Source organism: Lasioglossum baleicum, chromosome 19, assembly GCF_051020765.1.
Source record: "Lasioglossum baleicum chromosome 19, iyLasBale1, whole genome shotgun sequence".
Taxonomy (NCBI): domain Eukaryota; kingdom Metazoa; phylum Arthropoda; class Insecta; order Hymenoptera; family Halictidae; genus Lasioglossum; species Lasioglossum baleicum.
In genome coordinates, this window is record NC_134947.1 from 2,874,246 (window position 1) to 3,000,485 (window position 126,240).

Below are 126,240 nucleotides of genomic sequence, written 5' to 3' on the forward strand. Positions count from 1 at the left end.
CTTTTATTCCACCTTAAAATACCGAAAGTACTTTCTTGCCAACCCATTAGTAAACTTGTTCGATTATAATTAAGACAAGTTGTAGCAATGAAACGAATATAGCGGAAGGGCATCAGCAAGAAACACTAACGGTAACAAAGAACAGCAATGGAAGTACTTACTTTTTTAAATGTACACTCGTCGGATAAATTATCACTATCACAATGCACTAATACAATTATACACTTCCCTAAATCGACTGCTGCCACAAAAGTAAAGCAGAAACGTTCGTATCACTCGACGCGACGCGGACTTGCAGAAGGGTAAGTGACTGGTAAGTGACGAAGAGCCCAGTCCAGGGAGCGAGTTTTTATACTCACAGAGGACACCCTCGCCCCTTACCCCCCACTCCACGGCCAGATCCCCAACGAACATGCGGTGTCCTTGTACAGGATGTCTTACCCGATTTTGACCTCTTGATTTTCTCGTTGGTGTTACTCGTACCAAAAAATGTTTCAGTAAAGGCTTGAATGGTACCGAGTGAAGCATATTACTATTTTTTTCGTCAGTGAACACAAAAAGGTCATATAAATAAAGGTCAACTTTGTTTTTTTAATTTTTCTTCTACACGCACAGCTTTTGAGAAACACGACTTTGAAAAAAACCTATTTTTCAACTTTAAACAAATATTGTGGCGTTATTGTAAGAGATATTGAATTGTTCTTTATAGCAAAAGATTCTGTAGACTTTCCCGAATACAGTGATATGCAATATTAATACAGTATGAATGTTTAAACATGTTTAAATAATCGTTAAAGGTGGAGATGCATCACTTTTGCCTCAATTGTTGCCGATATTTTTGAGTTTATCTTAAAAAATAAGGGTCCGGCGTAAAATCTAACTGTATCACGCGATAGAGCAGACTTTTATCTTGAGAAACCACTTTTTCAAGTTTGCAACATCAACGTTTTTTCGAATCAAAAAGCAAAATATGTTTGCCCGACATGAGTTGCCGCCAGTGGCGCTAGCCATTAGTACGGCGGCCGTTCGCCGCGCCGCATCCCGTCACTCGCAGCAATTCATGTCGGGTGAAGATATTTTGCTTTTTGATTCGAAAATACGTTGATGTTGCAAACTTGAAAAAGTGGTTTCTCAAGATAAAAGTCTGCTCTATCGCGTGATACAGTTAGATTTTACGCCGGACCCTTATTTTTTAAGATAAACTCAAAAATATCGGCAACAATTGAGGCAAAAGTGATGCATCTCCACCTTTAACGATTATTTAAACATGTTTAAACATTCATACTGTATTAATATTGCATATCACTGTATTCGGGAAAGTCTACAGAATCTTTTGCTATAAAGAACAATTCAATATCTCTTACAATAACGCCACAATATTTGTTTAAAGTTGAAAAATAGGTTTTTTTCAAAGTCGTGTTTCTCAAAAGCTGTGCGTGTAGAAGAAAAATTAAGGACAGATTCGCACAATCGTCGCGAAAAACTCTATAAGATCCACCCAATAGTATATTGGAAACATTTTTGGAGTTGGACAGTAGTGTTATATGCACTGTGAAATTTTCACAGATCACACTGCACACGTTACTTTACGACAGAGTTGTTCCGACTGAATTCGATCAGAACGAAGAGGCTTAGCCGAATGGTTATCTCTTGTGTTACATGAACATCTCGCGAGTCCGTAATCTAAACACACGATAGCATGGGTCTCGTAGTATGTATTACAGAGCCCCAGCATCACGAAAGAACAACCGGGTGGAAAATGCATAGTTTGCGCCATGGCTATATACAGGGTGTCTCAAAATTAGGTCCGGAGCCGAAAATGGGAGGTTCCTGAGATCATTTCAAGCGACATTTTCCTTTGAAAAAATGTCGTCCGCGGCTTCGTTAACGAGTTATTAACGAAAAACACGGACCAATCAGAGCGCGAGCTAGACGCGTGCAGCCCGGCGCGCCGGCAGCCGAGTGTCGGTGGCACGCCGCGATGTCGTAACGAACAAAAGTTTCTCGATGATGTGAATCCTCGCCAATTTCAATAAACTTTGGATATGTTGTCAATACCATGATTCTGAACAACATTTCCCTTTACAGTTTCTGTCGATCGGCTTTAGTTTACGACATTATTGCAAAATTTGTAATTGTAAATCGATCGATGTACTATTTCCTATCCGATTTCGATAATATTTGGATATGTTGTCAAGACCATGATTCTGAACAACATTTCCCTTGACGGTTTTTGTCGGTCGGCTTTAGTTTACGATATTATTGTAAAAATTTGTAATTGTAAATCGATCGATGTACATTCTGTCTCCTCGCCGATGTCGATGAGCTTCATTTCAAAGGAAAAAGATATTTAAAACATCGAATTTATAACATATTTCAAAGTCATCGAAATCGGTGAGGACCCACATCATCGGCAACTTTACCCGAACGATAGAAGAAGCACAAACTTATTGAATTAAAAACTCACTTATTCAGCCGTAAATCCATTTGACTACCACATACAACCACCACACTTTTACATAATCTTCGAATCGGTGTTTGCGAGAATCATATGATTCTCGAAAAATCAATGCCATATGATTCTCGAAAAATCAATATCTCCTTGGGAACGATTTCATTTGTTTTAAACGACGCCTTCATCGAATACATTGTACGCTGGGAGAGCACAGTTTCGCGCGGCATTGCGAAGAGCATCGAAATCTTTCCGCGTCGGAGTAAGTAATTTCGTGCGATATCGATACGAGTTATAAAAGTGTGCTACGAGTTCAACAATTATGTAAAAGTGTGGTGGTTGTATGTGGTAGTCAAATGGATTTACGGCTGAATAAGTGAGTTTTTAATTCAATAAGTTTGTGCTTCTTCTATCGTGCGGGTAAAGTTGCCGATGATGTGGGTCCTCACCGATTTCGATGACTTTGAAATATGTTATAAATTCGATGTTTTAAATATCTTTTTCCTTTGAAATAAAGCTCATCGAAATCGGCGAGGAGATAGTATGTACATCGATCGATTTACAATTCCAAATTTTTACAATAATATCGTAAACCAAAGCCGATCGACAGAAACTGTAAAGGGAAATGTTGTTCAGAATCATGGTATTGACAACATATCCAAAGATTATCGAAATCGGATAGGAAATAGTACATTGATCGATTTACAATTACAAATTTTTACAATAATATCGTAAACCAAAGCCGATCGCCAAAAAGTCTAAAGAGAAATGTTGTTCAGAATAATGATCTTGACCACATATCCAAAGCTCATTGAAATCGGAGAGCATTCACATAATCGAGAAACTCTTGTTCGTTACGACATCGCGGCATGCCACCGACACTCGGCTGCCGGCGCGCCGGGCTGCACGCGTCTAGCTCGCGCTCTGATTGGTCCGTGTTTTTCGTTAATAACTCGTTAACGAAGCCGCGGACGACATTTTTTCAAAGGAAAATGTCGCTTGAAATGATCCCAGGAACCTCCCATTTTCGGCTCCGGACCTAATTTTGAGACACCCTGTATATGAAAAGATCTTTTAATTGTACATGATTATATACTTGTCGATAGTGTGCATAAAATAGACGAATAACGTTAAAATATTTATTATAAAAGCGAAATAATAGCTACAAACTTTATAATCTGATACACTCCTCTTTAGGGACACATTTTGCGCTCAAAATATCAATTTCAATTAAAACGGTATATAGCAAAAAAAGTAGAAATCTCAAGCTTTAAAATGGGTGCTTTTTCATCACATTTTGATCAATTTCAGCAAAGTTGCAGTAGTTTAAACGTTGAGCGAATTTTGAAACAGTTTTGATCGCACAAACCGGGCGAAGACCCCACTGTGCGATACGAAAAGTGATCGTTCGTCAAGTGATACACGTCAAGCAAACGTTTAAATACTTCATTATGGTTATTTTTCATCTGTTTTATATATGAGAATACAATATACCTTCAAACTGGTGGGTATTTCTCAAACTACCAATTCATTTCAACGAAGAAATGCTTTCATTTAGTTTCTAGATTATAGATTCTTCCGGAATCTTGTAGGGGAAGGCTTGCCGCAAATTTTCCGATATGAATGAAGGTAGACCTCCGCTGTCCGTGAATTATCAATTTAAGTTATGATTTTTCACCGCCGAAAAATGCTTATTATCGAGAAATAAACGTCGAATGAAAGTATTAAATGCAATGATCAAGATTCTTAGAAGACGAAATGTAGTTTCATTGAAGAAAAACATCATTTCTAAACTGCTCGACTTTAAGCTTCGTTTTCTCTAAAACTTTTTATTCAATTCCATTAATATTTCATTTTCAAGATATATGATCATTCAAAAGCAAAAACCCGTTCAGTATAAGTAGATATCTAAAAGTTCATTTTTTTCCAATCAGGATCACTGTGATAAAATACCGATTTCGGTGTAACGGATGTTATACCAAAACCGAAATAAATTTCGGTATTCTTGGGTTTTTCCAATGCCAAGGGTGCCCCACGTGAAAAAGTGGCACACCCCCCAGAACCTTCTAGATGTGCAGTTATTTCAATTAGTTTAGTGTACACAATATATAAATACGTTCCGTCGTGGAACCGAGATAACCCTCCGTGCGAAGGAACAATTGTCGACCATACCCTCTTGTATGAGGGAACGTTGAAAATGGTCAAGTCACCAAACTAGCGACAAACCCCCACTGTTTTGCCGCTGGCAAGACCGGACCTTTTTCCGTTACTATTCGGACGCATTAAAAAATACGTTACAATTTTCAGAAAGTCAGCCGGACAAGGCGACGGGAAGGATCGGCTAACGGCCACAGTTCGCTGTGTTGTAAAGTAATTAGTACGGTCCCAGGTAGGGCCGAACGACTCCTAACCAGCGACGGTAAGTACACGTATTTGGCACAGTGGTCTGTAGACCCTGTTTTCGTGGCCAGAATTGAATTTTTCAACTTTAATACATTGAAAAAAAATTTTCCTATCAAGTAACAACCTTTTAAAGCTCTCACATACCAAATATAATTCATTTTAGATAATTCGGTGATGAGATACAGCGTTCTAAAGGCAAAGTCAGAAGATTCAAAAGTAAAATAAAACGTTTTAGATTTCAATCACCGAATATCAGAAAATAGAGTTTAATGGTGGTTTCATATATGTTAGTAAGCGCATTTCAAATATTTAATCCATTTTTAAGCATTGTATGTACACAATGTATGTACTATACATATGTTTTCTCTGCGCCACACACTGGGCTAAACCGACGAAATCTGTGTCAAAATCAAAGAACTTTCGACAGAAATGAGATAGAGCGATGAAATTTTTTAAAAATTAAAGCTGAAACTTTGCAGAATATGGGAAAAATAGGAAGATTATGGTACGAACGTTGTTTAACCTTGAAAGAATTCGTTAAACTTGCACAACTTCAAGAAAATTGTGGTTTTTCCAATACCACGCGCGGAGAAATTTTTTTTTTTAACATGCGACACATCATTTCTCGTAGATTTTTTCACGTCGATTTCAAATCTGGTTTCAAAATTTGTCTACGACCTCAGGATATTGCAAAATCGATTTCTTGAAATTCTACATGTTTAACGAATTTTCTCAAGGTTAAACAACGTTCGTACCATAATCTTCCTATTTTTCCCATATTCTGCAAAGTTTCAGCTTTACTTTCTTACATCTTTCAATGCCCGTCGTTTTTTTCTCCGCATCAACCGATTTCCATGAAAATTTCACAGTGCATATAACACTACTGTCCAACACCAAAAATGTTTCCAATATACATATTGGGTGGATCTTATAGAGTTTTTCGCGATGATTGCGAATCTGTCCTTAATTTTTCTTCTACACGCACAGCTTTTGAGAAACATCACTTTGAAAAAAAACCTATTTTTCAACTTCAAACAAATATTGTGACGTTATTGTAAAAGATATTGAATTGTTCTTTATAGCAAAAGATTCTGAAGACTTTCTCGAATCCAGTGATACTTAATACTAATACATTATGATTGTTTAAACATGGGCACACCCTGCACAGCCGCACGCGACGGCCCTGTGCATAAATATCGAGCAAAACCTCAATCGGGCCCACTCTGTGACGGCATGTCAGAAGGGTGGTGGGGGAACTTAGCCAGCCAAGGTGGAGGGAGAGGTTCAGCCCATGGCCGCCAAGGCTCACGATTATACAATTATTGCTCTGCTCAGCCTTCCACAGTCTCCCACGAGTTCTCGTTTACGCTAATCGTTCCGCGAACGGATTCGTGTTACAGTGCTCCAACTGACTGGAAGAGTGCAGCTGAAATACATCATTTGCATTCCAGGTGAAGTTTTATATTATTTTGTATTAATTTTATATTAATTAAAAAATTTTATATTAATTTCCGTAGCTTGAAACATGACTGGCAAAATTAATATGCAAAAATATTACATGCGTGCTAAAAGATCGCGTCCTTTGTACGATGCTTCTCATCAAAAAGATGAACCTTCTACTTCATCGGGCATACGTACTACTGAAAACAATGCAGTTTATTTGGATTCGTCGTCGGAAAGTGGAAGTGAAAACGAACTTTCTGTACAAAATCTTCAGTGTGAAGAAACTGCAGAAAGTCCGAATTTCACGGATTCAATGCGCGGTTCAATAGCAGACAGTAGTGATACAAATGTTCATGATAGTTTAGCAGAACGGGCTGTAAAGCATAACCTTCCACATGCCTTTCATAATGTAATTTATTTGGATACGTCATCGGAAAGTGGAAGTGAAAACGAACTTTCTGTACAAAATCTTCAGTGCGAAGAAACTGCAGAAAGTCCCAATTTCACTGATTCAATGCGCGGTTCAATAGCAGACAATAGTGATACAATTATTCGTGATAGTTTAGCAGAATGGGCTGTAAAGCATAATGTTACACATACCGCGATTAACGATTTACTGCCTATACTACAGAAGCCCATTCCACACTTACCAAAAGACGCGAGAACCCTTTTGAAAACATGTAGAAATAATATCATAACAAAACAAATGGAGCCAGGGAAGTACTTCCATTTTGGTTTGAGGCATGCTATTTTAAAACTTTGCGAAGACATAGACATTTCTTCTTTCACCGACAATAGAATTTCAATTAATGTTAATATCGACGGTCTTTCTTTGTCAAAAAGTTCTAACAGTGAAGCTTATCCCATTCTTTGTTGCACCGCGGGTTATAAAAATGTAGAAATGATAGGTATTTACCATGGTTGTGGGAAGCCAAAAGATGTCAATAGTTTTTTATTCAATTTCGTAGAAGAGGCAGTACTACTGATCAATAATGGATTATTAATTAATGAACATTTGTATCATCTACATATAAAAGCTTTCATTTGTGATAGCCCCGCGAAAGCTTTTATAAAATGCGTGACATATCATACGGGATATAATTCTTGCACCAAATGTCTCATCGAAGGAGATTATATTGCTGACCGGGTATGTTTCCCATCTCTCGAACCTATCGCGTGTAGAACTGATGTTGAATTCAGAACGAAAGGTGATAATGATCACCACACTGGAACAAGTATTTTGGAAAGAATTCCAAATTTTGATATGATCAAATCTTTTCCGTTAGATTACATGCACCTAATTTGTTGTGGTGTAATGAAGAAGTTGCTTGTTAATTTATGGTGCTGTGGGAAACCATCCACAAAAATTTGCTATTCACAATTTTCGATCATATCTAATTTATTATTGTCATTAAGAAAGTGCATTCCGTTAGAATTCAATAGAAAACCACGAGGTTTAAATGAACTGAAACGTTGGAAAGCAACTGAATTCAGACAATTCCTTCTTTATACCGGCCCAGTAGTTTTGCTGAAAAATATAAGTAGAGACAAGTATGAAAATTTTCTTTCGTTACACGTGGCAGTAACAATTTTATCCAATTCCAAGTATTTTGACGCTATTGAGTATGCTTCACAATTGTTAAATTATTTTGTAAAAACCTTCAAAATATTGTACGGAGACCACAATGTGTCTCATAATGTGCACAATCTCGTGCATCTTACGGAGGATGTAAAACATCATGGGCCTCTTGACAATTTTAGCGCATATATTTTTGAAAATTTCTTACAATCAATTTTAAAATTAATTCGCCAAAACGATGAAGTGTTAGAGCAACTAGTTAAGAGACATACAGAAAAATGCAATATTCCCACAAAAGTAAAAGTTAATTTTTAAAAATATCCAATTTTTAAAAAGGAACATCTCGCGGGGCCATTAACTCCCGGTCTGATTGCCACGAAACAATTTAGACGCGTTGATTTCCATAGTTTCAGTTTAAAAACTAGTGAGCCGAATAATTGTTGTTCTTTGAGGAATGGTCATATCATTATTGTCGAAAATATAATATTTTCGGGAGATCTTTGCAAAATAGGTGGTAGACAATTTTTAAATTTAAAAGATTTTTATGAGAGTCCTTGCAAATCGTCTAATTTTGGAATATTTTCAGTAGAATCTCCTTGTTTGGGACCTTTGGAAATTTTCAGTATTGCGGATGTTTTCCAAAAATATGTGAGACTTCAATCTCAAAATAAGAATATTCTCTTCCCACTGCTACATTGTGTATAATAAGTGCATGTACAGTAACGGACAAAAGTTTAATACCGCTCTAAAGAAGACGATAAGTTTTTTAATATTGTACTACACGATTTGAGAAAAAATGTAATTTGTAGGTTCATATCGGTTTCGGTATTGCAACTATTTCGGTAATCGTCCGAAGGTTGCGTCCACTTGACCCGGGTGTGCGTCTTGACTCCTTACTGCATATTATTCAAAACTTTCAGATGATTGTGCAAAGGCAAGGGCAAGGCAAAAGAATTGCAGTCAGGTCAGGAGTAGAAGAAACTCAACTCGGCAAAAGAAAAATTAAAGCGATGAACGGTAGCGATGACGAGTCGGATTCGGTGTTGCCTCCGCCTTCGGCGTCAAACCGACTGAACGAGGTTTGTGAATAAAAACTTGTAAATGTTACTAATTGTGCTAATTGGTTAATTATTCTCGATCAATAATCATTGTATCGGTGTTCAACTGCAATGATTGTTTTCAGGTACGTGCAGCGGCAGGGCTGTAGATGCGTCAAACAAAATTGGACAGATGAGATTCCGATGAATTCTGTAATTATTGGTAAGTTCATATAGAACTATGTAAACGAATCTAAATATGGAAGTATGTATTTGTAAGCACGGCATATCTAATAAAAAATCTTTATTTTTAGGAAACCCGCCGACCTAAAAATGACAAGTGCAGTGTTTTCTCGATAATTGCCTAAAACACGGATCGGGCTAGCGATACTATTCTTTGACTTCTGTCGAACGTAGAAAAGGTCAACGAAGCTCGAGAGGGAATTTTCAAGGGATACTTGCACTTCTCCCGGCCGCACGTTTCGCTCCACGTGGCGGCCGTGCTGCTCGAAGCACTCGAAGTCCCTCAGGCCCGTACTGTATGAACTGCGCGTTGAGGCAACTCTCGTACCAATAGGTTTCCACATCACCCGTAAGGTACTATTGTTAATGCCTTTTTTTGTCAGTGCTATCCCGCATAGGCCATTCATTGCGTCGCACGGAAATTTCGGGAAAATAAATTTGGAAAATAGTTCTTATAATTATACTGTCAAAAGTACAAGTACTGTCCAGTACATATAACCTTCCCTTCGATATTTCGGATTCACAAAACAGTTCCAATAAACATGCGTGAATAGTGCAATAATCAAGCTTTTCTAATTGTCAGTAAAATTTTAACAGTATATATATATATAATTAAAAACCATTTTCCAAATTTACTTTCTCGAAATTATCGTGCGACGCAGCTGAATAGGCCTATAGGGGAAACCATTGACAAAAAAAAACGCATTGACAATAGTCCCTTATGGGTGATGTGGAAACCTATTGGTACGAGAGTCGCCCCAACGCGCAGTTGATACGGTACTGGTTCTGAGGAGCTGCGAGTACTACGGCCGCTACGGGGAGCGAGACGCGCGGTCGGGAGAAGTGGGAGAAGTATATTATGTTACATTTCTCGGCGACCGAGGCCTCTCGAGCTTACCCAGCAGAGTTGGCTCTACAGCGCCATCTCTGTACTACGATATACATAACGAATACAAATTTTGTATCTTTTACTCGTTACTCGAAATTTGTATTTAAATACAGTTTAAAGACAATGTATTTCAATACAATTGTATTTGAATACAATTTTTGCCTAACACTGTTACCCGGTTCCTAACGGGGTACACGCGGTACATCCCGCGGTAGTAGGGAAGGCCAGATGACATTTGAGACATTTGTCGAGAAAACACTGTGAACAGTATTGGAAAACGATCACCGACAAACAGCGTCTACATACTGCGATTTTCACCACTGTTGACCCTCTATAGCTCGTGTCTAAATTGATTTCAATGACATTTTTAGAGAATAGAGAAATTATAGTTTACCAAAGGATGTGAAAAGAAATTTTTTTAAAAATTGAAAGTTTTGTTAGATCTGTGTCAATATATGTGAACGTTTCATCGAAATCGGTTGATGCGGGAAAAAAACGACAGTCATTGAAAGATGTCATTGCAGTTGGAGGCTGAAAATCTGAAATGTATACCATATTTAAACGTTTGTAGCTCATTGCAACGTCAACCGAATTTGACGAAATTTTCAGAATATGTTGAATTGATCGACACAAATCTGCAGAACATATTTTTTAAATTTTCAATATAGACCCACACGAAAAAGTTGTAAAAAGGAACTTTTAGTATTATTTCTACTATTCTGATCAATTGCAATTTTTGAAAAAAAATTTGTTCACATCCTGTAGTAAACTAATTGCTCTAGCTTACCAAAAAAGTACAAATCGTATAGTATATATATAATATGTAAAAAAAGTCATCGTCTTTTTTAGAGCGTCCGAATATTAATTCGAATAACTTCTTATAATAAGGAATATGTCCAAATAAGTATTAGAATTTTTCACACTTAATAACCTTAACTCAAACAATTAATCAAATGAGATATTGCAATATACATAATAGCGTGAACATCCTGCAGGATGTTAATTTTAGCCAGCGTTTTTCTTGTAAATAGTTTAATCGTAGAAAAAAATGAAAGAGGAAAAAGTAGTACTGCATGTTTTGTATACGCAACATAATCGACATCTGTAATTTTTTTTGTTTATACTATTTTGTTGGATATGAAGGTGCAGTTTCAATTTTTTAAATGGAATGCTGTATATTTTATTATGTCACATATATATGAAAGAGTATGTCTAGATGACGAATTCATCCGTATAGTGCACAGTAACTGTCAAGTTAATACAAGGTCAGAAATGGAAGAAACATTTTTAATATTTCATACCAATTTAATTGAACATTTACTGTAGCCTCACCAATAAAGAATACTTGTAAACACAATGGTATGAAATAGGTCGCTGCATGTGCAGTATGCAGATGAATTTGTCTAGACACACGCTTCATGTGACATAAAAAAATATACAGCAAAATATATAGTATTAAACACAAACAAATTACAAACGCCATAATTATGTTGCGCATAAAAACCAGTACTACTTTTTCTTCTTTAAATTTTTTCTAACATTAAATAAATATCTTGTAAATACAAGAAAAACGCTGGCTAGTAATAGCGTGAGTAGTACACGGTCGCTTTTTAAGCATAATAGAGATGAAACTAACGTGAATAAGCGAGGACGCTTGATTACAGTTTTCGGAAATATATCAACACAGTCTGAAGCACCGTACAAGGGGAAGTGTAGTGCGATTTATTTTCTTTTCTTTCGAATATTTGATCAATTGTTTGAGTCTGTGACGGCTAAGTTATACGGTTCGTCGAGCATCGTATAACGCGTATTCGCAGACGTACATACAAATAGGATTTTCAAACTCGATCTTCTCGAAAACTAAGCTTTAAATGAAAAAATTTTATTTCATATTTTGTTCTAATTTTTTCATAAGGAACCACCTCGTGCCTGCTAGTGCATGTTATTCGGCCGCACCCTGTATATGTAGATGATCTACTGAGCGCATATTTTAAATTTTCATTATGGATCTAAATAAAAAAAGTTATAAAAATGGCCTTTTTTCCATATGGTTTACTAAAAGAAGTATTATATAATACTTCTATATACTTTCTATAATTACTCACAACCAAAAATACATATGTTACGTTTATACAGGGTGTCCCAAAACCCCTTCGACTCCGGGAAATGGGAGGTTCCTTAGGTCATTTGAAGCAACATTTTCCTTTGCACCAATGTCAGCCGGGGCTTTGTTTAGGAGTTATTAACGAAAAACACGGACCAATCAGAGCGCGACCTAGACGCGCGATGGCACGTTCAGCCAGGCGCTCCGGGAGACGAGCGTGGTGTAACGCCGCGATGCCGCAACGAACAAGAGTTTCTCGAGATTATGTGAATCTTCCCCGATTTGGATGAGCTTTGGATATGTTGTCAAGACCATGATTCTGAACAACATTTCCCTTTACAGTTTTTGTCGGTCGGCTTTAGTTTACGCGATAAATGTAAAAACTTGTAATTGTAAATCGATCGATTGTACTATCTTCTACCCGATTTGGATGAGCTTTGGATATGTTGTCAAGACCATGATTCTGAACAACATTTCCTTTAGACTTTTTGACGGTCGCGGAAGAACTTTACTTGTCAATTCATATAGGTGGATCTTTTTACCCCACTTACGGCAACGTTACCCAAACGAGAGAAGAAGCAGAAACTGATTGTATTGAAAACTCACTTATTCAGCCGTAAATCCATTTGCTGCTTCGAAATGTGTGTCACTGGGTCACTCGGTGACGAACTGTACAGATGTCTTCAGGTATACGACAGTACCGAAAGCTAAGGGACGTACGGCCAGGTCGACGAACTGCACAGCCGGTGGTAGAAGGCCTAAGGGATGCGCGGTCAAGTCGACGATCCAGAATTTCACTTTCACTTTCGATTCGATAAATAATTCGTATGTTTATTTCACACAAATGCCTTGAAATTTTTCCACACTCACAATCACTGTTCACATTTGTCAACACATAGTTATGCACTAATAATAATTGCCATATCCCTTGTCCTGCTGCACAAATCACAACAATCAGGTAATGCAATCACTAGACTGCGGATTTCATGCATTTGTAGCAAACATGAGTAGGTGCATTTTAAGACACTAGAGAGATTAAAATAATTTCAAAACACCAATGTATTATTTTCAACTTCTTAAAATGATCACAATCAAATATCTGTCTGGCTCCTGTCCCTTGTAATAGCGGCAGCCAACTTTCATTTTACATAAAGATCCGCAGTCTAGTGATTAGATTAAATAATCGTTTAATTAGTTTAAGCAATTATTATTAGTGCATAACTATGTGTTGACAAATGTGAACAGTGATTGTGAGTGTGGAAAAATTTCAAGGCATCTGTGTGAAATAAACATACGAATTATTTATCGATTCGAAAATGAAAGTGAAATTCTGGATCGTCGACTTGACCGCGCATCCTTTAGGCCTTCTACCACCGGCTGTGCACTTCGTCGACCTGGCCGTACGTCCCTTAGCTTTCGGTACTGTCGTATACCTGAAGACATCTGTGCAGTTCGTCACCGAGTGACCCAGCGACACACATTTCGAAGCAGCAAATGGATTTACGGCTGAATAAGTGAGTTTTTAATACAATCAGTTTCTGCTTCTTCCCTCGTTCGGGTAACGTTGCCGTAAGTCGGGTAAAGAGATCCACCCATATGAATTGACAAGTAAAGTTCTTCCGCGACCGTCAAAAAGTCTAAAGGAAATGTTGTTCAGAATCATGGTCTTGACAACATATCCAAAGCTCATCCAAATCGGGTAGAAGATAGTACAATCGATCGATTTACAATTACAAGTTTTTACATTTATCGCGTAAACTAAATCCGGCTGACAAAAACTGTAAAGGGAAATGTTGTTCAGAATCATGGTCTTGACAACATATCCAAAGCTCATCCAAATCGGGTAAAAGATAGTACATCGATCGATTTACAATTACAAGTTTTTACAATTATGTATGTCGTAAACTAAAGCCGGCCGACAAAAACTGTAACGGGAAATGTTGTTCAGAATCATGGTCTTGACAACATATCCAAAGCTCATCCAAATCGGGGAGGATTCACATAATCTCGAGAAACTCTTGTTCGTTACGGCATCGCGGCGTTACACCACGCTCGTCTCCCGGCGCGCCGGGCTGAACGTGCCATCGCGCGTCTAGATCGCGCTCTGATTGGTCCGTGTTTTTCGTTAATAACTCCTAAACAAAGCCCCGGCTGACATTGGTGCAAAGGAAAATGTTGCTTCAAATGACCTGAGGAACCTCCCATTTCCCGGAGTCGAAGGGGTTTTGGGACACCCTGTATATAGCGCTATTAATCCTGTGGTTCTCATGTATATGTAAGCATGAGCGGTTGGAAATGGGAGGTTCCTTAGGTCATTTGAAGCAACATTTTCCTTTGCACCAATGTCAGCCGGGGCTTTGTTTAGGAGTTATTAACGAAAAACACGGACCAATCAGAGCGCGACCTAGACGCGCGATGGCACGTTCAGCCCGGCGCGCCGGAAGACGAGCGCGGTGTAACGCCGCGATGCCGCAACGAACAAGAGTTTCTCGAGATTATGTGAATCTTCCCCGATTTGGATGAGCTTTGGATATGTTGTCAAGATCATGATTCTGAACAACATTTCCCTTTACAGTTTTTGTCGGCCGGCTTTAGTTTACGCGATAAGTAACTTGTAATTGTAAATCGATCGATGTACTATCTGAACTATCTCCTCTCCGATTTCGATGAGCTTTGGATATGTTGTCAAGACCATGATTCTGAACAACATTACCCTTTACAGTTTTTGTCGGTCGGAAGAACTTTACTTGTCAATTCATATGGGTGGATCTCTTTACCCGACTTACGGCAACTTTACCCGAACGAGGGAAAAAGCAGAAACTGATTGTATTAAAACCTCACTTATTCAGCCGTAAATCCATTTGCTGCTTCGAAATGTGTGTCACTGGGTCACTCGGTGACGAACTGCACAGATGTCTTCAGGTATACGACAGTACCGAAAGCTAAGGGACGTACGGCCAGGTCGACGAACTGCACAGCCGGTGGTAAAAGGCCTAAGGGATGCGCGGTCAAGTCGACGATCCAGAATTTCACTTTCACTTTCGAATCGATAAATAATTCGTATGTTTATCCAAACCAAAACACTTCGTGTAAAGGTTGACCAAGTTCCCCGGCCCATCCACTTCAGTGATATGAAGGATGGACCAAGTTCCTCTCGCCTATCAAAGTTGTGATACGATGGATGGACCAAGTTCCTCTCGCCTATAAGGGCTGTGATATCGGGAAGTACCAATTCCCAGAGGCCAATGATTGTTGTATTCAAACTTTACAACCTACGGAACTTGGCGTCTGCGCTGGCAATAGTATTTTGAATTGCAAGAGAAAAATTTATATCCGGATTCCCAACTGCTCAAGCAAAAATCTTACGAATTTTTTTAAATCTGCCGTTGCTGCGTCTCCTGCAGTATCGTCTCCTTCTGCGCCGTATCCGGATATAAATTTTTCTCATGCAAGTCAGAGTAGTAGTGCCAGCGCAGACGCCAAGTTCCGTAGGTTGTAAAGTTTGAATACAACAATCATTGGCCTCTGGGAATTGGTCCTTCCCGATATCACAGCCCTTATAGGCGAGAGGAACTTGGTCCATCCATCGTATCACAACTTTGATAGGCGAGAGGAACTTGGTCCATCCTTCATATCACTGAAGTGGATGGGCCGGGGAACTTGGTCAACCTTTACACGAAGTGTTTTGGTTTGGATATCACTGAAGTGGATGGGCCGGGGAACTTGGTCAACCTTTACACGAAGTGTTTTGGTTTGGATATCATGTTATTTTTGTAAGAAATGGCCAGATATTCGGAGGATTCAGAGACGGAAGTTAATTTGCAGAAAATAGCATGATGATGCGTCTGACTTAAGACACGCACAGTATATTGCAATATTGTTACACGCAAGTTTTATTTGTAAGGTGTCCGTTGATTAGCGTAATCCAGACTGCCTCGAACTGAAATGTCGAGTTTGAACTTGCTGCCTTTTCAAATGGCAAAGTTAGAATTCTCGCTGAATCACTTTATAATTTAAGTGTTTTAAGAAATTGTTTTTCCGGTTTTTCGATTTTCGATTATAGTCATGTTTAATAGTTAGAAGCCTTTTAGGGGGCAAATAACGGATGGGTTTTATGAGGAAGCGCGGCCTCGACGACCACGAGGTCTGCCGCGGGGTAGTGATGGACCTCTTGTTGATCCACGACTTCTTACACTGATAGAAGACCTAGGGGGTCGCATGCGTGTACGTTCTCTTCCGCGACCACGACCCCGTACCACGGGCTGTGACGTATCATCCTGGATCTCGTCAATCCCAGGCATGGCAGTCCACGGACGGTCCAATGATCGCTTAAATCGCGTTATGACCGTCGGATAGGGTTTTAAATCAGGCCTGAAGCGGTAGCGTAAACGATTAATTTCTGTTAAAGCAGATGGAGAGGCTTTGATTGAGTTGGGATCTAAGTTGATCAATTGTAAACCGTTCAACGAAGTGACTCTTGAGAGTGCCACGTAGGCCTGACCTGGCGCAAAAACATGCTCGCCTAAATCAACAATGACGTTACTTAGACTCAAACCCTGGCTCTTGTGTATTGTAAAAGCATATGCCAATGTAATAGAGAACTGCTTTCTGTGAACAAATGCTTTGGGTAGAATCTGAAACTTTGCTTTCACAGGTTCCAAGGAATGGATGCCACTTGCAAAAGCTATCTGCAATGATTTCGCCTGCGTTTTATCATTCACATCCCAAGTAACGCCTTGGAGTGTACCTATTGCTCCGTTAACCAGTCCAATGGTGACATCAATGTTACGTCGAAGCATTACTTTCGCCCCTAACTTTATTACTATCTCCTGTTCTAGTCCAGCTGTTGCTGTGCTGTCATCATCAGTCTTCTTTAGCAACGTCTCGACCCGTTTCCTTAGATATTTAGAACAATCAATAGAATCAATGGCCTTCAAGCTAATGACAGGTGTAGGTAACCTATCAAGCATTGCTTGATTCAAAACAGAACACATGTGCCGGGTTGGTAAAATGCACACGGTATCCACAGGTGACGTGGAAAACGCCTGAGCAACAACAAGCAGGTTAGCAGAAATGTTGTTTGGAACCAGATTCATTTTTCTACTGTTGAAGAGATCGATATCGTTAGGAGTGAGTGCCCCAACCCGGGCTCTATCTAAAGCGGCAGCGAACGTTGCATCGGACCGTTGCCTCATGTTTATGGTTAGTTCGTCATAACGAAATAGTTCTTGCCAGATATTAATGGAACACATGCCGCCGACATACTTGTCCATAGCTTTTGGGCTGAGTTTAACATAGACTGGGTCTTCATGTACAGGAGGTAATTGCAGTAAATCTCCAAATAACAAAATTGACCGTTTTCCAAACCATCCATTAGCATCGCCGTCAGTGCCATATATTTCTGTAAGTCGTAAATGTATATACATGAACATCAGATTAGACACCATAGAGATTTCGTCAATGATGAAGAGCACTGTGTTTTTCAGTTCTTCTCGAAATCGTTGAAGAGTGATGTCAGGAAGATGAGCAAACGGGGGTATCGAACCATGTTCCACTGGCAACTGGAGCAACTTGAAGATCGTCAGGCCGTTAATATTGTAAGCTGCCACACCAGTTGGAGCACTCACTGCAACAGATTTGGAAAGGTTTTTGGCCACCCATTCGCGAATCGTTGAAATAAGGAAGCTCTTGCCGGTGCCACCAGTACCACTGACAAATTGATGGATAATCCGTCCTTCAGATCAAGCTGCTTTGACATTTTCGAAGACACGCAACTGATCAGGGTTTAGGGCGTTGACCATAGCATCAACATCAGACACTGGCCGAGGAGCATTAACGAGTTGCAAATCAGCTAGTCCATCATCCTGCGGGGAAAACTGTAGGGAATTATCAGGACCATCTTCATCGTTAACAATTGGTTCATTGTCATCTGCATTCATGCGCTCTACTGCTTCATCTATCAGTTTAAAAGCCTTCTCAGTTGATTCTTCAAATGCTATTTGTGCATTAGAATATACAACAGCATCCTTCAAAGCGTCTTTAGCATTGATAAAAGCCTCTGCGTAAGTAGTTGCCCCATCAAGCAAATTAGAAGGTACACGCCAAGGCTTAAACATTAGCAAAAGTGCATAAAAGTATTCCTCAGGTTTATTTTCTAGGATATGTCGGTAGTGATTTATAATAAATGGGCTCTGTCGTTTCACGATATAATGCCCATTTCCGACTGGATAATATTCCCGCTTGTCAGAGGGCTTGGAATACACTTTTTCATACCACTGTGTGAAGTAGTACAATGTGATTCCCTGCAAATTTGCTGGCCGATTAGCGTAGTAGTCGTCGACCCACGAAGGGAAATATAACTCGGTAGAGTCTTCTGGGAGATTACGCAAAACGTAACTAGGTTTCAGACGGCGATTTCGATTAAGGCTTGTGTCTAACCACTTAATGTTCGTATTGGGGTCTGTACCGGACAGTGGAAGCCCAAGCAGTGTATCAGCTGCTTCCATGGCGCCGCATTCGCGATTTTGAAGGCCCCTCATGCCTATGCTGAACAAGCGACTGTTTAACGATTTTGTCGAAACAATGTTCTCAAAGTCTCCGCGCGCTTTACTTTTCTCACACTTTGTTCCATACTTAGTGATGTAATGGTTCAAAATTGCGGACTTTTCACCCATAAATTGTAAGTCCATGTTGCCATGCCAAGCTAATAAAATAGCGCTGTTATAGTCATTAATGGCTACCTCTTCTTGTGTGCGAGGGAGGCTGTACAGCCGCTGCGAACTATTACTGCTTAATGTCTTCCTAGCTGCAATAGACTCAGTCACACTTTTTATTATAAGTTTATCGGTGACTGTCCGGGGGAATGCAAAACGGCAAACTTTAGTTATTTTACCCGTTTTAGACTTTTTCGCCCGCATGCAGTAGGCATTGTGTTTGTGGAACTGGAAATTTTTGACCCTCTTATGTAGGGTCGGAAACAAGTTTGCATCAGGCAACCTGCAAGTCAGGTGTTTGGCGATAAATTCCCCTACTTCTTCAGTACTTGACACGCCAAGTATAGGAGCATTCTTGACCCACAGCATAAGATGGAAGTGTTGCGTTCCACGACTCTGATATTCCCGTCTCCAGAAGTAATGCTCGATTTCTCCCAATGGGTTGTCAGGGGAAAGGAGGAAACTCATCATAGCATGAAACTGGATGTCGATAAACCGCGATGCAGCTACGGGATCCAGGGAGATTAGCTCGCTAACAGACTTTTTACACCATTTCACAGTGTTAATTTCTCTTAAATATTCTCCCAGATCTTCCCACTCCCACTCTGAGGGACTCAAAGTAAGAAACCACGTTGCTGGGCCATAGTGTCTCGTCATGCAATTGACGTCGTTACGTATTCGGGACCAGAATTCCTCAGTGTTTCGCAGCTTATTAAAAATTGCATTAATGTCACCTGCGAGTTCCTCATTGGCTAGTTTTTTCATGTAATCACCGGCACTCATTCTTCCGCCCACGCGAGTAACATTCATTGTGAAGAAGATGCCAGCATTGAGGTGTCGTATGTTGGCATCATGCAGTAAGAAGAACAAATACTGATGATTTAGCCTGAACCTTGAGTGGATTGACTTGATTCTACACTTAATGTACTCAGCGTGAGACAAATTGACAGGCCTGACTTGGAATTGGCCGAACTTGCCCTCAGGATATAAGTCTGGGAAGCACTTTACATCCAAAAGCTTGTCCCTAGAGTCAATAGGAACAGCCAATACCTTTTTAAGTTGATAGAGATCTGAACTCGAGGCACTGCCTCGAGGATGATGTATGGGGTGAATAGTGTAATTTTCATAATACTCCTCGACATTTTTGTCAGCTGCCATCTGAGTAATCATTGCATTGCTGTCTAGGTCTTCTTCATCAGGAGCATTGGGCCGGATTTCACTATTAACTGAAAAAATTGGATCCAAACTTGTTGGCTGCAATTTCTCTGCTGTATCAGGTAACTGTATATCCTGATATAATGGGTTATAAAATTTTAAGTGTTGCAATGCTGCATAAACTTTATTCATATCCACGAGATCCTCCCAAACACCTTGTTCTTGGTTGGAACACCGCGCAGAAGTATAAAAAAGTCCGTCAAATTGACTGCCACTGATGGATCAGGCATCTTCCTGATAGTTTCTTCAAGCGGCAACGGGAGATGAAATGTTCGACCTTTAACTTTCTTCACAAGGTGACGGTTAGGAATATGCTTATTTCCTACAGGCTGCATGGTCACCACTACTTGAAAGGCCTTGGCTCGCTGAATTAGAAGCTTTTCGTAGTCGCTTAGACAAGCGATGACGGATGGCTGCGTGGTTACAAATAAGTCATTGAGTATACTTCTTGAAGGCATACTATTAGCGCGGTATTTCTCACGACAGTAATTGCAAATAAAATCATTCTCTCTCGTCACATTATTGATGGAATAGTGGTCAAGAAGTTTTTTCCACTCATCACTTTTCAGAGGTTTTTGCAATTTGCCTAAATAAGAGCCCTTCGCTTGGGAACACAGTTGATGACACGAGATGCAGTCATGTATAGGGACATCACGGGATGCCTTCTTATGGATTTTGAAAGCTTTTGAGTACTTTTCTAGTATTGAGTCTTCGTTGTCTACTTTGTCCTCAGAATCAACTTGCAAGATAAGAGACGCAGCTAGGGCCTCATTCATGAATTTCTGGAGCAATGTGATATTTGGTTGATTAAGGGCATTGTCTACGTCTTTTATAGAGTTCAAACAATGCTGAGTTTCATACAATCGCCGTATGAAAGTGCGCATATTCGGAAAGTGTGCATGTAGTGGACTTAATAATTTGATGCAATTGCCAATGTTTGCTTCTACCAAAGTTGTTGGAGTGGCAGCGGCCAATTCTTTCATTGTGCTTATAAGCGACTGGAAACATTCATGAGTGAAGTTACATAGATCGCGGGAGCATGAAAATGTAGAAGCAATGTCTTGGTACCGTTTTGATTCGGTAGATATAGGAGGAAATACCGAGTAAGCAATGCCTGACCTTCCAACAGCTATAGGTTCCTTTCCGCGAGGCATGCACACATATGAAGTTTCACTGTAGTATGGCTGTTGAGACGGCACATGTACACTTGGGGCCAGCAAGATCATGAAATTATCAAAGACGTCCTCGTGTAGATCTGAAACTTTGTACTTTGCCAAGAGAGTTTGAGCAAAGGATGACAGATATTGACACTTTAAAGTAAAATAGCGAATCAATTGTTGTCTTCGCTGCATAGCCCATTTATAAATACGCTCTGCCTCCAAACGTCTCTTGCTCTTGTCTCGCTCCTTTATCTTTAAATAAATTTTCATAATAGCATTTGTTCTGTTACCACGCAAACGCATGGATTGCTGTTTGCGGTGCTTTTTGCTGATATGTTTCACAGTAGTGTGCAGTCTACGATTTTGTGCAACTTTTTTGCTTTGAAATTGCGGTTGTGACAAGAGACTTGAGGTAGGGGCCGGATTACTATTCTCGACTTTAATCACATCAGAAGGCAGTCGGGAAGCCTGCATATTAACTAATACTCCGTCACCAATGGCATCATAATGACCTGTAAGTCCGTTTCCGTCATATAAAATCCTTTTAATGACAGATCCTGTTCCATATGTTCCCTTCCAAACGCTGACACCTTTCTCGAGTTGGTAGACCTCAAAGGAAAACTGTGTAAAGATGTCACCAGCTGCCATCACTTCTGCAAGTGAACCATAACATCCAAATTGACCCATATCGAATTTATACATTTCCTTGCTAGGATAAATGTCGCCTATAGCACGAACAGTGTGAATTTGATATCTGTGAAAGTCGCTGAATACTTGTTCAACCAAGCGCCTACGCATCTGCAAATGATCATCCTGAGTTTTAAATACATGGTGAGATAGTGCCCTAAAGAGGCAGTTGCCATCAGCGGCCATCTTAACTATTGGCGCCGCTTCGCCATTGATGGTTATGGACTGCATTTCGTCAGATAGAGTGGACAACGGAGTGCGGTAATGTTGATTGTAAATCTTCTTAGCAGCTTGATCCCTCTGAGACCATCGACTTTTGGCAGCGCGAACTACCTGAGGGTGGCTCTGATGGTACTTGTCCATAGCGGCGCGAACGACACCAGGATGGCTTTGCTGGTATGCATTAACAGAGGCACGAACTGCCTCAGGATTTTTGTGTATATACTTGTCTTTAGCGGCACGAACGGCTTCAGGGTGACTATCCCGGTACTTGTCCTTAGCGGCAAGAACGGCTTCAGGGTGACTATCCCGGTGCTTGTCCTTAGCGGCACGAACGGCTTCAGGGTGACTATCCCGGTACTTGTCCTTAGCGGCACGAACGGCTTCAGGGTGACTATCCCGGTACTTGTCCTTAGCGGCACGAACGGCTTCAGGGTGACTATCCCGGTACTTGTCCTTAGCGGCACGAACGGCTTCAGGGTGACTATCCCGGTACTTGTCCTTAGCAGCACGTACGGCTTCAGGGTGACTATCCCGGTACTTGTCCTTAGCGGCACGAACGGCTTCAGGGTGACTATCCCGGTACTTGTCCTTAGCAGCACGTACGGCTTCAGGGTGACTATCCCGGTACTTGTCCTTAGCGGCACGAACGGCGTCAGGGTGACTATCCCGGTACTTAGCAGCAGCTAACCGATTTTGTTCTGCCGCTGTTATTTGAGATGTTTTTGGACGACCTGTACGGCGTTTCTTTGGACGACCTTTCTTAGAACTATGTGCCGAACTAAGAATCTTATCAGCTGATGTAGTATCAACTGCAGGAGCCAGATAGTATCCTTCGTTTGGGACAGGTGAAGGATTTGCTCTGCTACTTAGTTCTGCATCGACATTAGGAGACATAAGAGTATCATAAGTGCCAGTGTCTACGTTTGAGTTGCAGTTTTTTTCGCGTCCATCATTGTTTTCTGTAAAGAACTGCATTTTGAGGGCTGTTTGAGATCGGAACGCGAAGTGACCGATCGTGAGTGGGAGCGTAGAAAACGAACAATGTACTTAACAAACACGTATGTTTAATGAACACAATTCTTAAACTACACGCGACGAACAAGCGATCCCACGAAAAGGCGGTTAAACGAAGAGCGGTTAGACGATAGAACGGTACGCAAAAACGCGGTATATACGCTGTTGTGTATAAACGGAGCAAGTGTGTCGCAAAGTAACCGAAGCGTAGCGATAATCTGGCAAGGCGGATCGGCTGTGTGACGTCAACCGCGCGTTATGAGATCCCAGCAAGACGGATCGGCCTAGTGACGGTTGGCCGGAACAAAGGCGGCCAGGACAAAGGAAAAACTCCCCGAATTGATATTATAGTGTTTTCACTTGAAGTGAAATGTCGAGTTTGAACTTGCTGCCTCTTCAATGGCAAAGTTAGAATTCTCGCTGAATCACTTAATTACTTAAATGTTGTAAGGAATTTTTGAAGTGAAACTTCTTTTGGCAGGGTGTAAGCCTAATCCGCGTCATGGAATTCATGACACGAAAATGCGTAACAGAAGTGGTGGGAATGGTTAGACGAGCTAGTCTTAAATAAAAAATGGCTGTATCTCGGGAACGGTGCATCCTACCGCAAAAATAACGAAATTTTCGACAGACCTTACGCGAAGCATATACGGTATGGCCAACGACATGACGTATATGGTCTTCCGATTTTTCGAAAAAAAAAAAAAAATTGAAAATTAAAAAATGGCTGTATCTCGGGAACGGTGCGTCCTACCGCAAAAATAACGAAATTTTCAAAAGGCTTAACCCAAAGGATATAGGGTATGCCCAACCACATGCCGTATGTGGTCTTTTGATTTTTCGAAAAAAAAAAAAAATTGAAAATTAAAAAATGGCTGTATCTCGGGAACGGTGCGTCCTATCGCAAAAATAACGAAATTTTCGAAAGGCTCTGACCCGAGGCATACGCGGTATGCCCAACCACATGACGTAGGTGGTATTTTGATTTTAAGAAAAAAAAAATTTTTTTTCGGGTTTTTCGATTTTTCCTGTTGGTTTGGATATAAAAGAAACCTGATTCCAAAATTTCAAGTTTCTAGCTTGTCTGGAAGTGGGTTAGAATTAACATGATCATCATCATCATCATCCTCCTATATATATTCCAAGAATTATGCGTTTTTTGGGTATTTTTATCTCAGGTTCCAGGCTAGGTAGAAAGTTGCTTTTTACATGAGAGTTAGTTGATATTATATCTAGCTCAAATAAAAATTTTGGTTGACCTAGGTTACCGGGGAGAGCGGCAGCGGCGGTGGCAATATGGCTAAAAAGCGCAAAACTATCGTACGAGAATAACTACTCGGCAGCTTAGAGGTGGCGGGAGGGGAACTTGGTGCGCGCGCTGCCGCGCGCGTTGATTTCACACAGATGCCTTGAAATTTTTCCACACTCACAATCACTGTTCACATTTGTCAACACATAGTTATGCACTAATAATAATTGCTTAAACTAATTAAACGATTATTTAATCTAATCACTAGACTGCGGATCTTTATGTAAAATGAAAGTTGGCTGCCGCTATTACAAGGGACAGGAGCCAGACAGATATTTGATTCTTACTGTGATCATTTTAAGAAGTTGAAAATAATACATTGGTGTTCTGAAATTACTTTAATCTCTCTAGTGTCTTAAAATGCACCTACTCATGTTAGCTACAAATGCATGAAATCCGCAGTCTAGTGATTGCATTACCTGATTGTTGTGATTTGTGTAGCAGGACAAGGGATATGGCAATTATTAGTGCATAACTATGTGTTGACAAATGTGAACAGTGATTGTGAGTGTGGAAAAATTTCAAGGCATCTGTGTGAAATAAACATACGAATTATTTATCGATTCGAAAGTGAAAGTGAAATTCTGGATCGTCGACTTGACCGCGCATCCCTTAGGCCTTTTACCACCGGCTGTGCAGTTCGTCGACCTGGCCGTACGTCCCTTAGCTTTCGGTACTGTCGTATACCTGAAGACATCTGTGCAGTTCGTCACCGAGTGACCCAGTGACACACATTTCGAAGCAGCAAATGGATTTACGGCTGAATAAGTGAGGTTTTAATACAATCAGTTTCTGCTTTTTCCCTCGTTCGGGTAAAGTTGCCGTAAGTCGGGTAAATGGATCCACCCATATGAATTGACAAGTAAAGTTCTTCCGACCGACAAAAACTGTAAAGGGTAATGTTGTTCAGAATCATGGTCTTGACAACATATCCAAAGCTCATCGAAATCGGAGAGGAGATAGTTCAGATAGTACATCGATCGATTTACAATTACAAGTTACTTATCGCGTAAACTAAAGCCGGCCGACAAAAACTGTAAAGGGAAATGTTGTTCAGAATCATGGTCTTGACAACATATCCAAAGCTCATCCAAATCGGGGAGGATTCACATAATCTCGAGAAACTCTTGTTCGTTGCGGCATCGCGGCGTTACACCGCGCTCGTCTCCCGGCGCGCCGGGCTGAACGTGCCATCGCGCGTCTAGGTCGCGCTCTGATTGGTCCGTGTTTTTCGTTAATAACTCCTAAACAAAGCCCCGGCTGACATTGGTGCAAAGGAAAATGTTGCTTCAAATGACCTAAGGAACCTCCCATTTCCCGGAGTCGAAGGGGTCTTGGGACACCCTGTATATTTATTACATACATATGTGCTTTCATATTAATGTTAATGTATTAATGTGTATTCTTTTATTCGGCGATTTTAATTATATCGAAGCTAAACATTTTTTTCTTGAGGACGACTTGCCCCCCTGCCCCTCCCCCTCCCTGGGTGCGCTACTGAGTGTAATACTTGTATACACGATTATTGTACTATACCGCTAATATAATGTATACGTTGCGACGTTGGCCCTTTTTCGAGCGGTTTTATGGCCGACGAAAAACGGTCAACCCCGAGATTTTATAGGCTCTGAGACCAGGCCGTGCGCGGTATTCCTCGTTCATCTTCCTCCACTCGGGCCCGCACGTCGGGCACGTGCGCACTGATTTCCCCGGTTGACCGCATTTGAAACAGTGCTGCTCCACCTGCTTTACGCACTGGCTACGAACGTGTCCGTATTCCCCACAATTCCAGCAGGCATCGGGATCTTTCGCCTTGCTGGTACCGGTTCCTTCCAACTTGGCCTCGAACTGTTTCCAGTTCGGGAGATGGCGGCGCGGCTTGTGATATTCCGGTATTTCCGCCTTTGCCTGCTGGAGTGGTTGTTCGTGTCTTGGTCGTGCCGACGGTGCGGGTGCCGAGACCGGTAATTCCTCTCTTCGGTGCGCGGCCTTTCTTTCCTCGCAGACGGCGCATTTCGGTTCCGTTTTCGGGACTTGTCGGAAGTACTGTCGCAGGGCCCGGATGTGGCTCATCAGCTTCCGGAAGTCCTTGGTTACTGCTTCGTAGCAATCCTCCAGCTTGATTTGGACTTCGAGCGCTTCGGCCTCTGGATTTTGGTTGGCGGCTTCCGGTATTCCTTCCGTCATGGTCGCCTTTTCGCTCACCACCGGTTCTGGCGTGAGTAGGAGTTGGAGATTACTCTCCTCCTCTACGAGTGGGCCTAGCAGGTCGTCCACTGGGACGTCTGGTACGCTCTTGGCTGGGGGTTGGAGCGCCCTTTCGAGATTCTCGAGACTTTCCTCGAGTGCCCCGATATCCTCGTCGATCACCCGATACTGCTCCTGCACTTCCGGATTCGCCTTGCGATCCTGCATCTGTAATTGGTTCAATTGTCGTATCGAGTTGTTCTTCCTCGCTCTGCTTCGGCGGGGTGTACGTCTTAAGGTCTGACACGTGTGCTTTTCCTACGTCTTTGCCTTCCATTGTGGTCAGGCCGTAAACTACCGTCGAAAGTTTTTTTCGCAATTCGCAACGGTCCGGCGTATTTCGGACATAATTTCGCAGCTATGTTCTGCGCTGCGGATGACAATACGCGATTTCGTCGCAGCACTAAGTCCCCTACCTCAAAACGCGTGTCTCTATGCCGTGTATTGTAATACCGCGATTGCGTTTCGTACGCCCTATCCAGATTTTCGGTTACCCAATGTCGTAGGGTCGCGAGGTGAGTCATGCGATCCCTCCACTCTCCTGTGAACGATACTTCGAGATCTACCGGCGGTTCCTGTTCCGCTCGACAACATTTTGCAGGTCTCGGCTCCCGTCCGAAGTTTAGGAACGCTGGCGATGTTTGCAGTACTGTGTGGTGTGCGGTATTGTATGCGAATCGAAATTTCGAGATATTCGCATCCCAATCGCGATGGTCTTTTCCGATATACGCGACGATCATTGTTTTCAATATCCTATTAACCCGTTCGACGGGATTTGCTTGGGGATGGTACGGCGGAGTTGTCGCGATTGTTATCCCGTAATCTTCTGCCAATTCGTGAATGGCCTTATTGACAAATTCGGTACCGTTGTCTGTTAGTAATACGTCGGGGGTTCCCCATCGCGAAAATATTTGATCTTCTAATACTTCGGAAATTTTCGGTCCCGTGGCTCTACGGAGGGGGCAACATTCAACCCATTTCGTGAATAAATCTTGCATTACTAATAGATACGAGAATCCAGCACGACTGGGTGGAAGCGGGCCCATTATATCAGTGGCTACGACCATCCATGGTGCTGCGATGCGACGCCTTCCCATGAGCCCGGAGGGGAGGGATTGTTCCACCTTCGTAGCTTGGCACGTAGGGCAGCGTCGCACGTATTCCACGGCGGTTCGAAACATCCCCGGCCAATAATACTTGGTCGCGATGCGATGATATGTTTTCTCTACCCCTAGGTGCGCCGCTTGCACTTCGTCGTGTGCCTCTCTTAGTATCTCGGTTCTTTCGGCTAACGGGACTACGAGTTTCCACTCATTTAAATCTCCCCCAAGAATTTCCGAAATCAATGGGTCGGTACGACGGTGATATAGCCTACCCTCGCGAATTGACCAGTCGGGGTATTTTTCCGGATTCGATTCTACTACTTTGAGTCTCTCGTCATGCCAGTCTAACTGTGTCGCGGCTACTATCGGAATCTGTTCCCCTTCTCCTTCTGTTCCTTCGAACATTCGCGAAAGTGCGTCTGGTACGTGATTTAACGCTCCTTGTCGGTATGTAATGTCGAAATCATACTCTAGCAGTTGTAATGCCCACCGCGCGAGCCTTCCCGAAGGGTTTTTCAATTGCCGTAACCAACGCAAACTACTATGATCCGTAATGATCGTAAAATGATACCCTTCGAGGTATGCTCGAAATTTTTCCACGGCCCACACGATAGCGAGACACTCTAATTCCGTCGCGGAGTACTTTCGTTCGGCGGAATTCAACGAGCGGCTCGCGAACGCGACTACCCTTTCCTCCCCCTCGATTTCTTGAACCAGTACTGCACCGAGCCCTACCGTGCTTGCGTCGGTCTGCAGGACGAATGGGATGTCAAAATGTGGACAAGCGAGAGTTGGCGCGGTTGCCACTAACAATCTTAATTTTTCGAAGGCGGTTTGTTGTCCGTCCTCCCATTTCCACGTCTTGCCTTTCCGTAGTAAGATATTTAAGGGCTCCGCTACAGTCGCGAAATCCGGAATAAATCTTCGATACCACGAAGCCATTCCGAGAAATCGTCGTAACTGTTTTAAATTCTTAGGAGCTGGGAAAGACAAGACGGGTTCAATTTTATCCGCGTCAACTTTTAACCCTTCGCGACTCACTACAAATCCCAGGTACCGAACTTCTTCCCTGCAGAACTCGCATTTTTCGGGATTTATAATTAATCCAGCTGATTTTATTTTATTTAATACCCGACGCAGCCACTCGAGGTGCTTTTCGAAAGTTGTTGTTGCGATAATTATATCGTCCAGATACGCAAAAACATGTGGCTCCATTTCTGGACCGATCAATCGATCTAACAGTCTCTGAAATGTTGCCGGTGCTCCTGTGAGTCCGTACGGCATTCGCTTAAATTGAAATAGCCCTTTTCCGGGGACTGTAAACGCGGTAATCTCACGGCTGTCTTTCTCTAGCGGTATTTGGAAATAAGCCTGGCTCAGATCGAGAGTGGAAATGTAGCGCGCGGCGCGTAATTTATCGAGAATGCTCGTCATTATCGGTAGCGGGTACGCGTCCTTCTTGGAAACCGCATTGACTTTGCGAAAATCTAGACAAAATCGGTATTTGCCGTTGGGTTTTTTCACCATTACTACCGGACTGGACCATTCACTTTCAGATGGTTCAATAATATCGTTGGCCAGTAACGAATCTACCTCCTTGTAAATCGCTTCCTGTACCATAGGTGAGACAGGATAGTACCTTTGTTTAATAGGCCTATTCTCTCCCACATCAATTCTGTGAGTAGTCAAAGTGGTTAATCCCGGTACTTTGGCAAAGTCACTGAGTTCCTTTTCCAAGAATTCGCATAATTGTTCTTTTTCGCCGCCCGATAATATTTGCAGGCCGCAGCAAAGTTGCTCGTTCGAAATTGAACCGAAAGGGAATTCGATTCTCGGTCGCGACGCGAAGTACCAGCTTCCCCGGTGGTATTCGACAACGATACCGAATTGCGCTATTACGTCAATCCCTAGCAACAATGGATTCACAAGGTTATCGAGAACGCGGACGAAAATTTTTCGAGTTTCGTTCCGTATTGTTATTTTTAATTCGGCCTGTTCCGAAGCTCTATCTACGGCCCCTGTTGCTAACAGAAAGTAGCAAGGTCTCTCCGAGATTGTTAACTTCGCGTGATTTCCGACAGCTTGTATTAACGCTCGATTAGCAAACGAAATGGATGATCCGGAATCTATTAACGCTCGTGCCCTGTACGTACCGATTTGCGCGTCGATAATTAATAAAGACGGTCGAGACTTGGAATCGTTCTCCGCGTTAGTTTCCGAAATTCGGGCCGAGATTATCATTTGGGAAACCGTTCCGACCCCTACGAGCGGTTCCGTCGGTAGTTTTCCGACTTCCGATCGCATTTACGACAGTCGCGAGTTGTTACGTCCGGTTCTCCGCAGCGATAGCAATGAATACGCGGTTTTTCCTTGCAATTCCTGGATCGATGACCAGGTTTAGTGCAATTCCAACAAAGCTCGTTGCTTCACGGTTTGAATTCCGAGGAGCAGATAGCGCAGATGGTTTCGTATTCGACGCGTTTGCTATTCGGCTGATTTCAGGAGTTCCCGCGCCTACTCGGATTTTCTCTCTGGCACGCGTGTCGTGTTACCGGACGGGACTGTTCGCGGGAACGGGGATTCCGTCCTCGGCAACCTCCCTTACATTCGGTCTCGGCGACGGCGTTTACCGATTCGTAACGCGGATTTCGATAAAATCTACCGCGACCAGATTCCTTCGACTGATTACTATCCTTCGGCGGTTGATAGGCATATATTTTATTGGCGATCTGCTGCGATCGATAATTATCTGCTCTACCGGGCGACACGTTGCTTTCCGCTTCGCGTAGTTTCTTTTCTACCTCTTTCATCGTTTTGATGTTATCGATCCCTAATACATTTCGAAGCTTTTCCCTCGCGTTCCAGATTATTCTCTTTATGCACTTTTCCTCCGACCACGGTTTATCTAATCGGCTCATCATAATTTCCATGCAAGCAAGATAATCTCGTACCGGTTCTTCTTCGCCCTGTTTCCGTACTCGTAAATCGTGTTCTAATAATTCCTGATAATCGGGATCGAAAAAATTTTGTCGCCACTCGGAGACGAATTCGGCCCACGAGGTTAATCTTCCGCGAGTCTTATACCAGAAGGCCGCGTTTCCCGAAAAACAAATTGGTAGACAGTCGAGGAGGTCTTCGTCCTCGATTTTCGAACTCGATCTCAAATCCTCTAGAGTGGAGAGAAACGTTTCCGCGTCCTCGTCCGCTCTCCCGGCAAAATTCAAACGCCACTTTCTAATGGTGTCGAATGCTGCTGAGGATTTATCTCGCTCATCGTCTGATGATTCGGAACTATCATCTGTCCTTCCTCCTCGAATCTCCGGTACTTTACGCGATACGTATTGACGTGGGGACGGGCGTGGTGGCCGAAGTCTCGTATTATCGCTAGCTTTCGTTTCGTTTACGGTCTCTTCCTGTAGGAATGGACCGTGCGAGGGAGGATCGCGAGACGTCCCTTCTCCCGGATCATAATCGCTATCGCTGTAAGCGGAGCGATAGTCTCTGTCCATTTTCGAGTCACCCGATATATTCGGTACGAAATTCGGATGTTTATTTTCCTTACGATAGCTAGCGCGCGGTCCTTCGTCGCCAAGGCCTTCGGTCGCTCGCGTTGTTTACTTTCCGCGTCCGGACGCTCTATCTCCCCGTACGAGATCTCTTGTTACGCTCTGTCGCCACGCGGCTCGAAATTGTCTCTCGAAAGTCTCTTTGTTCTCGATAACCCTGACTCTCGAATTTGAAACCGTTGCCACACAGTACGCCTATTGTTCCTATTACCTTGAAGCGTTCTTGCTTCAACAAGGTCGCGAAGAGAAAAAAAATTTAACCGATCGCGTAAATATTCTGTTCACGAACAAAGACGTGTACGACGAAATTCTAGGCTACGAAATTCTGGCCCAGCACCGTAAGACGTACACTCCCGTAATACAATTTATTACAATTTCACAATTATTACACGAAAATCCGTAAATCCTGGCAATAAAATTGCTCGTCAATTTTGTACACAGAATATTTCGTGCTGGCTCTTCGGAATCTTCCTCGCCAGACTCGCAACGAATCGAAATCAAAATTTTTCGCTTTCGAATTGAGTGTGTTTCTCGTGTCTCACTGGGTCGGATCGAACAGTCTCTTTCGAACGTTCGCGATTTCACGATTCTACGAGAATACGACCTCGAGGTTCCCGTAATTTACCACGATCAGGTAGTACCGTACGCTACCTGCGAGAGTCACCCGTTATTTTCCTGTGTCTCTCTCCGTTGTCGGGAAAAACCCTTGCGAGAGAGAGGTCCCTGTTCGGGCGCCAATTTGCGACGTTGGCCCTTTTTCGAGCGGTTTTATGGCCGACGAAAAACGGTCAACCCCGAGATTTTATAGGCTCTGAGACCAGGCCGTGCGCGGCCGTGCGGACACGGTCCTCTCGGTGCAAAGGCGGAACTCGGTGGAGGCTTGAACGAACAACGCGACGATAGTTCGGGCGCCAGGTATTTAGAAAATACCACGCGAAACACGATGGTGACCTCGAACTCGGGGAAACCGAGTCCGAGAGTCAAGCCCCCCCACGAAACGCGGTCTGAAATAATGACGCGAACGGCCAGATGATTCGAGCGCAGGAGATAACGGGGACAGCCCTCACGGCAGGACGGATCTCGCAGGTGAAGAATCAACAAACGGAATTGGCTCTTAATCTTTAATGGTCACGAAAGTAAAAGATACAGGCGAGCGGCCACGAGGCCGCGAACCGGGAGCCCGCGCTCCTTGTACACTTTAGCGGAAGATGATCGTTCGCTGAGCGCGTTAGTCTATCGTGATTCTATCGCGGACGTACGATGCTACGGTACAATATTCGATTTGTTCGTCGATACAAGATTCCGCGAGGCGCGGATGAACGGCGCAATTCCTACGACTGTCGCGAGAGTCCGAGGCGAAGCGAAATTGCCGACGTGCGATGGATAATCCGCGGCCGTACGCGGGATTCGAGGCGCGTAGACCGCCGCGGTTCACGCGTAATTCCGCCTACGCTTCTACCGTCGCCGACTACCCGAACCGAAGACTATTCGAGACTTATTCGATACCGACACAACTCCCGAGGAAGACTTCCCATTTACGAAATTAAGGGAACTCTCGTCGCGAATGCTCACAGCGTCCTGGAAGAGGACGCGAGCGAAGGCTCGAGGCGCCCTGCGCCTCGGCTCTTACGAAATCTCCGAGGACGAGACGAACACGTGTCGTCCTCGCGCGAATAACCCGAGCCACCACGATAAACGAATCGAGGAATCACAGAATCGACTTACCGTTGACGATATTTACGCTAGCCGCTACCGATGGACTTCGTAGGCCTCGCTGAAGGTTGCCCCTCGACCGAAATTCCGAGCTGGATCCGGAAAAGAAAGCCACCCGCGACGCGAAACTGATCGGGATTCGATATTCGGAACAAGGGCGAGATTATATGAAGCGGAAACGCGAGTAGTCTCTACGAGCCTCTGTGCGACAGTGGTTCCTCGATCCGCATCGACGGAACGCATCGATCCTGGTTCCCCCCACTCCGAGCGTATTGCCGAATTTTCCGATAGGTGCCGTACGCAACGCAACTAGGTTGTCGCAGGATCGCAACTACGAAAAAGTCCTAGGGCCCCAGACTTTACGCGACCACTTAATTTACCGCGACCTTTGAATTCCCGCTCGCCCGCGGCGAGCGGTTCGCATAATCCTCGGCAGCCAATTCGACACACCACCCACGCTGAGATCCTAGTTGAGCGGGATGAGACGGCGGCGGGGCTCGGGCATGCTGTTGTTCGCTATAGGATCTCTTCGTCCCACGACGGCGCCTCCGGGTTTGTTCGCCCGTGTGTGATGACTTGTTTTGCTGCTTCCGGCGCCGGATTTGTTCGTTGGCCATCCTTTTATTCGGTATTTGATCCTTCGGCACCTTTTCGGACTCGTACGCTTTCTTTAGGGTCGATAATTGCCTGAAACGTCGTACTCCGTACGCACAACAGATGGCATTAGTACGGTGCACGAAATCGGAAGATTTTCCTCTTGGAGTGCTCTTATGGCCTGCGGGTGGCTTACGTAACCGAGAAAGGTCGGTCCGGTCCACCCGTAATTCGGCTGTTTGACCGAGTTCAACCGGCGAAGTGACGTCGCACGCTTGCAACGTCACAACGTATATATGTAATCATCCATATTACTAATAATAAATGATATTTTGAAAAATAATTTCATTATTTATTTAGAAACTTATTTAGAACCAGTATTTTAATCATTGCACAGCGAACTGCGTGATCCCTGCATGTCATGACATGATATTATGCATAATGTCTCCAAAAAATTAAAGTTGTTCAGTTTCGGAAAACACGCACCTTTTCGTGTTAAAAGGAGATGTATGTTTCCATGGCTGAAGGTAACTGTCTTTTAGCCATCTCATAACAGTCGTAAACACAACAGCGGCTGAAATCCGCAAACAACGTCTCCGGAAAATGTCTCTCAGTCGCCAAAAAGATACCCTTTATGGAGACGTTTATTTTACGACTGAAATGAGACAGCTGAAAGACGTTCACCCTCTGCTGTGAAAACAACGTCTCCATAAAGACATCTTTTTGACGACTAAAAGACGTATCTTTGGGACATAGACGTTCAGACGGGACGACGACATGAAACAGACATCTATGAGACGATGTGTGCTGGTTGGGATTATTATACATACCCAGATAGCACAGGACGTCCTCAAGATGTCCATTTCACGTCCATTTGAGGTCTGAACGTCCTACGTCCTTGAAGACCGTCTTAAAAACGTTTTGAAAACGTCTTTTTCAGGACGTTCGTTTTACGTCCAAACTAAGACATTTTGAAAACGTCTTTTTAAGGAAGTTCATTTTACGTCCAAAATAAGGCATTTTGAAAACGTCTTTCTAAGGAAGTTCGTTTTACGTCCAAAATAAGACATTTTGAAAACGTCTTTTTCAGGAAGTTCGTTTTACGTCTAAAATAAAACATTTTGAAAACGTCTTTTTCAGGAAGTTCGTTTTACGTCCAAAATAAGACATTTTTTTGGGGAGTATTACAGGTCTAAAAGGATAATTAAAAATATACATATATATGTGATTGGTCGTGTGAAAATAATAGACTGGAAGGGTCCCAGTTCCTTTTCGCATGACAAATGACATTTAATAAGAAAGTTTAATTATAGGAAATATGTATAATGTAAATATATATATAAGATCAACTCGCACAATATATGTGGTTTATTAAAGAAGGAAAAGCTTTATTAAAAGGAGAATAATCCACATAAAAAGAGGATGGAAAAAATAATTCATATTAACTTAACGCACGCTTTTCGTTTATATATTATTTATTATAAAAATAAGAACAACTAGAACAAGATGATATATATAAATCAACTCGCACAATATATGGTTTATTAGAATCGCAAAAACCTTTTTAAAGGAAAAAAAAGTCAGAAAATAACATTAAAAATTACAATTTTTTATTTAGTGCAGCCGCTATCCTGTCCGCCGCCCTTTTGAGCCACATTTGAATGGCGATCTCAGTGTCTCGTCTCGTTGCAACAACGCGTCCCTTTTCTGCAGCACCTTGAATAAAAATTTCTTATTCTGTTAATTTGTACATGAATCATCTTTTATAATAACACTAAAATAAGGGCGATACTTACATATTACGAGGTTGGCGATATTTAATGTATTGAAGCATACTTGATAAAATCGTCAATAAAGTTTTGTAATCGTAAAAAAACTTACAGAATGATTGGAAATGTTCAAATATTAATAACTGTATATTAATTTAGATGATAGTAAAATTAAATCTGAACGAATTTACATAATTTTCCTTAAAACACTTGAGAATCGCCAATAAACAAACGCTGTTCTACAGAGACTGTTTAAGAACGCAAAGTGCTCCTTGAAATCTCTCGACTTTCAATGAAGAGTTTACGCTACTTTACGGGTGTACAAATAGAAAAAAAAATATTGAAGCGCTATTCTTGAGACGTTTAACTACTCGGGTAGTTTGATCGTCACGAGTAGACGGAAACACATTCGGATTAGATTGGCCAAACTCTGACACACTAATGCTGTCCTAATGATGTACTCGCATTTATGAGACAATGAAAGTTAAAGTTGAAGTTGAAGTTGCTTATTATGTAGTGCTGCTTTCTCCCTGCAGCGACTCCTCGCCGTTGCCGTGGTGATGAGTGACTGAAAATAAAATATATTTTGATTGAAAAGACACAAATTACAGAAGAATGGTTTATATAGATCAGTGCTTCCTTATTTTGGATTTACATACCCATGTTCCTCTGTCTTATATTTATGTATGGAGGAGTTCTGAGAATAGTTTCCTCCTCGGGCGAGTCGACGTTGACGTCCATGCTGAACGATGTCGTGCTTGACCTTTTCCGTCGAGGTCGTTCTACCTCCCACAGCAGACGCTTATTGTGTCCTCCGCTTTTCGGGCCTTACTCCTGGCCTTCATGTAATCGTCTAGAAACATTAAACAGTTATTATTTCAATTGTACATTTATGGCGTATAATAATTATAACTTACCGAAAGTGCTGTTTTTGAAGAGCTTTACAGGATGCTGCGACCATTACGTGCTGTGTCGCGTTAACTATTAGGTTTAGGACATATGAAGGTCAACACTTTTATACTCAGAATTTGATACTCTATCGATCTATATGGTACAGAATAATGTTGTACTGTGTGGCATTCTCGGTTTATACATACAATGAAATTGTTTAAATTGAAATTGATCAAATTAATTGAACAAATGTAGAATTTTTAGCAATTCGAATGGAGTAATGGGAAAATTACAAATTTTTCGTCGATTTCTAGTTTTACACACTTGTAGGCTATATCTTTAATATTGAAAATTTGTAAGGGCCCCAAGTTATACTGTTCTACTAGAAAAATGCCCAATTGTGAAGATTTGCACGGCCTCTCATAAAAATCTTTTAAAATCGAAAACTTTCTAGCAACTGCTTGACATACGTTATTTGCGATTATGACATTCTTTAAGAGAATTATGCTACCGTCGTTTAGGCAGCAGCAGTTGTCAGGCTCAGTAATTTTTAATATGAAATTACTGTAAATAATTATTTTATACTGTTTGGATACTTCATAATCTCCTATTAACGGACCTTCTGAATGTTGCTTCTCAAAAATTGGATATTTAATATTTTTCACTTTTCCTGCAGCAAGATTACATTTTTCGGTGTATCGTTTAACTATTTGTTGTAATGGTTTATCGTTTTTTCTGATACAGTGTAATATTGTTTGCAAAAAATTTTCAAATTGGAAAGCGCTAAAATTATCTACCGGTCCATTAATCCTAACGTCCTGTGTTATGTGCAGAAGATTATGGACATTATGCGTGATGTGTTTTTCACCGTACAGCTCTTTAAAACAAGTGACAAAGTATGTCATTAATTCTGACGCGTAATCAATGAGATTAAAATGTCTGGATGTTGATAATATGGTCATTGCTGCATGCAAAGTGAGAAAATTAAAATATCTACTTTTACTGATATTACCTAATAAAACTATTGGGCCGGTGTAAAATAGAAATTGACGAAATTCGGTTGCTTTCCATCTTTTCACCTCGGCCAAGGTGCGAGGTTTTCTATTCAATTCTGCCGGAATATTTTTGGTCTGCTGAATAAGTGCATTTGAAATATTTGAAATTTTTAAATTTGATATTTTTGTCTTAGGTTCACCACAACACCACAAATTAACAACTAATTTCCTCGTAACACCCAAGCAAACTAGATGCATATAGTCCAAAGGGAATGAATCGACCATATTAATTCCCGGGATATTCATTAAAATTGATGAGCTAGCATGATGCTCTATCTGACTTTGCGATCTGAACTCAGCGTCTGTTCTCAAACGGATATCCTTTACATCAGGGAAACACATTCTACTTTGTTTTAAAGCTCCTTCAGCCTTGCACTTAGTGCACGAAAAGTATCCCGTATGACCTTTTATACATTTAATTTGTGCCTTGGCAACAGCATCGCATATGAAATTTTTAATTTCCAAATAATACAATTTCCCCTTAATTAAAAATCCGTTGTTGGCTATTTGCACTGTATCCTGGACAAAATCACTTAAGAAAAGGTTGGGATCTGCAGGCTTATCGTTACCATGGTATATACCAACCATACCAACATTTTTATCACCCGCAATGCTACACAGAATGGGATAAACCTGACTTTTAGAACTTTTAGCCAATGGTAAACCATCTACATTAATGTTGACTGGAATAATGTTGTTGTCGATTGAAGAAATGTCTACATTTTCAATTAAATTCAATATTGTATTTTGTAAACCAAAGTGATAATATTCTCCCGGGTCTACCTGTTTTGTTTCTACATTTCTACAGGTCCTTAAAAGAGTCCTAGCATCTGAAGGTAAATTATTCGTAATTGGCATTTTTAAAAGAGAAAGCAGATCGTTAATTGCACAATGAGATATATTGCGCTTTATAGCCCACTCTGCTAGCAGAACATTAAAACTTTCATTTGCAAGACTTTCTGCGGAATTGTTACTGGAATTCGGTATTTCAGGTTGAATGTTTTCTACGAAAACTTCACTATCAATATTATTAACAAAATCTGAATAAACGAAATTAGAGGTGGAGGTAGAGGTTCCCTGATGTAAAGATGGATTCGAAGCAAGTGAGAACCTCTTAGCACGCATATAATATTTCTGCATTTTCCGTTTTGCTGTCATTTTGTCAATAATAGTGTGACGAAGTAAGATGTTACGCAACAGCAACAGCAACAGTAAGCGCAACAGCAACAGCAACAACTTCCAGCAGCAACCGGAAAAACTGAATCCTTAAAAAAATTTACGAAAATTAATAAAAACTTTAGCTATTAAACAATATGTAGTAGAAGCAGAGCATAAGCAAAAACACTAACTCGAACAAATAACACCAATGCTAATACTCACTGTTAGATTATGGGTATGTATATAAGTAAACACCACACTGTTTAAAATGATTTCTGGAGAACACTGGAGGCGCGTCTTTATACTTCGATAGAAACGCAGGAATGGCAAACGCTCAGATCAAAAACAGAAGAGCAACAGCACGTATAGCATATATTTTCCGCGGCATGGGACCCTCGATCCTCAGTTGTTCATATAGGATTGTTGCTCTTTTGTTTCTGATCTGAGCGTTCGTCATTCCTGCGTTTCCATCGAAGTATAAAGACGCGCCTCCAGTATTCTCCAGAAATCATTTTAAACAGTGTGGTTTTTACTTATATACATACCCATAATCTAACAGTGAGTATTAGCATTGGTGTTATTTGTTCGAGTTAGTGTTTTTGCTTATGCCCTTCTACTACGTTTGTTTCATTGATAAAACTTAGAGATCCCCAATTCTCGTCTATATAAATACACGTGGTACGTGAATCGTGTACATAGTACGAATTTAAGGATCCGTGCAGACAGATCCGTGTACACGTTTTCACGGATCCTTAAATTCGTACTATGTACACGGTTCACGTACCACGTGTATTTACACGTGTATTTTAGTACACGTTCTAAACCGTGATCTCTACTAAAACTTTCATTAATTTTCGTACATTTTTTTAAAGATACAATTTCTCCGGTTGCTGCTGGAAGCTGTTGCTGTTGCTGAAGATATTGCTTTGCGATTGCTGCCGCTGTTGCTGTTGCTGTGGGCCGAAGTTGCGCGTAAGTATATACAGTGTACATATATAAATATATATTTACACAGTGGGTGTACAAAGCATTCGTACACCTTCTAAAACCGAATAACTTTTTCAAAATTCGACCCAACAGCTTGAGTTTTTTTGAGACGTTAGAAGGATTACTTTACTAGCTAATGTACAAATAATTGTTTTTTGAAAAAGTAAAGATCACGATTTTAAATTTTTTATCTGTGCCTGTTCCGTTACCGAAAATTGCAGTAAACGGAAGATAAAGGGATGTGGTGAGGGATCGAAGAGAAAAGACGTGTGTTTTGTTAGATGGTTGATGCAAGATCCTTTATTTAATTCCTCTCTTTAATTAATTGTATTTATATCGTAATTATTTGTTTAAATTCGTCTCTAAATTTTACCGAACTTTACAATTCTTAGGTAATACACATACAATGGAGGCGGCACACTATTTGAAAGACAGCAGGAGAACATGGACTGTTGTTCAGTTTGTCAAGGATGGAACTGTGGAAGCGGTGCCAAGTAACTGGCTAGAAGGCCATAAGTGTTACTGGCCACCGCTAAAGAAGTCAAAATTGCTTAATGCAATAAAAAACACGGAAACACCTCGAACAACGTGGGATCACTTTTCAGTGAAACTTTTTAACCATAGCAATTTCGGTAAATTGAAATAGTTATATGTGTACACCGTACATCTGTTCATCTTGAGCAGAAACGTGCCCAATAGTGTGCGAAGAAGTCGTATTTGGGCTGTTTGTGACAGCATCAATTGAGAACGGTAGAACGTAAAAAGCTTCGGTTTGAAACGTTAGACGCGGCGTATCTTCGAGAAGGTATTAGAGCAAACCGCATTCGAAAAAGTCCATTTGATCAAAAGTTATAAGCAGAAACGTGCCCAAAAGAGAGCGAAAAAGTTGACTTTTTTCACTAATAACGTCACAACTTTTGAACCAATAGACTTTTTTGAATGCGGTTTGTTCCTAAACCTTCCCGAAGAAACGCCGCGTCTAATGGTTCAAGCCCCAGCTTTCTACATTGAGCCGTTCTCAAGTGATGCCGTTACAAACATACATAAGTACATACATACAGACAGACAGACACGATTTTATTATAAATAGAGATAGAGATAGAAATATAGATATAGAGTGTAACGTCCTAACGTCCGTCACCGGACTCGCTCCTTATATTTGCGTCACAAACAAACGCATAATTAATTAATATTAAAGTCTGACAAGATTTCATCTGACGTCATCACTTTGGAATGCGATCTCGTCAAGCCTCAATGATTTTGGAAATAACAATTTCAAGGCCTGCTCACTCAGGCATAAGATCTTATTGTTTCCCCCACTGATCCACTGCCTGCTCTCTCAACCACGAAATTCTTCCTATTATCTCCCCACCACAAACCCACCTGGCAACAGTCCTATAAAAAGCCAGGACCGGAGAGCAGAGGCCCCCCCTTTTTAGTCGCTCTTAGGCTCTTAGGCTCTTAGTCTCTTAGTCTCTTAGTCTCTTAGTCAGTCAGATACAAATTCATTAATTTATTTCGAGCACTTCAAAATCGTCAGTCAGTCGGTCGAGATTGTTTAATCTAGAGTCACGAACGTAGCACAGAATATCTATTCAATATTCGCGTAGCTTTTCTAATCTACGCTTACAACGTTCCGAATTCCATAAACCAGTTCTCATTGATGAACAAATCGGGACGCTATAAAGTATTTATAGTTAACACCCGTGATCTGAGAGAACGCCTCCGTTTACCAAATTCTCCTTACGATTCACGTACGGTTTTACAACAATCTACTCAAAAAGTGACGTGTGTGCGTGCGACAGGAACGAAGTGCGAGTGAAGTGAAAATCGCGTACCTACAAGAACCCGCTATCCTTTTCTCCCTCGAATTAGGCGGACTTGGTCCAGCCGTCCGAGCCAACGATCCAACCCGAATTAGGCGGACTTGGTCCAGCCGTTCGAGCCAACGATCCAACCCGAATTAGGCGGACTTGGTCCAGCCGTTCGGGCGCCCCCCTAAATCCCGAATCAAAACCTCTCTCGAGATCGAATATCAAAATACCGATAAAATTTCACTCGGACCGGGATCTGCGTGGTACTCTCCCACGTCACCGCGAGTCGCGAGCGAGAAATCGAAAGCGCGAATCCGAATCGTTCCCATTTTTCCTTCTAACGCCCGACCTCGGACGTTACATTGGTGACAGCAGCGGTGGGATTTCGAATTGCTCAACGGAGCACCCACAATTGCCACATCCTGCGTAATTTTCAACATACACGATGTCTCGAACGTCGAATCCAAGCAACCCTGCATCGGTACAGTCGGTTCTCAATGAGGCCACAGCGAGGGAGCTCGTTTTACTGGAACAACTCGAAACAATGGGGCGAAGACACCAAGAACTGCTCGACAAATACAACGCACATCAAGGACGTGAGCGAGTCCCTGTCGTAAAATCCGAACCCGCAGCAAACCTCACCGCGGTCGAAGGGTTGGCCGACAAATTAAAGAAACTGCAGGAAATGATCGAGAATCTGGGCAGCCCAGCAAACTCCCACACATCCGAGCGCAGTCCGACACCCGATCGTTCAAGGCCGCTGGACAGGATCGCGCACAGAATTGAGGCCCATTCATCCCGCGAATACGGACGAATTACGTTGAAGGACGCAGTGGAAACCGTCCCTCACTTCGATGGCGAGAATATCACCGTTTTTCAATTCGCACGAGCATGTAAGCGGGCTCGTGAAATGCTGCCTGCGAAAGCTGAGCCAAACCTGGCCAAACTGTTACGTAATCGGTTGAAAGGACACGCAGCTCTGGCCGTCGAAGACCAAATACATCAATCGGTAGACGAATTGATCAACAGACTGAGATACGTCTTCTCACCTTCAAAAACTCCGAATCATTACCGAGGCGAATTGGCCAACATAATTAAAGAGCCCAAGGAACATATCCTCGACTACATTTCGAGAGTCAAGGATCTAAACTCCGCTATTATCGACGGCGAAAAGGAACGATACGGTACGCTGAGTAACAATCACGTCAACGACATCGACGACCTCACTCTGGAGTCCTTCCTGGACGGGCTACCCCCTACCATGAGGACTCGAATACGTCACGAGGGCTGTTACGGTTTAACCGAGACCTTCGACTCCGCCATCCAAATCACGAAAGAAATGGAGAGAGACAGCCGAAGATTTTCAACAGCCCCGCGATCGACGCCAACCACGTGCCAAATGTGCCTCCGACCGGGACATGAAGCCCGTGCCTGTCGCGACCACGGAATATCTCGCGGTCAAGGACCGTCCCGCGATTATGGATCGCCCCGTAACTACGGACCGCCCCGTGATTATGGATCGCCCCGCGACAGTGGACCGCCCCGCGGCCCCATGCACGACCTTCAAGGTCGACCAACTCGATGGCCAGATCCACCACGCCGCGTCGCCAACAACGACGCAACTAACACCCGACCATTCCAAGGCGCAGGAACGAAAATCTGTGCCTATTGCAAAGCGACGGGCCACTTAATTTCGGAGTGTAGGAAACGGGCCTACAATAATCAAAGGTTTCAGGGAAACGAGGATCGCCCACGAGAAACTACGAGCGCGTATCGTGGAGCACCAGCACAACAGACGCGCTCCGCCCTCCCGATAGTCACGAAACAAGAGAACCAGGACGAACACGAGCATGTGCAGTCCAATTGAAATCAGCTCTGGTCGTACCCGCAATAATGCTGCACTCCGCTGATCTCAAAGAAGCAACAGAAACCATGGTCGACACCGGATCAGAGATAAACATCATAAAGCGAGAAGCTTTGAGTAAACCCGAGCTGATTAACGCTCAAGAAAAAGTGAGCATCACGGGCATCACGAGCCATACCATCACCACTCTCGGCACGTTCGAAATTAATATATTCAATCACAAAGTGACGTTTCACGTCGTCGCCGACGACCTACCGATACCTCAAAAGGGCATCATTGGCTCCGAATTCTTCCGAAATCAATCCGTCGACATCGTCTACTCAGAAAATTGTCTCCGTTTCCATGGCACCACTATTCCATTTCTCAATCACAAACAAATTACGCTTCCGGCAAGATCCAAAACGGTCATTCCAGTACACATTCTAAATCCAAACCTTGACGAAGGCTACGTGCCGCGCCAAGATCTCGGCGAAGGGGTCCATTTGGGACACGCCATAATAAAATCGAAACAAGGGAAATCCTACCTCCCCGCAGTCAATACAACAAATCAAAATGTCATGCTGCGAGAACCTAACGTCGAACTCCAGGAGTTTGAGGAATTCAAGGAACCTCTACCGATTCCTTCTTCACAGATCTCTTCTATTCCTATTTCTTCTATTTCTATTTCGTCCACCACAGTACACCCACTCACTGAATCTTTACCAAATCCAGGTGTGCTGTGCGTGAAGTCTCAATCTTCTCCAGAGGCATGCGAACCAAATTCCAATTCTAATTCTACTAATTCTCGCATGTCGGAGCTCTATTCTAAAGAATCCAAGCCGATTCTATCTATCTGTGAAGAAAAATCCTCTGAGGATACGTCGAATCCCGTCTCATTATTCCCTGGCCATCTCACTCACCAAGATACTAAATCTCCAATATCATCCGATACAAACCCGTACGCCAATGACCGAACAACCGAGATCATGAAACATTTAAACACGGAACATTTAAATGCGGAGGAAGAAGCCAGCGTCAGAAACCTTGTGAAAGAATATAACGCCGTATTTCATCTACCCGAAAGTCAACTTGGATGCACCAACGCAATCACCCATCGGATAACAACGACGGACGACCGACCAATAAACGTAAAACAATATCGCTTTCCGCCGATTCACAAAGAAGAAGTGAATAAGCAAGTCAACGAACTCCTCGACAACAATATCATAAGGCCATCGATATCACCATACAATTCCCCCATCTGGATAGTCCCCAAGAAACCGGGGCCGGACGGTCAAAAGAAATGGCGAATGGTAATCGATTACCGACTATTGAACGCCAAAACCATACCCGACGCCTATCCGCTACCCAACATTACGGATATATTAGACCAATTAGGCGGCGCTAAATATTTCTCTGTCTTCGACTTGGCGTCAGGATTCCACCAGATCCCGATGGACGAATCCGACATGCAGAAGACAGCATTTTCCACTCCTCATGGGCACTATGAGTTTAAACGAATGCCATTCGGCCTGAGAAACGCACCCGCCACCTTCCAACGATTGATGGACCATATCCTCTCCGGACTCCAAGGAATAGAGATGTTCATATACTTGGATGACATAGTCATATACGCAAGCTCCATCAGAGAACACGAAATCAAATTCAGGAAATTAGCCGAAAAACTGCTCGAGGCCAATCTCAAACTCCAACCTTCTCATATAACTATTTTCTTCTCTTTTCATTTCACCCTCCATAGCTGCAGTTTGCGCTATGTGAGCCCACATTCTCTTTTCTTTTCATTTCATCCTCCATAGCTGCAGTTTGCGCTATGTGAGCCTACATTCTCTTTTCTTTTCATTTCATCCTCCATAGCTGCAGTTTGCGCTATGTGAGCCTACATTTTCATTTCCTTTCTTTCTCCACAACTGCAGTTAGCAGTGTGTGAGTGCCATTTTAGTTCTTACTCCTTGCAATTTCTTGGTATTTTCCACTCCCTTCGCGGGAGTCTATCGCGTTCAGCGAACAAAAAAATCAAATTCGTTTGCTTTGCGAACGAATTCTCTTTTTTTTCTCCGAGGGGTGACGTGTAACGTCCTAACGTCCGTCACCGGACTCGCTCCTTATATTTGCGTCACAAACAAACGCATAATTAATTAATATTAAAGTCTGACAAGATTTCATCTGACGTCATCACTTTGGAATGCGATCTCGTCAAGCCTCAATGATTTTGGAAATAACAATTTCAAGGCCTGCTCACTCAGGCATAAGATCTTATTGTTTCCCCCACTGATCCACTGCCTGCTCTCTCAACCACGAAATTCTTCCTATTATCTCCCCACCACAAACCCACCTGGCAACAGTCCTATAAAAAGCCAGGACCGGAGAGCAGAGGCCCCCCCTTTTTAGTCGCTCTTAGGCTCTTAGGCTCTTAGTCTCTTAGTCTCTTAGTCTCTTAGTCAGTCAGATACAAATTCATTAATTTATTTCGAGCACTTCAAAATCGTCAGTCAGTCGGTCGAGATTGTTTAATCTAGAGTCACGAACGTAGCACAGAATATCTATTCAATATTCGCGTAGCTTTTCTAATCTACGCTTACAACGTTCCGAATTCCATAAACCAGTTCTCATTGATGAACAAATCGGGACGCTATAAAGTATTTATAGTTAACACCCGTGATCTGAGAGAACGCCTCCGTTTACCAAATTCTCCTTACGATTCACGTACGGTTTTACAACAATCTACTCAAAAAGTGACGTGTGTGCGTGCGACAGGAACGAAGTGCGAGTGAAGTGAAAATCGCGTACCTACAAGAACCCGCTATCCTTTTCTCCCTCGAATTAGGCGGACTTGGTCCAGCCGTCCGAGCCAACGATCCAACCCGAATTAGGCGGACTTGGTCCAGCCGTTCGAGCCAACGATCCAACCCGAATTAGGCGGACTTGGTCCAGCCGTTCGGGCGCCCCCCTAAATCCCGAATCAAAACCTCTCTCGAGATCGAATATCAAAATACCGATAAAATTTCACTCGGACCGGGATCTGCGTGGTACTCTCCCACGTCACCGCGAGTCGCGAGCGAGAAATCGAAAGCGCGAATCCGAATCGTTCCCATTTTTCCTTCTAACGCCCGACCTCGGACGTTACAAGAGATATATAGAGATAGAGATTGAGTCTTCCCTCGCAGAGTAATGACACAGTTGACGTACGTGAATACACGTGTGTCTAAATAAATATATAATTTAATCGAAATAAATAAATAATTAATTTTAAATATTCTTAAATGGATAAAATTGATTTGCAGAAGGGTGCAATTGATTTGTAAAAGGGTGAAATTGATTTACAGAAAGGTGAAATTCACTTGCAGAAGGGTGAATTTGGAGCGGAGAACATATATAAATTGTCATCATCAGTGTCAAAGTTTTTGGTCGGGCCCCAAACTACTTGTCGACGGGCTGCGTGTTTGACGTACCTGCCGTACATGTACACAATTAAAATAATAATTATACAATGCTTTTAGACGATTACGCGAAAGCGAGGAGGAAGGCGAAGGCGGCTGAAGATACCAGCGACCTCCAGTCAGAGATTGACCAGACGGGTGCCCTGAAAAAGAGGAGAATTTCGCGACCACCACGGTTCAACAATGACGACGAATCGTCGTCTGATTGTACTCTCTCTGTCCTTCCTTCTCCCCCAAGACAGAGGACTAACAGTAAGATTGGTATGTAAATACAAACAAAAGCACCCTACATATTAAACATTAAATATTACTGTAATTAGTAAATCTTTTTTCATGAAAATATATTTCATTTTCAGTCACTGCCATCAACGAGGATGTCGGATCCCCATCGTTATTGGCAAATATAGGGGGAGAGAGGAGGAGGCAACAACACCATGAGGCCATCAGTGAGGATGTCGATAGTTATACATGATTCACTTTCTGTAATTAGTAAATGTTTTTAATCAAAATATATTTTATTTTCAGACTCACATTATTCGCATGCCGACAACGAGGAGTCGCTGGATATGGCGGAGCAATCTATTGTTCGTAAGTTAAGGAAAATGTTTTAGAGATAATAAGTAAATTTACTTTAACAAATATAATTTGTAATAAACAATTAATAGGAAACCAAGAAGCTGGACACAGTAAGGAGGGCCTGGAGACATTACTACAATCTATGAAGAACATAGAACAACAAGGGCATCTCTTCAGAGCTCTCCTCACCGATGTACTTCAAGAGGTAAAGGATTTAAAAGAAGAAGTGCGGCAATTAAAAGAAGCGGGGAACAAGATAGCCGCTGGAGAAGACCATAGAGAGAGGGTCCCATTTTTACAGAGATTTTCGCCGCTAAAGTTTCCGCTCAACACGGACGAGGAGTTCTCTACTTTTGAGAATATCTTAAATAGCGGCGAACAATTTCAAGATGGCGTAAGTAAAATTTATTGATACCTGAAATTGATCTTTCATTTTGATATAGTTAACAGAATGTAATATTAATAACTTCTTAATTTAGGTTCAGGAATTATACAAAATTGGCGGCGAGAACGTTTACCAATTTGTAAAAAGAGTTCTGTCGACGCTAATTACGAATAATTTGGCGTTGACATATAGCTGGTTGGGCAGAAAGGGGAAGAAGCCCTTTAGTACATTAAATATCGCCAACCTCGTAATATGTAAGTATCGCCCTTATTTTAGTGTTATTATAAAAGTGATGATTCATGTACAAATTAACAGAATAAGAAATTTTATTCAAGGTGCTGCAGAAAAGGTACGCGTCTGTGCAACAAGACGAGAAGCCGAGATTGCCATACAAATGTGGCTCAAAAGGGCGGCGGACAGAATTGCGGCCAGATTAAATAAAAACCTTTAGATTTTATTGTTATTTATAATAGTTTTCATTGTTAATAAACCACATATATATTTCCTATAATTAAATGTCCTGTGTATATATATGTATAAATATATATATATATATATATATATATGATATTGGTCATGCGAAAAGGGACTGGGACCCTTCCAGTCTCTTTTTTTCACATGACCAATCAAATATATATATATGTATATATATTAATTATATTTAATTAATATTTTTGGACCTGCAAGATATCTTGAATGTCCTACGAACGTATTCCAAACGGCCTATGAAAGTTTTCTCAACGGCTTGTGTTACATATACCTTACGTTTTAAAAACATCCCAAGAATGTCCATTAGACATCTAAAAACGTATTCCAAACGGCCTACGAAAGTTTTCTCAACGGTCTGTGTTACAATACCGTACGTTTTAAAAACATTCCAAGAATGTCGATTAGACGTTTTTTAGACGTTTAATGGATATTTTTGGGACGTTTTTAGAACGTACGGTTTAGTAACAAAGCCGTTGAGAAGACTTTCGTAGGCCGTTCGGAATACGTTCGGAGGACATTCAAGACGTCCGTAAGATACCTTGAATGTCCGACAGCATACGCATTTAAGACGTCTTCAAGATGTCTCTGTGTTATCTGGGTATAGACTGCAGTATTATACATTTATGATAAAAATGGGTAGGTCTAATTTCTGACACTAAAAAAATTTGAAGGATTTAAATTTACTACTATATTAGTTTTAACCTATTAAATATATTCAACAAGATAATAAATATTTATTGCACACCAGAGCTTGTTGCAATTCAGGAGAAAGCTTTTATTTTGCATAAAGGTCCGCAGTCTAACTATTATAAATGGACTGCTAAATTTGTTCGTTAGTTCTCACGTTGGTAATCATGGTATTTTTATATTTTCCTTTCCAACAATAACACAGTCTCGAGCAGAAATCGTGCACAGCCTGGCGAGCAGATGGCGGGCATTATGCCGTCAGAAGCTGCTCAGGCTGAACGAAGGCAGAGGTCAGGACCGAGCTGCCTTCGTTCTGCCCGAGCAGCTTCTGCCGGACAGATGCCCGTCCAAAATCGAGCATTTTGCTTACTGGCATGTGAACTCATTTTTACGGGATTAGTTCTATGCTCTTGTAGCATTCTCAATCATTTAACATTCAGTTACTCGCACTCCACTTTCTACATAATTTCTATATTAAATAAAATAACTGCTTCAATGCGCAAAATGAATATTTGTCAGTGTAGTAGTCGACACCTTTGTTCATGCTTGTAACACTAAATTTAAAGTTTCGAGGCTGAAAGTATTGTACGCGAGTAATTAAAAGTTAAATATTCGATATACTATGTTTATTATAACAAAATTTATCGTGATTTCTAAGTGAAATGATTTCTGGCTAAACTTAAAAATTAATATTTTCGTAAAAATTCTGGTTGATCGTTATACTGATTGTGTTTACCTGCGACTATCGCACCTGTATGAAAACATCGATACCCGCGAGGTTCAACGTATTCGAGTTATATGGCAAAGAAACAAACAGTAACACTGCCTTCTTAGACATTGTTCTTATTAAAATAACTTGTTTTTATTTTATACTCGAACTTGTAAGATTGCTATTGAAAAAATAAAATTTTCATTCATGATTTGAAGAGTAGGATTTTCTTCAGTCGATTATATGTATAAAACGGAACGGCATTCTAATGTTTATTCTTTTTCTGCAGGGGGGACAATTGACAGAGGCAGAATTCAAGATTCAGAGATCTCTACATTGCTCTACATAGAGAGTGGGTCCAGCTAAATATTCAACCATTTTCCATGATAGAGAGTCTTTCCATTGCGGTGTGGTATCTGAACAAACGCTCGAACCCGCCTAAAATTTTAAACAACACCCCGTTTGATTGTCGCCCACTATCTTATTGGAAGCATCCTGATTGGAAAACAACTTCTGTGACGAATTGAAAACGATCGCATATAACCTTAGCGGTACATATAGTTTTAGATCCTTTCTTGTGACTTTCTCCAAATCTGTTATATTTCACAATGGCTCGTCGATTGAGTGGCAAAGATAAGCTCAAGTCACTGTTGACAGTGACCAGCACAGCTGTAACTTTGTATGGTGGTATATGTTTGTACCAAAGCGATGAGAAATTTTATAATAGATATGCTGTGCCATTGATTCGACTGGTAGACCCAGAATTGGCTCACAATGCTGCCATTAAGATGCTGAAGTGGGGTCTTGTAGGCAAGCAGACCACAACAGATCCATGTTCTCTTGAAACGAATGTATGGGGCATGCAGTTTAACAACCCCTTGGGGATGGCAGCTGGATTTGACAAGCAAGCATAAGTTGTAGAAGGCTTGCACAAGATAGGCTTTAGCTTTGTAGAAATCGGTAACACCTTACAACAGTCCACTTTTCTATTCCCACTAATATCTTCGATTTTACATCTTAACTATGTTTCAGGATCGGTTACTCCGAAGCCACAGGACGGCAATCCAAAACCAAGAGTATTCAGGCTGGTAGAAGACAATGCCGTTATAAACAGATACGGCTTTAACAGCCAGGGACACGACACTGTATGGCACCGCTTAAGAAAGCTCAAAGACAATAAAGACTTTCATGGTATCGTTGGAGTAAACCTAGTCAAAAATAAAACAATGCAAGATGCAGCTCAGGACTACATAGACGGGATTAAGAAGTTCTCAAATGTAGCTGATTACTTTGTTATAAATGTTTCCAGTCCAAACACGCCTGGTTTAAGATCCTTGCAGAGCAAGAAGGATTTGGAGAAATTGTTAACAAGGATAAACGAAGTCAGACAGTCGATAGAGAGCAAACAGCCGTTAGTGTTGAAGCTGGCTCCGGACTTGTCCGAGTCGGAGAGGCAGGACGTCGCTGATGTAATACTCAGTGAGAAAAGTAAAGTGGATGGTCTGATATTGTGCAATACCACGACTACGCGGAAAAATTTGAAAAGCTCGTTCAAAGAGGAGGATGGAGGACTGAGCGGAGCTCCTCTGACCAATATGTCGACCTCAATAATCTCGGACATGTAGAAGAGAACGAAAGGAAGCGTTCCTATCATCGGCGCTAGTGGTATTTTTAGTGGAGCGGATGCCTACGAGAAACTGAAAGCGGGAGCGTCTCTGCTCCAAATCTATACGTCGTTCGCATGCTTAGGGCCACCGATAGTAATGAAAATAAAGAGGGAACTACAGGAAATGCTCGCAAGAGACGGCGTAAAGTCCATAGAAGAAGTGAAGAAGCTAGGATGGTCGTGTTCGAAATAATAACACTGTCCAACACCAAATTTGATTTCAATATACTGTTGGGTCCTTCTTATAGAGTTTTTTGCGCTGATTCCGAATCTGGTTTTAATTTTTTTCCTATACGTCCAGTTTTTGAGAAAATGGAGTTTTAAAAAAAGACATATTTTTCAACTTTAAACAAATATTGCGATGTTATTATAAAAGATATTGAATTGTTCTTTACAGCAAAAGATTCTGTAGACTTTCCCGAATACAGTGATATCCAATATTAATACATTATGATTGTTTAAACATGTTTAAACAATTATTAAAGACGGAGATGCACCACTTTTGCACCAATTTTTGCGGATATTTTCGAATTTATCTCAAAAAATAAGGGTCCAGCGAAAAATTGAACTATACCACGCGAAAGAGCAGACTTTTATCTTGAGAAAACCCCCTGTGAAGTTTGCATGGTCGACGTTTTTACCGAACCAGAAAGCAAAATATCTTCGCCCGACATGCGTTGACGCCAGTGGTGCTCTTCCACTAGCGCGGTCGTTCGTCGGGATACGGCGCGGCGCGCTGCGGTGAAACGGCGCGTGGCTATAAGCGCGCAATTATGTCAGCTTACTTAAATGTAATATTTTATTAAATGTTATACTATTGTTATTTATTATTTATTATTATATTTATTCTGTATAAATTATTTTATGTATTTTTTAATGTTGGTCTCTCGTTTATAGTATATTTAATACAAAAAATACCTTTTGTAACAAAAAAATAATTTATTCACACACTACACTATTACACTATTTACAATGCTAATATATATGTGTACACTATTCAGATATAATACACTGTATCGATTTAATATGGAGCAAACTATTTTAATTATGTATTTAAGTCAATAAAAATAGTCCCGTTTATATTGTGTTTGGACTTATTTTACTCGGAAGAATCTCGAGTGTTCATTGGCACTATAATTACAATACATAGATAAGACGACAATTACTGAAAATAAAATTTTTCAGTCACCGCATTGCAGACTTTCCTTACATTGTATGTATTCCGTTGTCCGTGGACCGTCATTTATTTCAAAATATCGTGTTGGTTCTTAAGAAAACTGATGCCAGAGTTCAGTTTCGGCTTTGTGTTTGTTGAAATCAGTCGTGTCAAGCATTTCAAATCTGCATTGCTACGTATAAAACTTCATAAAAAACATTTATAGTTATTTATAGTATTTTAGTTGTTGTGTATATAATATATGTATTTTAGTAGTGTATTATATCTGAATAGTGTACACATATATATTAGCATTGTAAATAGTGTAATAGTGTAGTGTGTGAATAAATTATTTTTTTGTTACAAAAGGTATTTTTTGTATTAAATATACTATAAACGAGAGACTAACATTAAAAATACATAAAATAATTTATACAGAATAAATATACTAATAAATAATAAATAACAATAATATAACATTTAATAAAATATTACATTTAAGTAAGCTGACATAATTGCGCGCTTATAGCCACGCGCCGTTTCACCGCAGCGCGCCGCGCCGTATTCCGACGAACGACCGCGCTAGTGGAAGAGCACCACTGGCGTCAACGCATGTCGGGCGAAGATATTTTGCTTTCTGGTTCGGTAAAAACGTCGACCATGCAAACTTCACAGGGGGGTTTCTCAAGATAAAAGTCTGCTCTTTCGCGTGGTATAGTTCAATTTTTCGCTGGACCCTTATTTTTTGAGATAAATTCGAAAATATCCGCAAAAATTGGTGCAAAAGTGGTGCATCTCCGTCTTTAATCATTGTTTAAACATGTTTAAACAATCATAATGTATTAATATTGGATATCACTGTATTCGGGAAAGTCTACAGAATCTTTTGCTGTAAACAACAATTCAATATCTTTTATAATAACATCGCAATATTTGTTTAAAGTTGAAAAATATGTTTTTTTTTCAAAGCCATGATTTTCAAAAACTGGACGTATAGGGAAAAAATTAAAACCAGATTCAGAATCAGCGCAAAAAACTCTATAAGAAGGACCCAACAGTATATTGAAATCACAAAAAAAGTTGAAATTTGTTGGACAGTGTAATAGGAACAAGTTCGCGGGAATGTCTCTTTATTAAATCATCAGTCTTTGCTTCTACAAATCTTTAGAGCTTCTCACCGACTCTGTCTTCGGTACGCCTTTTTATCGTTTTTCCGAAAGGCGGATTCTAAACACTAAACTGCACTGATTGGGCAGTTGAATACAATTGCTTCCAATCAGGCAGTTTTCTCGTTTTGGACACTCCCACCATCCTTGCGTCCGAGGCGCGCTTTTTCGGGGATGCTGAAAGTGACCATGAGGGGAGTGGTGCATCTCCGTCTTTAATCATTGTATAAACATGTTTAAACAATCATAATGTATTAATATTCATCACTGGATATCACTGTATTCGGGAAAGTCTACAGAATCTTTTGCTGTAAAGAACAATTCAATATCTTTTATAATAACATCACAATATTTGTTTAAAGTTGAAAAATATGTTTTTTTTTCAAAGCCATGTTTTTCAAAAACTGTGCGTATAGGAGAAAAATTAAGGACAGATTCGGAAACAGCGCAGAAAACTCTATAAGAAGGACCCAACAGTATATTGAAATCAAATTTGGTGTTGGACAGTGTTATTAAAAATCCCCCATTATCGAGAACGCGCATCCCGCACCCTTGGAATCCAGAAAAAAAGGGGTCTATCCCCTTAACACTAACCTATCATTACCGGTCGAATGACCGTTCCCACATTTTGTATTTTACAATTACTGAATTTATAAAAATCGTTCCATTGGAAATGATTATACACGATTCTATATTTAAGCACACAGTATGTAGCTACACAATGTAGCCATTTTTAGTGCTCGGCAGATTTAATGTTAAAGCCGGTGAATTCGGTGAATCAGCGGGACACACGTTATTATAAGTAACTCGCTCGACGATCTCTCACGAGTTCCTCCATTGTTTTCAGAATTGCTAATTTGGACGTACGATGGAAGCTCAACGTACCAGGCAGACGGGGCGAACAGTGACATTTACTTGTGTCCGGTGGCGATCTACAACGACCCATTCCGTCGGGGGAACAACAAGCTGGTGCTGTGTGACACCTACCACAGCGATAAGACCCCGACAGCCTCGAACAAGCGGTTCAAGTGCAATGAGGCGATGGAGGCGGTCAAGAACGAGGATCCGTGGTTCGGTATCGAGCAAGAGCATACTTTCCTGGACGTCGATGGTAGGCCGAAGCACGGGTTCCCGGGTCCCCAGGGACCTTACTACTGCGGCGTGGGAGCCGATAAGGTGATCGGCCGCGAGATCGTCGAGGCCCATCGGGCTTGCCTTTACGCGGGCGTCAAGATCGCTGGGACTAACGCTGAGGTGATGCCGTCCCAATGGGAGTTCCAGGTCGGCCCTTGCAGCGGCATAGCTGCTGGTGACGATCTCTGGGTCGCCAGGTTTATCTTGCACCAGGCGGCCGAGGAGTACGGCGTGGTCGTGACCCTTGACCCGAAACCGATGGAAGGCTCATGGAACGGAGCTGGCGCGCACACCAACTTCTCGACGAAAACGAAGGACAACGAACGCCGTCTCACCGGGAAATGCGAGACAAGCAGTATACATGATTTCAGCGCCGGTGTGGCTAATCGCAACGTCAGCATTCGTATTCCGCACGGCGTCGCCGAAGACAAGAAGGGATACTTGGAGGATAGGAGACCCAGCAGCAACTGCGACCCATACGCGATCTGCGAGGCCCTCGTCCGGACCTGTGTTCTGAACGAGTAAACGGCTGGACCGATTGCTCGCGCGCGTGGCCATAAAGATCCCATCGTTTTGGGAGAAGAACCCGCGGATTTGGTTCCAGCAGTTGGAATCCCAGTTCATTCTGTCCGGAATAACGCAGGACGCCACGAAATACCACTACGTCACGGCGAACCTGGAAAATAAGTACGCTGACATAGTGGTCGACATCATCGGAAACCCACCGGCGGCGGACATGTACGAGACTCTGAAGACCGAGCTCATCCGGCGGATAGCAGAGCAGGACATCCGGAACCTCCTCGAGCACGTGTTCCTGCGGCGTCTGCAAAGCCTCGCCGGCGGTACCGTGACGGACGAGTTCCTCAAAACGCTGTGGATGTCGCGCTTGCCGACGGGCGCGCAAACAGTGCTGGTAACGCGACAGAAGGACCCGCTTTCCGACCTCGCAGCCCTCGCCGATACCGTCATCGAGGTGTCGTCTCGCCCGCAGGTAGCTGCAGCGTCGACAAGCCGAACGGACGATACCCAAGCCGCGATAGCGGAACTTGTTGGTGTGCAACGATTGCCACTTCTATAACTGTAGGTTTAAGGGGCGGTTTACAGTCCTTAGGTATAAGCGACCCTTGCAGAAAGGAAAAGGCGAGGACCGAAGTCAGTCGCAAGGAAACCGTCGAAGGTAGCACGTCGTCACATTTTCGTAAAGAACCATTTGCTGTATTTTAGTCATAAAGTTATATGTACTTAACTTCACGTATCTTTAACACTGTACACGCGATAGTGTGGGATTCTACTACTCTAATAAAGTCTAACAGGTTATGGGCCCAGGATCCAGTGTTTTAAGGTGTGTAAACTAGTTGTGTGCAGACTAAATACAATTAAGGACATTGACATTTCTGTTGGAGAAACATAAAGTGAAATTATGGCAGACAGTGCGGGATTTCGTTTCGCTATACAGAAATTGAATGGTGAAAACTACCCAGTATGGAGCTACAGAGTGGAACTCCTACTGATCAAGGACAATTTGTGGGACGTGATTAAGGCAACGCCGGCTACAGTGGATGCTGGATGGTCAAAAAAGGATGACCAAGCACGTGCTACCATTGGATTGTTGGTAGAAGACAACCAATTGCAGCATATAAGGACCGCTAAGACAGCACGAGGCGCATGGAATGCATTGAAGGAATATCACCAGAAAGCTACTTTAACAAGTAAGGTATTTTTGTTAAAACGAGCATGCAGGATGGTGCTCAAGGAAGGAGGTGATATGGAAGAGCATATTACGACATTTTCAAGCTATGTCGATCGACTGGCAGCTCTCGGACAAGAGTTACCTGACAATCTCGTAGCAGCACTCCTATTAGCGAGCCTACCAGAATCATACGAAACTCTAGTAACGGCATTGGAAAGCAGATCGGAATGCGAACTCAGTACTCAGTTTGTGAAAAGCAAACTAATAGATGAGTATAAAAGACGTAAGAGCTCAAGGGACACACAAGAAAATGCTGAAGAATCAGCTATGAAGACCGCATTCATGGGCAACAGCGGTGCGCAACCGAAGAAAAATTGTTTCTTCTGCAAGAAGCCTGGACATTTTAAAGGTGAATGCACAAAGTATAAGGTTTGGAAGACTAAACAAGAAAAGGCCAATAAAGCGTCCGATGAAAAGCCTTCTACAGATTACTGCTTTTACATGAAGGACAGAACATCGAAAGAAGCATGCTTCGGGGCGAAGACAATAAAAAGAAAAATGAATTCTTGGATTGTCGACTCCGGCGCAACGAGCCACATGGCAACATCGAGGGACTTCTTCAAGGATTTCGATTCTGGCAGGAAGGGACACGTTTGTCTCGCGGACGAAGAAAAAACAGCTAAAGTGGAAGGCATCGGTTCAGGTATAATTCGGTACGCTGCGGACTCGGAGAAAGTTGGGGAAATCCCAATACAGGATGTGCTTTACGTTCCGACCCTAGGCTGTAATCTATTGTCTGTGAAAAGATTAACTAGAGACGGGTATAAACTCGACTTCGAGAGGGAACAGTGCCGAATCCTCAAGGACGAGAAACTACAGGCAACGGCAAGACTGTCTCCAGACCTGTACAAATTAGAAACGGTCGAAAGGGTCTACGCGGTCAATGAGGCCATAAATTCGGGACATACAGATAACTGTCAACATTCATGGCATCGGCGCTTTGGACACCGTGATCCGGTCGCTATCAAGGAGATGGCTGAAAAAGGTCTAGCGACAGGTATCAAGGTAAAGGACTGTAAAACGCGCGAGACCTGCGAGTGTTGTATAAAGGGCAAAATGGCACGGATACCGTTTCCCAAGGAATCAACCAACAGGAGTGAATCATTTCTGGACCTGATTCACACAGACGTTTGCGGACCAATGCAAACCGTAACTCCAGGTAACAGGAAATATATTTTATCAATCATTGATGATTTCTCAAGATATTCTCATATTTATCTGATGAGTTACAAAAGTGAAGCTGCAAGATTTATCAAGGAATTTGTAGAAATGGTAAAAACTAAATTCAACAAAAAACCTAAAGTTATAAGGTCAGATCGAGGAAGGGAGTACATAAACGACGATCTGCAGTCATATTTAAGGAAGGAAGGTATTCGATCTCAATTTACGGCTGCATACTCACCACAACAAAACGGAGTTGCAGAGAGAAAAAATAGGTCATTGCTGGAAATGGCAAGATGTTTGCTGCTGGATGCACATATGGAAAAGAAGTATTGGGGTGAAGCGGTATGTACCGCAAACTATTTACAAAATAGGTTGCCCACAAAAGCAACAGGGAGAACTCCATACGAACTATGGTTTCGTACAAAACCAGATGTGAGCAATTTACACATTTTTGGCTGCGAGGCATATGTACACATCCATAAGGAACAGCGGAGAAAATTAGACGACAAGGCAGAAAAGTTTATTTTCGTAGGATACTCGGAAGAATCGAAGGCGTATCGACTGTTGGACATCCAAACTAACCGGATCAAAATTAGTCGAGATACGATTTTTCTTGACAGAATTCGCGAAAAGGGAGTAAATAGCAATAAGCCACCGCACGATGAAGTTATTTTCCAGAGGACTAATCAGGAGTCATCAACAGAAGATGTCATCGAGGAGGAGTCATCAACAGAAGATGTCATCGAGGAGGAGTCGTCAACAGAAGACAACACGGAGGATACTTTCTACTCTGAAGATGAAACAGAAGATAGCAATTTTGACGTCAATATACCTAATACAGGGGAAAATCAGACGCAGCGCAGACATTCTGAAAGGACAAACAGAGGTGTGCCACCAGACAGGTACATGGCCGCATCACTAAAGGTAATGTCAAATGAAGGCAGTGAACCCCGAAATTTCAAAGAGGCTCTATCGGGATCACATAAAGACAAATGGAAGAATGCCATTGAAGAGGAAATGAAATCATTAGAAGACAACGAGACGTGGGACATTGTGCCCAAACCGAAGGATCGAGAAGTCGTCACTTGTAAATGGGTTTTCAAGTTAAAACGGAACGCCGAAGGGAACATTGAAAAGTACAAGGCCCGACTGGTTGCACGTGGGTTTTCACAGAAATATGGAACAGATTACGACGAAGTCTTTGCGCCCGTAGTAAGGCAAACTACCCTAAGGACACTTTTAGCCATCGCAGGTAAGAAGGGTATGACAATAAAACACTTCGACGCGAAGACAGCATTCCTGAATGGAAATTTGACGGAGACCATCTACATGAATCAACCCGAAGGTCATGCCATACCTGGCAAAGAGGATTATGTCTGCAAATTGAAGAAAAGCATCTATGGATTAAAGCAGGCAGCAAAAGTGTGGAACGATAAACTAAGTGACTTGCTAAAGAAACACGGGTTTAAACAAAGCAAGGCAGATGCATGTCTATACATAAAGTGTAGTGAAGGTGAAGTGATTTATGTGATAGTTTACGTAGATGACATTTTAATAGCGGCAAGAGATGTGAACAATATAGATAAGGTAGCATATTGTTTGAAAAGGTACTTTCATCTTAGCGATTTAGGTCTATTGAAGCACTACTTAAGTATAGAAATTAGAAAAGATAAGGACGGTTTTTACTGCATGAAACAGACCGAATATATTAAGAAAATTTTAAATCGATTTGGCTTGCAGGATGCGAAAAGTTCTAGTATACCATTGGATTTAGGCTATATGAAGAGCAGGGATGGTTTATTGCCAATGCCAGATAGTAATAAGTATCAACAATTAATCGGTGCGTTATTATATTTAGCGGTTAATACTAGACCAGACATTTCAGCGAGCGTTGCGATCCTAAGTCAGCATAACAAAAATCCTACTGCGGCTGATTGGACAGAGGCGAAAAGAATTGTTCGTTATTTAAAGGGAACTACAAATTACGAACTAAGACTTGGTAAACGGGACGATAAGAGTGGTTTAGTGGGTTTCGCAGATGCAGATTGGGCTCAGGATAAGACAGACCGAAAATCAAATAGTGGTTATTTATTTCAATACTTTGGAGCACCAATAAGCTGGGCCTGTCGGAAACAACCATGTGTAGCCTTATCGTCTACCGAGGCGGAATATATTGCACTTGCCGACGCATCACAGGAAGGTGTCTGGATACGGAATCTGCTGGAAGATTTTCATAGGAAAACAGAAGAAAGGACAACAATTTACGAGGACAATCAAAGTTGTCTTAAGCTCATTGAGAACAAGAAGTTTAGTAACAGAACAAAACATATAGACACTAAGTTCCATTTTGTTAAAGAATTAAAGGAGCGAGGAATTGTTGATTATAAGTATTGTCCAACTGATGACATGCCAGCGGACATGTTAACGAAACCGTTAGGAAAGGTAAAATTAAAGTATATGGCGGAGCGTTGCGGATTAATAGGCTAACAATTGAATGCGGATAAGTGACCATCGTTGAGGAAGGGTGTTGGTGTGCAACGATTGCCACTTCTATAACTGTAGGTTTAAGGGGCGGTTTACAGTCCTTAGGTATAAGCGACCCTTGCAGAAAGGAAAAGGCGAGGACCGAAGTCAGTCGCAAGGAAACCGTCGAAGGTAGCACGTCGTCACATTTTCGTAAAGAACCATTTGCTGTATTTTAGTCATAAAGTTATATGTACTTAACTTCACGTATCTTTAACACTGTACACGCGATAGTGTGGGATTCTACTACTCTAATAAAGTCTAACAGAACTCCGTCGCGAAATCGCCGCTCTCCGCGTCGGAATGGACACCCAAATCTCGCGGCCCTCGCGGAAGAAGGACGTCGAAATCGCGAGACCGAAGCGATGAGGTACCACCTGGTGATGGCAGGTGCTGGTGCTGTTCCCACGCGACGAGAAACCGGCGGGACGGTCGTTAATGGCGGCGAACGACTCTGCGCCGTCTACAAGCCGCCTTTTCGTGACTGACCATAGCATGAAAATCATATTCATGGTGGACGCAGGATCCGACCTGTGCGTTTTTCCGCGTTCGCGTGTGAGTGGTGCACGCGAAAGGACGACATACGAACTTTACGCCGCGAACGGCTTGACGATTGCGACGTACGGCTCCGCGAGGTTCACGTTGAACTTCGGCCTGCGTCGGGTTTTTTCGTGGCGGTTTGTGATAGCGGACGTTACCACTCGGATGATCGGCGCCAATTTTTTGAGCCATTACGGACTCCTCGTCGATATGCGCGCGAAAAAACTAACGGACGGTGTTACGACCCTGACGGCGGCCGGCCGCGTGGTGATGTGTTGTGCCGAGAGTGTGAAGGCGATTTCCGGAGAATCCACCTTCCACAGGATTCTCGCAGAATTCCCGGACCTCACGCGGCCGTCGGGAGGACACCGCACGGCCAAACACGCGACGAAGCACCACATCCGGACGACACCTGGCCCGCCGGTATCGTGCAAGCCCCGTCGGTTGGCGCCGGATAAGCTCCGCATCGCGAAGGCCGAATTCGAAGCAATGGTGAGGGACGGAACAGCGCGACGATCCGAAAGCTTCAAAGTTTAGAAATTAGTAAAATAGATGTACAATGGCTCCAAGTTTTAGCTGAACGTTGGGCTGCTCCCCTCACAGGTTTCGTGAGAGAAGGTCAATATCTTCAGGTATATACGAATTTGTTGGATAAAATATTTAATAACAATGTAGAAATGTGTTAGAAATGCTAGGTATATCATAATGATTATATTTTCAGACTCAACACTTAAAGTGTCTTGTAGAAGATAAGAAGGAAATTAATCAACCTGTCCCAATAGTTCTTGCGATAAGCACAGAAGACGCTGGTTGCGTTTAATAATTACAACTACAGGAGAAGTACTCGAAGTATTTTAAAAATCGTACAGAATGGCAGACTATATTATCGGCAACACGAAACCGGCAGATGTACTATTACCGGATGACGGGCTTTCGGCAGCGCAACTGTTTGCCAACGGTGACGGTCTTACGTACAACGATTTTATTATCTTGCCGGGATACATTGACTTTACCGCCAACGAAGTTGAGTTAGTGTCGCCGTTAACCAAGAGGATCCTCCTCAAGGCGCCTCTCGTTTCATCTCCCATGGACACGGTCACGGAATCCGACATGGCTATTGCCATGGCCCGTTCGAAATTGTTGCCTTATTTATTAATATTCTCCTCGAAACACTCAAAAGTAAACACTAAAATAAACTCAAACTTTCTCTCTTTTTCTCTCTCTCTCGCCTTACAAAATACTCCTATGCTATTTTACACTTATTTCTACAATAAATTTTCAAAAACGCAGAGAAAAAAAAAACAAAACCCCGCTAAGTTTTTAACCTTAATTCTATTTATTTATTCTATTCTAGTCTTACTTCACTACTATTTCCGAAAATCTTACTATATTATGTAGTCCGGAAACTTCTGTTACGTGCTATTTAGCTCTTATCAAAAGTTTCCGGACACGAAAAAATTTTGAGTTTTTTTAAAAATTTCTTTACCCGAAGAATGCGGAACTCTTGGAGGTCCGACCCTCCGAATCAGAGCCTCTAAATCCTTTTTTTATTTCGTCCGGAAAACTTCCGAAACGACTCGTTTCCTAAGTCTCCGGACACTTTCCACAGTGAAACCCTAGGACTTGTCCGGAGACTTCTGACACGAACCCCTTGCAGAATTATCCGGATTCCGAATTAACCACCTAGCACACCTCAACACAGCCGCGGACGCACCACGGACGCACTTTGCAGAACGGCACGATGCAAGTATCGCTGTACACAGTCACTGGCTATCCGAATTCGCTAATCGCGGCTACCTAGTATACTAAAATCAATTTAATTAATTAAATTCTAACTAAATAGACTAAGTATCCTAACCCTAAACACTTTTTCTTTTTCTTTTCAGGACGTTCCAGCAGGCCTTCTTCTTCCACCCGAAAGACACCAGGACCCGCGAGTCGCCAACAGACGCCCACGCACCACCGAGGAACGCGTCGACACCCTTCCACGTCCGAAAGCTTTGTTACCAAAGCCGGGTGGAGGGCAGGTAAGTATAAAAAGGCTCTCGTTTGTCGAGCTCGACCCTCACTTTGTTGCCAAAGCGTGGGAGAATCCGACAAACAATGCTCTGATGACAATTTCTTTTTTCACTTTTTTAGGCTCCTCGCTGATGCGTGTTCGTCCACGCCCACGGCCCCTCCAGCTCTCCAGGATCCGAGAGAATGCACTACAGGATCGTACCACCTATCACTTTACACTAGCCACTAAATGCTAACTACCTACTGCTCTAAATCGCTGTTCTACGTAATTGCCGTCCTACACCCTAGACTGTATAAACCGCTCTCCTATTGCCATGGCCCTGTGCGGCGGGATCGGTATAATACATCACAATTGCACGCCCGAGTACTAAGCCAACGAGCTGCACAAGGTATATTCGAATTCAATTCAAATTGTTTGCCGTTCCTTCGGCAACGGCCGCGCATTTACCCATACCACTCTGTCGATCGCTTATTCATTTCACAGTCATGTGCGGATACAGGTTCGACGTTGATCGATTAAAATTTTTAATATAATTCATCTGTTAACGCTTACGATTCAAGTGGTGAATTTCATTATTGACCCGAGCGATCAATGAAATTAGTCGTCGATTAAAAGTATTACTTCTTAATTGAAATTTTCATTTCGATTCACTTGTGAATTCTAATCACAAAATCGAATTTCTAGGCAAATCTCTTTTTATGAAAAAGTTCTATTAGATCATTAGTGCATTTATTTTAATCTTGTTTATGCTTAGCTTCCTGTATATGTTGCGTGGGAGAAGATAAGAATAGACTTTTCGAACGTTAGAACTATTTTAATTGTTTATAACATTAGCACTACATGGTAGACATTTTTTTTTATTGTGCTTCTAGGTGAAAGAGTATAAACATGGATTCATTAGAGACTCGGTTGTTCTGTCACCTAATCACACGGTCAGTGATGTTTTGAATGTTAAATCGGAGCATGGTTTCTGCGGTGTTCCTATCACGGATACAGGAAAAAAAGGTTGGGGGTAAATTGTTGGGTATTGTCACATCTAGGGATATTGACTTTCTGGAGAGTTCTCCGAATCAACAGTTAACGAAATTAGAAACAATCATGACAAAGTTGGAGAAGTTGATCACTGCAACTGCTGGTGTGACACTGCAAGAAGCAAACGTGATCCTCGAGAAATCCAAGAAAGGAAAACTCCCGATTGTCAATGCTAAAGGAGAAGTGGTATCTCTGATGGCGAGAACAGATCTAAAGAAAAATCGTAGTTACCCGTAGCTAGTAAAGATGGAAATAAACAATTGTTAGTCGGCGCTGCTATTGGTACCCGTACTTCGGACAAACAGAGATTGCAACTTCTTGCTGCAGCAGGCGTGCAACTCCCATAATGAAATGGACAAGATGAACGTAGCTCAAGGTGTTAGTGGTTCGATAGTAGACAAAGGAACTGTTTTAAAATTCCTGCCTTATTTGCAATGCGGCATCAAACATGGATGCCAAGACATAGGAGCTAAGATCTATCTCTGCTTTACGATCCATGATGTACAGTGGAGATTTGAAATTCGAAAGGAGAACACATTCTGCTCAGCAAGAAGGCAATGTTCACGGTCTTTTTTCGTACGAGAAAAGACTGTTTTAATTAGGTAAATATTAAAAATAAGCGACTTCGAAAGGTACCTGCATTTAATTGCATATAATTTGTCAATTTTAAAACGACTGTTTGTCGAATTTTATGATGTTGTCAAATCATATTAACTTATACATATTTGGTCAAAGGAATATAAGTTATTTCTTAATAGTGGACAAGTGATATGTATTTTACGATTATCATACATAACACACTTCATTGTAAACTTTAACTAGAATTCTATGTACAAATTGTTTTGCCATGTACTTATAATTACTTCGTTTGAAGTATACTATCTGTGGACGTATGAAATTATATGAAAAACTTGAGTTACCTAGTTCCTGTAACGTTTCGACGAATTGCCACACATGTATGTACATAATATATATCATCCTTTAAGTAGGTTAATCAGTTTACAAATTACACAATACCGTAACTACTACTGTATGCAGAAACACGTTGCAACTGTACGGTACCGAGATATTTTTTCTTGCTGCATTCACTGTACCTGACTTATATTTCGAAAAATGTACAACTATTAAAGAACCTCTAAAATTGAGAATTAAAATTTCTAATGAAAGTCTTTAAATCTTGTAAGAAAACTACTTTTTGAATATTAATAATGCGGTAAGAGAAATATAATGTTAGCATATAACCAATTTTAGCAGAAAAAAAGAAATGCCAAACTGTGGGATCATTAAAAAGTAGATAGTTGGTTAGCATAATTAATTGTCAGCTGATAATTCATTCCTACTCCGCGATAGAAAGAGAGAGAGAGAGAGAGAGACAAAGAAACAATTTCCTAGACTTCTATGTTAATTTGTCATGTATTTTTAATGTAAACTATCAAAATATATTTGTATGATCCTGGTTTAATATGAGCTATCTTTTCAAGATAACAGACTTAGGTCCGAATATTTAAGCTAAGTCAATTAATTTTGTAATTTTGAATACACTGATTAACGAAAGTCGAAGCTATTTTAGTTAACCATGGGATTGCTGCTTATGGACTTGATGAAGATAATGTAAGAAGTGGTTTAAACTGCAACCTTGGTTTCAGCAAAGAAGACAGAAAAGAAAATATAAGAAGAGTCGCAAAAGTAGCTAAATTGTTTGCCGATAGCGGTCAAATATGTTTATGCAGTTTTGTGTCCCCGTTCGAAGAAGATAGACAAATGGCAAGAGACATTCATAAAATGTCGGATCTTCCATTCTTCGAAGTTTTTGTTGACGCACCCCTCAATGTGTGCGAAGCTAGGGATACAAAAGGATTATATAAAAAGGCACGCCAAGGAGCTATTAAAGGCTTCACTGGAATAGATCAAATGTACGAGAGACCAGTAAATCCTGATTTGATAGTAACTACCCCAAATAGAAGAAAATTGTACCCCAGAAGAATCCGCTGCAACAGTCATTGATTTTCTGGAGAAACAATATACATATTATTCCAGTTCTTCAAAAATCCACAGTAGCCATAAAGGAATTGTTCGTTCCAGAATCACGAATAGTGTCTGTTAAAGCAGAAGCTTCTACACTTCAAAGTTGAGAAATTAGTAAAATAGATGTACAATGGCTCCAAGTGTTAGCTGAAGGTTGGGCTGCTCCCCTCACAGGTTTCATGAGAGAAGATCAATATCTTCAGGTATATACGAATTTGTTGGATAAAATATTTAATAACAATGTAGAAATGTGTTATAGAAATGCTAGGTATATCATAATGATTATATTTTCAGACTCAACTCTTAAAGTGTCTTGTAGAAGATAAGAAGGAAATTAATCAATCTGTCCCAATAGTTCTTGCGATAAGCACAGAAGACAAGGAACGTTTGGATGGACATTCAGCTTTTACACTGAAATATAAAAATAAGGCTCTTGGAATATTACGCAGACCAGAATTCTATTTTCACAGAAAAGAAGAGAGATGCGGATGGCAATTTGGTACTAATAATCTGGCCCATCCATATGTTAAAAAAAATGATTTATGAATCTTGAGATTGGTTGGTGGGAGGCGACATAGAGGTTTTCAAAAGAATTAGATGGCACGACGGCTTGGATAAATATAGACTTACACCGAACGAAATTAGAGCAAAAAGTAAAAAAATGAAAGCCGATGCTGTGTTTGCGTTTCAACTTCGAAATCCTATTCACAATGGCCATGCATTGTTAATGCAAGTATGTTGATTTACTGTTTAGCATATGTTCTCATAATAAATTGTTACATGTAGTTGTTTTGATTTTCTACTTGTAGGATACAAAAATACGTTTATTAGAAGGAAGAGGATTTAAAAATCCTGTATTGCTTTTACACCCACTCGGTGGATGGACTAAAGACGACGATATACCATTGCATACAAGAATTCTTCAGCATGAAGCTATACTTAGCGAATGTGTATTGGATGCTAATTCAACATTATTAGCAATTTTTCCAAGCCCAATGATGTATGCTGGACCAATTGAGGTGAAATCCTAATAATTCTTAGTTATACATAAATTGTTTCATAAATGTTATAATAATAATATTTTTGTTATCTTTTAACGTTGTTATGTTTGTTCGGTGTTAGGTACAATGGCATGCAAAAGCTAGAATGAATGCAGGCGCTAATTTTTATATTGTTGGAAGAGATCCGGCTGGTATACCGCATCCTGATAAGAATTCAGTTCCCGATAGAAATCTTTACGATCCAACTCATGGAGCTTGAGTTCTTTCAATGGCTCGTGGTTTACAAAATTTAGAAATAATACCATTCAAGGTTGCAGCATATGATATAAAATATAAGAAAATGTCATTCTTCTCGATGCAGCGCGAAAGGAAGATTTCGATTTTATATCAGGAACAAAAATGCGCGGTATGTTTACCTACTCTATCTACTCTACCTACTCTAACAATTCTGCAATATATATATATATATATATATCATATGCCAAAAATGAATATGAATCTGATGTCAAAATTACAAAAAAACAAAATGGCGGCCGGTTATGTGAAAAAATTATTTATTTCCACAAATATTAAATTATTATCAGGTGACTTCAGATAGCAAAAAATGTAAGATTTTAGTGTTAAATATTGCATGTGAGGTAATTCTTTAGTACTAAAATGTAATACAGGGTGTCCCAAAATTCGTGAAAATCCCGAAAGGGGGTGGTTCCTAAGACCATTCTAAGAGACATTTTCCTTTGCACCAATGTCAACTGCGGCTTTGTTTAGGAGTTATTAACGAAAAACACGGACCAATCAGAGCGCGCCCTGGCCCGGCGCGCCACGCCGCGCCGGCAAGCGAGTGTCGGTGGTACGCCGCGACATCGCAACGAACAAGAGTTTCTCGATAATGTGAACCCTCTCCGATTTTGATGAGCTTTGGATATGTTGTCAAGACCATGATTCTGAACAACATTTCTCTTTAGACTTTTTGGCGATCGGCTTTAGTTTACGAGATAAGTAACTTGTAATTGTAAATCGATCGATGTACTATCTGAACTATCTCCTCTCCGATTTCGATGCGCTTTGGATACGTTGTCAAGACCATGATTCTGAACAACATTTCTGTTTAGACTTTTTGGCAATCGGCTTTAGTTTACGAGATAATCGTAAAAAAAGAGAAGAAGCAGAAACTGATTGAATTAAAAACTCACGTATTCAGCCGTAAATCCATTTGCTGCTTCGAAATGTGTGTCACTGGGCCACTCGGTGACGAACTGCACAGATGTCTTCAGGTACACGGCAGTACCGAAAGCCAAGGGACGTACGGCCAGGTCGACGAGCTGCACAGCCGGTGGTAGAAGGCCTAAGGGATGCGCGGTCAAGTCGACGATCCAGAATTTAACTTTCACTTTCGAATCGATAAATAATTCGTATGTTTATTTTACACAGATGCCTTGAAATTTTTCCACACTCACAATCACTGTTCACATTTGTCAACACATAGTTATGCACTAATAATAATTGCCATATCCCTTGTACTGCTGCACAAATCACAACAATCAGGTAATGCAATCACTAGACTGCGGATTTCATGCATTTGTAGCAAATATGAGTAGGTGCATTTTAATACAGTAGAGAGATTAAAATAATTTCAAAGCACCATAGTATTATTTTCAACTTCTTAAAATGATCACAGTAAGAATCAAATATCTGTCTGGCTCCCCTGTCCCTTGTAATAGCGGCAGCCAACATTCATTTTGCATAAAGATTCGCAGTCTAGTGATTAGTTTAAATATCACTATCAAAAACACAGCTAATAGCAACCGTTAGCTTTGAATTGACAAGTCTTTGGAGATGTTCTCTCTACCGCGGCTCGAACGACACTGATTTTCCTCAAGATTTTTCTAAAGAATTTAGGAAGGGCATTTAGAGTGTCGAAATTCGAAATGCACGCTGTAGCACGAGAACGACGGGACGGTTAGACGAAAAACAGAATGCGAGAAGGACCGCTGTAAGCTTTGTGGCAAACACATGTTTAGTTTTTCCTGCAGGTTGGTACGTAGAGTCGATGGGTAACTGTTCGAAAACGTCATCCGTCCTTTTACCCAGCAAGGGGTAAAAATGTCAGGTCAGCGTAGCATCCCTATTGTCCTATACCTTCCTTAAGAAACTTTCTAAAAGAAGGACAGACGACGTTTTCGAACGGTTACCCATCGACTCTGCGTACCAATCTACAGGAAAACCTAAACATGTGATTGCCATAAGTCTTAAAGCGGTCCTTCTCGTATCCTGTTTTTCGTCCAACCGTCCCGTCGTTCTCGTACTACAGCGTGCATTTCGAATTTCGACACTCTAAATGCCCTTCCTAAATTCTTTAGAAAAATCTTGCGGAAAATCAGTGTCGTTCGAGCCGCGGTAGAGAGAACATCTCCAAAGACTTGTAAATTCAAAGCTAACGGTTGCTATGTATTAGCTGTTTTTTTGACTGTGATATTTAAACTAATCACTAGACTGCGAATCTTTATGCAAAATGAATGTTGGCTGCCGCTATTACAAGGGACAGGAGCCAGACAGATATTTGATTCTTACTGTGATCATTTTAAGAATTTGAAAATAATACATTGGTTTTTTGAAATTATTTTAATCTCTCTACTGTATTAAAATGCACCTACTCATGTTTGCTACAAATGCATGAAATCCGCAGTCTAGTGATTGCATTATCTGATTGTTGTGATTTGTGCAGCAGTACAAGGGATATGGCAATTATTATTAGTGCATAACTATGTGTTGACAAATGTGAACAGTGATTGTGAGTGTGGAAAAATTTCAAGGCATCTGTGTAAAATAAACATACGAATTATTTATCGATTCGAAAGTGAAAGTTAAATTCTGGATCGTCGACTTGACCGCGCATCCCTTAGGCCTTCTACCACCGGCTGTGCAGTTCGTCGACCTGGCCGTACGTCCCTTGGCTTTCGGTACTGCCGTGTACCTGAAGACATCTGTGCAGTTCGTCACCGAGTGACCCAGTGACACACATTTCGAAGCAGCAAATGGATTTACGGCTGAATACGTGAGTTTTTAATTCTATCAGTTTCTGCTTCTTCTCTTTTTTTACGATTATCTCGTAAACTAAAGCCGATCGCCAAAAAGTCTAAAGAGAAATGTTGTTCAGAATCATGGTCTGGACAACGTATCCAAAGCTCATCGAAATCGGAGAGGATTCACATTATCGAGAAACTCTTGTTCGTTGCGATGTCACGGCGTACCACCGACACTCGCTTGCCGGCGCGGCGCGGCGCGGCGGGCCAGGACGCGCTCTGATTGGTCCGTGTTTTTCGTTAATAACTCCTAAACAAAGCCGCAGTTGACATTGGTGCAAAGGAAAATGTCTCTTAGAATGGTCTCAGGGACCACCCCCTTTCGGGATTTTCACGAATTTTGGGACACCCTGTAGAAGTTTCTCAGTTCTGTTTCGTTCCGATATTTCACTCACCTCTAGTAAAATAAAGATATGTAAAAAAAAAATTAAAATCTTACACTGTTGACTATCTGAAGCATTTTATTGTAATATATAACAAATATGTACCTAGCATTTGCGAAAATTAGTTTTATCTACGATTTAGGGCAAATTCGCCATTTCGGAACGTTACCGGTCGCTAAGGAAATGGCGATAATTCATAAGGTCGTAATAGGTCGCTGAAAAATGAAACGTACACTTGTTTAATAGCCTTAACAGCTTCTTTTCCAAAAAAAATGATTGCTTGATCGCGATTGATAAGCAACTTTTTCGTTAATGAAATGTACCAGATGTGTAGATTTCTCTTTTTCATCTCCCAGAGTTTTAAAAAATTAAATAAAGCAATAAAATCAGAATATTATTATATATTAAATTAGGACATGCCCAACAATAGCAAGAATGATAAACCAGCGTTACAGCGCTATAATAAGTCGCAGAAGTAATTTCAATTATGGTTGAAAATGCCGGTCTTCTAGAACTACTAACTTTGAACTTACGTATCTCCGACAGAAGTACGTATTAAATATTGGTTGTGACAAAAAAAACGTGCTCTGGAACCTTATAAATAAAGTAGTATTACATAGATTTTTAAACAACGGAAAAAAATTTTCGACTTTTGGCCACGATTTGGCGATTTCCGACCACTGTGCGTCGTCTACTCTGCCGAGATCATGGATATAGGCCGAGATACTCTGATAGAGATACGTTCGTGTGTAGCGCGTGCGCAGTAGAAGTAACGTGGCGACGATGGTGCGTCAGAGTGGGGGGTCGAGTCGGCTGAGCGAGCGGAGGGGAAAAAACCCACGACCCATGATTCTGGCATCACTGCCGCCGCACAGTGGTCCTTTTCAGCGATTTAGCTGGCCAAAATTATTTATAATGTTTAATGATTCCACAACGTTTTCAAATCACATATAATATCATTTTTTATTTGTTTAAGTATTTTTAAAACATTTTTTAATACTTTTTCAATATGTTTTGGTACGTTTTTAAGTAAAAAATAATATATTGTTGAATTAAACAATAGAAATTAATAATAAGGTACTTACAACTGTTTCTGAAGTTTATAAAGTAGAATCGGAAGTTGTTGTATCAAAATCTTCAGATGAAGATTGTTCTGAACCAGATGAATTTTGCTCGGAATCTGATGTTGTACTGCGAATTTCTGGTAGTAAAAGCATGTCCATGGTTTCACTTGAAAACGGTTTTGTTTTTTTCCTGGGTATTTTTCTTATTCCACTCAAAAGGGGATCGGATGTTAATAATAATCTATTTAGTACATCCAAAATGCATATTTCCCTGCTGAACTTTCGGGCATAATTTTGTCGATATAAACGAAAATGCTTATTGCGGGCTTCGGCTGCTTCCTCTGATAGTTGACCGATCGCAAGTAGAGAATGTTTGACTATTATTGCACTATGCATTAAAATCTTGTGCATGGTTGGTGTCATTGGATACCAACCATATAAATTTACATATAATTTGGCAGTATCCAATGTATATTTTTCCAATTTTTCCACGTTTATTTCATGGCCACTTGATATAGTTTCTAAAATTACTGCTAGGCGATATATGAGGTTTCTGTCCACTCCTGTTATGTCTGCCGCTAAATCTGGATTGGCGAAAAATCTTCTGCTGGTGTTCCCGTCATTAGTGTTTCCGAAACCGGGTTTTGGAACGTCTACAAGTAAACCTAATTTCTGCCGAAATGCTTTTTGTATTTTCAATTTTTGCTCTTCAATAATTTTTTTTTCAGTAAGGTCCGTCTTTCTTATAATCCATTTTTTAATTGGAATTTTATATGATAAATGGAGAATACTCTCAAATAAACGAATCCTCGCATGCAGGATGGACAGCCCGAATTCCAATTTATTTGGATCTATGTCCCTTACCTCTGTAGTAACTAAACTATTAAAACTATTTGACGTAGCTTGACAAATGTAGCATTTCATTGTTGAGAGAGTGTTCGTGACGGCATTGCATATTTTACCATCTACCATGGTCATTACCATCTTATGTCGAATGGAAATACTTTTTCCCCATAATATTGTTTTTGACGGTTCAAGTGTAGATATTGCATTTTCTACCTCACTGATTTCGCTCCTAATTATATCGAAACTCTCCTTTACAAATCTAATTTTGATGGGGCGACAATATCGTGGCGATGAAGGTGTTGGATTTTGCCACAAAACTTTTTTATCAAATAGGTCACAATATAATTGCACTGGTACAAATGAGCATTGGAAGATATGTCCATCGGAATCTAGTTCATTTTCAAAAGATTGTTTATACTGATTTTGGTGAGATCCGTCACAACCCCATTTTGATATTAAAGTCAGCGATTTGCACTCTTCTTCGTTTAGATTTTTTAAAACATCATTTAAATAGGTTGCTAAACGTGTACTTGTGTGATTTAACAGATCTTGTAAATTTAATTTTGCGGAAGTTGACGTTACTTGCTGCGAATGATTGTCTGGATAACATTTCTTTTTCTCGTTTAAAAGTGTGTTATAGGATGGAAGAATTTTCTTAATATATCTCTTTACGACTAAATATTGCCCTTTTGAAAAATTAGCATCAACAAACATTGACAACGCTTTTATTGAGGATAATTTTTGAATAGTTTTCCCTTTTAAACATGTATAAGCGGCTTTATATTTTTTAGCTCGCTTGGGAGAACAAGTGATTTCTTTAATTATTGTAGAAGCACTTCTTTGTCCCGATGAATGTAGCTTCATGCGGGCAGCAAAAACTATTTCATCTGTGCCTGTACTAGTTCGAAGATCCTCCGTTTTTCTCCTCTTCGTTCTGTCGCTTGATTCTTCGAAAGTTTTTGTTGGTCGACCAGATCGCACTGCATTGTTTGGCAATTTAAAAGTTCCATTTAACCAGTTTTTATTTTTTTCATAAAATCGATACTTCAAGCGTTGTGCTTCTTTCCACTTTTGCTTTATTTCAGATTTCAAATATGATACTCTATGTCTTATGTCTCGAACTTCTTCTTCGGAATATCTGCCGTAACTTGTAATATAATTTTCAATATATTCCAATTTCTGAGGAAATGATAATTCTTTCTTTTCAAACATAAGATCCACCAAGTGCTTCTTGGATATCACATTAACTCCAGATGGACCTAAATAAAAAATTAGGGTTTTCTAGTAAACAAATATTCGCTTTCTTTTCAACATAAATGAATGCAAATAAACACTTAAAATTATTGTATAAAAGAAAAAATTAGGAAAATACTACTTGGAAAAAAATAGAAATCCAATATATCATCAATAATAGGAAACTAAGGAAACGGAACAATTGAACTAAAAATAAAAATTAAAGTTAATTTGTTTTACATACCTGCCTCACAAGAATCCATAATTGTAAATTAAATTGTAAATAAAATTTAAGCAACACTATTGCACAGAAAAGGTTATATGTTATACTAATCACTATGTCTAATCACTATATTACAGTATTTATATTACATTTATATTACAGTATACACTAAATTAAAATATTATAGTTCTAAACAGTGTACAGCAAATACTTATACATAAAATATTGTGGATCAAGGCCAATTTTCAATACAATTTCACTTTATTATAGCACACAGTACACGTGTCGCTCGAGATCATTCGCTTCGGATATTTTCTAAAAGACTGATACAATCAGGCAAAACTGCATTTGGCATTCTAGTGTTTATAAAACATAAGACGATCGTTTCATTTTCCTTTGTCGTCAAGCAGTGTTTACGTCTGGAAAGCGTGCGCGCCCGAAACGCAAGGGCCGCTTGGCGCGACAAACAAACTGCTGTAAAAAAAAAAGGTGCAAACTCGTGCAACTTTTTTTTGTTTTGTTGTAAGCCCAAACCTTTGACAATTACAACCGCGTTTAAAAAAATTCTCGGACGCAACCTGATATACGACATAATTACTCATAAAGTGTTCCAATCATAACAAATCTTATTTACATACTAATCGTGTAGAAATGTAAATAATTACCATAAGATATGCAATAAAAAGATACAAAATTGTTGAAAGTATAGTCCATACTTACTTGCAAAACTTTTATACTGGAAAGAAATGTGTACAACTTACTTGAAACATATAAAAACTGTCTCATCGAATTTTAGCAGCAAGACACGTACTACGAAAATCTTTAACTTTCGGTGAAGTACAGCACTTCATGGGTGCCTGAATGATAAAAAAAATATTAGTACATTGTCCCCCATATATTAAACTATAGCAAGCACCAAAAATTTCACACTTTAGGTCAAATTTTTGAAATCGACTTTTGGCCAGCTAAATCGCTGAAAGGGACCACTGTGCGCCGGCACGCTACTGTTCGCATCTCTTTCTTTCCAATACGCTCTTCTTCGTTGCGTTCGAAACTTTTACCGTCGACGTGTACATGAGACACTCCCCCCCTCGAGTGAGCACTACCGTACAACGCACCGCTATTTCTGATTCACGTATTCCTCATTGACTCGCGCAAATGATCCCGACTGATCACTGAGCTTTCATTAATACGTGCGAATGTTTCTTTTTCAGCGGACGAGTTCGTGCTAGAGTTTTCAAAATGAGAGATCAATGGTGGATCATCGTGGCACTTATCGTCGTCACGTGCAACGGTGACGATGTTCGATGTCCTGAACGGTATTGCAGCTGCTATCTAAGTCACAACAGTGGTACCAAGATACGTTGCCCAACAGAAAGCGACTCGAACTTCGTCATAAACGTTGTACCCACCAGGTATATTCAGGTGAGTACGCGTGACTCATCGATACTCCCTGAAGAGTATCTGCGGAGTCACGGAAAACGAGAAGAAAAATTACAAGCCCATCGATAGAATCATCGAAAGATGATAAAGTCCCTGTATTCGTAGGGGATGTAGCGTAACGACGTCGGTCACTCTAGCATTTTATTAACCTTTAGCACCGTAAAGAGTAGCGATTCTGAGGTGCCACTAGAAATTGCTGTACATACCATTATTTAAAATATTGTTTACATTATTAGATATATTGGTATCAATTAATTACTAAACGTTTAACTATTGTATGAGGTATTATATCAATTTACATATATATTTACAAAAAACAAAAACAAATGAAAATACCTATTGTGACGTGGCAGTTTTGCCAACGTCACCCGATGCCGGTTATCGGAAGACCGGGTCACCCTCTGGCAGCCTAATACGCGAGAGGCGCCGTGGCGAGCGCTTGCCCTGGGTGCGAACGAGACCCATGGGCGAGTTCTAATATTTTTGGAGCGTCGCGCCAATTGCGCGACGCGTATCTGCAGGACCGTAGTCGGGCCCCAAGGGGGGACCCGAAGCACCTCTCCCGCCGAGAAACGGAAAAAGGATCGGCGTCGGCGAAAACTCCGACCCCGAGGAAGCGAGGGATCAACGTGGCCCAGGATAGACAACCTGGAGGCGCCGTCGAGGACATGCGATGCCAAGCCAGGGATCTCAACTGTCTCGCCGTCGCCTCATCCGGAGAGAAACCTGGCCAGTTGCCGGATTGGCTCGCGTCGATCGCCTCTGAGGGAAACAGCGAATCAACGAACATCGCTATCGGAGAACCAGCGGAACGCCGGACGCCAGGGGCCGTCGCGCAGGGCTAGGCCCCGTACGAAAATCTATCAGCGATAGGTCGAACTGCGTGCGGGGGGACGAGATCGGCAAGAGGGGGACGCTCCGCTTCCGCGTTCCCGAGTCACACCGCGAGAGATCACTTCTTCGTTGGCTTTAGCGAAAACTAGTTGCGAATTTCGAACCTTAATTATTGCATAAGAACTATGGTATTTGCGAAGCGAGCTGCCGGACACAGAGGGACGAGAACGTGAGACCATCAATCGTTGCCCTGGGTAAGCTTCTGTCAGATCTCATTTCGATAAAGTGATCTTTCTCGCGTTGGCTCGGTAGTGTGTTGTGTCCGCGATCGCGTCGTCGAATCACCAACGTGGCATTGTAGCTGACGGTATTTATGACGGATCCGGTTACATTCGCGAACGGGAGAAACCCGTCGGTCCACGGGCGTGCGAAGAAATTATGTTTTACGGGCGTTAAAAGTCTCAACAGAGGTCAGACGTAGGGATCCGCGATATCTGGACCTCGATAGTCGCGGTGACGGTGTTAGCGGAGACGAGCCATATTTCTTTTCGCGAACTTCGCACGTCGTTGTTGTTTCGAAAGAAGAAACTATGTTTAACGGGCGTTAATAGTCTCAACAGAGGTCGGACGTAGGGATCCGCGATATCTGGACCTCGATAGTCGCGGTGACGGTGTTAGCGGAGACGAGCCATATTTCTTTTCGCGAACTTCGCACGTCGTTGTTGTTTCGAATCGAACCTCGAGTCGTCCCACGGTGCGACGCCGCCACGTGCTCTCGTCGTATTTCCGCGATTCGTTCTGCCGACGAGAAGCTTATAATAACGCGTACTCCATCCGAATCCGGGCGTAGAACGCGAAGATCGTGAGCGCCGACATTAGCATCACGTTGCTGCCGGATTCGTAGCGTAAAGTGAAGGACCAGGAAAGGTCGAAGCGCGCGTACAACGAGTTGTCGTTGCCGATCACCTGTTACGCGTAGGTTAACCGTGAAACGCTGCCGGTCGCTGCCGGCATCGTAATTGTAACATCGGAATAATAAACTGCGTTAACCCAGATCGTACGAGAGTGTTTATTGCGTGAGAAACCTTCCCGCCGCGGGGAATGCCTCGTGTTCGACCCGCGTCGAATCCTGCGACCATTCGTATCTCATCTTCGCGTAATATCGATTGTCGCGGGCTCGCATGGTCGTCTCTCATCGTATTTATTAGCGAATTTAGCGTGGCATCTTCTGTGCCTGGCGCCCGAACTTTACGTAAGAGATCTCGAGAGACGACGTGCCTGCGTACAATTTTTGTCCCGGGTGGACCCCGTTTCGCGCGGCCGAACGTGGCCCGGCGGTATCGCTTGTAAATACCCGGAGTCGCTATCGTATCACTAAGAAACGAGAAACGACGTGACACTATTTATTTCGTTGACCACCGGTTAAAATGACCGGTTCCAGATTTTTCATTTTACAATTATTGAAATAATAAAAATGATATGTATGTCTCATAGACTGCCTCGTGTTACCAGAACTTTCACTTTCCTTTACGTAACGTGCTAATTGCAAGTAACAGAAAGCGTGACCGCAGTCGGTACTACGATGAAAAGAAGATACATAAATTGTTATTTCAGATACAATGTAAAAGCTCTGCGGATTGGTCAGACTTCCGCGCCTCCAATTTGTTCCCTGCGCGGAGAGTAGAGTCCATCTTCTTCAAAATGTGCAAATTACCGAAGGACAGAAGCCTCGCGGATATCGCGCGGTAACTCGGCGCGGAGACGGTCAGCAGATTAATATTTCAATCGTACGGCAACGAGGGTGTGAATCTGACGAAAAAACACCTCGAGGGATTCCCAAAATTGGAACGATTGATTCTGTCGTCCAACAATGTCAACAAACTCGGCAACGATTTATTCGCGGACAAACCGGAGCTGACGTGGCTCGACCTGCGAGCAAACAATGTTCGCCTACGGTTGGACACCTTTCAGAACTCTAGTAATCTGACGGTGCTCGAGTTGGGCCAGAATCATATATGTAACGAGCATCGAACCGGATGTGTTCGACAAATTGACGAAATTGACTTTGCTCAATCTATGGCAGAATAGACTGACGAAGACTTCTCTGATGTCCTTGGATATCAATTCGAACGAATTGACCGCTTTGCCCGAGGAGGTCTTTTTCAATCTTACCAACCTGCAGGTTTTGAACTTGTCCGGGAACAATTTTACGTCGTTGCCGGCCAAGATCTTCCAACGCAACAGGAAATTAGACATTGTGACCATGTATGGAAACAAACGGAACATGACGAGAGACCCTCCCAGAAGATTTGTTTCGGGGTTCCAGCTCGATAAACACTATCGAGTTGGAAAGAAATTATCTCGCGTCTCTTCCGAAGGATATATCAAAGGACTGCACAGTTTGTCGGTACTGAAACTCTATCTGAATGAATTAACATCGCTGCCCGATGGAATTTTCTCGGACACGCAGGCCTTGACTGAAATCGATCTATCAGAGAATCATTTTACTTCAATATCCAGGTAAATATTCATGAAATGAAATGCTTCATCCCTTCCGTTAGGCACTATTTACATTCCCGAAAATAAAAGGAGACATCCATAAAGAATACGCATGTTTTTTTCATACTTTACACATATGCTAAGTTTCAGTGTAATCAGCAACTTTGAATCGACGTTTGTTAGTTGCAATTATTTAAATTAAACAATTGTTTAAATCGTTACAGGAACTTATTTCAAGACTTACTATCGCTGAGCATATTGGATATGTCGAAAAATCAGTTACAAACAATACATCATGCAAGCTTCAAATCATTGGAGAAACTAAAAATTGCAAGATTTTCTAACAATCTGCTCACGTTGAATAGTTCATTGTCTCTGTACCGTGACGAAATTTGGAACATATCACCGTTCCATCATTGCGCTTTCTTAGAAGAATTGTACCTTGCCAAGAATAATATTTCCGAGATATTTACTGATTGGACTGTCAACAGCGTAAAATTAAAAAAATTGGATTTGAGATACAATCGGATACCTCACATTTCGGTAAGTATACATATCAATCCTGGGCATTATCCAAATACATAAATTATTTCAGAAATAATAGTTAAAATATACAGAGTGTCCCAAAACAAGTGAAAATCCCGAAAGGGGGTGGTTCCTGAGACCATTCTAAGAGACATTTTCAACTGCGGCTTTGTTTAGGAGTTATTAACGAAAAACACGGACCAATCAGAGCGCGCCCTGGCCCGACGCGCCAAGCCGCGCCGGCAAGCGAGTGTCGCGGTACGCCGTGACATCGCATCGTGACGGCGCGGCGGCCCAGGCGCGCTCTGATTGGTCCGTGTTTTTCGTTAATAACTCCTAAACAAAGCCGCAGTTGACTTTGGTGCAAAGGAAAATGTCTCTTAGAATAGTCTCAGGAACCACCCCCTTTCGGGATTTTCACTTGTTTTGGGACACCCTGTATAATGTTACCATCTTATTTGGCTACGCGTTACTTGAAATAATCACGTATCATTTCGTTAGAACAGAACATTATTTCAAATGATCACTTTTTATCGTATTTCAAATAAAACGTGCCCTACCCTGTGATACATAGTACTGATAGTACATAATCGGATCTGTAACATACTAAAGCGTCGAAATTTTATATGAAACATTTCAGGCCGAAGATCTGCAATTCACATCGAATGAAATTCAAGTGGACCTAAGGTACAACAATATAACTCACATCTACCTCAACACCGCGGAACGTTTAATGACGTTCCAAAAAGTCGAGCGTCCCGTAGTGATAGTAGTGGAAGACAATCCAATAGCTTGCGACCGTGATTTGTTTGATTTTCTTCGTTATTTAGAGGGGAACATGCACCCCTATGTTCAAAACTATTTTCATATCATACCAGGAAACTTAATGTGCCAAAGTCCAGAATGGTCAATGAACATATCCGTGAGCCATCTGAAATCCACATCCTTGAAATGCGTAGTGACGAGCCCGTGTCCAACAGGTTGCACATGTTGGGCGAAACCATTCGACAAAGCTTGCTTGATCGATTGTTCCTACAGGAACTTGACGAGTATTCCACGCAATATTCAATGTGTACACGAGTATCAACTTGAATTAAATTTAGAGGGTAACAAGTTAACTCAACTAGTACCCCTAACTGATCTTGGCTTAAGCAATGTATCGATATCAAAGCTGCTTTTGTCAGGTACGAATATCTCAAACGTACCCTTGGATGTATTGCCATCTGACGTTGAGGTGAGTGATACAAGTGTTTCCCCTTTTTATATTATTATTAGGGGTGGGCGGGTACCCGGAAATTTGGAATCATTATTGGATTGAATAGTAATTACTTCATTACACTTTTCATTCTTTCTTTTCATTACTTTTCTTGATATATGTAGATGTTTGAAATTTCTGAAAGAATACTTATAAAATGAGATCGAGGAACTACCTGACCCGCGCCATATAATTTTTGGGTACCCCCCCCCCCCCCCGAATTATTATACATAGGAGCAAATCTAACTTGTTAAGTTACACATCTTTTACACATCTTTAATTACATTACAATCTCGATTTTCACATAAAGATTGTCGAATTAATTTGAATACAACATTCAATCTAAAAATACAAATCTATTCGGTGATATGATAAACAATCAATATGTAATACTATAATACTGCTAATACATCTAGATGATCAATTATACTGCCAAAACTGAATTAATCATTTAAATCTAGATGCGTAGCAGCAGTATTACAGTATTATTGATTGTTTATCGTATCACATCGAATATATGTAGATTTGTATTTGAAGCTTGAACGTTGTATTCAAATTAATTGGACGTTCTTTATGCTGCCAAAACTGCCGCGTCAGCGATACTGATATTACCGGCAATATTGACGGTCAAATATCAAAGTACAGTGACTCCCGTTAATATTCGGATGCTCTTACAAAAAAAAAACAAAAAAAACGGTATCTTATAATATACACAAACATTTCAGGTTCTCTTGAACTGCACAACAACAACATTAGCAAGCTGGATTTGGACGTTCTAGAATTCATGAATAATTCTACCAAGTTGAGGAAAATTACGCTTCACGAGAATCCGTGGACATGCGACTGCGATACCAGAGATGTTTTGAACTTCATGCAAACGGAAGTCCCTAGAATTTCGGAGTCTTCGCTGATCACGTGTAAGAATAAAAAGATTCCAATGGTAAAAATGACGGCGACCGATTTCTGTCCCGCTGAAACGGCTATGATCGTAGGAATCAGTTTATCCGTAGCAGTGATTGGATTGTTGATCGGTATGTTGGCAGCCTTGTACTACCGGTACCAAGAAGAGATTAAAGTATGGCTGTACGTGCATCAACTCTGCCTATGGTTCGTAACCGAAGACGAATTGGACAGGGACAAGTTATACGACGCTTTTATAAGTTATTCCCATAAAGACGAAGAGTTTGTTATAAACGAGTTAGTGTCCAAGTTGGAAAGCGGTCCCAGACCGTTCAAACTGTGCATACATTTCAGAGACTGGTTAAGAGGAGAGTGGATACCGAATCAAATAGCTCGGTCTGTTGATGATTCGAGGAGAACGATAGTTGTATTGTTGCCAATCTTCTTGGAAAGCGTGTGAGGACGAATGGAATTTAGGGCCGCCCACAGACAGGCTCTCAGCGAAGGTCGAGCAAGAGTCATTCTAGTCCTGTACGGTGAGATCGGTGCCAGTGATAAGTTAGACTCGGAACTGAAAGCCTATTTGAGCATGAACACCTACGTAAAGTGGGGTGATCCTTGGTTCTGGGATAAACTGCGATACGCTCTACCACACCCGCCAGAGTTGACCAGAAGGGCGATCAGGAACAAAATTTTCGAGAAACATCAACCCACTATACAAATTAACGGTGAGAAAAAGGAACTGATTTACCCAAACAACGAACCGGCAACACCACCTGCGGTCAGCACTCCTCCAGTCGATACCATTAAAGTCTTCAAATGCGACAACATCAACGAACTTGAAAAAGATACCGTTGAAAAGCTAAATATATCAAATAGCAATGGAATCCTTCCGTCTGAACAATTGATACTGAATAATTCAACTAATAAGGTACAATGTACCACTGTGTAGAGCAGGCATGCACAGGTGGATGATTTGGGAGCAGGAGCAATCGACCCTGCTCCTGTGCAGGGTCGGAGCAGTGACCTTGCTCGGACGTATGGAAGGGGAACCCACCAATTGTAAACGGAGCACGAGAGAAGACGAGAAGAAGAGCGTATGGGAGTGGGGGCGACGTCTACGTTGCTGTAGTCTGACCACTCGGGCGCGCTCTCCATTTCCCCACGCCCCTCCCACTCGTCTTCTCTCGTGCTCTGTTTACAAGTCACGCTTAGTGGGTTCCCCTTCCATACGTCCGATCTGCTCTGTGATCATACGGGGAGCAACTTGGGAGCACGGGAGCTGCTCTGAGAGCAAAGAGCTGTGCATGCCTGGTGTAGAGTGTAGAGTGTAGAGTGTAGAGTATAAGAGACACATATGTATACAATACATATCGTATAAGGACTGATGCAAACTATTGAGATCGAATTTATTTAAATCCTAAAAATGTTATTTTACAGTACTTCTCTGTAAATTTCAATATATACGTGGAAGTAATGAACTTTTATTACGTTTCGTAGTATTTTTTAAAACAAGCAACATTTAAGTAGAATAACCTCTCGATATAGTTCCACGGTATCTCTAATTATTTCAAGATATTAGCCTTTATTAATTAGTCTTTATGTAAATTTGTATGTACTCGTACATTGTTTAAATAATTTCAATCTCGAAGTTATATTACATAGATTTTCTGAGTGAGTGAGTATCTATTAATGCTTATTGGTATGTAGTGCAATGCCAAATATTTCTTGTTATATTTATTTTACGAAACGACTCACACATTTTCCGTATATGTTTCCGGAATTTATCGAATTACATTGTTTGTAAGTAACAGAGACGAACGCGATCAAGTCCATTAATACATAAAAATTCAAGACATTTAGGTGTATAAAAGCTCATTGTAAATAGCTAGTTTTTGTAATTTTATATGCATTTCAGTTAAGACGGTGTCGTCACTATTTTTCACTCGCGAAGTCATCGGTATAGATTTTACAATAAGGATAACGCTGAAGCGAATGTAGACGGATGTAAAAAAAGCTTTGCTAGATGAAGGGCCATTACAAAATTAATTTCATATTGCCATTTGACCTACACGTGTCTGTATACTACTCGGAAACAGATTTTACTGTTGTGAGTTTGTAAGTTCATTGCTCAATTCTATGAGCACATTTTTATTCAACAATGTAACTCAGGCATGCGTGCATCAACAGCACATTGTAATTATATCGATCATTATTCGGTAACGTTGACTAGAAAGCTGAATAAAGAATCTCATTGTGAATTGTTAATTTTGCATTCAATACTTTTAACACGTTCCGTGCAGAGCCGTTTTTGCTCGACAACTAAACAAACTTATGTGTTTTGTTCTACACTGCAGTTTTTATAATGCCTCATTCTTTTGGTGGAAATATATTCTACAGTGTTAAACTTGTTATAGAATACATGTTTTTAGAGCATTAAATAAATATGTCAGCGTGTAAATACCACCGGTGGTACACGTGGCATGGAACGTGTTAACTGTATTGTATTTTACTCTCAAGATTAGTTTATTATAAAGTTAACGTTAACCAGGTGGATATCCTGCGGAATATTGTGAAAATCATTAGAGACACATGTACTTACTTAATATTAGAAATCGCGGTTTTGAACGTGTATTAAAATACACTTGTACACGTGTATAACGAGCCATATAAGGTAATGTCTTACCATATGCGAGAAAGATGTCATTTTGCTAGCAAAATGTGACGTCCATCCAAATACAATGAAAATAAAATATCAGGTAACTTATTTCAATTTTAAAGACTTACCCATAACGGCGTTGGTTCTCCAATTCCCATAGATTCGACACATTTAAATCTCACTCCAGATGTATAGGAAGCTAATGTGTGTGTGAACGTAAAGGTAATCATTTCAGTTCTTGCTACTAACAGTAGAGGAGCTAATTTATTGTATTTGATCGTAGAACCGGCATGATATTTCGTGCCAATTCTACAATCATTGGCAAGGGAGGTGAGGGGCGGGGGAAAATGGGGTGCCGGTTCTACGATTTTATGTTAGAACCGGCATAACATTAAGCGCCGGTTCCACCATAATTGGGTGGTGGGGGGCGGGGGAAATATGGTATGCCGGTTCAACAATCAATGGAGCGATGCGTTTATTGCGAAATAGAGAGCGTTACTGACGTGAAAGAGAACAATACAAAGAAAAAGAAAAGATTACATAGTATTTACTAAATTTACATAATATTTACTAAATATAAACAGAGAACGTATTTATGTAACGCCTGTGTTACTTGAGGCCTGAGCGTGATCAACGACTGTCCAGAGCTAACATACATTCTGAAAAACAAATTTTTGGGCTACAGGTAACAAAAAATAATTAACACAATTTTACGAAATACAATTTATTCAATTAATTTTCTATTTTGGTACAAAAAAAAACTAAAATGTTTACGTTCTCAGGTAGAAAACGTGTTCTTTTTCGCGTGACAATATTACCCGCCGTTGAAAAACAACGTTCGGAACTATCCGACGTTGCCGGTATCGCCAAATACTTCATTGCAAGTTTTGCAATTGTCGGATATTTGCTTATCCGCGACTTCCACCACTCATGCGGACATAGATCAAACCGTATCTGTGGTTCCGCAATGTATTTTTCATATTCGCTGTGTATGTCGGACATGTCAACAATCTCGTCATTATATAAAAATTGTAACGCTGTTTGTTGCAATTTGTTATCTACATTCCTATTTGCTGTTTCATTTGGAAAACTTTCTAATGTGTTTTTTATTTTGCTACGAATTTTAATTCTTGTGCGAGGAGATTCGTGCTCTAAATCTTTGTAACGAGGGTCGAGGAAGCAAGAAATTTGGGTTATTGTTGTAGTACTCTCTTCATTAAAATTTAACTGAAATCGGATCTTTATTTCCAAAAGTACTGTTTCTTTAAATACTCTAATAACCTCGTTATCTGTTTCTAAAATATTTAAATGGTTTTCTATTAATTTTTTGAGTAATGGTCTTACCATTGACACTGACGCATTTTTTTCACCACAAAACAACGTGGTTATTATTTGTAATGGTTTTAAAACGTTTAATAAACTATCTATGGTTTCCCATTGACATTCTGTTACCCCCAAATTTCTTGCCGTGCTTAAATTAGTAATTGCTCTGTCTGCAATTACATTAGTTATACTGCATCTATTTTCACGAATACGTTCTAACATAAAAAAGGTCGAATTCCATCTCATAGAACAACATTGTAACAATGTCGTTTTCTATATTCCAAGTTGCATTTTTCTGATTTCCAGGGCCTTTTTTGCGACGTTGGAATGTTTGAAATGCCCAACTATTTTACTGCAACGGCGAATAGTTTGTTCTACAATGTCTTCCGTAAGTGCCTTCTTGATTGCAAGCTGCAGAGTGTGAGCTGCACACGCTACGTTTTCAATTTCCTCACTCATCAATGAAATTGCATTTTTTATGTTGGAATCGTTGTCTGTCACTATCGAAACAACTTTATTTGTTATTTCCCAATCGTCCGATGTCTTTTTTAATTCATTAGCGATATTTTCCATTTCATGAGGTGTATGACTGTATGTTCCATTGTTTGTCAATAAATTGTACAGTGAGTGTAATGTATGTATCTTGTGTCAACGAAGACCAAGATACGAGAGGATAACGTAGCAATTTTGTCGCGTGAGAACGTTGATCGTATCGATTTGTTTTCGTTAACGTTTATTTCGTTGTTAGATTTTTTCTACGATAAATCTGGTTTCGTGTGAGAAATTTGAATTTGTTCGAAATAAATATTTTTGAAGGAAGATCGGAGAAACGCGATGTTTCGTTTAGACGAATATTTTTGTTTTTTTAACTATTTCGCGAACACTGTTCGGAACAGCATCGTTCGACAGACGATGGATTCGGAAATAAATTTGGGTAGCGATTCGAGCGTGTTTCGTCGTTGCGGAAATTGGCGTTGTACGGACGGTATCGAGCATTGTCGCGTGGTAAATGGGTTCGGAGGTACATTTGGTTTGCAGTTTTAGCGTTTCGCCGAAACGGCGCGGCGCGGCGTACCGCGAAGACGTTGCGGATATAGATAACTAAATCGGATTACGACGTAAAATTTACGAAGTATTCGTATAATAATTGAAATATTTCTACGAAAAGTAGCGTCAGATCGGGGTGTACGAGTTCGCGGGACGCGATTCCACGTAATTCGATTCGCGTGAAATACGTATCGCGAAACGATCGAGTGAAAGGTTTATGAAAATTTCGCCGTTGCCGGAAACGGCGTTGCGCGAACACGTGGCGGATGTAGATAAGGAAGTTTTTGCGTGTGCGTGCGTGTGTGCGTGCGTGTTTTCGTAAATCGAATTAGAACGCAGAATTTACGAAGTAGGTATTCGTGTAATAATTAATATTTTTATATTAAAGTTGCGTCGTATCGGATTCTACGAGTTCACGTACCGGTTTGCTAACTTATGCGACGAGTGAACAGCTTCGCGTGCGTAACCGAGGACGCTACGACAACGATGAACTCTTTAAGTGTAAACAGATGTTTGGCAACGAGGGGGGTAAAGGCGCGAAGGGGCGTGAGGAGGGGAAGGTGGTGCCGAAGGGACCGCGGGGAGCGATAGGCGTTCCCGCGGGAGAAGGGACCTTCGCCGGTGGGGATGCCTCCGCGGTTGGCTGCTCGGGTCACCGAGACGACAGCTGCGGGGTGGGAACGGAGGCGTGGGCGAGCTCGTCGCTATTGGAGGAAGGAGGGGTCAGGGGGTGGCTCGGTGGACTGGGCGGAGACGTCCCGGTCCTTTGGGTCGCCGGGCTCGGGACCAGGGTTGCCCGATGCTGCCCCTTACGTTTCCGTCCCTCGCCACCAAGCTGCGTTAAGCCTGCCTTCGCTTCCCCCACTCTTACCACTGCCGCTGCCGCGTGCCGCGTGGAGCATGCTACCGAGTGGCACAGAAAACACCGTACGCTTATACAAGCTGATTTGCTTCGGAAAGGTAGGCTATACTGCTATAATGAAATAAATTTATTCGTGTATTGTTAAATAAACACAAATTGAGGTTTGAAAAATGTATAGAGGGAAGAGGGGCGGGGCTCTTCTCGAGACAGCGGCGAGTAAGGGGGTGGGAAGGAGTTCCTCCTCTCCGGGGAATTATCTCTTTTCCGAGACGGTACATTTCTCGCGGAGATCGGCGCGTTCGCGACCCGTGATCTGGTCGAGATCGGGCGGGGAGCGGACGGAACGGTTCTCCGAGTGTAAACCGTTTCGAAGGGATTCGAGGGGAGATTCGGTAACGAGCTACGGGTGTCGAGTCGGCGGATTCGCGCCGCCGGTTTCGAGCTCGGTGTTCGGGCGAATGTCACCGGGTGCGCGTCGAGCGACATCGCGGGGGTTACAAAGTACTCGAGGGGCTGTATACCTTCGAATTTGCCGAGATGGGTCTCGAGGGATGAGGGGTAGGAGGGAAACCCGCGTCTACGGGTGGGAGTTTTCGCGGCGACGGTAGCAGCGACGGCGGAACGTATCGCGTTTTCGAAACGACAGATATGCGAATTTTTGTTTGATTCGTTGTTCCGGAGTTAACTTCGTTAGATCGTTGACGCGCCCGAAAACGTTTCCGCGGGATTGATCGTTTTCGATTAATCATTATCCGAATGTTCTCGGGAACGTTCCGGCAATCTTCTCTATCGTCTGTGCGAGAACGCGGAGGTGGCGACGGAGGCGACGGAGGCGCGGGCCGCGGTGTTTCGAAGATGGGGGTCTGCTGCGCTCGCGGCGTTCAAACGGATCACATCGTACGCGCGCACTTGCTTGCGAGTTTTCACGGTGACAGCAGCAGGGACAGCATAGCGTTCCGCGATTTTAAGTAGAACATAAAATGTGGATACGCGAAACAATCTACGAGAAGGTAACGATATTTTCTTTAAATTTTTCGAGATATCAATCTCGATCGATCATTGACGCGTCGAAACGTTTCCACGCGCGATTAATCGTTTCGTTGATCGCGTTATCGTTATTTTTCCAGAAAATTTGTTTCGTCGATTCTTTCTCGTCTAGCGGTACGCGACGACGGCGGCGTTGGCTGCGACGGTGGAAACGTCGTTGGCGGGGGATGGGGATGTGCTGCGCTCGCGTCGACACCGCACACCGTCTCGTCGCTGTTCTTTGTCCGAATGTGTGTGTGTGTGTGTGTGTGTGTGTGTGTGTACCGTGTCTCCTGTGACGATCCGATCGACAAAGGCGAGTCCAAAGTGATCGTAATCGATGCCCTCGGCGAAACCGCCGAGACAGTGTAATCCGTGTGTGATATTTTGTCTCGATTGATCGAGCGATGTAAGGTTTTTGGCGTATACCGCTGTTCCGGCAAACCGGTGCGCATCCGATCGGCTTTACCGACCTCGCGTGGCCACGATCGGATGACGTCACGTCGTCGCGGCACCCCCCACCCTGTGTCCGCGGAATCGAGAGCTCTATTCACTCTGTTAACGGACACCGCGTTCGACACATAACCGTTGGCAGTAGTCAATAAACGCGTTATACACACGTCACGGAAGGAAATTGGTTTGTACGGAAAAATATTCGTATCGTCGCGCGAAGAGACGCGTGTTACGTTGCGAAAATATACGCGGTCGAATCGCGTCGAGCTTTGATCGGACCACCCCGTGTACTAGTTTGTTTTTGTCGAATATCGTTGACGAATCTGTTTCGGTTATTCGGTAATCGAAGGGATACACTGAAATCCCGGAACGTTATCGTGTTCTCGTTTCGTCGAACGAAACGAAATCGTCGTTCGTACCCGGTTTCGTCGAGCCGGAATAAGGGGAAAAAAAGAAGAAAATATGATTCCTAGAATTTTGATGTTCGAGAAAAGAGAAACGAGAAAAAAAAACGTTGCGAATATTCGAAGGAGAGCAACGCGGCCGCAGACGAGCGCGGATAACGAAGATTTTGCTGTACGCGCGTATACGAGGATAATGTGGATTTTTCGTTGCGCGCGAACGTTGATCGCGTATCGAAATAATTCGTCAACGCTCGTTTCGTTATTTTTCGAATATTCTCGGCGACGAATCTGTGTTCGTGTCGCGACAATTCAGTTCATTCGAGATAAATGTTGCGAGGAACAGCGGAGAAACGTGTTATTTCGTTCACGCGACTATCCGTTTCACGCATCTTTTACAGACGGTTCGTTGAACGGAGCACGCTGTCCGGCTGGCAGATTCGGAAATACATTTCGGTGGCGGTTCGAGCGTTTTTTCCGCCGAGGGAAACGACGTTGTACGCGGACATCGTCGAACAGCGTCGTTCGGCGAGTGGATTCGGAATTCAATTTCGATCGCGGTCTGACCTTTTCGCCGGTGTACGAAATGGCGTTCCGCGGATATGTAGCGAATGTACATAACGAAGTTTTTTTTTTGCGCGCGCGTGCGTGCGTGCGTGCGTGGTGTCATCGTTGTTCTTGCGATGAATATCGTTCGGCGATCTGCGACGTTTCGATCGTTTTCTTCTTTGATCGACGACGACGAGGACGACCAGGAGTACGACGAATCGAAGAATTGAAGAATCTCTTGAATGATCCTTGATCCTTGGAATGACTCGTTCCTGGAGTGTCGTTCTTCTTGACTGTTGTTACTTCTGTCGGTGTCATCTTCGGTGTAGATGCATCGATCTTCATTATGGATTGGCGCTCTATAAGATTTGCTCCCTTGGGCGCGCCTCTGTTCCCTGGGGAGAACTTCTCGTTTCCCGACCTTTGCTGAGAGTAGGGTACAATCTCACCAGATTCCACCTTAGCTTTGAATTTATAACATTCCTTAATCATATATGATCTAGTTTTTTACAATAATTACAAGTAACAGGTGGAATATTCGTTTCAGCTTGGTTACTGATCCCTGCTTGTCTGTTGGGTCTCGGATTGCCGTTGTCGCTCCTATCATTGTTATTGGTAGGGTCGGAACGCCAGCGTGATGCCGCGTGTAATCTTGCCTTGGAGGCTGTTGATATCGATATTGCATCTGAGACGAATTTCTTCGATCTCTGAGATTAGGTTGGAATGCTCTCATTCTCTCCTCTTCCTGTTGCATTTGTTTCGAGACTTTAAATGCATTGGCGTATGCTTCTTCTAGATTTCTATTTCCTTCCAATTGTACTCTGACACGAATATTAGATGGTAGACCGTTTAAAAATGCTTGCGATTCATGCCTGCGTTTTCCGACAATGAAATTACATGATTTGTACAAAAGTATTACAATTACGTTCGAGATTTACTGGCTTGAAACACTACCTGAAGTTATACCACATGATATTAAGTATCATATTCATAATGGTAACGGATGCAGTAACAATTGCAATAAAAAGGTAAGCACATTTTGGTGCACAATCGTATACAGTTTCAATAAATAGTGATATGTTTCGCAGCTTGCAAATAAAACTTCTAAAAAGTTTTTAAAACAAGAAAGCCGATTAGTAATGCCAAGCGTTCAAAGTCTGGCTGGCCCATCTGCTGTTCGATTCCCAGCATTTCAATTGTCTGGCTACGTTATTTTCAGTCTGAAGGAAGTGCATCGACAGCAATTTACATTAAATAAGGTTAGCATTAATGATACAATGCAATGTATCTCCTTAGAGCTTATTACATGCAACTAACTCCTTTTTACATGACGTGAAAGAATATTTTCTTAAAAAATAAAATAGGACATGTATAAACAAAAAGTGCGTACAAATTGAACAATGTAAAAATCATATATTTTTCAACAATTATTAGGTACCATCGCAATCGCCATTAGAGGGACGACTACAGATGCATGTTTCTTGCGAGCTTTCGGTATCGGTGGAGCATAGAGGATTTCTAACAATGTTCGAAGATATTTCTGGAATTGGAGCCTGGAATCGTAAATGGTGCTTACTTAAAGGATCGACGTTATCGTATTGGGAATATCCTGACGACGAAAGGAAGAAAACTCCCATTGGAAATTTAGATTTGCAAAGTAAATAAATATGTTTAATATCGATCGAACCGTTGCGCCCCGAAAGCATTAAAAAATGTATTAACAGCAATTACGATCGATAGAAGAAACATATTCTAAATGTAAAATCTTTGAAGGGCCCCGCACAAGAAAGTGTGGCGGGCCGCGGATTGCTCATCCCTGTGGTCTATAGTCTATGTATAGTCTATAGGTTTATTATAAAACTTTGTGGTACAAAGCGGTCCGAATGACCAGTCCTAGATTTTTATTTCACAATTATTGAAATTATAAGTATGCTTTCATAATAAATCATTTAATAAATATCTTTATTAGAGCACGTATTAAGTCTAAATAAATTAATCCTTATCATATTTGTAAGCCTGTTACTTTTATAGTTTTATATTTATTGTATGATCTTACTTTTAAATCAAGTTTATCTCAACGTCAACCAACGCGACTGTCGTGTGTTCCTTTTATGTCTGGAAAAATAACTTATTGACGACAAGCGTTCTGTGATTTTTAGTCAAAATGTGGTGATTAATTAACGTACTAGTCGTTGATGGTAAAAATAACCAGAAAATCAAAATAATCTTGTAAATGAAAAAGAAAAGTGAATGGCCATTATATCTTATTTTTACCGTAATACAATCAAGAAACTTAAAATTTATAGATAGGATACATTGGCTATAGAAAATTGCGTTTGTTTAATGTCACTGCTAAAAATCGGACATTTCATATGCATTTCATTTCATAACCTAACCTAATACAGTAGGACCTCGATTAACCGGATCTCGATTATAAACAAATATTTGCGACCGCGTTTGTAAATACATGGTAGAATGTCAGGGCTAGTTTACCAGCAGAATATGAATATTTCCGATTCGTATCGAATTGGAACAGAGTTGTGCAGAATGACAATTGAATTTCTCCAGGAATTATAATTACAAACTAATTGAATTACATTGTAATTCAGTCATATTGTAATTTATAATTCAGATCTTCATTCAAATAAATTACAATGTAATTCGTAAATGCAATTGGAGTACAACTATAAAATACATTGTAATTAAATTATGTACAATGTAATCCGTAATTGGTTTGGAGTACAATTATAAAATACTTTGTAATTAAATTACGTTGACTACAAATTACGATGTAATTAAATTAAAATTAAACATTAAAGAATAATAAAGTAACAGGTAAGAAGAGGTTGGGAAATCCATGTGAAGGTTTCGAACAGAAGGAATTTATTATTTATAAATTTATAATATCTGAACAGAAATAACTTCTGCGTTACACATTTTTTGAATTTCAAACATAAACGTGAAATAGCGTTACGCGTATTATGAACGAGGACGAGGAATAGAAATAGAAACTACGCCGCACAGACACCAAACAAGTATATGAAAGAAAAACATAAAAATATATCGCACTTCTTCAAAGTTCTGGGCTATAATTTGGAGAGCTGTATTTTAATTATATTGTATTTTAATTGCTCATATCTGATTAAAATACTTAGTAATTGAATTAATTGAAAGCTTTGAATTATGTAATTCAGTTACGACGTAGTTGAATTATTATATGCATAATTGAAATACAATGTAATTCAATTGCGTAATTGAATTAGCACAACTCTGAATTGGAACGTATATGTATATGCTCAAGTTGATAGTGACCAGTTATTTATTAAGGACACGTGTACTCGACTGATATTTAAATTTAATTTTCTTGAAAACGAAACCTCCCACGCAATTTCGTTATTCTTGATTTTCGTCTTATTTCCAGCCATAGAATTGACCTGACTTAATTTGTACCATGCATTATGAGTCACCTTGTATCTACACATATTTTTAACTTCCCGATTTTATAGGGAAGTTATTGTAATGACCCCGAAAATCGAAAATCGATTTTTTAGCAGATCTTCACGTTTCATGGTCATTGCAGTCATTTTAGACTATTTTTAGCAAAATGTTCGTATGTATGTATGTGTGTGTGTGTGTGTGTGTGTGTGTGTGCGTATGTCCGTTTGTATGTTATCAAATTTTTCGTTAACGTTTTCAGAAAAAGTAACAACGCGATCAGGATGATGAATGATGCAATCGATGTGCCCCGCTGTAACTTAGAGCTGATTAGATTTTGGTCCATTTTGGTCAAGTAGTTTTTTAGCTTTTTTAGTTTTTTTCGAAAGAAGTTCATTCAACAATGCAATTTATACGAGAGAACGGAAAGTTTCCACCGAAGAAACAAACGTAATTACACAAAAAATTTTTTTTTTCATTTTTTCAAAATTTAAAAAAAAATTTTTGTTTAATTAAAAAAAGTCCAGTAGAAGCGTGATTGGTATGGTGGACGCGCTGTCGCAAGCGCGTCAAAAGATATTGTTTATAATAATTTATAATATTTATAATATTGTGTATAATATATAATAATTTAGTGACATTTTTTTTCTATAACTATTGGTATGAGATTCGAAATGAATAATATAGAATTGATGGAAAAAAATGTGATTACAATAACGGTTTTATAATATAATAATAATAGCATATAATGAATACCATGAAATATTACTGCCACCAATAGGATTCGAACCGCACTCTATCTGAACATTCTGGTATATATTACACAGAATACACAAGTCTTCTTTCTCTTAAATCGCATTTGTTAGGTGAAACAATTGCTTTTTTCAATGTAATTACGTTTAAAACTCCTTGATATACACCCGCAGTAAAATCCACAAGTGTAGAACTTTCCTCCTCACAGCAGAATCGTCGAAAAAATTCGGTTTTTATTATTTTTGACAATGATGACCCACAACAAAAAATCTGAAATAAATTGACGGCACGGCCTGTTATAGTACTTTATCAGGGAGCCAAACAGTAGAATAGCATGTTTTCATATTTTCGATAAATCTGCATTTTTCCGATTTTTTTGGGGGTTTTTCAATTTTTACGACCACAGTTTGCAACAAAAAAAATCTGAAAAATTGTCTAAAATGCGCATTAGGATCCGAAATATGTTACATTTTTTTCAGAATTTTGGAACGCATTTGAGACCGGAAAATGCACAGAAAAGCGCAACATATAATTTACTCTGTAGCTACCCACACGGGCAAGCTAGAGGGCTGAAATTTTACTCAGAGTTATCATGCTCAGCTTTTGAATGGTTCATAGCCATTGAAAAACCTCTAAGGACGGTTTTGACCATCTAATCTCTAATCTAAGGCAAGGGTACGCTTACAGTGGATTCGACATCGGGTGAAACTGTGACGGCAGAGGCTTTGGCCCGACTTTTCAAATGTGTGGGTAAGCCCGTCTGATGTGAGAGACTCTTCTAGCTTCGTCCGACGGCGACCGAGAGGACAGCCGCACAGTGGGTTTTGACCTAACTCGATTCAAAATCAAAGAACTTTCGATACAAATGAGGTAGAGCGATGAATTTTTTTTTAATTAAAGCTGAAACTTTGCAGAATATGGACAAAATAGGGAGATTACGGTACGAACGGTTTTTAACCTTGAGAAAATTCGTTAAACTTGCACAATTTCAAGATAATGTGGTTTCTCCGTTACCAAGGGCGGAGACATTTTTTTAAAACATGCTATATATCATTTCCCGTAGATTTTTTCATGCTGATTTCAAATCTGGTCTCAAAATTTGTCTACGACCTCTGGTTTTTTCAAGAAATCGATTTTTGTGACAAGAAATCATTTCAACGAAAACATGATTGTCTGCGCGACCATCGAAGGTCACTTATTAGTTTGTAGCAGAAGTGTCTGTCTCGCACATTTGGCGAACAAATGTTCCGAGAACGGGACTTTGTAAATTACAACCGGGGACGTAAAAATCTTCGCCTCGGGGATTAGGACTCGGGAAGTGTTTTATTACTAACGGCTGTTTTTACACGTGCACTTCCAGGGTTTCTACCTCCGAAATTGCCGTCTCCTCGTCCGTTTCAATAAACTCTTTGTCACGCGTTACCGGACGGGCCTTACCTGCGCTGCGCGGCCTGTTCTTTTGTTTTCCGTCAACGCGGCTTGCCGAAGGTTAGTTCTCTCCCTTCCACCATCAATTTTCACCGTTTTCTTCGACCAACGCACAGTGGTCTGGAGACCCTGTTTTCGTGGCCAAAATTCAATTTTTCAACTTTTATATATTGAAAACATTTTTTTCCTATATAGTAACAACCCTTCAAACCTCCCAAATCCAAAATATTATTCATTTTAGATGATTCTGTGATGAGATACAGCGTTCTAAAGACAAAGTCAGAAAATTCAAAGTAAAATAAAACGTTTTAGATTTCAATCATCGAATATCAGAAAATAGATTTTAATGATGATTTTATATATGTGAGTAAGCGCATTTCAAATATTTAATCCATTTTTAAGCATTGTTTAGTCCATACACGAATAGCGTAAATTAATAGCAATTCAAACTTTGAAAAGAATTATACAAAAACGTTTAAGACCGCTAAGCATCGGACTTGTTTTATATGAAAGCTTGAACATTTACTAAGAAGGTCATGTAAATTTTAACTGCAATCTCCCGCAATCTTGAACTATAAACGGATTTTAACAAATACGGGCCCGCGGTTATTCCACGCCTGGATACGCAATTCCACTTGAATCTTGCATAGCAGCCGGGAAGTACAATGTATGTATATGTTTTTTCTACGCCAGTCTTGTTCGCTTTAGTGTTTTGTTTTATAAACAATAGAAATCGGTTTGGTCTGAGGATGCTTCTATTGTTCACATTAGTCTTTAGTGCAGTATTCGAAGTGAACAGAGAAATAATTTGCACGATATATTCCATAGGTAGGCATAACAGTTGCTAATTTTAAATCATTATAAGTTGTTTGGTTTTCTTCTTTTTAGTTATTTTTCAGTTATATTTAATTCTTTATTTATTTGAAAATTTTGAACAGAGCCATGGTAACATCGGATCCTCTAATATCAAGCATAAGCTTAAAGAAACGAAGACAAAAATATGCAAAAAAATCAAGTCTACCATCTGAGGTATTGTCCTTATTGTCTCGTTTATGTTTGGAAACGGAACCAATTGACAACAAAGATTTAGAAGAAGAGGACGAATATGATTTGCCCATGCTTGAATATTTGGAGGATATAGAATTAGAATCAGAATTAGTATGTAATTCAAAAATCATAATATATATATGTATATATATTACTCATATGGGTAGCATTACTTGATGCTTCGACATGTTGAAAAATGTTAGTATGTACGTCTTTTTAATGTAAGCCAAGAAAAAACTACTTTCGAGAAGCATTGTTCACAATTTTTCAGTTATATGTGATGATCTGACAAAAAAACGGTTTCAACAAAAGTTAATCAGTTTTCTATAAACGTCAATATGAAAAATTTGGAAAAAATTTTTTTTTCTTCAAATATCAAGGCCACCCCTATTTTTTAGACGTGACTATATATTTTTTATTTCATAATCATATAGCTGGCGTCAAGACAAATTCAACGACCTACAATACTATGATATTAACTCTTGAAATAATGCTAAAATAATATTGGCCACGAAAACAGGGTCTCCAGACCACTGTGCAGCGTGGGCGGCGATTGCCTTTCAAAATTGTCACTGCCTTCCAGAAAATATCTGTTGCTCATTGGTCAATTACAGTCACACCCATTTGGACGACTGAGCTTAATTACCGGTGTTCGGCAAGCGCGCGCCAGACTAGCAAGATTAGCCAGAGTAGCGATTAGCTAAAGATACCGAAGTCATACACTTCTCTGACGGCACTGAATTTACAGTTCAGATCATACGGATTTTCTAGACAAGAATACTCTTGTGATATTCAAATCGCGCTAAGTCTCACCTATATTATACAGTCCACTAAGTTCTAGGGCTGTTCGAGTACTCGCAAAATGCGAGCCGAGCTAAGCTCGACTCGATTGGTCGAGTCGAGTCGAGTACTCGCACGAAGCGAGCGGCTCACACGATGCGAGTACTCGACCGGCTCAATCAATCCAGTCGAGCTTAGCTCAGCTCGCTAGGGCTGCAGGCGAGTCGAGCTAAGCTCGAACTCGACTGGTCGAGTCGAGTCGAGACTCGATTGGTCGAGCCGAGTCGAGTACTCGCACGAAGCGAGCTACTCGCGCCGACGTCATCGGCTCGCATCGGTGCTAGTTACTTGCATCGATGCGAGTACTCGACCGGCTCGATCAATCCAGTCGAGCTTAGCTCAGCTCGCACCGATCCACAGTGCGCCGGAATGCCTGTTCCTTGGACAAAATTCAATAACTTTTGTTCTGTTTATGATAGAGACATGAAACAAAGTGAGTTTTTTTATTTATATTGAGAGCAATCACAATATGATATTATTATTAATATAGTATTTATTTAAACATTAGAAAACGATATTTATAAACAAAATTTTGTTTTATTGGTGGTTTTCAGTAGATATATGAATTCGCAGTTCAGTTCTTCGGAAACTGAAACGTCGTTTTAAATTAAATTTTTTTCATAAATAGCAAATGATCGGAATTGTGGAAGAAATACTAAAAGTTGCATTATACAACTTCTTTATGTGGACCTATATTGAAAATTTAACAAATACGCTTTGTAGATCTGTGTTAATTGAACAACAAACGTCTACTATTTGATCTTCCTAAAATTCGCGTACAGATTCGCTTGTAACTAATTTCCTACTGAATTTTTTAAATCTTTTTCTCAAAAACTGATTTATTTTGACATAGTATGAACATTGTTTTAAATCGATATGAAGCAGTGACTTTTTCGATTTTTGTCAATGGTTCGGCGCACTGTGGCGAGCGTGCGATTCGTACGAAACGAACGGCATGCATGAAGGAATTGATCCGAAATAAATTCAAGCGTAATACGACATTGAAGTTCTCGCCGTGCCACGTTTAAATTATTATGTTGGATGTGTCTTATCATGATTATTAATGTATATTTTTTCAGATTTTACAGACTTTGCGAACAGGTTTTAAAAAATTGGAATTTACCAAAAATTCGGAAAAATGCATATTTCCTATTGAAGTTTGGGAAATATCAGGTATATAAAAATTCAATAATGAGATATTGTTGAAACAACCGTTTTTAATTTTTTTCATAATTTTTTATATAGTGCATCGTACTTAAAAAAAATAAAAATAACCTTTTCCGATATTTCTTTACCTTTTGTAGGTGTATTATGTAATAGTGAACATTCTTGTATTCGGAAAAATAAAGTACAAACTCAAAAAAATGCAATACTCTTAAAAAAATAATTTTAAAAATATTTTATTTACCTATATTTCAATATATGACCAATACTTCCAGCAGATACGATTAGTGCAGACGGCAAGGTCTCCCGCTGCGAATCAAATCCTCGGCCCTGGATCGAATCCCACACCGAATAATTTTCTTTTTCGTTAAACACTTTTTTTCTTTTTTTTTAACGATATAATTGTTGTAGAGATATATTAAATATATTTTTCAAAGCACCGATCTCACTGATGCGAGAAGATAGCTTACTCGCACCGAAGCGAACGGCTTACACGAAACGAACAATGTATACAATGTATCTGATGTGTAGCCGTGAAATGAGTTTTATATTAAAGTTTCCAGAGTACATAACTCGTTTATATTAATATGTTAGTGGTGTCCCATCGTGATTATTAATGCATATGCTTTTCAGATTTTCGAATTATGCGAACGTCTTTAAAAAATTGCATATGTATTTTAAAACATTCGAAAAAATGCATATTTCCTATTGAAGTATGGGAGATACCAGTTTTATAAAAATTCAGTAATAGGATATTGTCGAAATCATTTTTCTTAATTTTTTTCAGAATTTTATATGTACAATATATATGTATAGTGCAATGTACTTAAAAAAAAATAAAAATCAACTTTTTCGATATTACTTTACCTTTTGTATGTGTATTATGTAATATTGAACATTTTTAACAAACGTAAAAATGCAATATAAATATTGCTTTGACAATATATTTGAAATATCACTACAACAATTATATGGTTCAGAAAGAAGAAAAAAAAGTGTTTAACGAAAAAGAAAATCATTCGGTGTGGGATTTGATCCAAGGCCGGAGATTCGATTCGCAGCGGGAGACCATGCCGTCTGCACTAATCGTATCTGCTGGAAGTATTGTTCATATATTGAAATATAGACAAATAAAATATTTTTAAAATTATTTTTTTAAGAGTATTGCATTTTTTAAAGTTTGTACAATACTTTTCTGAATACAAGAATGTTCACTATTACATATTACACCTCCAAAAGGTAACGAAATATCAAAAAATTAATTTTTGTTTTTTTTAACACCAAACCTACCGAGCACTAAAAACTCTATTTATTTACATTTCGTACAATTTTTATTATAATATGTGTTTGGATAAAGAAGTTTATCGAATCAATACACTATATGTAGTACGATGCACTATATAAAAAATTCTGAAAAAAATTAAAAACAGTTGTTTCAACAATATCTCATTATTGAATTTTTATATACCTGATATTTCCCAAACTTCAATAGGAAATATGCATTTTTCCGAATTTTTGGTAAATTCCAATTTTTTAAAACCTGTTCGCAAAGTCTGTAAAATCTGAAAAAATATACATTAATAATCATGATAAGACACATCCAACATAATAATTTAAACGTGGCACGGCGAGAACTTCAATGTCGTATTACGCTTGAATTTATTTCGGATCAATTCCTTCATGCATGCCGTTCGTTTCGTACGAATCGCACGCTCGCCACAGTGCGCCGAACCATTGACAAAAATCGAAAAAGTCACTGCTTCATATCGATTTAAAACAATGTTCATACTATGTCAAAATAAATCAGTTTTTGAGAAAAAGATTTAAAAAATTCAGTAGAAAATTAGTTACAAGCGAATCTGTACGCGAATTTTAGGAAGATCAAATAGTAGACGTTTGTTGTTCAATTAACACAGATCTACAAAGCGTATTTGTTAAATTTTCAATATAGGTCCACATAAAGAAGTTGTATAATGCAACTTTTAGTATTTCTTCCACAATTCCGATCATTTGCTATTTATGAAAAAAATTTAATTTAAAACGACGTTTCAGTTTCGGAAGAACTGAACTGCGAATTCATATATCTACTGAAAACCACCAATAAAACAAAATTTTGTTTATAAATATCGTTTTCTAATGTTTAAATAAATACTATATTAATAATAATATCATATTGTGATTGCTCTCAATATAAATAAAAAAACCCACTTTGTTTCATGTCTCTATCATAAACAGAACAAAAGTTATTGAATTTTGTCCAAGAAACAGGCATTCCGGCGCACTGTGGATCGGTGCGAGCTGAGCTAAGCTCGACTGGATTGATCGAGCCGGTCGAGTACTCGCATCGATGCAAGTAACTCGCACCGATGCGAGCCGATGACGTCGGCGCGAGTAGCTCGCTTCGAGTTCGAGCTTAGCTCGACTCGCCTGCAGCCCTACTAAGTTCACATACTTCAATAAAGTTTGTTTTTCACTCGTGTTTCTACAAGTTAATCCTGGTGATCATTTCACAAGTTACCCATCCCGAACAAGTCTCGCATCACCATTCGGCGCGATCAATAATTTCATTAATTTCTTGTCACAAAAATCGATTTATGGAAAAAACCAGAGTTCGTAGACAATTTTCAGACCAGATTTGAAATCAGCGTGAAAAAATCTACGGGAAATGATATATAGCATGTTAAAAAAAAAATTTTCCGCCCGTGGTAACGGAGAAACCACATATTCTTGAAATTGTGCAAGTTTAACGAATTTTCTCAATGTTAAAAACCGTTCGTACCGTAATCTGCTTATTTCTCCCATATTCTGCAAAGTTCCAGCTTTAATTTAAAAAAAACTTCATCGCTCTACCTCATTTCTATCGAAAGTTCTTTGATTTTGAATCGAGTTAGGTCTTTACCTACTGTGGGCCGCCGCGCGATATATTTCGGCGCAGCGTTCGCTTCAAATAATTTTCATGTTGCCAATTTGGAAGAATCCATATTTTTAAAACCGGGTCCCTAAAGAGGACACTTGAGGCTATATTATCATTATTTTTATTTTTTCAATTTTCTGGTGCTTTGATAGCAATGCACCTGTTTAAAACAATTGCGAAATAAACTATGAAAATAAATATCTTTTCAAATGAAATAATTTATATTAAATACTCTTATGCTTTCACTATGAGCAACCAAAACTAATTGTCGTCGTTTTGTTAGTTTGGCCATCATAATTTAATGAAAAACTTGTGACACATCATATTACACGTCCGTAGAACTATTAATTTTCAAGATTTCAAAGATTTCTCTTTGAGATACGTTCCTATTTTACTAAAGACTGCAACACATCCAAATTTGAACAAAATTCGAAACAGTAGTCCTATTTCGCTTGGAATGATACATGTGCATTAATTGTGTGTAGATCAACGCTCATGGAAGTATGGATACTCGAGAATAATTAAAAATTAAAACAATTATATAGTACTGCGATTTAGAACATTCTTAAGCAGAAGAATTCAAAGATTCGTATCTTTACATCTTTCAATGTCGATTCGAGATTAATTAATGACGAAAGAGAATAAACAAGATAACATTATTTTTAATTGTCGTTTATTTTAATTATTATTTCATTGGCCATCTGCAGAAAAGTAAAGATTTCTATTCTACTGTTTGGCTCCTTGATAAAGTACTATAACAGGCCGTGCCGTCAATTTATTTCAGATTTTTTGTTGTGGGTCATCATTGTCAAAAATCATAAAAACCGAATTTTTTCGACGTTTCTACTGTGAGGAGGAAAGTTCTACACTTGTGGATTTTACTGCGGGTGTATATCAAGGAGGTTTAAACGTAATTACATTGAAAAAAGCAATTGTTTCACCTAACAAATGCGATTTAAGAGAAAGAAGACTTGTGTATTCTGTGTAATATATACCAGAATGTTCAGATAGAGTACGGTTCGAATCCTATTGGTGGCAGTAATATTTCATGGTATTCATTATATGCTATTATTGTTATATTATAAAACCGTTATTGTTATCACATTTTTTTCCATCAATTCTATATTATCCATTTCGAATCTCATACCAATAGTTATAGAAAAAAAATGTCACTAAATTATTATATATTATACACAATATTATAAATATTATAAATTATTATAAACAATATCTTTTGACGCGTTTGCGAAGCGTTTTTATCTTCTTGGTACTTTTTGTATGCATTGATTAAAAAGAGATTGCTCTTTACATTTTACCCATTCCATAAAGCATTGCATGTATGAAACGTAAATATAAAATACATACTTAGAAAGTAAAAAATGGTTTGGAAGATTGTATTTAAACAATTATTTTTTAATTAAAAATTTCAATGAAAATTAATTAAAAATTATTGTTTAACAAATGAAAAAAATATTTATTTGTCTGTAGTCAAAATTGACTATTTTTTCAATGAATTTTAGTGCAAATTTCATCCCGATATCTCTTATGGTTCAAAAGTTATAACAAAAAGTCACTGAACTTCTCGACGCACGGAATACAATTTTTCTTCTCTCAAATTGCATTTCTGAGGTCAAATATGTAACTGCTTATTGCAATGTAATAACGATAAAAATTACTTGATATACACCCGCAGTAAAATCAACAAGTGTAGAACTTTCCTCCTCACAGCAGAAACGTCGAAAAAATTCGGTTTTTATTATTTTTGACAGTGATGACCCATAACAAAAAATCTGAAATAAATTGACGGCACCGCCTGTTATAGTACACTTTATCAGGAAGCCTAACAGTAAAATAGCATGTTTTCATATTTTCGAGAAATCTGCATTTTTCCGATTTTTCGGGGGTTTTTCAATTTTTACGACCACAGTTTGCATAAAAAAAATCTGAAAAATTCTCTAAAATATGCGCATTAGGATCCGAAATATGTTACATTTTTTTCAGAATTTTAGAACGCATTTGAGACTGGAAAATGTGAAGCGTCCGAATACCGCAAGTCCGTATACCGAACTTCGCGGGGTCGTAAAGCCCGTTCCGCTTGCTCGCGACGATATTCGGGGCTGTGACGGTGTTATGGGGATAACGCCGACTAGTTAAAAATAAATTCGAGTCTTGGAAGCTAACACAGTATATATTTTAAAAACTTAACAAGTACAACAACTGATGAGGTTCGAAAATAGAAGTTAGAGGTAGTTATCGCTTCGAGTGAATTTTGTGTTCTGGTCTTTCGTGTCGCGTTGTGTATAAGGTCGACACGGCGTCTTTCCTTATTGGTTATCTAAAAGTGTATGGGGATGAAGAAGTGATTGCTATTGGTGAGTGGGTGGTGCCTATTGGTCGTAGGAGTAGGAGCGCTTTGGTAAAACTATGTTTAGGCTATGAAAATTACTAGGTGTGAATGATATGGGAAACGATACTGAAACTAAAGTCTTTATACAGAGATTGCCCTGTCAATGGTCGTGGTTCGCTCTCGAGACGGTCCCGAAGTGGTGTCCGATGACACCCAAACTCTGGGACCGTCGCGTCGCGTCGAGTGTTTCGGTTATTGCAGCGGACCGTGTCTAAAATCTCACGTTCGGTCTGCTCGAGACCGAACATGCCGCCCGCCTTGAACTATACAGTTCAACAATACATACAATGTGATTCTCAGTTTTCGATAATATTGCTACGATATGATTTGTTTGGATAAGATACGAACTAAGTCTACAGGTTAGATACGCTTTTTTTATAAACTAGATAGCTAGAATGGACTAAGATTATACAAATATAAACGAGTATGCAAAATGTAAACAATATAAGTAACTATGAGAACAATAAAAAATAGCACGCAATAAAAAATTGTGACTATTATCTATACGTTTGGTAAATCTACGCCTTGGTTAGTATACAATAAGGTCAAACAAATGAAACGTCTTATTACATTAAGTATTAGGTTGCTCGTACAAAGGAAGTGGAGCTACGCGCTTAACACAACGTTTGTACTCTCCGTGAATCGTTTTCACGGTGACCACGCGAATGACACCGTCTTGACCAGGATGCACTGCCGTAATGCGTCCTAGTGGCCACTGCAGCGGGGGCGCATTGTCTTCCCTTATGATTACAAGCGCTCCCACGGCAATGCCCGGTGCTCCTTGTTTAAACCACTTTTTCCTTGTGGTTTGTTCCTGCAAATAGTCTTTAGACCATCGCTTCCAAAAGTGTTGTCGCATTTGTTGAATATGCTGCCAAGACGATAATCTGCCGACCGGCGTTTCAGTGAAACTGTAATCTGGCACACTTGTTAAAAGTTCACCAACAATAAAGTGACCAGGAGTCAATGGTTGTAGGTCGTTGGGATCAGTGGATAACGGAGTGATGGGACGGGAATTTAGAATGGCTTCTATCTGGTTTATGAACGTTAATAACCCTTCATACGAAAGCAACGTATTACCAATCGTTCTTACCAAGTGATGTTTAGTTCGGCGAACTGCCGCCTCCCACAAACCGCCAAAATGCGGAGATCGTGGTGGAATAAAATGCCAATTTATGCCTTCATTGGCCAACGTGGTAGAGATTGTGTCGTTTGTCGTTTCTGACTTGAAAAATGCGTATACTTCTTTGAGTTCCCGACTCGCACCTACAAAATTTGTTGCGTTGTCCGAATAGATATCGGAGCTAATACCTCGCCGTGCAAAAAATCGCCGTAGCGTTGCTAGAAATGCATCTGTGGTCAAATCACCGACTATTTCAATGTGTACCGCCTTGGTACAAAAACATACAAAAATAGCTAAATATACCTTAACTTTATTCCGATTTCGCTGTATCTTTTCTTTTATGAAAATTGGACCGCAAAAATCAACACCGGATATCTTGAATGGTCTTGTAAAGGTGACTCTATCGGTGGGCAAATCGCCCATCTTGTATTCGAAAACCGGAGGTTTCGCCTTAAAACAAGTAACGCATCCGTGAATTATTTTTCGGATTGTACCCTTTCCGTTTGGAATCCAGAACCTATGCCGTAACGAATTAAGCGTGCCTTGAATTCCGGCATGAAAGTTCCTTATGTGATAATCTGTGATGATTAGTTTTGTAACGAAATGACCTTTTGGCAATAATATCGGATGTCGCGCATTATAGGGCAATTCCGATCTGGACAATCGCCCACCGACTCACAATATGCCGTCGCTATCTATAAATGGATTCAAAGGAGCAAGATTTCCGGTTACTGATTTAGTTTTTTCTAGGGCGTGGAACTCCGACAAGTATTCTTGTCTTTGGATTAATTGAACGATTAACTGTTCTGCCCTATGAAGTTCTAATGTCGACAGCGTGCCTTTATTGCTTTCTTTGCGTGAACTGTTATGTCGAAAACGTAAAATGTACGCTAAGACACGTTTTAAATTTGAAAATGAAGAAAATCTTTCCAAAATATCTGATTCGAGAGTGCGCGTGGTTAATACTATAGAAGGCCGAACCTCAGGTATTGCTATCGGCTCTAAACGAGAAACAGGCCATTTGTCCTCCTTATAATTTAGCCAAGATGGACCGTGGAACCAAAATGCGCTATCGATCAATTCCTTTGTGCTTAAGCCGCGCGATAATAAATCTGCAGGGTTATCTGCTGACGCTATATGTCTCCATTCGTAGTTGCCAGTAACATCTTGAATGTCAGTTACTCGATGGGCTACAAATGTTTTTAATTTGTGAGGAGAAGTTTTTATCCAATGCAACGTGACTGTTGAAACGGACCAAAGAAAAATACGTTCGAACGATATTCTCCTCATTGCGCGAATCGTAGTACGAAGTAATTTTGCTAGAACATGTGCTGCACATAATTCTAGTCTTGGCAGTGTCACAGTTTTTACCGGTGCTACCCTAGTTTTAGCTGTTAATAATTGCGTTTTTACGTTGTTTTCCTTGTCAATCGTTCGTATGTAGATGCAAGCCCCGTACGCTTGTTCACTCGCATCACAAAACCCATGTAATTGCATTTCCCCGTGATTTTTTAGTGTTACTTGTCTGGGAATTCTTACATTTTTCAGCTGTTTCAGCTCATTGCAAAATGTGCACCAAGTTGTAAATATATTAGCCGGAACCGATTCATCCCAATTTAACTGTAGCTTCCACAGATCCTGCATTAATATCTTCGCGCGTATGATCACTGGAGCAATCAGTCCTAAGGGATCAAATAATGACGCGATTTGCGATAGCATGGTGCGTTTAGTAACCCGATCTCTCTGTGAAAATTCGTTCACACTGTATGTGATCTCGTCGCGTCTAGCGTCCCAATGAATTCCTAATGTTTTGATTGTTTGTTCTAAGTCTAATAGTACGTGTGTCGTGTCTCTGTTGCTGTCTAGGCCTTCGATAAGTCTAACGTCGTTTGATGCCCACTGTCTCAGATCGAACCCACCTTGCTTGCAAAGCTGAATGAGGTCGTCGCGAATTATCGCGGCTTCCGCGTATGTGTTTGCGCCGGTTATTACGTCATCTACGTAAAAATCCTCTCGCAATGTCCTAGCTGCCGAGGGGAAACGATGTTCTTCGTCATTTGCCAATTGAAACAATGACCGAATCGCTAAGTATGGCGCCGATGAGGTACCGTATGTGATCGTATTTAGTGTATATGTCTTTATGGGTTCTCTCGGATTTGAACGCCACAGTATTTTTTGATATTTTCGTTCATCGGGGTGTATGAAAACCTGTCTATACATTTTCTCAATATCGGCCATCAGTACGTAAGAATGTGATCTAAAACGCGCAATTATTGAAAAAATATCGTCCTGAATAGTTGGACCTATCAACATTGTATCGTTTAAAGAAATACCCTTCGAAGTCTTTGCGGATGCGTCAAACACGACTCTGAGTTTCGTGGTTAAACTACTTTGTTTCAGTATTGGATGATGTGGTAAATAGTACCCGTCTTCTATTGTTTGCGTACGTGTTTCTGTCATGTGTCCTAATTTCAAGTACTCGTCGAGAAATTGCGTATATTTGACTCTTAATTCCGGGTTTTTATTAAGTCGCTGTTCTAAGGATCGAAATCTTTTCAACGCGATAAAATATGATTGTCCTAACTGATGAATCTTGTCATTGAAAGGAAACTTCACGATATATCTACCGGTGGCCAAGTCACGAATTGTGTTTTCTTGGTAATGCCTTTCGCTATCTGTCTCTTCCTTCGATCGTATGTTCTCGTTAGCGGATTCTTCTAATTGCCAAAATTTTTCAAGATGATCTTGCACCGATTCCGTTACGAGATTGCATTGTGTCGATTTTGGTGTGCGCGATGTAGGTATTCGACCAGCTATAACCCAACCGAGTTTGGTTTTCTGCAAAGTTATTGCCTTGTTGGCTAATTGTATTTGCCCGACGCAAAGCAATTGCAAGAAGAGATCTGCCCCTATCAAACCGTCTATCTCGGAAGATACATTAAAATTGGGATCGGCAAGCTGAATATTTTTCGGTATAGCTAATTCCGACCGTGCAATAGTGTGTGTTGGTAAGGAGTTCGTGATATGTGGAATGATCAAGAAATTGGCTGCAACATTGAATTTGTTGATACGAGATTGAAGATGCGTTTTTACCGCATACCGTATGCTCGTGGTCGATTTATTAATACCGATTACCGGTAGATTTATGCGATCGCGTGGCAGTCCCAACTGTCCTGCGATGCGTTCGGTTAAGAAATGCGATTGAGACCCGGAATCTAACAATACCCGGCACGGTAACGACCGTCCTTGCCTATCCACTAAATTTACAACGGCCGTGGACAATAGCATCTCGAACCCGACGCTTGCGGTCAGCGCCGAGACGTTTTCCCGAGTTTCTACCTGTTTTTCGCTGTTTGGTCCTTTGTGCAACAATGTATGGTGCTTTCCATTACATTGCTTGCACGAACCTGCTCGACACTCTCTGACAGCGTGATTAGGCCTTAAACAATTAATACATAATCCTGCCTGTTTTATCAACCCTAGCCTTTGATTTACTTCCGTATGTAATAATCTTGAACACGACGCAGTGTAGTGTTTCTCCTTGCATAACGCGCATGACGGTTGGACCGCGGTATACGCGACATTGCTCCTTTGATGTGGTCTCGTGTTATTGTACGTTTTAACTATCGGTCGCGGTTGATCTGAAAATGCCGGTTTGGCCGATTTCTCGTTTGTCTCTAACATTTTTTGCCTCGCTTGTAAGAATTGGAGTAGTTCCTCCATGGATGGCATGTCTGTCTTTCCCTGGATTCGCTCTTTCCATTTCATGCGAGTCGCCTCATCGAGTTTCGAAGTGACAGCGTAAATTGGAAATGCTTCGAGGAAAGGCTTATTCAGGGCTTGTAATGCCCGGTAATGTTTGCTGGCTTGATCGACCAGTTCACCCAAAGACGCGGTATTGGAACGTATATACGTAGGCAATTCGAAAAAGGCTTGAATTCTGTTATTGATCACGATTATTGGATCGTTATAATAATTTTCCAGCAGGTTCCACGCCACTGCATAATTCGCGGTGGTGGTCTCTAACGACTCGATTTTTTCGGCGGCTTTGCCGGTTAAACAAGATCGAAGGTAACTCAACTTTTGCGTTTCGCGAAAGTTAGTGTTGTCATGAACGGCTGAGCGAAAGGAATCAGCGAAACCTGGCCATTCTGTGTAAGAGCCACTGAATTTAGGCAGATGCATAGTCGGTAATTTGATTTGCAAGTCGGACTCTACCGTTACTGGCGATTGGATATCCTTTGCGGTATTTTGATTGAAAGTTACAGCTAACGGTTGCTGCTGATCAATTGTTTCCAAAAATTTATGAGCCTTAGCAACGTTCGCGTAATACACATCCTCAAATTCCATGCGTTCACTAAGACGAGATTCATACTGTTCCTCGGGAGTTATAAGCTCTATTGCGTCTTGAATTGATTCAAACGATTGGAAATCGCGTTCCATTTTTGCCACACGTAGCCGTAATTGGTGAACGTCACCTGAGGCTGGTTCACCGAATTCATTTATGAGTTTACTAAACGTCGTCAATCTCGCCTTTATTGTCCCACGCTTTCTCACTAACTCACTTTCAGTATGTACGATGCCCTCGTGTTCCATGATTACGTTCAAAATGACCCGGAAGAGAGAAGAACACAGAAAACGGATACAAAGGAGTGGTGACCTTAACAGTGTGACTCACGTTTACTGCTTCACCGGCGACGTTTTCGTCCTACGGTGTTGTGTGCGTTGTTGAGCTGCTGTTCAGCTGCACCGGCGACGTCCGTCCTACGGTGATGCTGGATGCTGCCCTCGATGCGAACGATGCGATGAATTTTCTCGAACCTCTGAATGTTGTCGTCCACGGTCCCGATGCGTTTCCTCAGGAACGATGGCCGCGTCGACCGACGAATGACAGGTGTAACGCTCACGATGTTGACAGGCCTCGTGGATGCTGCAGAGGTAGAGCTCCAGACTCTACCGACTCTACTGCTCCGATGGTCGATGACACGAAGATGTTGCGCTAACTGTGCAACCGAATCTTCCCGTTGTCTCGTACGTTTGTTGAGCGCTGCTTCCAGACGTCCAACTTCGTGAATGATGGATCCAGGTACCACAGTCTGAATCCGGCTCGAAGGACCAAAAATGAAGCGTCCGAATACCGCAAGTCCGTATACCGAACTTCGCGGGGTCGTAAAGCCCGTTCCGCTTGCTCGCGACGATATTCGGGGCTGTGACGGTGTTATGGGGATAACGCCGACTAGTTAAAAATAAATTCGAGTCTTGGAAGCTAACACAGTATATATTTTAAAAACTTAACAAGTACAACAACTGATGAGGTTCGAAAATAGAAGTTAGAGGTAGTTATCGCTTCGAGTGAATTTTGTGTTCTGGTCTTTCGTGTCGCGTTGTGTATAAGGTCGACACGGCGTCTTTCCTTATTGGTTATCTAAAAGTGTATGGGGATGAAGAAGTGATTGCTATTGGTGAGTGGGTGGTGCCTATTGGTCGTAGGAGTAGGAGCGCTTTGGTAAAACTATGTTTAGGCTATGAAAATTACTAGGTGTGAATGATATGGGAAACGATACTGAAACTAAAGTCTTTATACAGAGATTGCCCTGTCAATGGTCGTGGTTCGCTCTCGAGACGGTCCCGAAGTGGTGTCCGATGACACCCAAACTCTGGGACCGTCGCGTCGCGTCGAGTGTTTCGGTTATTGCAGCGGACCGTGTCTAAAATCTCACGTTCGGTCTGCTCGAGACCGAACAAAATGCATAGAAAAGCATAAAATATAATTTACTCTGTAGCTACCCTCACGGACAAGCTGAAGGGCTCAAAATTTTACTCAGAGGGGTTTTTCTTGCTCAGCTTTCGAATGGTTCAATAGTAATTGCAAAAACTGTAAGGGCAGTTTTGACCATCTTAATCGGCTGCGGCCCTACATTCATTTTTGAGAAAGTTGAAAAATAGTCTTTTGCACATGTTTTTGGCGATTCTGAACCATTGTGAGTCGTCAGGGGCCTGAGGACTACTCGCGGATACGGTCCTGTCCGTTAGGATTGACTATAGCGGTGGGGGGTATTAGGATCGACGCTTCGCGTTACCGAAAACCGAAGGTCGGGAGTCGGGATCAGTCGGAATCGGAATCGGAATCAGTCGGGATAGCTGATGGCACTGTCGCGCTGGCTTTCTCACCGTCGGTTGTCGCGGTGTATAGTGTTGTGTCTTGTGTCTATGGATTATGGATTCCCGATCATGGCCGATTTGAGATTTCACCGACAACAGTAAGTACAGACATCATTTTCTTTAACTATTGTACGCTTGTATCCTTTCATTTTCGTATAAAAATAGTCTTATTACATTATAATACATATACACTGCTGTGCAAAAGAATGAAGCACCCGGCCATATTTACTAGAAAAGCGTTAAAAATCAAATAAGAACACAGTAAGTTTTGAAAAAGCATTCCGCTGTTTAATTGAATAGTTCTGAGAATATGTGTGTTATTGCGGATTATCTAATACATACTTTAAATGCAATAAATCAATCATTGTACAATACAATTTCTACATAAAGATATTATTTGTCATTATATCTCTTATAATTATACTGAGTGCTTGTTTCTTTTGCACAGTGGTGTATATACTTATAAGAAGAATTAGACATAGTCGGTTTATATACGTTGTTGTCAAATGATGTTAATATTTTAATATCGAATTGTCTTTAAAAGTCGTTATAGTTAAAGTTGTTGTAGATCAAAGACGTTAACGGTCAAAGTCATTGCAAAAACGCAAGAATTCGGGCCATTTAGATTTGTTATTCCCATAACAGGCGTCTCGGCTAGGGGGAGGTCACCGCGTCCGGCAAATCGCGTAAATAAATATGTATGTATACCGTACCGAATTCGTGTTTCTAGCCGTTGAATTATTTATTTATTATTAATTGTGATTTAGTTTTTAACTGTTGTCTATATTATATGTAATTGTTGTTGTAATTATAACTATTGTATATGTAATTAATAAATTTGCTCTTTCTGTTGCAGATTCCGAAGAGCAGCTTGGTAGCCGTGGTCGCTGATTTCGAAAATTGAAAGCGAGACCCAGCGGCAGCGTCGTATCGTATTTTCCTCAAGGAGGAAAGGACGTGAGCGTGAGTATTCACCTATTATGTACCTTCCAAATTAAATTGTGTTATTGAATATCCACTAATGAACAATTTATTAATTCGATTTGAATTCTTTACTTATTATTAATTCGGATGTAGCCAGAGCTGGGGAAAATAGTATTTTAAATAGTAAATAATCCTATTTATTTTTTAAAGTATATGTACAACTCTGAAAAGAAAATATTTTATTTGATGCAGTCATTTTTGAAAATAAAATAATTTATTCGAGGCAGTAATTTTTTTGAAAATAGTATTTCATGTGAAGAATATTGAAAATATTTGTATTTTGTCTTCATATATCTTCAATTTCAATTTTTAATATTGCTGAAAATAATGGTACTAATTCTATTGTATTTTATCTTATATCTTAAATAGAAGATTATTTAATATTTTGTTTCCTTTTTTGATTCCAGGACTTCACAACAACTTCACATCAACCACAACGCAGCTTGACACCAACCCCAACGCTGCTTGACACCAACTCCAACACAGCTTCACTTCACCTCAACAAGTAGTAAGTGAACAAACAACTGTCTTTCTTATTGGTAGATTTTGACGAGTACAGTGACCGTGGAAACGCTAGGCGTTCCTGCGGGTAATAATCTGTTTCTTAGCTAGGTAGGGTCGCTTCTTGTACGTCGCGTTTGTTTTTATAAATTTAACAATTTCGATAATATGATAGATTCTCGAATTTGTTAAAAGATAACAATCTTCCGTAATTTGGTGCATAATTATTAGAGTCGTTTTTTATCATCAAGAATGTTTTTATATTAAAATTATTTTAAATTGATCGGAAGCATTAGATATCAGGTACAAAAAGACAATTCGCGACTGATAGATTCTTTAGACAAAACAAGTTAACATATATTACTTTGATAAGTACTTTATGTTTAGTACTTTTTCCATTAGTTCGAAAAGTTGCTTTGTCCAAAGGATCTTCCGAGGGTTTTTGAAATACATATTTCCATAAAAATTGAGAACAAATAAATCAATAAATTATTGAATATTTTTATTAAAATCTTTCTTAGTCTCTTTTCGCTCAACAATTAAATTGTCCTAAGCATTTTCATTAATTTAATATTTGATTTGTAAATTGAGATTATATTTTGAGTTGAAAGTAGAGTCATTTTGCAAAAATGCATGAACGTTAGCCCGTACAAAATCTAACGGATTCTTTTAGTTAGGATTTTCAGAATAATGAGGTTCCCTGCTCGTTGCCCGAATCCTCTCGCGTGCCCAGGTGCTACTCAGGAGGATGACAGCAAGGGGCACATGGAATATTATTTTTTAATCGTATGTGTGGCGACTGACAATCGTTAGTGTATCGTGCACGACACATTTTCCACTTCTGTGTGTGTGTGTGTGTGTGTGTTAGGCAGTGGAATTGCGTCGGCTTCTTAAACTAGATTCGGTAGCGCATATTCCCATTAATCTGTGACATGCTACATGGCTTCTCGTGGAATGTGTGTGCGCGTAGCTTTCTCAATTCATTAAAAATAACATGCAATATTAAAAATTACGCGCGTAATTAAATTCAGTATTAATTCAGCTGTTGTTTCGATTTATCCCGCAATGATTACTAACATTGTCAGTCGATTTCAGGAAAACTGGTACGTAGTACCTTAGAGTGTGCTTGTGATTCGAACGTTAGGGTGCCGGAGGCGTCCCGGGACGTTCTCTCTAGGTGTTAGGCTGTTGCACCCTGGCGTCTGTGTGAAGATCGTGTTGCGAATGTGTTGGAGAGCTTGTCTTTTGCCATTTTTTAAATATAGGGGTAGGTAGGTAGGTAGCTTACCTTTTTGGTGCGACTGTTCGTTCTAAGTAGGTAGGAGCCGGGACTGACTACCGCTTTCTCTTTCGGGTAGGCCGCGATTCGCACGGTAGTCAGTCACTGGAAGAGCTCGAAGTTTCGTCTCGAAGCTAAATCCAACGAGGCATGACGTTCGAATTGATGCTTCGTGCTCGATTCTTCCTGCTCGTGTAGCTTTTCGCGGACGCGGACGCGAACGCGCGCGAATTAGGGTTTCGAAACGTTGCGCACCTGCTCGATCGCACCAGCGGAACGATCGGCTTCTCTCGAAACTTGCGATACGTTTCGGAAGTTGTCGATCGTTTTCACTGCGAGCACGTTTAGGGTTTCAGTTGTTTGGTGGACCGCCGAAGAAAAAGAAGAGGCTATATGCTGAAGTGGCTCCGACAAATTGTCGCTCAAGAGGGCAACTGCAATGGCCTCGCATCTTGGGATGCGAAGTCATTTCATTCATTGTCACTGTACTCATCTGTAGAAGTAGTAGTAGTAGTAGAAGTAGTAGATGTAGTTAGAGTTGCACACATGGGCAGGCCACGCCGCACAGTGGGGTATTTCGCTGAAAAACGGGAATAAAATATTGTAGCGTTATTTATGGGCTCAGGGTCATAAATAAGTAGGTCGTTGGATTCGTCTTGACGCCAGCTATAACATTATCAGATAAAAATTGTATTGTAACATTAAAAAATCAAAATATTTTTTATTTTTTGTAGAAAAAATTTTCTTTTCGGAATTTTAAATATAGAATTTTGTACATGTTTAAGTACTGTTCAACTTTTATTCGAAACATTTTGTTGTCAAATTATCCGAAACTCTTGAAAAGTAGTGATAACGAAACGCTTTGAGTACGATGTACAGAGTTCAGGTTGGTGTACAGGGCACTCACAGATTTCATTCTGTCATCATCTAAATTAATATTGTTATTAATATTTGAACATTACCAATCCTTCTGCAAGTTTTTTTTCGATTTCGAAACGAAAGTCGCCACTTTCGACGCTCATTTCTACTGAAATTAGTTATAACTCTCCAATCCGGAACAATCCGGAAGAAATTTTTGTTGGACTATGATCGCAAAGCTTTATAGAATGTAATGGTACAAGAAGGAGTGCTCAATTCAATTCAATAGTATACCAAAATCATCAATAAAGTTTTGAAATCGAAAAAAAACTGACAGAATCATTGGCAATGTTGAAATATTAATAACAATACTAATTTAGATGATAACAGAATGAAATCTGTGAAGAGTTTGTACACTTATCTCAACTCCGTACATCATCGTAATCAAATAATCGTCGTAATCATTACATATCACTACTTTTCAAGAGTTCGGATAATCTGACGACAAAATGGTTCCAATAAAAGTTGAACAGTATTGGAACATGTACAAAATTATGTATTTAAAATTTCAAAAGAATTTTTTTTCGACAAAAAATAAAAATTATTTTGGTTTTTTAAATGTTAAAGTACATTTTTTATTTCATAATCTCATAGCTGGCGTCAAGACGATTCCAACGACCTACTTTTTTATGACCCTGAGCCCATAAATAACGCTACAATATTTTATTCCCGTTTTTCCGGCAAATACCACACTGTGCGCCGCCCCAACGATCAGCGGAGATGGCCACGTCCGCGATTTCCAGTTGCGAAAAAAACCACGCGTGTTGCATTAGTTATTTCTGAACAGAAATAAAAATTAGCGCTGCGGACATGCTCACGATTTCCATTTACTTCAATCAGGTATATTCAATTAACTTCAATTTCCATTGTATTCGATATGTAGCGTTGCGAATGAAATAGTCGCGATTCCATTTTCCATTTTTACCAATACTTGAAGCAATTTTGAGATATTGCAATTTTTTAAGAGTAAAGTTTGTATAGTTGTTTTGCAGAAAATTTACAGTAATCATTTGGATCTCTGTTCGTTGAATTAGCGTTGCACAGCAGAAGAATCGTGTTTGCGTTCGAATCTTTCGACATTTCAGGCGCCCATGCTCCAGCTGCAACGAGCCACTGCAAAAGTGGTCCACGCAGTCGATACGGCTGCCGGGTGCGGTGTAGGTATTCGCGATTTCGATTAGAGTTGCGAGAGAATCATAATCTGTTGTCGCGATTGTCTTAGTGTCGCGAAAAATACCACCGCGTTGTCTATAGGCGGAATTAAAGTGAACGCGATAGAGGAACGATCGCGTCTACACGCATATTGAAAAAACGCACCTAAACGATTCGATTTAATTATTTATAAGAGTCGCGAACTCGTATCAGAGTAGAGGATCAACATAACGGAACCAGTAGCGCACGGAGCATACGACCATTAAATTCCAGAGATACTTTATATTACTTTAGAGTTTTTGATACCGTCAAAATTGTGGAGCATACGCCCACCGGACCACTACGTAGAGAAGAAACGTATTGGTACGTTCTTAGGCCAGGTTTGCCGTAAGCAGTTAGCGCAAAAAAATCACGGTGCAGGTTACTACGTTCAACTCCCCGCGGTGTGCCATAACAAACGCACGTGTGCCGTTCCAGCAATGGAACAAGTGTTTCCGTTGTCATTTGACAATACCGTACGCAAAAAGAAGACGTATTAAGTTACGTCACCTGTGGCGGTATGCACGACAATGCCATGGTGAGCATCGTATTAGCATCTAATGCGGTGCAAGCCATGGTGTTGGGCGTGACTTGCGATGGCGGAAAACACTGTAGCTTACCTGAACCATTTGGCCATTTGATGGTGTGTGAGCGCTAAATGCAGGGAACGAACCACTGCGTTTCACCAGCATGTATACTGTATACTTTTCGGACTAATCCCCCACGACGTAGTGGTTCGATCGCGTTGGTAGACATACACGATGTGTATGTAAACTGTAAACGTATCGAACGCCTCGTCGGCCCGTAAGGTAAAAGACGAGGTATCATTACGTTAAGCGAAGTAGTTCTATCGATGGAATTTTTAATGTTCGTCGCGCCGCTGGTTTTTGCAATTCTGCAATAATATTCGAGGTCGCGAAGTATAGTCCTCTTCTCGTATGTTACCGTGAGAATTTGCAGAATCGAATCAGTTCAATGTGTAAGTTTTCAATAAGTGGTAGAAAACACCGCCTCCTAGAGTTGCGATAAATCAAATGCCGCACTGCACCTCGACACGACTGCTCCTAAAATAGAATAGCAATAGTTGTTCCGTTTTATCGTTTTACTATATTTTTGTGATTTAAAGGCGCCTCTCCCTTTATTACTGCGATATTAACTGCATTCGCACAATGGTACATACACATCTGCGTACAGTACGCAGCGAAATGTTTCTGAATCATGTGCTTTCTCGTATCGTGGGGGTTTATAAAATGAGTGTATATGGAATAGAGTAAGAACTTTTACGGCGTATGAATATCACATTAGCCTGTATCTTCCGGATGGATGTCTGAAGTACGTCCGTATCGGACGTTTGTATGTCCCACTGACTTCCGATTTACAGTCGTGGACAAAATTAAGTGGACAGAACATAAATTCTGAATAATCTCTATTTTCATTTATTGCGTTATAAATTTATTTGGGATGTGTAACATGATAAATGTTTATACACAACGAAAGAACATATTTAGTATGTGAATGTATAAATATAATGTTTCTGTTATTATTTATACGTATGTAAGTGTCTTTTACTCAATTAATTCCTCTTTTTTTTTGGGAACATTCATAAATAAGTAAACTGAATTGCTTCTCTGTAAATCAATGAAACAACATTCATTGTTTATTATCCACTATGTCCCAGCAGAGATGCCTTTATGGACGTGTAAAAGTTGCCTCTTTTGACACGCCGTTTTTACGTCAGAAACGAGATGCATAAAAGGCACCTCCCGCCAACCGTCAAAACTACGTCTGAAAAAGTTCGCCTTTTTGGACGTTCATTCATTGGAATTTCATTCATTCAATTCATTTGGAATTCATTACCTAGTATTATTATGGCGAATTTCATAGTATCGAATCTTCCCTTTTCCTTTCTACCAGTTGTACTGCAAGGCGAATATGTGGATTTAATGCCGGAGGCGGAGGCAATACCGAATCGGATTCATCATCGCTGTCACTACTCCTCATCTTTATAGATTTTTCTTTTCCTATGTCCTATTTCCTAATTCCGAAAGTCCGAAGTTTCTTCAGCCATTTTCGCCTTTCCCTTTGTTTTTGCATAATCATCTGAAAACATTATAATATTATTATAATATATAACATGATAACACATTACTTCCGTTCTTCGTAACTGTTTCAATCAGAACTGATAAATAATAGTTTAAAACCTTTTCATTCCCTGATTCAAATAAAATTGGTAAACTTCCGTACCACCCAAATGAGGTGTTACCCACTGGCACGTTACAGCTTTTTTTTAATGTGTGTAGTTCGCCGATAGCCCTATAGTCCCACATATTGGCTGGCTTTACATATAGCACAACTGCAATGTTACAATTGGCTTGGACAAATATAATTATAGTAAGTATGCAGAAAAGATTAAACTCTTGTAGTCTTTTCTGTATAATTACCTATTTACCATAACTATTATATACATACTGAATACGTGCTGAAAGTGTTAAACGATGAAGCTAGATTAAAAAAAGAAATAAAGAAAAAGATATCCGAACATATATGTACAGTGGCGTGCAATAATTTTCGGCCGCTCTAAACGAGACGATAACTTTTCTAATATTATATTGTACTGTACGAATTGAACTTTTTTGGAAGCTAGAACAATTAGTTGACTACGGGATTTGAAAAAATTTGTTCAAAAATTGCAAGTGATCGGAATTGTTGATAAAATATTAAAAGTAGCATTTTCAACTTTTTTATGTGGTTGTTACGAGCCAGGGCCGCAAGCAGCTTGAGTGGCCGGCGAGGTGTTTATACGCAAGGAATAAGATTTTAATTTGTTAGTAAGTGCGCGGACGAACCCAATGCGTAATTGGGGAGCTGCTAGGAATTGAAGATTGCGAGGACGAACCTGATACGATTGTCAGGGAGCCTCTGGGAATGGAGTTAAACGCAGACGAACCTGATACGATTGTCAGGGAGCTGCTAGGATGCGGACTAACCTGATTCGATTGTCAGGGAGCCGCAAGGATAGTACAGGTTTCGTGGACGAACCCAATGCGTAATTGGGGAGCCGCTGGGGGGTTGGATAAAGGCACGGACGAACCTGATACGATTGTCAGGGAGCCGCTAGGTTGGATAAATCTCTGATTGGATGATTTTGGTAGGAATTGTTAGTGGGCCTCGTAACAAGTATAATCTAATTGATACAATCCGAGCGGTTAGATTGTATCGTGTGGGAACGTTCAATTATTCGATTAGGATATAGGAACGATAACGATGGGTTTAGTGAGTTTACACGAATTTACCAAAGAACACAAACAATATATATTCTAATTAAAGACGTGTGTTACAATTGTGTATATGTCGCGAAAGAAATGACTAAAAGAGAATAGAATTGAATGATTACACTGTCCAACAAATTTCAACTTTTTTTGTGATTTCAATATACTGTTGGGTCCTTCTTATAGAGTTTTTTGCGCTGATTCCGAATCTGGTTTTAATTTTTTTCCTATACGTCCAGTTTTTGAAAATCATGGCTTTGAAAAAAAACATATTTTTCAACTTTAAACAAATATTGCGATGTTATTATAAAAGATATTGAATTGTTGTTTACAGCAAACGATTCTGTAGACTTTCCCGAATACAGTGATATCCAATATTAATACATTATGATTGTTTAAACATGTTTAAACAATGATTAAAGACGGAGATGCACCACTTTTGCACCAATTTTTGCGGATATTTTCGAATTTATCTCAAAAAATAAGGGTCCAGCGAAAAATTGAACTATACCACGCGAAAGAGCAGACTTTTATCTTGAGAAACCCCCCTGTGAAGTTTGCATGGTCGACGTTTTTTTCGAACCAGAAAGCAAAATATCTTCGCCCGACATGAGTTGTCACCAGTGGCGCTCACCACCAGAACGGTCGGGTCGTTCGCCGCTCCGTATCCCGTCGCTGCGCCGTATCCCGTCCCGAGCGCCACTGGCGGAAACTCATGTCGCATGCACAGCGTGCACCATCGCATCGGTTAATTGGAAAGTTTATGGAAACGAGCATGTCTATGTCCGAGCAGGAATACATATGTAATAGGCCGCGATCAAGCAATTTTCAATCGTCTGGCAACGACATACACTACTACCTATGCAAAAGAAAGAAGCACCCGGCCATATTTAATATAAAAGCGTAAAAAATTAAATAAGGACACAGTAGGTTTTAAAAAAGGATTCCGCTGTTTAATTGAGTAGATCTGAGAATATGTTCTATTGCGGTTTTATTGCAATAAATTAATACAATACAATTTCTACATAAAGATATTGTTTGTCACTATATCTTACAATGATACTGGGTGCTTCTTTCTTTTGCACAGCAGTGTATTTGCATGCTTCAACGACGAACATGTCAGCTAGAAGACATAGAACGCATGCGAACACCATCGATCAGCTATCGTCAATATTGAAGCACGAATATCGATAAAATCGAATCGTAATTATTACTTGTCGTATCCAAGGTGTCAAGGATAAAGCATAAATAATAACCCTAAATACGTAGACCATATCGAAGAGTGCAATGCAGTCAAACTACAAAAAATAATGGCCAAATCATTTAAATTACATGAACTGCACAAACTTACCTCCATGAGTCGCGCGAATCGTACGATCCACGCGATTTTCCAACTTCGCTGCCGTTCGTACGCGATTAGAATCGCGGCGATTTCAGTGTGCGGCTCTTCATTTATTTTCATTAGAAATCACGTGGAGAGGGAATCGCATGCGACTGGAATCACGTCGACCGAATCGCCGATCGACCCGTGTGTGGACGGCCTTACTGTTATTTCCTTTGAATTTACACCTAGAGCTTCGTAACGCCTCCACGTGTTCATTAAATGCTCAATCGCAACATTTTTGTCTGGTACGGACGATACGTTTTTTATATCTCGGATCTAAGTGTACCGACGCCAATAAACATTTATTGTTTACGAGTTCGGGTTCACGATTTATTATTGAATTTAATAGCAATGTCGCAAAACTATTATTTACTTTCGCTACATTTATTTTGCACTGCAGCCAGACAACATAAAAGTCTCCCATCAATAACTGCTCCCATTGCATCTTCTTTGTTGCTATTTTTGCGGGTTCAAGAGCTTTCATCATTTCACTAATCGTACCCCATTCACCTTCAGATAACGTCACATCTCTTATGTCTGAACAAAAATCTTTCAAAGTTAATAATCTTTCTAACATATCAAATGTTGAACTCCATCTAGTTGGGCAATTTAGTATGGGTTTACGTAATTTTTATTTGTTTATTAGTATTGTTACGGTAGGACTGCGGAGTTTTCGCACGAGCTCGCGAATTTTTTGAATCAAATCTTCTACTTTAAAATTTTCTATAGCATCTTGTACCGCAAGTAGCAATGTGTGTGCAACACACCGCACCCCCATTAAATTAAAATTACTATCCTCTGAGTGAAATAAATGTTCACCCTCTAAGTAAAATTTTTGTCGAGAATCGTCCAAAAAATCTTCAAAATCGTCAAGCGTTTCTTCTTCCCTTAAACTTAAAAGGCGAACCATCTTCAGCATATTTGAGCCATTGTCCGTCGTGATTGAGTAAATATTTCTCGCGGTGAGATCATATTCTTTCAGTACATCGAGGACTAAATTTTTCAAATTTTCGCTAGTATGCCTAACAAAGATTTCCTTTAAAGCTAACGTTCTTATAATCAATTTCTCATGTTGCACATATTGTGCATTTATCCCTATAAACGATCTACATTGACGGGTTGCACCGTCAATTTTAATAGAAACTAAACTATTTTTGAGTTCCGCTTTTATTAAGTTTCGCACTTCGCGTGCACGATTTATAATTGCCTCCCGAACATTGTCTCTATTAATAGTAATTCGGGGTTCAACTATCTCTAATATCGGGTCAATTATTTTACGAAAACCCGAATCCTCCACGATACCTAATGGTCGACCATTTTTCGTGGTTAATTCGACACAAGCGTCCATAACATATTTTGCTGTCATCGTAAACCTCGTTGATGTAGACGTGGAGCTTGAAGAAGACGCCGAAGTAAAAGTGGAAGAAGAAGAAGAATCCAGAGCTGGGGAAAATAGTATTTGAAATAGTAAATAGTAAATAATCACATTTATTTTACAGTGTCTGTACAACTTTGGAAATAAAATATTTTATTTGATGCAGTAAGTTTTGAAAATAAAATATTTTATTTGTTGCAGTAATTTTTGAAAATAGTATTTTATTTTAAGAATATTGAAAATATTTGGAGTTTGTCTTTATTTTCAATTTCAATTTTAAACATTATTGCTCAAAATAATGGTTCGCATTCAATAGACTTCTGAGTATAAATAGTTTCCTGGTGATATGATCACACTGTATGTTTGTTTCTCAACAAACCTCAGTAAGCACATGCTGTGAACTAAAGTGGATATACGCAGTAATAGCAGCAATCAAACAAAAAAATAAAACGAAAATGTGGCAAATGATATAGTTTCTAATAGTAAGTACCATTTCTTGACAAAGGAGATAGCTGAGAATACAAATCGCTCGGGATAGCCTTGCAGTTCTTCAAAAAGGAGCTTTAGGTTTTTGAACTGAATTGCATGAGAAAAATGCAAAAAATATGCACTATGCACAACATATACTGAGTGCAAAATTGCAAAATAAAATATACATTTTTGGAATCATCTAATCATGACATAAATTTCTGTCCAGGTCCCATTTGCCTACCAATTTTTTATAAAAATATGCATTCGCATAAACATCCTTTTCTTTAACGTTGGCCACGGCCACACGGTTTGCCCTCGTGGGCCTCAATTTCCTCTTCCACTAAGAAGACATTGGTTTTTTCCTCCATTAACGTGACGCATAAACCGTTGGTTTGTATTTAAGAACCTGGGACCTACAAATGATGTCTGAAAATCACTTAATTGGGGATTACTCTGGAAGGTCTTCGGTTTAACGTTTTATTGCGGACAACGGTACATACATTGTCAGTGCCAGTGGAGGGTGGAGGCGCGGTGGGCTTTACCGGTTTTACGAAGCGACATTTTACCTTTTACTATTTATTACGTTATTGTTATTAGACTTTACCCTTGCGAGTGTTCACTATTTCGGTTTTTTCCATTTTGGTATTATTTCGGTTTCAATACAGCTTACTGTCGAGCGGACAGTCGTTTTTCGGATGGTGGCCGTAGCAGGCAATATTAAGTTATTGTTATTAGACCTTACCCTAAGGAGTTTTAACTATTTCGGTTTTTTCCATTTTGGCATTATTTCGGTTTCAATACAGCATACTGTCGAGCGGACAGTCGTTGAATTTAGGATGGTGGCCGTAGCAGGCAATAAAATAACGAAGTGCTTCGGTCCTAACAAAGCATTCTGACAAGGGAACATTTTCAGTTGGTACAAGCCGATTTTGATGAAACTGATGTGAGATATAGTTCTTCGCTTTTTTCCGAACTCGTTTCCGAACTACAGGAGACTTCTGTAACCGGGTTAGGCGGGTTACTCGGGTTACAAAACCCGAACCAGGTTCGGGTTAGGATTCGCATCCCTGCTCCTGAACCAAGTCATTCTCCAGGAATGCCTGGAGTTCGTCGGTTGTGGGGGGGGGGGGGGGGGTTGTAGGGCTTCTTTGTACCGACTTTGCCAGGCAACTGTGCATTCATTTTTAAACTTTGTCGACTCTGAAATGCATGAACATTGAAAGAAAATATTAATATCATAAATCTGGAATCATATATCATAAATGGTAAGAAAAAAAATAGATGATTGTCGCAGACACTCCTCGTAGGCTGTGCGTGACACTGTAATGTAATTTTAATTTGATATCTATTGTCCATAATTATATTTTTATTTGTACAGGAAGGAAGGTAAGTGTATTTCATCTATCTTTTTAACTTACTTCTCATCAATGAATTTTTCAACTTCTCGTGATGAAAATAAGATATCGCCAATAGTTGAAAAAATTTAATTGTACTTACCTTGCTTCCTGTGTAAATGAAAATAATATATAATTGTGGACAATATATACATATAGATATCTAATTTCAGGGCCGGCGCGAGGCAGGTTCAGCGCGTTCGCCGGAACCCGGCCTCGTGTTTTGAAAGGCCCCGCGGACTACGGAAACTCGCATACAATCGCTTAATCCACTAATCGATGACAACTTGCACCACACTGACATGAGTTCAAGATTTTCTCTCCCGTCTTTGTATTTATAGAACACGGGTGCAGAGGACATTAGGTGTTAAGGAATCCTAAGAATTGAAGAGTACGGTAAAATTTAGAGACTGATTTAAATATTTAATTACGGTATAAATATAATGAATTAAGATTTTACTTTAGAATACAGTGTTATTATTAATGTTATTTTGTATCATATTAGATTTCATAGCACGTTGTCTATCACTCGTGTAGTATTGCATACAGTCGGTCACGAAAATATTCGGACACCACTATAGTTTTGACTATTATAGTCCGTACTTCATAAATTTATGCAATAAGAACAAAAAGAGGTTTCACGTATGTTACTATGCAGTGTGTAGTTAACATAAACATAAGAGATATTTATTTACGATAAGCTATTACATAAATAATAAAAGAAAAATGGAAAGTACGCTCATTTTCATGTCACGAAAATATTCGGACACTATCAAAACTAAGTTTATAACACTATATATAAATCTTGTTTTTATAAATTAGTATTTTGTTGGATATCCCATATGTTTTATGACGTGCCGTAATCGCGTTGGCATATTACAAATTATTCTTCTTAAATAATCTTGCCCAACACGTAGCCATTCTTCTTGCAGACGTCTTTTTAGTTCGTCCTTTGTGTTTATGGGAGTTGTTCGAATTCGGCGATCTAATTCATCCCATAAATTTTCAATGGGATTCAAATCTGGCGATAGCGGTGGTGGCTGGAGAACATTCTTGCAAGTGTAGAATAAGAATTCTTGCACAATACGCGATTTGTGCTTTGGGTCGTTATCCTGATAAAATTTTATCCCACTTTGAAGTCCCATATTATCAGCACTTTTTTTTAAAATTGTTTTACAAAATGTGCAGATACCTATTCTTATCGAGGATGTCGTCGATAAAAACCAATTCACCTACTCCATGGGCCGAAATACAGCCCCACACCATCACAGACCCACCACCGTGTTTCACAGTCGGCTGCAAATGTCTCGGATTTAATTCTTCTTTCGATTTCCGCCATACCCTAATTCTTCCATCGCTTCCATAAATATTAAATTTGGACTCGTCCGCGAAAATTACGTCTTCCCACCACTGACTTTCCTTTGAAATATAGTTTTTTGCAAAATTCAGTCTCTTCATCCTGTTTTTCGCGTTAATATACGGCTTTCTTCGAGCTATTCTTCCATTATAGCCCTCTGATCGTAACACTCTTCTTATGTTTTCCGGATGCACTGATATTCCACGATCATTATCTAATTCACAGTTGCTAACTTTGGAGCACTTATCCGAGGATCACATTTGATTCTCCTAATTATGGAGCGTTTATCACGAGTATTGAGGATCGGTTTGCGTCCGCTTTGAGGGATAGATTCAATTCTATCTTCATTCTTGTAACGTCGCATAATATCCCATACTGTGCTCTTACTAATATTTAATAAATCTGCAATTTTGCGAATCGATTTCCCCTTTTCCCGATGAAAAATTACTAATTGTCGCATATCAAACGACGTGTTCTTACTTTTCCGACCCATTTTGCACAAATTTTGAGCAAGACTGACAAATATTCGATCTCTAACATACCCTGTACATGGTATGAATGATATGTTTACAAACATTGGTTCAGTCAGTTCCTGGAACCTGGAAACTTGAGAAGTACAGCAAGTGTCCGAATATTTTCGTGACATGAAAATGAGCGTACTTTCTATTTTTCTTTTATTATTTATGTAATAGCTTATCGTAAATAAATATATCTTATGTTTATGTTAACTACACACTGCATAGTAACATACGTGAAACCTCTTTTTGTTTTTATTGCATAAATTTATGAAGTACGGACTATAATAGTCAAAACTATAGTCCGAATATTTTCGTGACCGACTGTACATATACCTCTCTGCGCTTACAAACGTTTCTTTCGCGCAGTTTAAATTGGCCGCTTCACGAAATTTACAACAGAGATCGCTTGTGTCGCGTAAAATATGCATGGAATTGTTATAATAATATCAATATATAATATCAATGTTTTTTAAATATTGAAAGCATAAGAGTAGGAGAGGAGGAAATCTTAATAATTTTTGGATTATTCATTTATTTCATTTTTGATTACACACACATATATATATATATATATATATATATATGTATATATATACATACATATATACACACACACACACACACACACACACACAATAAATAATGTTTTGATTCTCGAGTGTCATTGTTTTGATTTTGGTTTCATTTTCAAGATTCTTTTCTCTATCTTGTGCACTACAGCTCTCTGCTAACTATTCTCTATGAGGACGCTCAGGAACGTTGGTTCAACCTTGTGCTTCGATTGTCTCTTTCAGAATACTTCCTGCGTACATTCGCAAATTCAGCGTCAAATGTAAAATGTCACAATCCGTAGCATTTTCACAGTTTTTACATGAACAGCCGGAGCATTGATTTCCCGCCTTGAAGCATTCTGAAGTCTCTTTCAGAATCCTTCCAGCGTACATTCGCAAATTCAGCTTAAATGTAAACTCTCTTCGTACATCATCCAACCACACCAAAACGAGGAACTTTGAATGAGGCATTTGAT

The 126,240-nt window shown here is 40.4% G+C and overlaps 8 protein-coding genes, 1 long non-coding RNA gene and 4 pseudogenes across 11 annotated transcripts; 11 read left to right on the plus strand and 2 right to left on the minus strand.

The window, feature by feature from the left end:
- The first annotated feature begins 3,509 nt into the window (after positions 1–3,509).
- Positions 3,510–12,152, plus strand: LOC143218426 (uncharacterized). Of its 2 annotated transcripts, none has more exons than XM_076443578.1 (4): positions 3,510–6,306; positions 8,798–8,956; positions 9,061–9,137; positions 9,229–12,152. In XM_076443578.1, exons 1-2 carry the CDS (start codon positions 6,005–6,007, stop codon positions 8,799–8,801), a joined length of 306 nt encoding a protein of 101 aa, XP_076299693.1. In that variant the 5' UTR covers positions 3,510–6,004; the 3' UTR covers positions 8,802–8,956; positions 9,061–9,137; positions 9,229–12,152. The 2 variants fall into 2 exon arrangements, with proteins under 2 accessions (XP_076299693.1, XP_076299694.1); XM_076443579.1 differs by having other exon boundaries at positions 3,563–6,306.
- Positions 6,303–8,329, plus strand: LOC143218425 (uncharacterized). Its single transcript, XM_076443577.1, has one exon. The coding sequence runs from the start codon at positions 6,381–6,383 to the stop codon at positions 8,190–8,192; it is 1,812 nt and encodes a 603-aa protein (XP_076299692.1). The 5' UTR covers positions 6,303–6,380; the 3' UTR covers positions 8,193–8,329.
- A 23,429-nt stretch (positions 12,153–35,581) lies between the features above and the next one.
- LOC143218430 (uncharacterized) lies at positions 35,582–37,417 on the minus strand. Its single transcript, XR_013011060.1, has 3 exons — positions 36,380–37,417; positions 36,122–36,315; positions 35,582–36,030 (listed from the first exon to the last, which is right to left on the minus strand). It is a non-coding gene; the product is annotated as an uncharacterized LOC143218430 (long non-coding RNA).
- A 9,284-nt stretch (positions 37,418–46,701) lies between these two features.
- Positions 46,702–48,132, plus strand: LOC143218373 (uncharacterized). Its single transcript, XM_076443507.1, has 6 exons — positions 46,702–46,929; positions 47,025–47,114; positions 47,194–47,256; positions 47,334–47,638; positions 47,724–47,883; positions 47,965–48,132. Exons 1-6 carry the CDS (start codon positions 46,719–46,721, stop codon positions 48,078–48,080), a joined length of 945 nt encoding a protein of 314 aa, XP_076299622.1. The 5' UTR covers positions 46,702–46,718; the 3' UTR covers positions 48,081–48,132.
- Positions 48,133–49,909: 1,777 nt separating this feature from the next.
- On the plus strand, positions 49,910–50,671 carry LOC143218419 (dihydroorotate dehydrogenase (quinone), mitochondrial-like). The gene is made up of 2 exons (XM_076443572.1): positions 49,910–50,474; positions 50,547–50,671. The coding sequence occupies exon 1, from the start codon at positions 50,123–50,125 to the stop codon at positions 50,426–50,428; it is 306 nt and encodes a 101-aa protein (XP_076299687.1). The 5' UTR covers positions 49,910–50,122; the 3' UTR covers positions 50,429–50,474; positions 50,547–50,671.
- LOC143218418 (dihydroorotate dehydrogenase (quinone), mitochondrial pseudogene) lies at positions 50,542–51,672 on the plus strand (annotated as a pseudogene).
- A 1,237-nt stretch (positions 51,673–52,909) lies between these two features.
- LOC143218416 (glutamine synthetase 2 cytoplasmic pseudogene) lies at positions 52,910–55,163 on the plus strand (annotated as a pseudogene).
- A 7,336-nt stretch (positions 55,164–62,499) lies between these two features.
- LOC143218417 (inosine-5'-monophosphate dehydrogenase 1b-like) lies at positions 62,500–65,138 on the plus strand (annotated as a pseudogene). The gene is made up of 3 exons (XR_013011055.1): positions 62,500–62,640; positions 62,753–63,021; positions 63,506–65,138. The product of XR_013011055.1 is annotated as an inosine-5'-monophosphate dehydrogenase 1b-like (transcript).
- Positions 64,017–66,236, plus strand: LOC143218341 (bifunctional 3'-phosphoadenosine 5'-phosphosulfate synthase pseudogene; annotated as a pseudogene).
- Positions 65,226–82,525, plus strand: LOC143218343 (protein toll-like). Its single transcript, XM_076443475.1, is given in 13 exon segments — positions 65,226–65,893; positions 65,985–66,423; positions 66,500–66,709; positions 66,813–67,097; positions 74,738–74,948; positions 77,415–77,822; positions 77,824–78,098; positions 78,100–78,182; positions 78,185–78,320; positions 78,524–78,842; positions 79,465–80,058; positions 80,541–80,598; positions 80,805–82,525. Coding segments are annotated over 9 exon segments (3,183 nt in total). The 5' UTR covers positions 65,226–65,893; positions 65,985–66,423; positions 66,500–66,709; positions 66,813–67,097; positions 74,738–74,765; the 3' UTR covers positions 81,932–82,525.
- Positions 66,352–66,950, plus strand: LOC143218342 (bifunctional 3'-phosphoadenosine 5'-phosphosulfate synthase 2-like). Its single transcript, XM_076443474.1, has 3 exons — positions 66,352–66,423; positions 66,500–66,709; positions 66,813–66,950. The coding sequence occupies exons 1-3, from the start codon at positions 66,352–66,354 to the stop codon at positions 66,948–66,950; spliced, it is 420 nt and encodes a 139-aa protein (XP_076299589.1).
- Positions 82,526–89,845: 7,320 nt separating the features above from the next.
- LOC143218566 (anillin-like) lies at positions 89,846–91,006 on the plus strand. Its single transcript, XM_076443798.1, has 3 exons — positions 89,846–90,016; positions 90,096–90,558; positions 90,734–91,006. The coding sequence occupies exons 2-3, from the start codon at positions 90,439–90,441 to the stop codon at positions 90,962–90,964; spliced, it is 351 nt and encodes a 116-aa protein (XP_076299913.1). The 5' UTR covers positions 89,846–90,016; positions 90,096–90,438; the 3' UTR covers positions 90,965–91,006.
- A 12,319-nt stretch (positions 91,007–103,325) lies between these two features.
- LOC143218344 (uncharacterized) lies at positions 103,326–109,006 on the minus strand. Its single transcript, XM_076443476.1, has 7 exons — positions 108,976–109,006; positions 106,744–108,894; positions 105,090–106,437; positions 104,905–104,975; positions 104,381–104,553; positions 103,898–104,320; positions 103,326–103,550 (listed from the first exon to the last, which is right to left on the minus strand). Exons 1-7 carry the CDS (start codon positions 109,004–109,006, stop codon positions 103,326–103,328), a joined length of 4,422 nt encoding a protein of 1,473 aa, XP_076299591.1.
- Positions 109,007–126,240: the final 17,234 nt, after the last annotated feature.

Excerpts from the sequence above, each read along its gene's own strand:
- LOC143218342 (XM_076443474.1), top strand. The coding sequence starts at position 66,352 with ATGAAAGCCGATGCTGTGTTTGCGTTTCAACTTCGAAATCCTATTCAC. Across the intron at positions 66,424-66,499 it reads GCCATGCATTGTTAATGCAA|GATACAAAAATACGTTTATT; the intron begins GTATGTTGATTT and ends TTCTACTTGTAG. Across the intron at positions 66,710-66,812 it reads TGTATGCTGGACCAATTGAG|GTACAATGGCATGCAAAAGC; the intron begins GTGAAATCCTAA and ends GTTCGGTGTTAG.
- LOC143218566 (XM_076443798.1), top strand. The coding sequence starts at position 90,439 with ATGCCAAGCGTTCAAAGTCTGGCTGGCCCATCTGCTGTTCGATTCCCA. Across the intron at positions 90,559-90,733 it reads AGCAATTTACATTAAATAAG|GTACCATCGCAATCGCCATT; the intron begins GTTAGCATTAAT and ends AACAATTATTAG.
- LOC143218425 (XM_076443577.1), top strand. The coding sequence starts at position 6,381 with ATGACTGGCAAAATTAATATGCAAAAATATTACATGCGTGCTAAAAGA.
- LOC143218419 (XM_076443572.1), top strand. The coding sequence starts at position 50,123 with ATGGCTCGTCGATTGAGTGGCAAAGATAAGCTCAAGTCACTGTTGACA.
- LOC143218373 (XM_076443507.1), top strand. The coding sequence starts at position 46,719 with ATGCTTTTAGACGATTACGCGAAAGCGAGGAGGAAGGCGAAGGCGGCT. Across the intron at positions 47,257-47,333 it reads GGCGGAGCAATCTATTGTTC|GAAACCAAGAAGCTGGACAC; the intron begins GTAAGTTAAGGA and ends AACAATTAATAG. Across the intron at positions 47,639-47,723 it reads GCGAACAATTTCAAGATGGC|GTTCAGGAATTATACAAAAT; the intron begins GTAAGTAAAATT and ends TTCTTAATTTAG.
- LOC143218426 (XM_076443578.1), top strand. The coding sequence starts at position 6,005 with ATGGGCACACCCTGCACAGCCGCACGCGACGGCCCTGTGCATAAATAT.
- LOC143218344 (XM_076443476.1), bottom strand. The coding sequence starts at position 109,006 with ATGGAACACGAGGGCATCGTACATACTGAAA. Across the intron at positions 108,895-108,975 it reads GGGCATCGTACATACTGAAA|CCTCAGGTGACGTTCACCAA; the intron begins GTGAGTTAGTGA and ends TCGGTGAACCAG. Across the intron at positions 104,554-104,904 it reads CTGGATTCCAAACGGAAAGG|GTGCGAGTCGGGAACTCAAA; the intron begins GTACAATCCGAA and ends CAAATTTTGTAG.